This window comes from Mytilus californianus, unplaced genomic scaffold (genome assembly GCF_021869535.1).
Source record: "Mytilus californianus isolate M0D057914Y unplaced genomic scaffold, xbMytCali1.0.p SCAF_9, whole genome shotgun sequence".
Classification (NCBI taxonomy): domain Eukaryota; kingdom Metazoa; phylum Mollusca; class Bivalvia; order Mytilida; family Mytilidae; genus Mytilus; species Mytilus californianus.
In genome coordinates, this window is record NW_026262745.1 from 90,656,803 (window position 1) to 90,800,981 (window position 144,179).

The following is a 144,179-nucleotide window of genomic DNA, read 5'->3' on the forward strand; positions in this document are numbered from 1 at the left end:
AACAGCAAACCAGAAATCCACCCATTCGATTGATTGATTGTTGTTTGATAAACGTCCAGTGACAAATATTTGATGCGTGTTCAGGATGATAACAACTTTCTAATAAATACAATATGCAGGTTCTGCAATGGAGGCTGTCCAAAACGAAGGTCGGCCTCGGGGAAATTTTGATTGCCACTGGAAAATGAGGGTATATTGGATAGGGTCAGAAATGTTGGCTTGCAACAAGGACACCTCTTGTAACCCTAAAAAGTTGTTACAAGGGTTCTTACGTGCAAAGAGCGTGGCAGTCTCTTTACACGAGGCATTGGATATATACATGTATCGTCCCCATTCTGAGGGGTGGACAGAGGTACATTTAAGGAAACATCTGAATGAGGGGGTAGGGAAGTGAGAGTGAAGGGGGAGCGGGAGTATTTTGGAATTCTTTTACCGATTTTCGTCTTTGAGTAAGGGGATGCAAGTGGCAGTAGATGGGGAGTTGAATTTGGGTGATAGGGTAGTGGGAATTAGGGACACCCCTATCCAACCCCTTCATCTAGACCGGACGAAGCTGTGTATTTGTACATCCTGCACAGCCAAACGAAAGCTACACTTTGGCAAGGGGTTTACTTCGGTCAGAAGAAGATCGAGAATGACTCCATATTTCTATCCACCAGTCACCCTTTCATCATTGCTAATGTCAGTTCCATTGTTAAATTCTCCGGTGTAAGTACGCAATGTCTTACTGAAATATGGCTTCTTATTCAAATTTATTGTTATAAAAGTGTACATATATGCTCTAAATTCGAATTATTTACTTTATTTACTAGCACATTTCTTTTAACAGTCTTATCCATTTGCACGAGTTATTAGGAAAAACCTATTAAATAAAAATCCTAAGAATGACTACACAGACAAAAAAAAAAAGAAATCCCAATGGTTACCAGATTGATGGACAAACACTCATTACTTATAAAATTGTGAATTGAACATTTTCCTATCTCCGCAAAAACAACACTTCTTTTCATATCTTGTTAACTATTTTAACAAATATGGCTGTGGTTACTCTGAGTACAGACAAAACGAAGCAGCTAGGAAAGTAATCAGGCATGGCTGGACCTATACAAATAAAAGTTATATGCATTTTACAATGTTTTTTCCGTCAGAAAAAAAAAAAAAAAAAGAAGATAGCAAAATAAACATACAACTGAGTTTCATTGGATACGGTCCATGCACTCGTTTACAGTTTAAATCAAATGTTGTTGTCCAGATAAAATAGTGTCCCTCTATTGCCGGTAGAAACTAAACCAGTTCACATCAACAAGAACATGTATATGAAGGAGGCTTCTCAAACCGCTTTCCTAGAGGCGGATTATGGTGTAAAAAGAGGGCTCCTCATGGGGCTACATTATAAGATAATAAAATTATGGTTAATGCATATACTTTTTACATGTCACACTAGCTCCAAACGTTGTCTAGTTTTGCCTCCCCTTTCAAAATCCTGGATCCGCATCATTTAAATTCTCAACATAGTTTATTTTGGCTATTCTACAGGCAGGAATAAAAAAATAAATAAATAGCAAAATCCAGTTGAATTTTTTCAAGGACGTATAACGGAGCTACCATTTGATTTTTATGGGGCGGGAGGGAGGGGGGAGGCTAGGATGAAATTTGAAAAAAACGTAGGACACGCGAGTTTTGAGTAAAAATGAAATTTTATATACGTTCTCCGTGATAGAGGTGTTTTAAAATCGTCGTTTTTCGTGAATAAATTTGTGATCATCCTAATCTATATTAAAAGTTGTCGTATCTAAACTCTATTTACAAAGGACTGGTACTATTTGAAGAAATGAACAGAAGCCAGTTGCTAAAACTAAGTAGCGTGGAGCTGGTTCCTGGCAGTTTGATCAGGTTTCACAGTATGATTCTAACTCCTATGTTGCAAAAAATGAACATGGATTTATGGGACCTTTTTTGACTCCCAGCTTGTTTCTATTTAATTAATGAAAGAAGTGAGACTAAGTATTGGCGTAGAAAAGGGGCGAAAGATATCAGAGAGACATTCAAACTCGTAGATCGAAAATAAACTGACAACGCAATGGCTAAAAATGAAAAAAGACAAACAGTCAAATAATAGTACACAAGACACAACATAGAAAACTAAAGACAAATTAAGCAACACGAACCCCACCAAAAACTGGGTGCTCCGGATGGATCTTGTTCCACGTGTGGCTACCGTCGTGTTGCTCATGTTATTCCAAACCCGCTAAATATTCTTATTCTGTAGGTCTCATTCGTGGAAAGGTAATGGGATTGTAGTTACGACATTAGGAACATATTCGATATCATCTGTGAAACAGATATTCCGTAACGGTCAACCAACTTGTGATGGCGTCCGCGAAATTTACGAAGGGGTGATTTCAACTTCACCATTTGGAATTATTGGTGTAATAGCTTCCTTGTGAGCAGCAATATCTCTATGATCAAGAAATCATGATAAGAAATACAAGCTCTGGAATATCGTATATACTCCGTTTGCAGGCGCTGCTGGAATGTTGTTACATAGAAATGGAAAGCTCACAATTTGGAAGCTGAAATCATCTCTTTTGTACTAAAGTTTTGTTTTCAACCGACCCTCATTGTCAATTTCTAGATGTAAGTCTAGACGTATCTGACGTATCTTACGTTGCGGCAACAAAGACAGAAGCCTCGTTAAACTGAATAATAATAAATAGAATAAAAACATTTTTTCTTTATATCCTTTTAAACAATTTTCAAAAAATGCAATAGACAAACTACTGTTGTTGGGATGTACAAGTACCCGGCCACGTCTACTTGTATTTTTGTCCATCTGATGAGTTAAGCCTTTTTCAACTGATTTTTATAGTTCTTTCTTATGTTGTACTGTTATACCACTGTCCTAGGTTAGGGGGAGTGTTGGGATCCCGCTAACATGTTTAACCCCGCCACATTATGTATGTATGTGCCTGTCCCAAGTCAGGAGCTTGTAATTCAGTGGTTGTCGTTTGTTTAAATGTGTTACCTTTTTGTTTTTCGTTCTTTTTTTGTACATAAATGAGACCGTTAGTTTTCTCGTTTGAATTGTTTTACATTGTCTTTTTGGGGCCTTTTATAGCTGACTATGCGGTATGGGCTTTGCTCATTGTTGAAGGTCGTACGGTGACCTATAGTTGTTAATTTGTGTGTCATTTTGGTCTCTTGTGGAGAGTTGTCTCATTTGCAATCATACCACGTCTTCTTTTTTTTATACTTAATACCTTTCGCGAGTTCACGACTATGGAAACATATATACATCCTCTAATTGGAAATCACTATTCTTTTGCGGTAGTTTTTAGTAATATGAATATGTCGGAGGTCAAATAAATCAACACAATAAAAGCTGACAAAATTTTATCTGTCTATATCCTCCCCATAGCAAAATTATTTATTTTGTGTGTGAAAAATTTCTAGTAGCCTATATATATGAGGGACTTATTGATTTTACAAAACACACAAACATTATCAGAAATTCATTTAAACTTTAAAGAATAGAGGTTTAAGACCAAGAATATTTTTCGATTCTATAAGTCAGCTGATATGGTCTTTTTAGTGGATCCACAGCTGTATTATTGACTTGCGGTGTAATCAAAGTTTACCAGCTATCCATCTCCTTTAATTCATAAATATTTAAAACCTAGGAAATTTCCTGCCATTATTCAACTTGAAAAGTGGTTAATATTTTGAGAACATTTATGTATTCATTTGAACATATATACGTAGATATGATAAAAATAGTTCTAGTTCGATACGTACGCTACTTATGCCTTGAAATGACGAATAAACTGTACTAACCAGTTGATCTATATGAATTTATAAAAGGAAAGCAGTTGATAATAAAATGCTGATGATTTTGCACCTAATTGAAACGAAATTTATCGGTAGCAACTGTGTTAGTCAATTTCTAGTTATATTTATTATGTATTTGTTTTCTTTTGTCTACACATACTTTTAAACATTGCGAATAAAATGCAAAGTATTGTCTTTCTATCAGTTTTTGGTAAGTCTGCTTGCACCTTGAAGCTTTTGTTATAATAACTATGAAATGCAAGTTATTACTGTGTATTAGCTTGGTCTCCGGGAGTTGTGTTGGTGTCAATTGCTTTATCGGGAAACGCATCAAAGATTTGTTATTAAGGTATATGGATGTGGATAGGATATCACACTTCGATAGTAAATAATAAAATAAAGTAATAAACTGAAATAATGAGACTTGAGCATAGTCAAATTGAAATGATTTGTTGTAAGATAAAAAAAATATCTCCAATTCGCGAGTCTTGTTTTGGTACACAAGTTCAAATATGCCAAATGTACTCGGAGTACACTCCACTTTATCAGATTAAAAGACTGACCACAAAATTACCGAATGTCATTTTCACCAAATATTTTAACACTTCCATAGGAATGTTCTTTCCCAACTGGCTGCTACTCTGGCTTTCCATCATAGACTCGTATTATATATAGTTATAGTTAACTATAGTATGGTGATATCCACACTTATTTGAAATATAGTAAATGCACTAAAACTTCCAGAAAATGAGTGAACAACGTGCTTAATGATTATCGAATTTGTTGTGAACTGTGATCACGAAAATTTATTTCCCGTGAACTGTGATCAGTAAATTTAAAATCTTGTGAGCCATGATGAGAACCCCAGGCCCCATTAGCCCCTCTTTAAAAAGTTGAATAATATAGATCAAGGCGAGGCCATGCTTGAAAACGTATCAGGTTCAAAAGTTTGTCTGTATTCAAAGTGAAACGTTGGTGTAAATACGGCAATAATTAAGTTTATTTCAGTTTTCTTTTTATTAAAGAGACTCACTGTCAATAGGGTACTTCTCACGCTGAAAAAACAAAACAGTTTTGTGGTTCATATTCACACCCTATCTCGGTTATCTCCCATGTATGATCATGTAGACAGAAGTTACAAATGTAAACAACTTGTTTATAAGATTTTGTATTTAGTGTTTGATTTACTGATCAAACGGATATAAAGCTGCATTTATTTCAATTGATAAGTGTTTATCTTATGACATAGGTGCCATCACTAACACCCAAACTGTCAAGAGTTACTGGGGTATACATGGTATAGAAGTTTAGTCACTTTGGTCTTAGTTCGGACTCCTTGATAACTCGGCCCATACCAAAGTCGGCCTGTAACAAAATATGCCTTTAACAAACTCAAGAAATGATCAATAAAATCTTTGAAAGTACTGAAAGGTTCATCTTGCAGTTAACATTTTTATGTCAATAATTTTGTGCAACAGCTTGTGTGTTGATCAAATTCTAAATATACATTGACTGTCAATAAGGTCACCAACTATTCAATACGCCCTTTACAATGAAAAAGATTATTGATAAACAATCTAATTGTCAAATCTTTATTATATAATAACACAAGTATAGCTTTTAAATCAGTAATTTTTTTTTATTTCATACATGTACATGACATGCATGACATATATATATATAGCTACAGATTTATATGATTCATTCAATCATTGTAATTATTAACATGATTAATACATGTAATATATCTGAACTAACACAAAATTAAATCTGCCCTCAATTGTATTGATTATTGATTATAGATAAAATTGTCATCTTTTTATTATTTCGTGAACACAAATCAAGGTTATAAGTCTACAAAACTTTTATTTTATTACTGTTAGGGGTCAGTTAAGGATTTTTGCAGCTTACATGTTGGTTAGTAATAGAAAATATTTTATGTACAGATAAATGTTTTTTATAAGTTATTTATTAGATTTGAATTACTTTTTAATTTCTGAAATATTCTATTGTGTAAATGTGTCAGTTTAACAATAAATCATTACTAAGATAGAAATTTATAACATAGGTAAAAAAAAAGTAGGAGACTTTTTGGTGACCTTTTAACAAGGCAGAATCGTGAACTGTGACATGGTTTTCTTTTTTTGGTGTATAAATGGGAGGTGCAAATCAATAGGGATTGCATGGAAAACTTCTGCACTATATTTACATTGATGAAATTCACTTGTATGGTTCTGATATTTTTTTTTCTTATAATGATTAATGTTCCAATGTACACATTTGTTCATACATCTGAGTCACAGGAACACAACAAACAGCAAAATTATGATGACCATATTTTGACCTCTAGATATCTCTTGTGAACTTTTGGTTATTTGTGTCCTTGGGTTGCTGACTATCTAACACAAAAATGGACAAACAGGGACAGATCCTTACAGACATTTCAGTTTTCTAGATGTATTTATTTACACTCTTTGTGATTTTTTAAAACCTACTGGATTAAACCTTATTATAATTCCAAAAACTTGTATGTTTTTTTTTCTTTCTTTTAGGCATATATGTTGGTGGGAATTATAAGAATTAAAAGGTGTTTTTGTTGTTTATCAATATGTAGAATAGTTACTGTGAATTTATTTATTATCATGGGTACCAATTTTCACAGATTGAAGAAAAGTTGTATTTTTGTAGCAAGGTATCTGATTTGTGGTATTGCCAAAGTTACCATGGTTACCATACTAATCTATGTATACGATAGAAAATTCTTAAATCGATAAACACTTAAATTGGTACAAATGTAGTTAAGGTAGCTGGCCATAGGGGTCTGAATGTTTGACTATAGATTTTTCTAAAACTTCTTTAGAAGACTATTGGGTCATTGTACTCTCAAATTTCAATAAAATTTGGGGGTCACAGACCTTGTTTTTTGGTTGAAATGCATTGAAATCAACAAAATCACAGTTATTTTATATGGGTTATTAATTATATAGGGGAAACTTGATTTTTCCATATTGAGGAAACATTACACAATAGAATTGGTTAAATCTCAATGAGGGAATTGCTTTTCATAAATACTTCCAAAATTCCAAATAGAAATAGAGGGTCACCTGGTCACCGACCTTATTTTCTGGAAAAATTTTAAAAAAAACGCAAATTGTCTGATCAAATTCTCCCATTGCTTTTTCTGAAAATTTTTTCATACACTTAACGAAATTAATTTTTTTGATAGATTAATTCCTAAATTTCAAGTAAAACATGTTGTTGTTGTCTATTGAATGATACTTAGTAAAATATTTTAAAAACAGAAAAATAATTTTGCAACACAAGGGTTGAAGGGTTGCTCAGAAAAAAGATACCCGATCTACCTAAATTTGCCTTTACAGGCAAAATCCATGAATAAATGGATGAATGATACAATGGCAACACAAAATGATGAATCCATAACTTATCTTAGTCATGTTAGTCATGTAGTTGTTATTACAAACTTACTATATGTATTATGGAAATCATTCTGACTATTATCGTGATTATTTTGCATTTCAGTGCTTCATTTCATTCTATACAGGAAGGTTTGGATGAGGGGTCCTTCATTTTCTTTATTCTTTAATTTGTTAAGCCATTTTTCTCTATTCTTTTTTTATTTTGCATATTTTCCTCTTTTCTTTATACATTGTGCCAATGTTTCTCTATTCTTTATATTTAAGCATCCCATTATTCTTTACTTTTAATATTTTCGGCCCATTTTACTCTAATATTCTTTATTTTTGGTACCCATTTCTTTTGCAATTTTTTTCTGTATACCCAATCCTCATACACTGATAATATCCTTAAAAATGATAATTGTCCAATGACATGTATAATTTGAAAAAAAGAAAACTTTTGAAAAGTGACATGTCTTGCACATTTGAAAAACATCTTTCCAGAAGATGCTGGGTATACTTTATTTCGTATACTCAGAAAAAAAATTAGTTACATTGTATTGTATGTTGTATATACTTCTTATAAAATCAGAAGTATTAATCTTATCAGTGTTTGTCTGGATTATTTGATAATGACATCCTGTTAATAATTCCATCATCTGTCTTATAAGTACATATATTCAGGGCAGGGGATTAGTAAAAATGTTTCAACATTTTTGTACATATTAGCCAATTTTTTTTACAAATCAGTGAGTCCCACTTGAATATTAGCAGCAGTTGTAGACAGATAGAGGGCAAATTTATTGTAAGTTTCAATTCCAATTTTGAAAAATTGTAAAAGTTTACGAGGTTTTTTTACCTAGCATGCTTAGAAGTCATTCTGTTACAAGTGAAAAGTTTTACAAAGGGATTGTAAATACCATTGCAAGTTTGAGCTCTATGGAACATCATAAGCATTTAACCTATTTATCATGGATAAAAAAGTCATTCAGTCATAACATTAGAATGCCAAGTACAATGAAGTAAGTTGATAGAATTTTCAACGATGATTTTAAACTCAGTATAATCATTGTTAAAAAGATGAACACAATTAATTCTGAATATTAAAATATATATCTAATTCATAACTTCAAAAAATATTGTTTGTTCTTTTCAGGTAATGTCTAAAAAAGTTTTAATCACTGGAGCATCAGGATTATTAGGCCGAGCTGTATACAAGGAATTTGTGAATGAAGGATCATGGGACGTTTTGGGCCTGGCGTTCAGTAGATGTACAGGAAAATTAAGGAAATGTGACATAACTAAAGATGATGAAGTGAAAACTGTGATGAAAGAGTTTAATGTAAGTGTTGATGACCTGCAATTTTTGGAATGATTGCTTTAAAAGTTCTAATCATAAGAATAAGAAGATGTGGTATGATTGCCAATGAGACAACTCTCCCAAAGAGACCAAATGACACAGAAATTAACAACTATAGGTCACTGTACGGCCTTCAACAATGAGCAAATCCCATACCGTTTAGTCAGCTATAAAAGGCCCTAAAATGACAAAATTAATGTAAAATAATTCAAACGAGAAAACTTACGGCCTAATTAAGGTACAAAATAATAATCATCATATACTTAATAAACTTTTTGAAAATTTGTATCGAATATTAAGGGTCTGCATAGTACATGTGGTAGGGAAATTTGAAATTATTGTATTAGATATGATCATGATTCTGGTATTTTGGAGTAAGCAAAAAAATATAATATATATTTGTCAGAATAGAGAATGGAAACGGGGAATGTGTCAAAGAGATAACAACCCAACTAATGAGTAGAAAACATATGTAAATATATACAGGATATACTGAATATATTGTAATATCTGCGAGTGTTTTAAGATGGGTAGCCATTGTGTTTTCATACGAATGCAAAACTTTGCAGCCATATAAATGGTATGATGTTGTTTTGTCTTGTTGTTGAATCGTTTTGTGTGCTTAGTGCAGAACTGATGTCTTTTGTCTTGATGCAAGTTGTTTATTTTTGTTTGTACCAATCTGACAAATCAAGCCAATCACATCTGATTTTATTTAGAGAGTTATAGACTTATAAACATGTTTAACCCCTTCTTTCTGTGCCTGTCCCAAGCTAGGAGCATGTTTGTCAGTATTTGGGGTTGGTTGCTCACAGTCTGCTATTTTTTTTTATTGTTCTTAGCATATATATCAGGCTGTTTTTTTTTTCTCTTTTGAATTGTTCCACATGTTGTAGTACCAGAGCCCTTATAGTGTACTATATATTCACATTATTTGGTCTCTGGTGGATAGTTGTCTCATTGGCAACCATGTCACATCTCCTTATTTTTGTACTAATGCTGTAATGTACATGTAAATTCATATATTATTACAGCCATCAGTAGTTATACATTCTGCTGCTGAGAGGAAGCCAGATGCTGTTGAACAGAAACCAGAAGCAACACAAGAGCTGAATGTATCAGCAACCAAAGTAGTCTGTCAGAATGCAGGTATTTTTCATGTTCACATAAAACTTACTATTCCTACTGAGTCTGAAAGTAAATTGTGCATGATGCATGGATCTATTATCTTGTCTAAATATATCAAGCATGTCGTTGTTAAAGTTATATTTAAAATTTGAGTTATCTTCCTTTGTCCAATTCATATTATTGCATTCCAATGCTTAGTACAATGTAATGCTTAATTTTTAGTTCCCACTGCAAAATAAATGCTATCTTTACACTTCAGTGCTCATAGGCTTTTTGATATTAAAAAGTCAATAGGATATATATGGAACATAATTAACATTTGTAAAAGAGACATGTATCTTGACAGCATGAGACAACTAAAACATGTGTCATCAGCAATTGCAAATGCATTATAAGAATGTTTGATAAATCCAATGCTTATGTTCTATATAAATTTTGTTGCTACTCTTGACACCTATTAAGTTTGGCAGTTATTTTCATGGGCTATGTTCCTTTAATATAAGAAATTCCCTGACCAGCATTATAAAGCCTCTGTTTCATTATCCATGAATAGGTAATCTCTATCCCTTAGATACTTAGCCATAGTTTTTTAGGGTAAAAATTGCACAAATTACAATGGATAGAATCCATAAAGTTACTAGCTGGTTAGCTATATTTAAGTAATCTTTTGAGTTTGTTTCTATTTATGTCTATATAAATTAAGGAAATGTGGTATGATTGCCAATGAAACAACTATCCACCCAAACCAAATGACGTAGATGTTAGCAACTATGGGTCACGGTATGGCCTTCAGCAATGAGCAAAATTCATGCTACATAGCAACCTATAAAAGGTCCCAACACAACAAAACGTGCGACAATTCTAATAAGAAAACAAACGACCTGATTGATATACACAAAAAAATAAATACATATGTGATATACACTTACAAATGAATACCAGTGTATTACAGGCTCTTGACTTGGGACAGATACATACAGGATGTAAGCAGTATATTTATAATATATACTCAAATATAAATATAAAAAATGATGTGTAAGTGTATTACCATGACTAACATGTATCATGCTTATTTAGAAAAATAAAATTTAAATTACGCAAGTAACAAAAAGTAGTGCATGGCTTATACAGCAATCTGTTATACCATCAAAGGGAAATAAATCATTCAATGCCTAAATTTCTTTCTTAGCAGATTGATTTGATATGTATCTTTACTAAGGATTTAAATATAGAATTATACAATTCATACATTGTCTCCAAATATAAATTTTATGTGTACAAGGCCTAGGCTTAGAAACAGGTAGAAAGGGAGACTTTGCTGAGCATTTCTATCCTGTTTTGAGCACAAATAAAATTTATATTTCAAGACAATTTATAGTTATTATGTTTTACCCTTGTCCGTCTGTACGTCCTTCCATCCGTCCGTCCGTCCGTCCGTCCGTCCGTACGTCCCAAAATTGGTTTCTGTTCTCTAACTTCAGTTTGCCTCAATTAAATGTTATGAAACTTATACACAGTGATCATTACTACAAAACACAGATCCTGTTTGAATTTTGATGGCATCACTTTTATCGTTCTAGAGTTATCCCCATTTACAAATGGAAAAATTGCTGAAATATTTGTTTCTGTTCTCTAACTTAAGAGTGCCTCAAACTGAATGTTATGAAACGTATACACAATGCTTATTACCACTAAACTCAGATAAAGTAACAAATTTTGGTAGCGTCACTTTAACACTTCAGTTGTGTCCCTTTATAATGTTATATGCAAACGGGGGCATCATCTGTGTCCCATGGACACATTCCCCATTTATTCTTTATATACTGCATTTCCTACAACTGTTCCAAATCAAATATTTAGGGTAAAAACCATCATTTTTTTAATTTGGAGCAAACGATGTAAAAATTCTGCAAACCTGTAGTTTTAATGACGTCTTAAATAAAACACAACAGAAAGGCATTGTCAATGTCATAAACAAGGGGATATATATCATTGACAGTATTTCACAAATGATTAAACGGTCCATGCAATTTGACTGCACAAATAGCACAGCTACAGTATTTACCATTTTATCAGGTTTTCAGTTGGTAATTATTAAAAATCATTAAGTTAAATTTCTAGCGCTAGCTGATTTGGTATGGTATTTATTGATAACACATTTATTTACTTTTTTTAGCTGCTGTTGGTGCTTGGGTATTATATATCAGTACAGATTACGTGTTTGAAGGATCATCACCTCCATATGCCGAGGATGCTACCCCAAATCCACTTAACAAATATGGACAAAGTAAATTTGAAGGTGAAAAGGTCACAATGGAGGTTAGTCAAGGTAGACATCTAATTTTTCAATATTAATGTTAATATCTTATTTGAAGCTTTCATAAAATTGTGAAAGATAGCTGTTTCTTACATGGAATTGGGTTCCATCTTAATTTAAGTAGATATGAATATGATTTAAAAAAAAAAAGAAGATAGTATCAACAAAAATTGGTATAGATTGATAATTGCAAAAATAGCTTAGAAATGTAGTTTAAAAAGACTGTCAATTCATTTGTTTAAATTTGATTAGACTGAAGTAAAGAACCACATGTTGAAAATTGGTTTAATATTCATAAAAGAAAATCAACCAGTTGACCCTCAAAGATGGCATCCAACATGTCCAAGGAAAATAAGTCCAACCACTATTTCATCATTGAAAACTATCTATAGGATTATTGCAGTAACAAATGTAAAATATTATTCTACCATACATATGTTAGTGCAATGATCCCTTTGAAAGTTTTTCATTGATGTAATAGAAGTTGGAGTTATTTCCCTTGGATCAATCTTGGAAGGCCAACTGGTTGATTTTCTTAATCACTTACCAATCATAGGATTTCGCTCCTCTGTTTCAAAATAACAAGGTGTTTAAAAGACTGTTAAAGATTGATAGAATATGAATAAGGGAACTTAAAAATTAGAAAAAAATAATAGGTCTGTGTTCTAGTTTTTGAGATATAATCAATAGAAAATTTGGCGGAAAATAGTTCTCTCTAGATTTTTCATACATTTAACATTGACACCTTTTTCCTTTCAAAAACTATGAAAAAATAACAAGGATTTTATAAGATTTTCAAAAATGACTTAAAACTATATACAATAAAATTCTGAAAAGAAAAGTATGGGTCAGTGGGCAAAATTTTTATTGGCACTACATGGATAAAACTAGAGGATTCAGAATATCTGACAAAAAGTCAAAAACAAGAGTAGCAAACATCTTTAAACATGTGGTACAGCCAAGTTGGACCAATAGAAGATCCTTAATAGATAGTAGTATTGAATAAGATGAGGCTTAAACAAATAAAAATCATTCAGGAAAAAACTTTTTTTCTGAAATCTAGTAGTCAGTATATATTTGAAGTTGATTTTGATTTTATAGAAGATTGGGCAAAGGGAAGTAACTCTGACTTGTGTATCGATGGGAAAGAATCAACTGTAAATTTAAAAATTATTGTGAGGTTTTTGTTAATGCGAATAATGTGACTTACAAATGTATCGCAATAATAAAAAGTCGCATTCTGATATCTGATACATATATTTGTATGCAGATTTTTTAACATTGCAATAATTAATCTCGCATTTTTGTCCATTTTTAATAAATCGTAGTAATAAATGCATGCAATAATTTCAGAATTTACAGTATATCATTGTGTTTTGTTTGTAGATAATTCAATATTAAGAGTGCCAATTCTGTATGGAGACATTGAGTACTTGGATGAGAGTGCTGTATCTACACTATTTCAGAAGGTCACAGACTCATCTAAACCGTGTCCTATGTCAGATTATGAACGACGTTTTCCAACTCATTGTGATGACATAGCATATGTGATAAGACAGTTAGCAGAGAGAAGGATCACAGTAAGTTCTTGAAATCTTACATTGCGTTTAAAAATACCATTAAATGTTTCTTATGTAATAATACATCTGCAGCTTTTTTACCAAAAAATATTTAAATTAAATTGACCAAGTTGTCCGGAAATCATGGAAGTGTTCAGTATTTTCTTGTAAAAAAGAGGCTAAAGATACCAAAGGGACATTCATAAGTCGAAAACTAACTAACAATGCCATGGCTAAAAAAGAAAAAAAGACCACCAAAAAAACAAACACAAAACACAACATAGAAAACTAAAGACTGAGCAACACGAACCCCACCAAAAGCTAGGGGTGTTCTCAGGTACTCCAGAACAGATCCAGCTCCACATTTGGCACCTGTTATGTTACTCGTGTAAATACAAACCAGCTGTTGATTGTAAGATTCTTCATGAAAACAGTTCCTGCAATAGTTAATCAATTATATACAAAAGCAACTCTGTCCATCTTACTTTCAAATTAAATTTGCAATGTAAATTTTAAATACAGTGTACCTGGCTGCAAATTTCACAGGACTTTAAATTATGGTTTGAGTATATCTTTTGATGAAGTCAAGCATATTCACTTTATTGTCGCCTCTGATGTTTTATAAATTCTAAGTAATTTATTAAATAAAGGTATAAGATTAATTAGGGCATCAAAACAAGTATTTTTGTGTTTGTTTAATCATTTGATTTGTATACCGACTAATACTTGAATGTGATTTGTCGGTTAGAATGAGTTCCTTGGTTTAGACTTTGATAGAGCATGTTGCTGGATCTACTACTGTAACCAATGTAGAAGCTATGATGATGTCACTCTGTTATATACAGTATATGTATGATAATAAATTTGAAATTGGCAGAAAATATAAAAAAAATGTTTAGTTGAGAATTTTAAAGATAAAACACACTTTTTGTAGAGGTTTATTCAGTTTGCAAAATGGTTTGTGAGTTAATGGGCCAAGGTAACACATCAACAACCTCTAGAAAAAATGTGTTTAATCCTACAGAAGTTTTTGATTGCGAAGTGATGGTTTTAATGCAGTACAGACTGCTTTTATTGAAGAATTATAGTGCTTTTATGCTCTGGAAAAGATAGATAGTTTATCACAGTCGCTTTAGGATTTTATTGTATTCTTGCAATAATCTTAAGGATTTAAAAAAAAAGTTTTTATTACAATGTAATAAAAGAAAGGGCCATTCATATATATTTTTTTAATCGTGAAGATATTTGCTAGAATAAGTGAAAGAGGGAAAATAAGTTGAAATACTCAAGAATTTGAGAAATTTTACTTTAAATGAATTTAAAAAAGGGGAGGAGAGGGGTTCATTCCCCAAACACCTGTGAACAAAATCATGGTTGTTTCAGTTGCAATGGTATAGTTTTATTAGTTTCCTAACAAAATGTTTTACAAATATTTGATATCCTCCAAATAGTTTTTTTTTACTGAATTCAGTGGTTTTACTGAGATTTTTACTTGAAATTGAAGTGAGATATAAAAGTTTGATCAGTTAATCATGTTAATAGTCATATTCCATAGCTAAATGAGTTGGACATTTTTTATCTGTGTCATTGCAGTGTTCTTTCCAGGGGTTATAGTGCCATGGTTCCATATTGGTGTTATAGTGCCATGGTTCCATATTGGTGTTATATCTTTAACCATAGTGATATCTCAATGTTGCCATTCTGTAAATATAGACAATGCATTTCCCATAGGAACTCCTTTTGCAGCTAAAACTGCGCCACTTTTACGGTGAAGTTTCATGAAAAATTATATCCCAGAACAGAAAGTTGATATGCTCTACTTTTTTATTCAAAGGTCAAAATATAGGGCTGTGCGGCATATTTTCAACATTTATATGCCCAGAACTTCTAAGAGTTTAATTTTGGACCTTCTAAGAATTAAATTTTAGGCGTTACCATGTTTTTCTATACTGGTAACATTCCCAAGTTATGTCTCTATGAGATGAAACACAGAGATCATATCTGGGAACCAGTACGTTAACAAATTAACATATCTATGAATAGTATATATCTCCCCGAAAGAGGCGTGGCTTGTGAAACAGCTGTATTTACAAAGTGCAACCTAAAGAGATTTGATAGTAGAATGTAGTATGCATGTGATGCTATAAATTAAGGGAGCCATCATTATGTTATTTGAAAATACTTGTGAAAAAAGTGAAAGTTTTTGTTTGAAAACAATATCTAATATCATTACACATTGAATTATAAGTGACACTATCAGAGTTTAGGGGGAAAATATGAAGATAGCAAAGGGGAAGTCAAAATTATAAGTGGTTATGGATGATTGGAACCTATCAAGCTATTACAGTTAGCGGTGCCAAGCTGCCGCTTTTAAAATTGTCAGCTGGGGGTGGTAAACTGCTGCCTTTTTATGTGGCAGTGTCACTATCACAGCTGTAGGTGCCAAGCTGCAGCTTTTCAAAGAGTCTGTGTCGCTTTCATAACCTGAGATGGAAAGCTGCATCTTTTCAAAGTGTCAGTATCACTATCAAAGCTGGAGCTGGCAAGCTGCAGCTTTTCAAAGTGTCAGTGTCACTATCACAGTTGGATCATCTAAGGTGGTAAGCTGCAGCTTTTCAAAATATCAAAGTCACTATCACAGCTGGAGGGGGCAAGCTGGAACTTTTCAAAGTGTCAGCGTCACTATAATAGTTGGAGCTTATTAGGTGGCAAGCTGCAGCTTTTAAAAGTATCAATTCCACTAGCACAGCTGGAGGTGACAAGCTGCAGCTTTTTAAAGTATCAATGTAACTATCCCAGTTGAAGGTGGGAAGCTGTAGCTTTTTAAAGTGTCAGTGTCAATTTCACAGCTGGAGGTGACAGGCTGCAGCTTTTCAAAGTATCAGTGTCACTTTCACAGTTAGAGGTGGGAAGCTATAGCTTTTCAAAGTGTCAGTGTCACTTTCACAGTTAGAGGTGGGAAGCTATAGCTTTTCAAAGTGTCAGTGTCACTTTCAAAGCTGGAGGTTGGAAGCTGTAGCTTTTCAAAGTATCATTGCCGCTATCACATTTGGAGGTGAGACGCTGTAGCTTTTCAAAGTATCAGTACCACTATCACAGTTAGAGGTGGTAAGCTGCAGCTTTTTGAGGTGTCAGTATCACGATCACAGATTGAGGTGGAAGGATGTACACCATCAAAATTTTAATGCAACAATCATGATTGGAGGGGGTTACCTTATCAAACTGTTACTCCAGATTCACGGCTGGAGGTGGAGGGCTTTTCTCTAAGTTTTGAGGACTGCTGAAATCTATTAAACTATTAGTACCAGCATCACAAATTTAGTAAGATGACTATTTCATGTCACAATATTAATTTCACATAAAAAGATGGAGATTAAGGACTGTATACTATCAAACTGTTTGTATCACTATGCCTGTTGGAGACAAAGAGCCGTACTCCCTCAGTGCCACAATCAAAGACGGATACTGAGGACTGCACTATATATAAGTATCATAGTTGGAGGTAGAGGGCTGTACTTTAAAAGCCGCAAATATTCATTCTAATTGAGGGCCGTATCTACCATATCAAACTATTAGTACCAGTATCATATTGAAGGTTGAGGGCTGTATTATTTTAATTTGTTAGTACACCAATCACAATTGGAGGTTGAGGGCTGTACATCTTATCAAAATATAAGTACCTCTACGACAATTGAGCCTCCTCGTGGGGTTTTTGATTATGTGATTACTTGGCCGTTTTTATAGTGATTATTTGATTACCAGACCAAATATTTCATGGATATTTGATTATTTGATAATCCAGGACTGTATTTTTGATTATTTGATTATCTTAAAAAAGTAATTAATGATTATGTGATTACATTGGCAAATAATTTGTGATTATGTGATTACTTGGACACCCCAATGAGGGGCCTAACAAATGGAGATTGAACACTGTATTCTGTCACACTACTATAGTGCACACATCACAGTTGGTATCAAACTATCAGTGCCAAAATCAAAGTTTGAAATGAGGATTGTACTTTATTCGAGCCTCTTTGAATCTGTCAAAATACAGTCATGGTTTTGGAAACATCAACGGACTGAATAGCACACTGGTAAAGGGTGCACTTTCTCAGGAGCAGGAATTCATAGGACTTATGAAGCAAAAAACGTTTATTTTAGAATCAGAAGCGTGAACTCAAAATACAAGATGTAGATTTTGAAAACTGTATGAAGTTGGTAGATGACTTGTTGAGTGAAAAACATCAGGTAATATTTGAATTTAAAGTTAATTTAAATACATTGTACTTGTAAAGAATGTATTAATTTTGCATAATGAATGAATTACTGTAAAAAAGAGCTAATATTTTATTGTTAAATGTTAAATATAAATATGAAATATATCAACAATAATGTATATTATGGGGTGCATTGCATTTGCACCAATTTTTACAAAATTCAATCATACATTTGCGCTGCAAGGTTACATTTCATTTGCGCCAAAAAAATTAGAACGACATTTGTGCCATTTTACAAGTTACATATAACGGAAAAGTTAAAATATGCATTGCTATATCGTGAATAAGATTTTTTTCAGAGTATTCCCCATGGGTAACAAAGTGAGTTCATACTCATTTCTAATATAAAACAGAGAGTCACTTAGGTTTAAATTTATATAGTGTTCATATGTTTGAGGTGTCAAGATGGACATTGTTAATTCTGAGACAAACAGACAGTTTTCTCAATTGAATTGTTCCATATTTTTAATTTTGCTTACAAGTTTTGGTTTTACTCCAGTGTTCCTGTACATAGTGCTTTCTTTTAGGATTTACGATCACGTTTATTTATTACAGAACTGTGTTTTAGCGTTATTAATATGAAAAATCTCTTTTCAATAATGTATCAGTGTATAGAGCTTTCATTATGGTTATGATGACTGGTTTCAGATTAATAGTTTTATTGTGCTATCAAAAACTGTGTTTTAAAGTTATTATTAAAAGTCTCTTTTGAATAAAACATTTTTTTATACTATTTACCTGTATCATTGGTGCTAATGAATTTTTTTCTGTTTAGCGCAAATGAAATATGGTTTGTGGCGCAAATGAGAGAATTTTTTGGCGCAAATGAAATGCCAATCGGAGCAAAAAAAAAGCACCAATATAATGCATCATATGAATTTTTTTGTATTTGATAAAAAAAAGACTGTAAACTAAAGCAATTCAACACACAGTTATTTTTTTACAATGTTTACACTGAACAATGTTTTAGCAGAAAAAAGTGATCAGATTTTAACTTTTTCAATTTTGTTTTGTTTAATCTGTATATTATTTTGTTAGCATCAAGCACATGGTAAATTACACATTTTATTGTATATTTTAGAGTTATATGTGGCCATTCTACCAACCAATAGACCCTATAGCCTTAGGCCTCTATGATTACTTTGAGATAGTCAAGAAACCAATGGATCTCAGTACAATAAAGGAGAGAGTAATAAACAAAGGGAAGTGCTTTAATATGAACAGAGGGGAAATAAAAAGTTATGAGGCTTTGTAAAACATATTTCATTTTAACTTAGAAAAATTACTTGACATGTTTGATTATGGTATGTGTACTAAAAATTCATAAAAAGATATTGTAAAAACAGAAACAAATTGGCCATATTAGATGTAAATAAGTCATAATTGTGTTACCATGGTTACCTACACCCTGATTAGCTTATGGTAATACATATTACTTTTTCAATATATATATATATATATATATATATATATATATAATTAATAAACAAGGATATTAAATGCATGGTCAAGCTGACAAACTCAGTTTTGATAGTTGTATATACTTTATGATACTCTGGATTTCAGAATACACATCTCTTTTTAATTTAATTATTTATAATTTCTCATATTTTTGAAATTTGAGACCCAATATTGATATTAAGGCAAATTGAGAGTGTCTTGTGGTGTTTTTTGTTTTTTAATCATTTGACTGCCTCAGTGGTCTCTTGGTAGTGTGTCTTGAGTGTAGGAGGATGTAGGTCAATCCTCTGCTGGGTCAAACCAAATACTTGAAAAAAGTGTAATTGCCGGTTCTCTGCCAAACACTCAGCATAAGCCGTTAAAAGCAGAGACAGGCTAGCTTCGTGTCAGAATAATGTGTCCGAATAAGATGACATGTCTTCCTGTGGACTGTAACCTTGTGAAATTACCTCGTTAAAAATTCTGCTCCTCTTGTAAAACAAGTACAAATCAGGGTTGATATTCATTTCACATTATCATGTTCTGGTTCTGAATATATATATATGCATTTAATTTTCCGCTGCATGTTATATAGCTTTTTATCATCATCATCATTTGATCATTAATTCTTTGACTATGTTTTTTTTTCTAGAATAATTTGGAATGTGGTCTATACAAGTCAGTAGATGAATTTAGTGGTGACATGCAACTTCTCTACCAGAACTGCTATCTGTACAGTGAACCAGATACTGAGATTTATAAAAGGGCGAAACAGTTAGAAGAATACCTTGAAAAGACAATGAAAACAACCAAAGTGATAAACCAGTGGGAATGGATTCACATACTGAAAATTCTTCTCCAGGAAGGGAAATGGCTTCAACAATGGGAAATTTACAACTGGAGGTGGATTACAATTCACAGTGGCGTTGTTTCTTGCACAGTTTTTATAAAATGTTATATTTTTCAATAAATCATTGCACTGATGTTATTCTTGGTGTTTTGACTGGTTCACAAATAATATACACTACAGATGAGAAGGATTTTGCTTTTTATTCCAGTACACAGGGGAACTGGTGGCAAAACATGGTTGCCAGAAGTTCCAACTTCTGCACTCTTTTTGGACAATTTTAATAGAAAAACTTGTTTTTATTGTAGTAATAAACCATTATTTAAGACGTTTCTGCCACTGGCCTCCTTCAGTTTCTTTATTTTCCTTCTTAACTACATGGTAGACATTTTACTTTCACAATCATTAAGATGTTATAGATTTAGTTCCTTGGTAATGTGATGACGTCCCAATAATTTGACGTCACAATAACATGAGTTAATCAAAGTATATGAAGTTAGATGAATTGAAGTCATACTTTTTTAATGTTGATCCCAAATGGCCTAATTGTATTTTGTTTTTGCATCCACTGTGTTTCAATATATATTCTATAATTGACTGATTTTTTTTAAATTTGTTGAAGTACTTGAACTGTCATGTCCTCTTTACAATAGGCCTTCTGATTATAGTGTTCAGCTACTGCTTTTTCTCTGTTATGTCTAATATCTGCTATGTGTTCTTTTATTCTGTCGTTGAGTGATCTTTCTGTTTCTCCTACATAGACATAGTGGTTACATTTTCCACAGTGTAGTCCATAAACAAGGTTTGCAAGTTTTATACGTCCATGAATATTGTTTTTAAAGTTGAATGTCTTAATTCCCAGTACAATTTGTATTTACATTTCTATAAATTTAGATAAAAGGTATACATTTGAGAAGACATTGATTGTCTATCCACTATAGACAGGTGAAATAGGGAAAAATTTTGTGTATTGGGCAACATTGTTTAGCAAGACATAACATTGCATCAATTATGGGAATTTTTCTAAATGTTAGATATTACAAATTATGGTACTTTCATTGTACGAGTATTTTCTTTAATTAAAGTAATGATAATTATGTAATTGAGGGACAAACGTGTTATGTTATTGTCTTCCAATTAAAAATTTGCAATTTTTGAAGCATTTCTATTCAGGTTATTTGTGGGTTCTATACTCTTAAATGTTTTTTTTTTGGTAGACATTCTAAACATTTGTCAGGAGCATATCACCAATAAAGGTCATACCAGACACATATGTCATGTAAGATGAACTCATGTTGTCATTTGATATGAACACATGTTTTCATGCCAGTGCCTCTTAAATATAGCTGATTATATTGTATGGGTTTAAACATTGCTGAGGGCAATACAATAACTTTTAGTTATGCTACATAAGTTCATTTGATTTGGATAGATGGCTCATAGGCAATGAAACCATACCTCCTTATATTCATATCAGAAATAAAATTTACCATGTTTTCACTTGCAACATTGTTTTTACTTCAAAACATAGTTATAAAGAACATTTATAACCCAATTGAAAATGGTATTGTAATTAATTTAATATTTACTTTTTTAGATTAATTTGAATATTTGTTTTTCCTTCAGGATAAAAGTATAAAAGGGACATATCATTGGAGTGGTGATGAAAATATGACTAAATATGACATGGCTTTAGTAATGGCGGAAGTTTTCAGTCTTCCTTCAGATCATATTCAACCAGACAAAAAGCCTTCACCTGGAGCCTCTAGACCATTTAATTCTCAGCTTAGTTGTCAGAGACTGAAAGACCTAGGAATAGCAAAAAATAACCAGTTTAAAAGCAAGATTCATGATGTATTGAAGCCATATTACAAGACATGATTTACTTTTATTTTGATACTATAAGTTCAGAAATTATTGAGAGGTTTTTATGTATGCGAATAATGCGACTGGGTGAGTATCTCAACAATATATATATAAGAAATGGCATTATGATATCTGATGCCGATTTTTCTGAAATCGCAATAATTAATCTTGCATTTTTTGTCAAAATTGCAATAATAAATGCACGCAATAATTTCTGAATTTACTGGAAGTTAAATCTAATCTGCATCACTATTACCTTAATTTTTAAGGCAAAGTTTACATATATTAGGTTAAAATTTCAGACATTACAACTGGTGAAGTATAAGTAGACTGTCCACTGTAGATTGGTCATTGATACAAAATTCATATCAGTCTTAAACTAAGATATTGAATTATATTTAAACCAACTTAATTTTGCTGTTTTTTGGCCCTTTTCAGTTGACTTCACAACAATTTATGTTCAGAAAATGTTTACTTTGATACATGTAAAAGAGAAAATCCTTGTTTAAAATTTTTTTCACAATATTTATAAACATTATTTTTATCGAGCCTGCGACTTGTTGCAGAAAGCTCAACATAGGAATAGTGATCTGGCGGCGGTGGCGTTAGCTAACTTCTTAAAAGCTTTATATTTTAGAAGCTAGAAGACCTGGATGCTTCATACTTTGTATATAGATGCCTTATGTTATAAAGTTTCCGTCTGTCATATGTCCATTGTCCGTGACCTCATTTTCATGGTTCAGTAACTACTTGAAAAAAAAGTCAACTTTTTTTGTAATGTTAATTTCTTTCTTATTATGAGTCATAGGATAACTATATTTAGTATGTGCGTACCTTGCAAGGTCCTCATGCCCGTCAGACAATTTTCATTTGACCTCGACCTCATTTCATGGATCGGTGAACAAGGTTAAGTTTTCGTGGTCAAGTCCATATATCAGATACTATAAGCAGTAGGTCTACTATATTTGGTATATGGAATGATTGTCAGGTGTACATGTCCAACTGGTAGGTGTCATCTGACCTTGACCTTATTTTCATGGTTCAGTGGTCAAAGTTAAGTTTTTGAGTTTTGGTCTTTTTTTCTAATACTATATGCATTAGGTCAACTATATTTGGTGTATGGAAATATTTTATGATGTACATGTCAGTCTTGTAGGTTTTATTTGACCTTGATCTCATTTTCATGATTCATTTCTCAGTGTTCAGTTTTTGTCGAGCCTGCGACTTTTGTCGCAGAAAGCTCGACATAGGGATAGCGATCCGGCGGCGGCGGCGGCGGCGTTAGCTAACTTCTTAAAAGCTTTATATTTTAGAAGATGGAAGACCTGGATGCTTCATACTTTGTATATGGATGCCTCATATTACGAAGTTTCCGTCAGTCACATGTCCAATGTCCTTGACCTCATTTTCATGGTTCAGTGACTACTTGAAAAAAAAGTTCAGATTTTTTGTAATGTTAAATTCTCTCTTATTATAAGTAATAGGATAACTATATTTGGTATGTGCGTACCTTGCAAGGTCCTCATGCCCGTCAGACAGTTTTCACTTGACCTCGACCTCATTTCATGGATCAGTGAACAAGGTTAAGTTTTCGTGGTCAAGTCCATATCTCAGATACTATAAGCAATAGGTCTAGTATATTCGGTGTATGGAAGGACTGTAAGGTGTACATGTCCAACTGGCAGGTGTCATCTGACCTTGACCTCATTTTCATGGTTCAGTGGTTATAGTTAAGTTTTTGTGTTTTGGTCTGTTTTTCTTATACTGTATGCAATAGGTCTACTATATTTGGTGTATGGAATGATTGTAAGATGTACATGTCTAGCTGGCAGGTGTCATCTAACCTTGACCTCATTTTCATGGTTCAGTGGTCAAAGTTAAGTTTTTGAGTTTTGGTCTTTCTTTCTAATACTGCATGCAATAGGTCAGCTATATTTGGTGTATGGAATGATTGTAAGGTGTACATGTCTAGCTGGCAGGTGTCATCTTACCTTGACCTCATTTTCATGGTTCAGTGGTCAAAGTTAAGTTTTTGAGTTTTGGTCTTTTTTTCTAATACTATATGCAATAGTTCAACTATATTTGGTGTATGGAAATATTTTATGATCTATATGTCAGTCACGCAGGTTTTATTTGACCATGACCTCATTTTCAAGGTTCATTGCTCAGTGTTAAGTTTTTGTGTTTTCGTCTGTTTTTCTTAAACTATAAGCAATAGGTCAACTATATTTGTTGTATGGAAGAATTGTTAGCTGTACATGCCTGCCTAGCATGGTTCATCTGACCTTGACCTCATTTTCATGGTTCATTGGTCAATGTTTAGTTTACTTGGTTAATGTTAAGTTTATGTGACAGTTGTAATAAAGCTTTATATTTAGGACTATCAACATAATATCAATGATTAGTAAAGAAGGCGAGACATTTCAGCGTGTGCACTCTTGTTGTGTTTTGGTCTTTTTTTTCTTCAACTAGAAGCAATAGACCAACTATATTTGTTGTATGGAAGGATTGTAAGGTGTATATGTCTGTCTGGCAAGTATCATCTGACCTTGACCTCATTTTCATGGTTCATTGGTTAATGTTTAGTTTTCATGGTTAAGTTTGTTTCTTAGATACTATAAGCAATAGGTCAACTATATTTAAGGCATACATTGATTGTAAAGTGTACATGTCTGTCTGGCAAGGTTCATCTGACCTTGACCTCATTTTCATGGTTCATTGGTCAATGTTAAGTTTTCTTGGTTAAGACTGTTTCTTAGAAACTATAAGCAATAGGTCAACTATGTTTGGTTTATAGAATGATTGTAAGGTGTACTTGTATTTCTCGTTTGGTTTATCTGACCTTGACCTCATTTTCTTGGATCATGTTAAGTTTATGTGTTACTTGTAGTAAAGCTTTATATTTAGGACTATCAACATAAAATCAATGTTTAGTAAAGAAGGCGAGACATTTCAGCATGTGCACTCTTGTTATATTTAGGGAAGTTTGAAAAACAAATTCATCAATTAATTTATAGTTGTTCACAGTAACCTACTTGTTGAAAGAAGAGTAATGGAAATGCTAGAAGAAATGATGAAGCATTTAAAGATCAATCAATGTGAATGTCAAAAGGAATGGTTTTTTTTTTAATTGTATAATATGATTTTAATTCTACTTTTTAATTTGACTTGTTTCAAGAATATTTGTTTTTATATTATCTGGTTTTTTTTGCCCTTTTTGCCACTGATTATTACAAAATTAAGATATTGGTAATTTGGGATTCAGTATGTTTGTTGCTTTATTGTTTGTTAATAGCATTTTTCTTTAATCTTAAGTAGAAATAAAAATGGTCATGATGGTATCGACCAGTTGTTTTTTAATGGGGGTAAAATTCTGTAATATATATTACTTTTAGTATCTAGTTTATAAATTGTATCCGAAGTTTTGATCCATCGACAAACATGGCCGCCATGGCTAAAAATAGAACATAGGTGTCAAATGCAGTTTTTGGCTTATATCTCAAAAACTAAAGCTTTTAGAGCAAATGTGACAGTGGTAAAATTGTTTAATTTGTCAAAATCTATCGGCCCTGAAATTTTCAGACGAATCGAACAACCCATTGTTGGGTTGCTGCCACCGAATTGGTAGTTTTAACAAAATTTTGCAGTTTTTTGTTATTATTTTGAATATTATTATAGATATATATAAACTGTAAGCAGCAATAATGTTCAGCAAAGTAAGATCTACAAAAAAGATAATATGACCAAAATTGTCAATTGACCCCTTAAGGAGTTTTGCCCTTTAAAGACAATTTTACACAATTTGCTCATCAAGTTTGCTAACATTTAAAAATCTTCTCCTCTGAAATACAGGTGAGCGATTCAGGCTCTTGAGGGCCTCTTGTTTTAGCTCCTTGTCATGGTAAAATTATCAATTTGGTGCATCCTTTATTATGTATGAGCCTCCTCATGGGGTTTTAAATTATGTGATTACTTGGCCGTTTTTATAGTGATTATTTGATTACCAGACCAACTATTTCATGATTATTTGATTATTTGATAACCTAGGACTGTATTTTTGATTATTTGATTATCTTATTTAAAAAAATTATTAATGATTCTGTGATTATATTGGCAAAAAATTTGTGATAATGTGATTACTTGGACACCCCCATGAGGAGCCTCATGTATTAAGGAAGGTTTGTATCACAACTAATTTGTAATTTTTTGTTTTATTAGTTTGTCAGATTATAAACGTATAATAGGGTATGCTTTTACGATTATGTCTATGTAAACTGTCAATTTAAAGATTGTAAAGAAAAAGATTTTCAAAATTGTGTAAGTAAAGTCAAATTATTATAATATCTGATCACATCAATTTGATCTAAAGGATGATTAGAGTCATATACAAAACAAATACAAAAATGTAATCATTGAAATGGATTGGCCCTTCAAGACAGAAATAAATCTCCACTTTTTTTATTTTTTTCAATTTGAATATGGCTTAAATAAACTCATCATAGATACCAGGATAGAAATGTTGTATTTGCGCCAGACGTGCATTTCGTCTACAAAGATGCTTATGTCATTTTAAGTCATTTTGCATGATAACTGAACAGATATTTGCAATGAGCATGCAGGCACAAAGACTACATTAGATGAAACTTGTTGTTTTTATAATTAATAATTTATTTTATGATTTGTTTGTAAAGTGCGTTTGTATGACTTTAAAAAATTATATACAAGTACAGAGAAATATGAGTTCACACTGTAAAGCAAAATGATTGAAATGATGTGGATATTTATAGATTAGTAGATAAATACATTGTTATATGGAAGATTACTAAATGAAATAATAAAAAAATTATAAATTATCTTTGTCTTCAAAATTATAAATGCCTTTTTCGATCACCTTGCACAAAGGAATTTTCTGGTCATCTGCAGTCGTAGTAATCCTTTCGTCGTCAGTCATCCGTTAGCTTTCACAAAAATCTTCTCCTGTGAAAGAACTTGGCCAATTGAAACCAAACTTCACCATATCATCATCCTTATTGTGCCTTATTAAACAAATGTGTTGAATAATTCTGTCTGCCAATCAACATGGCTGCCAAGGCTAAGCATAGACTATATCGGTAAAATTCAAGGTGTGTTTTATATTTTGAAAGATGTTTTAAATAAAAAAAACCTGAAAGGCAAAACTTGCAGAATAAAAATATCTACCAACCGTTCATTAGGACAGGTATGTTCAAACGTCTTTTTATAGTTTTTGCCTTTTAGTTACCAACTTTTCCTAGTTTTGTCATTTTGCTTATTTTCGAAACTTAAATAGACATTGGTGGGTTTAGTTTTAAGTTTTTTTTTCTTCTTTAGAGAAACATTTTAATTAAGTAGATATATTCTACTTTAAAATCTGTTTCATGCTAGTATGAATACTAACATTAGCAATGCTTTTCGTTATCAGAAACCTGACATTGTTTTTCAAGTCTTTCTTCTCTCAGAATGATAAAGTATTTTCCTTTTTTAGAAACTGTTCTCTTATTCAATTCAGCCATGTGTCTGTAAGATTTTAAATCAGAGATAGAAAGGTATGAATTTATGGATGATCCTTAGGTCTATGTTTAAAATGAAGTTGAAATTTCTGAATGCAAGTCATATAGATGCTTATCAGGAGACGGTGGAGACGATGGCTTAAACCATTTGTAAAAAGCTTTAGATTGCATACGCTAGAAGATAAAGATGTGTCATATCTAATATGCCAATAACTTATGTTACGAAGTGTCAGTCTCTCATATGTCTATTGTCCTTATCTTCATGGTTCAGCAATTGTTTAAAAAGAATTACATATTGTTGTCTCTTGAATATCTCACTTATTATGTGTTTGTGGTAACTATATTTGGTATATAAACTCTTTGCACTATGCATATGCTGTCAGATAAGGCAAATTTGTTTTCTAGTTTCTATCACAAATACTTTAAGGAAAAGGTCAATTATATCTAATGTATGAAATTATTGTAAGACGTTGATAACTCACCATCAGGATCCATCTTACCAGAGGTAATCTTGATGTTTTATTCATCAGCCATGAAATTTGCAGAATGAGAGTGATGATAATCCAGCAGTGGCGACAGTGTAAACTATTGGTATGAAGCTTCATTTCAGAAGGTAGAATACCTGGATGTTTCATACCTTTTATTCAGATACCTTATGTTACAAAGTTTCCGTCTGTACTATGTTCATTTTCGTTAACCTAATTATCAAGGTTCATTGACTGTTTGATGAAAAACTTATAGTGTTTTGTAATAAGGGCCACGCCTAGTGTCGGGTAGCCCTTTAGTTATCTGTCTGTTTGTCTGTAACAAATTGTGTCCGCTGTTTATCTCGAAAACACCGTTAAAATTTCATACTTTATACTTGACATGTATATAAACCAACACCAGAGGTTGTGTCGTAATGTTTGTACAACTTCTTAGGTCAAAGCTCAAGGTCAAAAACTGGAGTCAGTTGTCAACACCATGTCCTATGGTAAATATCGTGTCCGTTCTATATCTTGAGAACCGTTGTGATTTCAAAGTTTATACTTGACATATATATTAACCAACACCAGAGGGTTTGTTATAATGTATGTACAACTTCCTTGGTCATACATGTAGGTCAAGGTTAAAAACTGATTTCAATTGACAACCCTATGTCCTATGGTAAAGATCGTGTCTGCTCTATATCTTGAGAACCGTTATGATTTTAAAGTTTATGCTTGACATGTATATTAACGAACGTCATGGAGTGTGTCATAATGCATGTAATGTATGTCCAAATTTCTGGTCAAAGGTCAATGTTAAAAACTTTTATTTCAGTTGACAACCCCATGCATGTCCTATGGTAAAGATACAATTTGTTTACCACACGTTATTTACAGCGGGGCCCACAGAGATGGCTCCCATCTCAATGTTGTCTTGTTAAGAATACTCACATTATGATTGTATGGATCAATGAATCAAGGTAAAGTTTACGTGATTAAACGTTTCTGAGGTACTATAAACAATGGGTCTACTAAATTTGGTGTATGGACTACTTGTTAGGTTATTTTCATCGTTCAGTAGCCAATCTTATGTTTTTCAGTTTTGTCATTTTCTCAGATTCTATACTTTATAGGTCTACTATATTTGGTTATTGGAATGCTTATAAGATATGAATGTCTGTCTGTCAGAATTCATATGTTTGTGTTCTCATGCTCTTGGTTCTTTGTTCGAAGTTTAGTTTTTGTAGTTTTGCCTATATCTCTGATACTATCAGTAATGCGGTCACTATATTTCATTGTTCATTGTTCAATGATTAGTTTTGATTTGTGGTATAGTGTGTTTTTCAGGTACTATAAGCAATATTCTAACAATGTTTTGTTTGTGAATTTGTCTCTGGTTGATATGTTCATGGTTCATCACCCAATGTTAAGTTTTTATGAGTATGTCATTTTCTTAAATAATACTATAATCAATAGGCAAACTATATTTTGAATATGATATTATTGTTAAGGATCCATTTCTGTCTGACAGGTTTCTTCATATCATTACATGGTTTATTGGTCAATATTAAGTTTTTGTTGTTTGGTTTGCTTTTCAGATACCAGTACTATATTCAGACACTATTTGGTGTGTAAAGAAATTTTTTTTTCGTGTATTGATAGTTGATGGTATGCATGTAAGTCTAGGAGGTGACATTTTTCCTTGACCTCGCTTTCAGTCTTTTTCTCGGATTTTGCGAATGAGAGTAAGGTGTGTATATCTGCTAATACGTTTCATTTGACATTGACCTGATTTCATTGTTCAATGATTAGTTTTGATGGTATTGTGTGTTTCTCAGATACTATACGCAATATTCTACCAATGTTTTTTAGTCGGATTTCCAAAAGAAAAATCGGTTATTGATTTAGTGACGTACTGCGGGCGGGCAATCAGGATGGCCGTTGTCAAACAGTTTTCTTGTATTTACTCATGAACTGTTCAACCGAAGCTTTACAAATTTTAATATGTTTTTACTGGTGACAATGGAGGTCAAGTTCAATATTGATGATTGTCAATTGTACCATCCGGGAGTTAATATCCTTGTGATATTGAAAAATGCTAGGACACAAACGAATGTAAAAAAAAACTGGTTTGCTGTTACTCTGAAAGCCTCTTGTTCGTTTTCTAAGCTCCCATGTTCATCAGCAGTCTTTGCTGCCTCCATGGCATAACGATAATTTATTATTGAAATTTACTTGACTACTTTTTCTGTTAAACTCTTGTATTGTATGTCATTGCTTAAAATTCCGAGCCAGATGAACCGGAACTGGACACTTAATCTGAATGGATCAAAGCTATTTGATCATGCATTTAGAAACGAATGAGCACTAGGGTGTCTAACCAATTTAAGAAGGTTGTGGATGCTTTATTCTCTTTGCATGACAAAATGAAAACAAAACGATATAAATTTCATGCGTCCAAAGCGGGTTTGTTGATTTACCTTCGTCAAGAACGCTCAAAGCCGAATGTTTAAAAGCCAACAATGTATAAGGACCCAAAACGTTTAAAAGCTGTAAACAAAAAAGGGCATACAAATAGCCAAATTCATATTTCTAATTAATTTCAAAATTCATAAAAGGTCAATCTTAAATAATTTCTAATAAATCATGTCGTTGTTTCAGCAGATAAAGCCTTCAAAAATATTGGGCTAATATGTCAAAACCAATACTTGGAATGTCGCACAAAAGAGTTTGGAATAAACAGCAAAACTGGTTTTCCTACATATTCTTTAACATCATTAACAAAGGATGAAATTTTACAAAATCACAAATCTGTACTTTTTGAGTATCAACATCAAAGAAAACGAAATAATTCTACTGTCATTATACTGGATACCAAAACTTCACACTATACAGAACGACATATCATCTTATCTTGCTGGTCGACTAAACATCGTTCTAAAGTGCTGACTTCTATTTTTTCTACAATAAAAGATGGCCTTCAAAAATATTGTGATGAGTTACATTTAACTAGTGGTGTCAATCAGATGTGGATTCTTAAATATTCTATAGATCTACTGAATAATCTTAGATCACAAACTCTGGAATTTTGCAGCAACATTAAGACTTTTTATTTATTTTTCTACGCATTACACTTCTATTCCCCATGCTCAATTCAATTTGAAAGATCGATTTTACCATCTCATTAAACAGAGCGTTTTCTAATAAAATGGGAATCGTAGATATAAATTTCTTGTTTTGGGTAATAATAATTCTTATTTTGTGAAAAACCACACTGATTCTATCGGAAAATACACAGAAGATGATATTATCAAAATGCTGGACCTTTTGATCGACAATACATTTGTTGAGTTATAAGGATTGATATTTCGACAGACAGTCGGTATTCCAATGGGTACTAATTTTGCATCCATACTAGCCGATTTGCTTTTGAACTAGTATGAAGCAGCATTCATTAGGAACCTTCTAATAGACAGAAAGAAAGAAAAAACACCTTGCGAAATTCCTTACTTTTACTTTAAGGTATATTCATGATGTTCTATCACTTAATTACCCATATGTCAGTCAGTACTTTTTATATACCCCAGTGAACTTGAAATTAAGGACACTACTGATACTATGAGAATACTTCATATCTTTTCCTCAAAAGTGACACAGATGGACGACTTTATAATAAAATCTATGACAAACAGGATGATTTTTAACTTCCAAATTATCAATTTCCCATTTCTTAACAGTAACGTACACTTTGCCCCATCGTATGGTGTTTACATTTCTCAGTTGATACGTTATGCCCTTGCATATTCACACTATACGGAATTCATATACACGAGTGTGCAATTACTTGGACGATAGAACATTTGAATTTAGATTTATTTGTTAACCTGGAGATAATCCAATATGAGTCGTCTACATTCGGCCTAACATATGCATAAGAACAGTATGACAAACGCAAAAGGTCCGATCGTTTCCAAAAGCGATTTTCAATAAACCGATACTATTCGACATATTTAGCCTAAATTTGTATCTCTGCCACTTGCATGGAAGCATGACAGTGAGAAACGTAGACTGCATAGATAAGATATAAGGTTTTACCAAGGTTGTTTTATGTAAAATGGTATCACAACTAAATCTTTGGTAGCATACCTAAAATAATAATATAAATTTTACTGCTTGTCTTTAAAACTCTAGTTCAATATAAACGTCAAAGAAAACACATTGTTTTATGAAATAGTTTGATTTTTAAATTAGACAAATTTATCAAAAAGAAAAAAAAACAACTATAAAGAATTGAAAACAACACGTGTAATAATTTCATAAATTATTCAATTGCAGTTTTGTTTAGCAGGATCCTTTTAGTTTTATGCCAAACTTATCATGCTTATCGTAGAAAACAATGTTATACATCATCTCTCTTTTTTACTATCCCGTACCAAACTTACGAAATTTGACGAGTGGACTCTTGAATATAAAAATGTGATGGTATCAGGAGACACGTTGTCTTATGAACACTTACTCGTGTTTCATATTGTTCGAAAACTAGTATTTATAGTATGTGTATCATAGCTATGACAGCCTTTATGGATGAGTGGTCTGAATAATCAAACTACTGTATCACTAGCCTGTCAACGCTTAGATTATGAGTTCGAACCCCGCTCGTAACACATGTGATCAGTTCAAATTGTTATTGACAAGGATTGTCAGTTTTCCAGCCGAAGGTTGATTGTTCCCCCAGGGCACTCTGTCGTCCTCCCTACATAAAAAAGTACCATCACGAAATAACAAATCAATCAATCAATCTGAAATATTTAACGTCGCGTCGGTGGTCTTGTAGAAGCGTGATCATTGTAAAATCGAGAGGTCGATTGATTGATTGCTGAATGTTAAAGTCCAGTGGCAAATATTTAATCCATGTTCTGAACGATAGTGGCCAAAAATTTGCAGCTTTTCTCTTTGACCATTTATTAGATTATGAGTAAAAGTAAAGACAATCGTCGACCCGAAATCAAAATATTGTGTCGTAGACTGGCATGCCTTCCATATGTCTCTTACCTCATCAACTAGCACGACAAAAAACGACTCACTTGTCTACAAAACCCGGTTCATATTTATAATGTAGTTATATATTCTCGTCCTGAATATGCATTGATCCATGAAATGCACATATGGATCAATAATTCTGTCAATACACATGTTTAGGCGCTGCACACGGTCTTCCGCTATTGCACGTATTGCTATTATACTCTCATTTTGTTTAAACAAAGAGACGCGGTTCAAAAACTAATCGTGCACACCTTCTTTAATACATATATACAAGGATGTTGTCTTTTTCATTATGAGAAAATAGTCAATAGGTTCACTTCATTTTGTATATGATATTTATGTAAAGTGTACATGTCTGCCTGACAGGTTCCATTTGATCTTGACCTTGTTTATCGGTCAATGTACAGTGTTTGTTGTCTAGTATGCTTTTCTGATACTGTGGAAATATTTTCTTCATGGATACCAATTTTCTTTGTTTGAGGAAAACTTATATTTTCTCAAATATTTGACTTTGTGGAACTGACAAAGTCTGTTTACAAGCCTATTGAAAGTATGTTCTTCGGTGGACATTTAAATTGGAAGTTTTACTATGTCAACGAAATCCACGAAAATTGGTATACTACTGTACTGTATTCTGATAATATACATGATAAATGCAGTATTGAAAAAACTTTATTTGGTGTATGGATAGTTGCAAGATGCACATGTCTGTCTTGTTGGCTTTTTCTTACCTTGACCCCATTTTTACTGTTCTTTGATCAAAGCAAGGTTTTTCGAGTTTATGTCTGTTACTCCTATACCTTATGCAATATGTCAACAATATTAAGTATATGAAAGGATGGTCTCATTAATGTGTAATTGAATGAATTGAATGTTTGTTGATAATTAAAACTATATGTTTTAGTGAAAAAATGGACAACTATGTGGTATACATGTTATACATGTTATATATAAAACCTACAGTATGGAAGTAGTTCAGTTCAACGTAGATTTTTCGTGTCCCCTTTTTTGTTATATTCGTAAATATATGGTACATGTGCAGTTATATTTTTTTTTAATTTATGCCTAGGGTTGGTTTCAATCATTAATTTGAGTGATAAACCATTTCTACAAAGAATTAACCATCAATATAAGAAAAAAAAACAATTTATTGACGTGGAACCTTAATATTGCTGGGTGTTTTATTTGAGAATCTATAAAATATATCCACCACATAAATTGTTTCTGTTTTAGAACTGTAAATGGTTTTTATGATACCTTTCTGAAACAGTTCTAGAAAGGAGTCAATAGAGAAACAGCGAAATCGGTCTCAATCGAAACTCTTAGGGACTTTAGATTGTGCTTTGTTATGGCAAATATTCGGTTAGACCAGGTTCACAACAATTTGATATGCCTGGGCTTAAGATCATGAATGGTTTAGACAGGGTTCCGGTTTATGCAAGATTTGGTTTACACAGGTTACACTTTATACATTTTGTTTTCGTATAAAGTAAAAAGTGTGCATTTAAATTTGCAAAGAGAAGAGAAATTAAATGAATGTTTTGTGTGTGACAATTGCCGAAATATTGTAATTATATTCTTTTTTTTAAGAACCTTAGTTATACATGTTATATGCAAGAGATTGGTCTGATAACGAAAAAAGAAAACATAAGCGCCCAATTACTACAAAAATCCCTTAACGGCATGTGTAGCCAAACAGGAAGTGATTGCAGATCGAAAAATATGTAATACATTACAACTTATCATAAACAATTTTCAGATCAATTATCACATCATTCTGTAACACAAAAGTAAAATGGAACGAATAACGTTCATGCTCAGTCTATAAAATAAACATTTGTCGTCAAGCAGAAAGAGGATTGGAAAAAATATCATCCTGTACCACTACGGCGTATCAGACCAAGTATTAACTCTTTTCTACATACAAAAGCAAAATCATGAGCGGGCAAGGAGATAGCAGTATACCACTCGCTCAGTGAATAGGATCGGGGTTAGTTTTTCAGACTAACAACAACCGCGAAGGACATTTCTGAAAAGTAGCACGTTCACTGCAACTGAAATCTGTAAATCAAAAATGTTTATATTGAACTTAAATTGACAAAGAAAACACGTGTACTTTAATCTATCAAGTAACGTTTTATTTATGTTCTACGTATCATTAACGTTGTTGATTTTAACGAATAGCTGTATCCTCTCCAACAAGGCCATACCATTCCTTTAGATTTGATTGATAACACTTGTTATACCAGTATCCTCCATTGAAAGAAATTGCACAGTTGATATCGTGGTTATCATTGTCCTGGTCGGTAGTCGAGAAAAGCATGCCATTATGACTAGATAAGCAATCTCCTGTAACAGACGAACTTTAAACTTTAAGATCGTCTTCACATCATATTGTATGTTCATTTTACGTTTGCTTTATGTATGTTTGATTTGAATAAGATGTCATAGTTTCAACTGCAAAAGTTGATTTACAATTTTATGGATAATGGCAAACGAATTAATTACTGTGTAGGATTAACTCAAGTAAATAGAACGATCATTGTTTATTGTTCTGGATCTGACAAATATTTCTTTAATAATTATAGTTTGTGCAGAAAAAGCAACGATGTTTCTTTAAAATACACAACCACGATATAAATTGCTGTTTCATTTCTATTTCTACGACATGGTCTAAAGACCAAAAGATAAAATATAAGATACTAACGGTCCAAGCTATGGCAAATAAAGTGTACTATAAAACTGAATGTTAATAAGAGAAGAAATTTACATATAAAAATCAGTAAGTTGTGAGAACTGTGTGGTTTTTAAGGAAAATAGAAAGTGGTCACCGGTGAGCAAAATATGTATACTTTGGAATAGAACTATTTGTTAAAAAATTGTTTAAGATCACGCAGCAATCTTTAAAATGATATATTTTATATTAAATTCGGTAGAAAAAATAAATAGTGTAAGGAAGTCACTCGTTTTGATAATATTCGTCCCAGATAATATTATCCTTGAAATTTTATTTTTTTTCAGACTAGTCACCCAATTGTATCAAAGTTTGGAATTGGAAAGGACATGTGTTACTGATTGAACTTAGACAGAAATTTTATCAACTTTGGGATTTTAAAGGACAACATGTGACTGATTGAACTATGACTGAAATTTTATCTGGTTTTTTTTTTGTTTGGTATATTCCTTACAACAGCAGGTTAAATATTGTTAATTTAGGGTCTTGCATGTCTATTTTATTGAAATATATTGAAAATATGAACAATATTTCTGATTATCCATTCATATAATATGCGTTCGGGGTTGGGAACTTTCAGTGGGTGGTAACTTTTTCACGCTTTCTGATGAAAAAAAATTGATACTACAATAAAAAAAAAAAAAAAAGACAACACCCAAAGTTCTACACATGCGTAAAACGTGTAAATATCTGAAGCTATACACTAAAAAAAAAAGGGGGGGTTGGGAACTTTTAGTGGGTGGTAACTTTTTCACGCTTTATGATGAAAAAAATTAATACTACAATAAAAAAAAAGACAACACCCAAAGTTCTACACATGAGTAAAACGTGTGAATATCTGAAGCTATACACTAAACAAAAAAAAAATGAAAATAGGTGGGTAAAATCACTCCCTTCAGAATTTACACATGCGTAAAACGTGTAAATGTTGTATACCTATGCGCAAAATGAGTTGTGAATTAAAACTAGGTGGAAACAACTTTCTGGTAGATTAAATATCTTTCTATTACAATAAATTAACTGAAAGTATTTCACATTTCCGTTCAAAATGGCACAAGCACAGTTAGGTACCGATAATGTTGTCTTCCAACAATATACAAACAAACAGGGAGAAACGGAATTTAGAACGCGTTTTGGGCGAAAAAAAAGCTATGGTTTGTAGGAAACATTCAGAAACTGGATATTTCTATGTGGACCTTTATGACAACAAGCCGGGAAAAATGAAGTACAATGGGATGACGTTTGGAATGGATGAGTTAGATTGGATCATTGCACTGAGAGGAAATTTAGATTCCTTGATGTCTTGTTTTCCTCAAGTAAGTTGATTTAAGTTTTAAAATTTCATTTTTTTTTTCGTATTTGTTATAGATAATCAAATGCAGCTTGAACTACCACTCTACATTTTAAACTTTGTAAGCTAAATATGTTTTACTTTTCAACCTAAATTATTTCAATATTGACATATATTTCATTTCATTTTCAATTTAAGAATCTAACTGTTTTTTTTCCATTAATGTTAAATAAAGATCTGTCAACATTTCAAAAATATTAACCCGGATTTTGAAGTTCAGATATTTCTTACTTTTTTTTTTTTTCTTTTTTTTTTTGTTAGCAACCTTCTAACACACCACAATTTATGGGGGCTCAGATGAACCAACAACTACCAATAACCCCACCAGCTGGGTCAAAATCTAACTACATGGAGTTCAAAACAAGGTATCAACAACCAACTCAATCATCAACGTACCCACCGTATATTCCCCAGCCAATGTCACAACCTTCCACTCCATATTCAATTGCAGAGAGGGATCAATCTATGGGTATGAAGAGACCTCCAAGCAGGGACATTTACCCCGACGCACCCAAAAAGTCTAAAGTTTTAACATATCCCCGTGAGAATACCGATGAACAGTGTGAGAATATTCCACCAGAAGTAATGGATGAGTTTTTCTATAACCCTCTTAATTAAATTAGAGGAATAAAGTAACATTTTTCATTTGAAAAAAATTACCATACTGTAATTGAAATAGCAATTACTTTTTTGCTAAAATAAAAAAAATCATTTTCTACAATCTTTATTTACATTAATTTTACAAACATATATATATATATTGACGAATATTTATTATTCCAGTTTTGAAAAGTTTGGTATTTTACAATGTCCATAGGCATAACTGTTTATTTTATTTATCCAAAAGCGCTTATCATCTAAACTGCAAAGTCCCTTTTTTACAACCGTATCCATATAAAGTTCGTGGTTTTTACTGCGAATCAAATTCATTGAGTTCATTGTCACTGATTCACCGAACAGACGTTGTTTATACATCTCATGTTTAAGAGTTTTTTTAATTTCACATCTCACAATCCCTTTAGCCACCTTTTTCTCATTCTCAAACGTTATATTTTCACCATTTTCGTCTTCTTCTGCTATATCATATGTTAAACTGTACATTTTTGGACGAAGGCCAATGAATTCTTTTATGGGAGTACCTGAAAAAAAAAGAATCATGTACAATAAAGTGTAAATGGTCATTTTGAGGATAAAAAGAGTCTTATTAATTTGTATAAACAAGGTAAATATTTACTCATACTTCATATTTAAAAACATAAATTTTGAATGTCTATTTTAATTTTGCACTGTATTGAAACTTACCAGACATTTCATCCTTCATTCTACCCGGGACTTTTTTGTAAGCACTACAAAATAAGGGATGATCTTTGGGGTAATTCGAGGTATCCAAGTGCTCTGAAATGGTTTGCATATCCTGGTATACATCTTTGGTTTGGATTTCATAACACAAGGAATCTGTTAGAAATAAATCGTAATAAAGTGTTAAAAATGTGTTTTTACAAGAGAAATAAAACTTCACTTTTTCTTTTTTTTTCTTTTTTTTTTTTAATGGATTGTAGATATTACCTGTCTATCTTTCCATAACATAGTTCTGATTGCATTTAATGACCATAAATAGATAAATTATTACCTGTGTCAGTAAAGAGTAAGTTGATTTTATCTCCATACATGGGTTTCATCACATCATAGTGGAATGTATACATCAGCCTTTTGGAAAGATCTAAAATGGCTTGCCCAACATAGATGGGTTTGTTTAAGACGAGATTCACTTTTTTGTTTAACACTCCAACTAGGTCTTCGTTGAAAATCTGAAATCTCTCAAAGGATGGCTTTGATGCATATTTTTTGAGAGACTCTGGTGAAGATATCAGTTTGAAATTTATACGATCCCGAATATTTTCCAGACATTTTCCGAAAACGCTGCAAAATAAAAACAAAACAAAATAATTTCACTAATTAACAAATTCATCAATCACATATATTGCATTTGTTTGGTTGTTCATTTATTTTGGTTCGAGCGTCACTGATGACTCTTAAATAGACAAAACGTTCGTCTGGCGTATAAAATTATTTTCCTGGCATCTTTAATGACATTTGAATGTATAATATTAATATTCGTGTACTTTTTCTTTTGAAAACATATAAGGAAGATATAAGGAAATATTGTCCATATATATATATGCATAAACCTATATAAAATCGCTTGATATAAGAAATAGTGCTTACCTGTTACACATTAATTTGAAAAAATCCCTTTCAAAATCGTTCCTTGAGAGCTTTCGTCTATCCGAGTTAAAGGAGATGTAAGTCTTTAACCATGGGGTTTGGTGGAATGATAGTATTCTGTGTATCTTGGTAATTTTTAACCCCAATTTTTCATACAACTGCAAGTTCTGATAATGAACGATATAATGTGATTTATCCTCTAATGTCGGAATGAGCTTTGTAGTTTTCACTCTAGATTTGCTTTCTCCATTTAGTTTTCTCCATAGACTCTGACTGTAGGTGAAAGCTTTTCATCACTGATCAATTTGTGAGATGGTGCAAGTGGATAACAGTTCTGTATGTCATGGAGATGAGGGGGATATTCCAAGTCCACTTCTAAAATGTAGCCTTCTTCGGAATCTTGAGCAATTTTTTGAAGGTCTCAATTTCGTCTTCAGATAGAAAACGCACAAGACCAGTAGGTAAAGGTTGAGACATTGCCCATCCGTAAAGATTGTTTGCATCCAAATACATGATGTGTTTCGATTCCTTAGAATCGTCGAAGTCGTCTAGGTGTTAATGATTTGCTTTGCAATACTTTTTGCAAACCATACTAACCCCTCCGCGGGTTCCAATTTCAAACATTTGGTACATGAATGGGTCTGTTAGTAATTCAAGAGATATTCCACTCATTTTTAATGCAGCCTGCCACGCGAGGCCTGGAGAAGTGTAAAACCAAGCCGCGTCTAGTTTATAGTATTCTAAAGTCATGTCTCTGAATCGTTCGAAAACATCACATAGAAGAAGTGTATCCGTAAGCACATAGGTATTATGGAAGTCACCTAGATTTTTCATGTTCAAAGTGTTCCATACAGTTTGCGCATGCTCGTATTTGCTATCGGAAATAGGCTCTTTCGTCAGTGAATTGTAGAAAGCCTCTTTTGGGGGTAATGTTGTGTCATTGAATTTTTCAGCACAGTCAACATAGTCATAGCAGTATTCGTTTTTCTGTAACAAGAGTTTTGCTATATCATCATTTGGAAAAGCCTTTCTAACCTGTTTAAAATGTGTTAAATCATCTGCAGCTAAATTGTCAACCAAAGTCTCTAATGAACTGCCCATAAATTGATATGTATCTAAAAATCTTAATTTCCCCAGTGAAAAGCTGATGTATCGTTCAGTGTTCTGAGCAATGACGTTTAGTTTTTTATCTTTTTACTTCCCTGCTTCACTCATTAGTAAATGCATGTCAAAGCCACGTAAGTTGTGGAAGAAAATCGGTATGAAAGATGGATGTTGGAGATTCAGATTACAGTTTACATGGGCCGCTCCACGGAAATTTGTGTACGATTTCTGATTTACCGGTACATCTCCACAGCCTAAATGATCATGGTCCCTAACTTTAATCATTTTGTCAGTAAACGGGTGTTCACAAACATAACAGTGAGTTGCATCCTGAAACTCTCTTTCAGCTGCTTCATTCATAATAAGGGGTTCAATTTGACTCAACTTTTCACTAATGTATTCCTCTTCTTTCAACATATCATCCAAAAAATGTTTAACAGCGTCTGGTCCTCTATAGACAACTGGAGGTTTGGAATACTTATCATTGGAGCTAACAACTACGTAGGAATAACCGCAAGCTTAAATTTCGTTTTATGTGTCGTTGATGGCTTATTTTGATCTGGTTCACAATTCAACAGTTTCCGTGCATAACATTCGAAATCTGCATACACGACAAAGGGTACTCGAATCTGTTTTTCATAGTCTTTAAAGGATAAAACATCTTTACCTCTTTGGGGGAATTCAACTTTCTGATAACTAAACTGGTCACAGTACACTCTATGATCGTCTAACAAATCCTTCCTTGTAAACCCATGTAAAAATCTACGACAGTAAAAACGTTTGTTACAGAACCTAGTCATAGACCCGAGAAATCGATCTAAATTTTTTATCCAACAATAATGAGATTTTTCCTCATTGGCTAGATAAAGTAAATCCACTTCTTTATATCCATTCTCTAATTTTGTTAAGTACAGTGGAAAAACTTCACCCTCTTCAAATCCAAATACGTTTACAGATATTTTGTTTTGCTTTTCAAATTTCTCAATTTTGGCTAGAGAGACTGGATACTCAATATCAGTCATGTTGAGTTGGCTTTCAAAAGGTTTATAATGATATAATTCTTGCTGATTATTTGGAGCTGGATGTAATGCTGCCAATACAGACCATAGAAAGCATTTCTGATCATCGTTTTTGATGTTGATGACACCACGACTAAATCTAATTTTTCGAGGTAATTCAATGTAGCCGGAGCCTGCAATGGGTGAGTATTTTACTGTATTTACTTCAAGACTCATTACTTTGTTTACAGTCCAATTGCTTCCTTTATTCACAAACTCTTCAAGTGCTTTGTTGACTGATTGAAATGCTTCATTTATATTATGATCATTGTTTCCATTTGGTAAAGAAATGTAGTATTTACTTCTGAAATGAGGGACAGTTTTGTCTTGTTCACCATTATCAACGTCCCTCATCATTTCTACTCTTCCAATGACACTCCATTTAATACTATGGTGTTTTTCACGTTGAAATATTAATTCCTTTTCTACATCATCTTTTACATTTGCTAAAAATTGTAGAAGATCATATTTTTCGTTGGCTGTTGGAATAATGTCAACCTGTTTTACTAAATCTTTGAGTGCGCTTTTCTTAAATTTAAATCTTTTCTGCTCTTTTTTCTTCTGATTCATTTCAGGTTCTTGAACGCTGTTTCCTGAGAGCTGAGGATTGCGACCTCCAGTTTGATTTAAGGGATGGTTAGCAGTAACATGTTGGAAAAGACTATCATAGTCATGAAAAGGTATTCCACAATGCTTACAGGTATGTCCTAATTCTTTTATATGTACAGTTGAAGCTACTTTACTTCTACTAGCAGACACAGGTTTAGTTTTTTCCAGTTTTTCACACTTTTCTTTATGCCTATTCAAAGTAGTTTTTCTAGTGTACGTTTTATTACATTTTTCTCACCTAAAAGTTGAAAAGTGACTATGTAAGTGACGATGTAGTGTTCTCTTATGTTTGTACACTTTATCACAGACATCACATATGAATGAGTTTTTTTCGGGTTTTTGTCTTTTCCTTTCAATGTCTTCATAGCGTTTTCGTTTACGTTTTCTTGATTTAGAATTATAATCTTGTTCGATTTCATCAGCAGCTTGCACTAACAAATTCTCATCACAGTCCCTGAACTCGGTACAAGTATCAGCAATTTGATTTCTTAATGTGTGAAGTTGGTTTTCTAATCGTTTATTTCCATGCTGATTACTTTTCATAACATAGTCTATGAATGCTTGAGCCATGTTTTATAGATAATTATTCCACAACATATCAATGTAAACTGATTGAATTTTATGATAAAGATGTTCTTTATATAGCTGGATTAACATTATAATCTGATGACATCATTATTCGTTTTTCACATGCTGGTGTATAAAGTATGGTGGCATCTACCACACTATACATGGTTGATGCAATACGGATCACTATATTGGAAAGGATAACCACTTATTCTTTAAGGTCAGTTTTTTATTTTTATGATTTAAAACTTGATTAGGTGACATTTTAACATAGGCTTTTCCTCCACCATTTTGCCAATTTACATCACATTTTCTTTTTTCTGTTTTTTTTTTTACCAATAACGGTGGATTTATTTTAGCTTGTAAAGTTGTTTTCTCATTGTTTCCATTTATCTTTCCAAAATCATTATTATTAAGCTTTTCATTTTCAACTGCGTTTTCACTTTGTGTTAGTAAATCATTATAAATTGAATTACCATTGTTGATCAAGTTATTTTCCGTTGATTTTGATTCTTTATTTTTCATAGAGTGATCATTTTGATTTTGCATATTTTTATCCTCCATTAATTCTTCTTGGTTTATTAGTCTTTCATATCTTGCTTTAGGAATTAGTATTAATTCACGTGACATAATGCAAATAGTCTTTGAAGAAAATGGGTAATAGTTTCCTAATTTTAACCAATAACAGCTTTCTCTGTCCACGTGTTGTACTTCTGGAGACAATTTTACGTATGCGGGTTTTGTGTTTCACTAGTACCTTTTTATCCATCTCTGAGATTGAACAAACCTCCTGCACCACATTATAAATTATTTCAATAATAGTTTGCAGCTGTTCCTTTGTCATAATCTTTAAAAATGATTTCAGTTGTTGGTGGGACACATCCAATAAAAATAGAACAAAATGCGTTTTTTCTTCTTGTCTCATTTTATGGGTTGATACACAATGGTGGACTGTCCTGGTAGAATGTCTGTTCGCAACTGATAGGAAGTATCAGTGTGGGGGTTCAAAGAGATATCCATATGGTTTTGAGCAGGTTTTTTGAAAAGCATCCATGAAAAATTTAGATTTACCAGGAAGAATTTGTCGCCCAAGGCAAGCTAGCTGTGATTGGTCTCTCTTATTTTTGAATATACATAGATAATGGGCTTGAAGAGATGCTGTTCTCATACATTTGCCCTTTTGAAATAAGTTTTGTAAGATGTGTACGACAGTGATTTGATTGTGATGAGATACCACGCACATTAAATGTGCAAGCTCAGAACTGTCTGCAGCATCCATCATTAAATCATCAAATACTACAATTTTGAGACCGTGTACTGCACCCCATTCGGATAATATGTCCATGGAGGGTAGTCCTTGATGCTTGAAATCTCATTTTTCATCTCGTCATACAAAGATTGATATATGGTATAGCAGAAAAATATTTTTGATGGCGGTATTTTAAACATATCATCAGCATGTTTAAGAATTTTTTTCGTTAAAACTGATTTACCACTGTTGTTTGGCCCAACAACAAATAAAGATGTAGGGGATTCAAATTTGATTAAACTTTCGTGTTCCCACCAGTCAACCATTCTGTTTGATGTCTTTTCATGAAATGAGAATACAGTTATAATATGACGTATTTTATATTTTTTAGGTTTTGAAAGACAGACAACTAGTAAGTTTGATATATTTATTCATGACATTATATTTAATGTTCACATGTACATTTTTGGAAACCATTATTAATAGAAGATATACAACAATAAAAACGATCATCGATAAAATTATACACAAATTGATCATTCAAAAGAAGGTTTTGGTTAAACATGTCTATGATATGCTCCATAGACCAACCTCTAGTTCGACACATTAAGTAATACAAACAATATTGTCCACACACGCTAGTGGCATTACTTTGAAGTCGTTTGGAATTCACTTTAAGTCTCGAATATTTTAACATGAAAAGTTTAAAATTAATATAATACTGATCTGGTGACTTTCCATAGGAATCAAAACATTCTAAAACTCCATTGTCATTAAAAAATGCTATCCAGTGTGTACCAGGTCGGTGTTTAGGATCCGTATTCGCTATAAATCCAGTTGAAGGTTGTAAAAGTGTAGGTATTTCATCCGCTGCATAAACACCACAAATTACCTTTTTCATTCTAAAGTCACAGTCAATAGCACACTGTATTTGACGAGTATTCATTCTAAAATGACACCTCTTTCAAGGTTGATTTCAAAATAACTGGGATATTCTGCATACACCACACAAGCTGTTGCTTTTTTGAGAGGTTTTTGAAAGACTGTTTCCAAAGAACATGTCCCTTGTTTTAAAAGATTTAAGTATGAACCTTCATCGATTGATTGATTGATTGTTGTTTGCTTTACGCCGCATTAGCACAGAAAGGCTATATCGCGGCGAGTGCTAATTCGAATATTATAACAATTTAAGGTATATTTTTAAAATCAGACAAAAGGTCTTTCAATAAACTAAAATTCTAGACTAAAGCAAATTGGTTATTTACAAATAAAAATCAACACTAAGATAACGTGATAAAAATTAAAATCGTTTTAAATATAACAATATTTTTATATTTTATGATATATTCCAATTTCTTTTAAGAATGAAACAATATTTGTAAATGGAACATTATTAAATAAATCATACATATTATTGACATTGAAATGCTTCTTCCGAATATCAGCAAAGTCAATACAATGAATTAAAACATGTTTAATAGTATACTTGCAGTTGCAAGGTACACATTGTGGTTCATCTTCATTTTTTAAAAGATACTCGTGTGTCACTCTAGTATGACCAATTCGGCATCTAGAAATAACACACTGATCTTTTCTGCACATTAAATTATTAAAAGTTTTACCTAAATTAGGTTTAATTTCATGTAATTTGTTACCATCTCTCTTACTCCATTCATTTTTCAAAATATTAAAAACATATTCTCTAATATTAGATTTAAAATCGGTATATGGTATATCACAGTTAGATAAAGTGTCACCCAGGGCATTCTTTGCCTCAAGGTCTACAGCTGTGTGTCCATGGATTCCAACATGACTCGGCACCCATAGAAATATTATTTCTTTAAGAAGAATTTTTAAACTCCTCATTACATATAAAATTTTGAGAATTGTTGGGTTTTTAATTTTAGTATTTTGTATAGCTTGTAAGCATGAAAGTGAATCAGAACATATAATAAATTTGGATTTATCTGAAGAAGCAATAAATTTCAAAGCCAAAATTATTGCTTCTGCTTCAGCAGTAAAGATGGATGCAGCAGATGGCAAACGGAGAGTTGCAGCTCTGTCCCCGAAGACAGCAGCAGATGCAACTCTGTCACCATCTTTTGATCCATCAGTATAGACAGTTGAAAAATCTGAATAATTGGCTTTAATTTCAGCATAGTGTTGCTGAATTAAAAGAGGATTTGTTTCATTTTTATTGTGTTTACGGAGATCAAATATCATTTTTGGTTTGGGAAGTTCCCATGGAGGACATTTGCAAGTTTCAACTTGAGCAACAGATTTTAAATCAAAAGTAGCTAAATGTGGTTTTAAACGTATACCTAACGGAGGAATTTTGTTTTCATGTTTTGCAAAAATATCTTCATAAATTGGATTTAAAACACAGCTGTAGGCAGGATTATCTGAATAGGCTTTTAGTTTGACAGCATATTGAAGTCCAAGCTTCAAACGTCTGTCAAAAAGTGAATGCTCATCAGCCTCTACATACAGACTCTCAACTGGTGAGGTTTTAAAGGCGCCAAGACAGAGACGCAAACCCTGGTGGTGCACAGCATCGAGAATCTGTATGTAGGACTTCCGTGCAGAGCCATACACTATAGAACCATAATCTAGTTTGGATCTAACTAGAGATCTATATAAATTAAGTAAAATGTTGCGATCAGCACCCCAGTCGGTGCTGCCGACAACTTTTAAAATATCTAATGCTTTTAAACATCTTGATTTTAACATTTTGATATGGGGGAGAAAGGTTAATTTTTTATCAAAAACTAACCCTAGAAATTTATTTTCATCAACCATTTTAATTGGGTTTCCATATAAAGTGAGTTCTGGATCAAGATGCAATTTCCTTTTGTTACAAAAATGCATCCCGACCGTTTTTGAAGTAGAAAATTTAAAACCATTTTCCGAGGCCCATTTTTCAATTCTTCCAAGACATAATTGTAATTGTCTTTCTATGTTATTCATATTTTTGCCTCTGTAACATATTAGAAAATCATCAACGTACAATGAACCTTCAATATTACTTTTTAAAACTTCAACAAGGCTGTTGATTTTAAGACTAAATAATGTAACTGATAAAATAATCCCCTGAGGGACACCCATCTCTTGATCGTACAGATCAGACATGGTTGAATTTACTCTAACATTAAATTGTCTGTTAGACAGAAAATTCGAAATAAAATTTGGCATATTGCCTTTCAACCCCATATCAAACAGATCTTTTAAAATACCATACTTCCATGCAGTATCATAGGCCTTTTCAAGATCGAAAAAGACCGACACCACATGTTCATTTTTCGCAAAACCATTACGGACAAATGATTCGAATCGAACAAGATGATCAAGAGTACTGCGACCTTGTCGGAATCCACACTGGATATGGGCTAAAAGCCCATTTGATTCCAGGAACCAAACAAGGCGATCGTTGACCATCCGTTCTAGTGTTTTACAGACACAACTGGTAAGAGCAATTGACCGATAATTAATAGGATCCGTGTGATCTTTACTTGGTTTTGGCATAGGCACGACGGTTGCAAGCTTCCAGATTGATGGTAAATCACCAGATTCCCAGATCTTATTCATGAGCTGCAAAAGAGCTTCCAGCGAGGAATCTGGCAAGTGTTTTAAGAGTTGGTAGTGAATATTATCAGGTCCACAAGCTGTATCATGGGCTTTTGACAGAGAAAAGAGTTTATTATAAGTTTCACCATTTTTTGATTTAAAGTTCAACTTTATTTTTTCTTTTTGTTTTTTAACTTTTTTAAAATCTTCCCTGTAGTTGTTAGAAGAAGAAGATTTCGCAAAAGTTTCACCAAGCTTGTTGGCAATATCCTTTTCAGATGTTAATAAATCATTGCCATTTTTTAAATGTTTTACTGTGGCTTTAGAATTTTTACCTTTGATCTTTTGTATCATGTTCCATACTTTTGTCATCGGAGTGCGAGATGTTATCCCCGAGACAAATTTCTTCCAAGACGTTCGTCGTGCTTGCCTACAAGTCCGACGTGCCTTAGCGCGAAAAATACGGAAATTACTCAAGTTTTCCGTCGTTGGTTGTTGATTAAACCGTCTTTCAGATTTTTTACGGTCATCTATTGCTTGATCACAAGCGTCATCAAACCATGGTTTGCTGGGATGTTTTTGATTTGCCGAGGTCTTAGGAATAGTTCTGTCAGCAATTGACGTCAAAACTGTGTTAAAAGTTAAAATTGGATCTTGTACAGTCTCAAACATCTTTGAATGAAGTTCCGCTTTACAGAGATTCTCAAACAAGGGCCAATCCGCCTTGTCAAGTTTCCAACGTGGTACTCTCTGTTGAGCAGAAGTAAAAAGATGTCCAAGTACTATTGGAAAGTGATCACTTCCACATAGATCATCATGAACACGCCATGAATAATCCAGAAGAAGAGAGGGATCGCAAATAGTGATATCAATAGCAGAATAAGACCCGTTTCCAGGATGAAGATAAGTATTAGATCCATCATTAAAAATGCATAATCCTTCTTGAGAGACAAAGTCCTCAATGATCTTACCTTTGGCATTATGAGACTTGCTTCCCCACAAGGGATTGTGGGCATTGAAGTCGCCCATAAGTATAAATGGTGAGGGTAATTGATCAGTGAGGTTTTTGAGTTTTGTTTGATCTATAATTGAATTGGGTGGAATATATATAGAACATAATGTAATTGTTTTATCTAATGATAAACGAATTGCAACTGCTTGCAGATCCGTGGTGAGTTGGACTGTGCTATGAATGACGTTGTCCTTCACAAAAATGGATGATCCGCCTGCAGCACGTTCATCTACCTTAGAAAATGTGCTATACATGTTGTATCCTTTTACAGATATATTGTCACTTTCATTTAGATGAGTTTCTTGAAGACAAAATGCAATAGGTAAAAAAGACTCAACTAGAAGCGTTAACTCGAGAAGATTTATTTTAAGACCTCGGCAATTCCATTGGATGATATTAGTCATGTTTTGTTAATAGACGGGCGAATGCTATCGAGTTTGCCAGCATTCTTATTTCGCTCACCCTGAGATTGTAATCTTTCGGGTGGCGGAACACTTTCGATTTCCATTTCTGATTCGTCGTTAAGTGTTGAAAATCTGTTGTGTGAGGAGAGTCGTCGATCTCCAGGACCATGCGCAGCTGGTTTTACTCCGCCTCGACCCCTACCCCGCGACCTCGAATCAGAAGACTTCTGAGAGGATGTATTTGCTGGCTTCTTTGGGACATCCTTCTGTTCTGGAGAACGAAGAGGAGACGGTGCTTTAGAAGACTTTGTACTGGATGCAGAAGATAAACTAGTTTTATTAGATGCAGATGAAGGAGGACTACTGGAGATGGAAGAATCATCTATGTCACTGGGAAGATCCCAGACAGATTCACCGCTCCAACTGTCTGATTTAACTGTATCTTTTTTATTTGATTTCTTTTTTTCATTTATTTTAGATGATGACATTGAGCTCTGTAAGGAAGATTGAGTTGACTGAGTACTGGTTTTAGAAGGTGTTGGTTTTCTTGGAATTAATATTTTATCGTTAGGTTCTGTTTCAACAGGCAGCATTGTAAATGTCTCAGCATCAATTGGCCAGGTCATGCGAGTTTGTGTATGCTCGTGACTGAATGAGCGGACAACTGGCGTACGATGGTCTGTTCGAAACAAGGAGATCATTCGAAACAGAAGCTATCTGTTTAGCTTCTGGGTAACTGATGTTTCTTTCTGTTTTAATTTTGATAATATTTTTTTCTTTAAGGTAAACAGGGCAGTCCCTAGATGATGAAAAATGGGATTCACTACAGTTTACGCATTTAGAAGATTCAGAGCTACAGGTTGTTCCCTCGTGTCCTTCGTCAGAACACTTGAAGCATCTCTGCGTACCACGACATTGTTTGGTTCCATGACCAAACTTTTGACAAGTGAAGCATCGAATTGGGTTAGGGATAAACCTGTCAACTCTGATTCCGAAGCAACCAAAAGTAATAGATGGAGGAGGAGTTGGAGTTCTAAATGTCAAAAGATATGTATTTAATTTGATTATATTTCCATTCTTTTTTATTTGAAATCTAACAACATCAGTTACACCTTGGCTTGAAAGTTCCTCACAGATTTCTTCCACGGTAAGGTCACCAAGGTATTGACTTCTGTCTCAAATGATCCCCTTACAGCTGTTCAAACTGTTGTGAGGAGAGGCAGAAACAGGAAAGTTTGTAATTGTTGTCAGTGTAAGCAAATTTGTTGATTGACTTTTGTTGGAACATTCAACCAACAAATTGCCTGATCTCATTTTTGAAACTTTTTTTACAGTACCAGCAACGCTTTGAATTTGTTTGTGAATCACAAAGGGAGATATTTTGGAAATTGGTTTTTCATCTGTTCCTTTTATTACAATAAATCTGGGCCAACTGTCATCTTCCTGACAGGGCACTGAATCATCACATTTTCTTTTTTTATGTATTAAAGCTGATTTAGAGGGTTGGTTTTGTTGTGCCATAGGAAATGAGAAAGATTCACCATTCTTGTCATCCACCCACCTCGGAGTGCCTACAAGGGCAATGCTGTGTTTCCGTGGTGAGCCGGGGTCAAGTGCTAATGCTGAAAACGAGCTCCAAGTATAACATGTATAACGTAGCTGGTCCCCAAAATTAGCACCCAAGATCCACTGCGGAAAGCACCAGATGTTCCAAGAATAGTATACTCAAGCAGAGCGTATCCATTAAGCGAAATAGAAAGCGTACCACTTGATTGACCCATGAGCCATCGCCTTCTTCAGTTATCCGAAATATAAATAGCTTAATTTAAAACACGTGTATATAACGAAAATTGTTACAAGAAAGCTTATTGTTGAGGATTAACTGAAGGGCTCGACATGACCAGCCGATTGATCGAACCGGGTCCATCCGACCTCCCGTTTAGATGATATTTGAGCCAAAGCAGCTTATTGAACTAAAGTCTCGTCCGTCCGGGTATTTTCTGACCGTAAGGAGTCTGGCTACAGCCCTCATCCGCAAGGATCTCGTCAACCACCGACACGGGTAGCAACCCACGGCCAACGGGTTGGAGAGCCTATTTTATTCAAAACATCGGGCAACTCGTACGATGTTCGGATCACTTTAGTCTGGTCTCTACCCTTCGACCTGTCCAGCATGGGTAACCCTACCAGGAGACGGAGCTCCAACTGGCATAGCTCTAGGGGTCACTGAGACACGCATGCCCCCCGACCACGGCACGGATAGCGATCCACCGGGGGGAACCTTCATCGATAAAGTTCGGTTCCACATCAAAACAGTACAGTGCATTTCCTCCAGCTATGTCATTTCTGCTTAGCTGATTTCCAGTGTATTTCATCCATTTATTAGTTACTTCAAACATACTTATAAATGCCGGTAATATTGTTCGTCCTGGAGTATTGTAATTGAGTTGCATTATATTTCCAGACACTGGTACTTGATTTAGTTTAAGAGCTATTTGACTGAGATTGAAATGTTGAAAGTTAAATGGATTGAGCTCATAACTTCCAGCTGCAGCTTCAGCATCAACAAATCCGATGACGACACGGGTAGGTCTTAATCCATTGAATAAATTATTATAATTAAAACTAAGGCTTCCTGCTGGTATATATATAAGACGCACTTCTGTCCTGGTGAAAGGGTATTTCGCATTAGTCGTCTTCAGCTTTTCCGCATGTGCAGTTATGATTGAGGGTAAAACTTGCAACTTACAAATTTTTAAAACAACTTCTTCCAAATACACCTCGAAAAGTGGTGACCCTTCACTTCTCATGAGACAAAACTCAGGTCTAGATTTATACAGCTTAACATTAATGGCTACAGAATTTAACATGAATCTATCTAAATCAAACAGATGATGTAAGAGTGGTCCCTCCATGTCACATGTTTGCGATTCGGTAAAATATAGGGAACGATTATAAAGTGAAGTGTTGGATCCATTTTTAACATCATTATCATCGTAATGCCCTGATAGGTCTCTCAGATATAGCTGACTGGTTAGCTGTGATTTCTTGGCATCAGTACCATAGGACAATAAGTTCTGAATCATAGCTATGTATGGATAGTGTGTGGTCGTAGACGTGATGAGTTTGTTCTGGACTGTTACATTTACTTGTGAAAACATGGAATGGAGAAAATTGTTCACTGGCCCAACATATTCAGTTGCTTTTAAATTAACTCCACTAGCATGTTTAATCCTGGCTTTCACATAAAGTCGACTTCTTTTTAAGTCAATATATTCCAAAGAATTTTGAGCAGCTATGATAAATTCTATGGGTGAAGAACCACTAAGTTGAGAGGTTGATCTAACTTCATCATAATGTATTCTCTCCACTGATGTCATGGTTGGAGGGAGTGAAAATAAGACGAGTCCGCTAGGCTGTGCTTCTTGAAATTCTTCAGTAGTTAAAGCAGCCATTATTTGCTAAAGATATCTTTTACGGAAGATTTCAACAGTTTTTTTCTTTTTTAAACTGATCTTTTTACTTTTGCTTTTAACAATTTTTTTCACCACCTTCTTGTTTAATTTTTTCGATCTTTTTATAGTAGATTTTTTCACTTTTGGCGTCTGCTTTCGTGAACGTTTCCTAGTAGAACTGACACTTTTATTTGATCTTTTTCTTTTTATACCCTGCTGTAACTGATTTCTCTCCACTTCATCTTTAGCCTGATCAATGGTTTGCTGCACTGGGGATACTAATTTTACTGTAACTTATTGTGTTCACCTTTATGTAGAGGTCCTATTGGTGTTATAAATTGGGGGGAAGTTCCCGAGAGTGATCCCCCGCCTATCTGCTTCCCACCTCGATGTGCATAATCTATATATGGATTTCGTCCATTTTTACCGAGGTTTTCATAATAATGAATCCATTTTTCTGTATTTGGTATGTACATTTTGTTGATATTCATTGTTTAGAAAAATGGGAACGATTTAAAATGAAGTGTAACGGTTGAAGGATGATCCAAAAATGAAGCCAAAATGTCTTTACTCGTTGTTATATTGATATCTATATCATAAATGTTTGTGTTTTTTACAGGAACGTAATGTGCTGCTTCTACAATGGTCAACCAATTTCCAACACTGTCTGCAGGCAATCTCCGTAAAAGAGGTTTCTTTTCACCCTCAACTATGGATTCTCCACATATATTTGAATACAGGTAAATTGCATCCATCCCTGAGCTAGTGCATGAAATATCTGCCTCTACTAAAGCAACCCTCCATACCCCTTCAAGAAGAAGTGGTGCACTTAAATGAGTTTTGAATTTGTATGGTTTATTATGTGGGTAATAGTCTAATGATTTATCACTACTCATAGCTCATCTTTACTGGGTGGTGTTCTGTGGGTCAGTGATGTCTTTTTCATTAATCCATTGATTATATTTATCGGGCCATCCTTCAAATTTCACCAACCATTGAATTTTCCCGTTCTGTTTACGTTTTCTAATTTTCTTTTCTATATACCATAAAGTATTTTCATCCTTATCAACCTTTTGAAGTTCGGATTCTTGAAAATTTCCACTCACCAAAGTATTATCAAAGCTAGAAATTCTGTATACTGGTAGACCTTGCATTCGAAATCTTGTTCTAATTTTGAATATTTCTCTGGTGAAATGTTCATCAAATGACCGATCAAATACAGAGTGAATTCTAGCAAGTCTAACAAGATCTTTGACTTTATAACGAAATTTTCGAGGTTTCCTAGGCTTTTTAGGTTTTAAATACATGAAAGCCCACAAGTCTGCTTCATTTGTTTTATTGACGTCTTTAGGCGCGACATTGTTTAAACTTCTGTGAGGTGTTGCATTGTAGGTGGTAACCAAATCTTGCAGTACATCGACATATCGATGCGTTCTTTGCTTGGAGAAATAACGATACATCATATTTTTTATTGTGTTAATCACTCGTTCAGCATAATTAGCTTTAGTTTCAGAGTTTTCGGTGGTAAAATAATAAATTGTTTTTTTCTTTTTAAAAACTTTTTCATAATGTTATTATCAAACTCTTTGCCTTTGTCAGAACGAATTTTGTTTGGCATGTGTTCTTCATTCAGTATTGTTTGTAAAACATTTACAACTTCTGTTGCTGTTTTATTTTTCAGAGGTTCAACCCACAGATATCGGGAAAAGATGTCAATGACAAACAGAAGATAGTGCACACCTGTATTTTCACTGGATATGTTAGAGACATCAGCCAAATCCACATCAAATTGATCATACATTCCAGAAACAACGACCCGGGGTCTTTTGAAGTGCCGTCTAAGCTCTTTTCTCAAACTATAACTATCTTGATTGTGAAGCCATTTTCGAATTTTGTGTTTTCCAATATTGGATATTCCTTTAGATTTCAGAACTCTGTGAAGTTTATCTGGACCTAAATATGAACCTGCTTTGGACAAGTGATAATATGTTTTCTCAAGCAGTTTTTCTGTGCTCATCTTGAAAGAAAATCATAGAATAAAAGTCGAAAGGAGATGATGTGCTTATATATTGTAAACAAATATATTTGTAGTAATTGTGTATAAATAAATCATATCTTGGTAATAATGGCTGATGTTTCAAAACAAAGTATTGAGTAAAATTATTTAATTTATAGAATAGCACACAAATAAATATACATATAGCATTCATATAACAAAACAAACACTACAAAAATGTACATTGACCAACACTATTGTTCATCCAACAAATGAATGGCTGGTTTGATAAGCAAAGGTAAAAGTTTATGAAATGCTAGCATAGTCCGTTTTTTCCTGATTACACCAATTCGTGGGTTTGCTAAACATCGCATTGTCTGTTTGTACTGCTTGAGTTTTTGTTTGTGTAAATTGTTGACAACAAGTCTTCTTTGAAGAATTAGTGAGGTGATGTCGGAGATTGCATAACACTGGTCCCCAGACATAGATTCAATAATAAGTTTTCTTTCTCGTGGTTCAGCATAATACAAATCTTTGAGAAAAGCAGCGTTACGAAATATACGTCTGTTCATGTTGAATGTTCACAATTGACTAATATTTATTCCTTTTCTAGTCTACACTCAAGTAATAAAAGTCTTTCAGTCGTCTCTCGTAAAGTATTCGACTTTGGTTTATGAATGCTACACCAATCATCAAATTGTTCAAACACTTTACTTCTGTAGTGCTCTGGTATATCCATAAGACTAATTTGATTCTGAAGTTGTATTTTTATGTCCTTCTCATCTATTTTGTTGAAAGTAGTATCAAAATAAGTGTCTAAATGTTCAAGTTTTGTCCACATTATACAGGTGTGCTGAATCTGACTTGGATGATCCACTTCACATCCATAACAGTTTTCTTTCGCTACATAATTAAGTTGTTCTAATATAACTCTAGCATACAAAAACTGGAGAGTGTGCTTAAAATATCTTTCAACTTTATCAAAATCCATAGCGACTGTTTCAGATGAGTGCATATCAAAATCCATAGCGACTGTTTCAGATGAGTGTATACATTAAAATGACTACAAATTACATTCTTCAATTTATATAAGTCTGCTAGTGACGTCATCTAAAATGGATAAGCTGGCGCAATTATTGAACCAAGTTGCTTGTTTGATACCATTTTAGCGAATAAACAGTTTGGTTCCCATTTTGAATGTTCATTTTCAATGATATCCGATTCGTCCCATTGTTTTATAGTAACACCACAACAGAAACAGGTTACCCAATCTCCAACATTGGTGTAATAAAATCCATTTTTGATCAGATTTGAAGGTTTCTGAATGAGTTGCTTAGGCCAATTTTCAAACGTTTGTTCTCTGCTAATGTAATATGCCATGTGTGGGTGTACAGGGTTGAAACGAAACATTGAAGATATACATGAATCCGTCTCCACATCCATTTCAAATGGTAAATCAAAAGTAAAATTCAACCTTTTATACTCTTTTTAAGTTCAACGGATGACATTTTCTTGAACTATAATTTCACTGTTTATTGAAGAAATTCAACTTATAGGTCATATTTCCAAACTTCAATACTGAAAAGGTGGTGATCGTAAGATTGCCGCAGCATAAATAAATTCTGTTTCTGTGTTTTTAGGAAGAAAATATATATCTCGGTAGTTTTTACTGCAAAGGCAAATACATTATGAATCTGTTGTACAAAACAAAACCCACATATCTCTAGAAACAAAACTGGAACACATACAGAATTTACAACATATACATATTTTCACTTAACATGCTTCATCATGATTGTGTTGCACCCCCCCCCCCCAAAAAAAAAAAAAAAAAAAAAAAATGTTGCGCCACCCTAGAAAAAAAAATGTTGCGCCACCTTCAAAAGTGCTGTGCCAACCTAGCACCACCCTTGCGCCAGGGCGCCACCTGCCAATATCATGGTTCTTATACTACTTATAATGCATGTCAATTATCATTATTATTATCATTAATCATGCATGATCAAATTTTGATTTGGATCCGATTTTCTGACATCTTATTACAGCACAGAAAACCAATGATTTTTAAAAGCTAATACCGAAAATTAGGTACATGAAGAAGTAAATTTCCTAACTGAACAATTTTTTCAAATTTATTAATGTTAAATCAATAATGGTATGCCGCTAATGGTAACAATGATACAACTTTAATTTAAGAACAAAGTTCCAATTTCCTCCGCGTTGCACGTAATTTATCCAACAAAAGGCAATAACCAACAATTTTTTGTTTGTTCTTTAAACCTTTTTACAAATGGCAGTGGCTATTTTACCGGTCTTAACCAAGATTAAAATAGAAGTATAGAAATTAAGAATAGAAAAAATATAGAAACATACACTTCAATAAGAAATCTCTATACAACTGAACTATGTCTTCTTTAAACATTTATACAAAGCGTGCATATTAAAATTGATATTCTTTACTTTTAATAAGTGATACTAGTACTTTTGTACTTTTTTTCTTTAATAGGAAGTCTAAAAAATATTTCTTTTAAAAAAAATATATAATACACATAAGCAAAGCATACGAACCCATATAAAAAAATCGACATTCTGATTAAAACTTTTAATAAAAATATCCTGTTAGTTTTGAAACAAAAAGTAACACCCAACAACCTCAAACTGCTTTACGAGAGTTACAAAACCAGTGCCTTGCTTTATGGTGAATTTCTTTTTAAGTCTGGCACCAGAAAGGTGCTGCCACTGCAGACATGAACTGAACATAACGCTTGTTTCTTTTGCGTCTGCATCATTTTGCAAAATTTGCAGATATATGCATTTCAGTATTCAACGTTCATAGAATAAATGTTGTCAATAGCTAGATTTCTATGCATCGTGTGTACAATATTTTTTTTATTAATCTTATAATATTTTATTGCACCATAGATTATTATTAAAGTTTTGTCCGGTTTTCATGAAATTTATAGTCCTCGTTTCACGTTTTAAAGTAATCCAAAACCGGCTACTGCTCTTCATATCAGTCGAAAATCAAGTTTGTTTGATAACAAATTTGTTATTTTCCATTTTCGAACGTTCAATGTTCAACAGAAATTAACGTAATATGTACATGTAATTAAAGTTCACCAAAATTGAATGACTAGGAAGGCAAGGCGAACAAAAAGGTTGTCGACATCTAGCCACATATATCATTTGTGCATTAATAGTTTCCTTAAAAAATATATTTCAAATAGATTTGATTAAAAATCTGAAATAAGACCGGCAAAATAGCAAAACTCTATACAAATCACTGTTTTGCCGGAGCCGGCAAAATAGCGCCAAGTAGGCTATTTTGGCCGAAGCCAGTAAAATATCACCCAAGAGGATATTTTGCCGGAGCCGGCAAAATAGCCACTGAATTTACAAATATGTTAGAAAAATGACGGATTGACAGCAAATACAATGCAATTTCCAATATAATTAATATTTCCAAATGGCATAGCTCTTTTAAAAAAAAAATTAATAGGCAATGATTTTCGAACGTGTCCATACGATATAAAATTTATGAAAAATTATTAAAAATTTATGGTATAGTTTCTCTGTCTGGTAAAACCCTCCTTTAGCAAATTGATTGATTGATGATTGATTGTTGATTGCTTAACGTCCAGTGGCAAATATTTCATGCATATTCAGGACGAGAACAAGTTAACAATAAATACAATAGGTAGGTTCTGTAAAAGGGGCTTCCGGGATTAAGGTCGGAGAAATTTAGACTGCCACGGGAAAAGAGGGTATATTGGATAGGGACAGAAATTTAGCCTTGCAACAGGTCACCTACGGACCCCTCAAAGAGTTGTTGCAAGGGTTCTTAACGTGCAAAGAGCGTGGCACTCGCTTTACACGAGACATCGGATTTAACGTCCCCATTCTGACCGGACGTGGCTGCAAATTTGTACATCCCGCACAGCCACACGGACGCCCCACTTTAGCAAGGGTTTTACTGCCGGTCGGAGGAAGACCTATGGTGACCATACTTCTATTCCCCAGTCACCCTTCGGGGGTTTAGCAAATTGAAGATTCTGCTTTATAAGATTTTTTTTTGTTTCCTGACAAGTTCCGTTTGCAGGAAAAGACCTCATGTAAGTAACCTTTGTGTTGTGATCCAGTCGAAATAAGTATATACAAGTGAACTTTAAAACTGGTTAGGAGCCTCCAAATTTTATTCAACTGTACTCATTGACCCGAATATTACCAATTTATAGGTAGCTCTTTATAAGCAATATTTATACATCTGAAAAATATCGCCGATAACTTGCAGAGACGATTGGCGTGAGAAGTCGATATTGTCTGCCAGCGACGTCGTGCATTTTAGCGCTAACGTTGAGGTTACCAAGTGGGGACGCAATTTTTAAGATAAATCGCGTTTATCTTCGAATCAAGCACGGTGACATATATTTTTTTATTTGAGATTTGGAAAAAGCATAACAAAATGCAGTCAATGTAGAAAAATGATAAAAATGACATTTTCAGAACCACTCTATTTCCATATTTTTATGTTTAAAAAAATCCACTTTAGGCATCTGGTCCGCAATGTCAAGCAAGGCTTGAATAACTGTATCGTCATTCTTGTAGGGATTTATTTTTTTCCTTATTGTCACTTATCACAGCTTCGGATTGAACCCGATCTTATTAATTTACGACGAAGAATATCTACTCCAAAAATTGTATAACATTGCCTAACTTTTTTACAAAATTGCACAAATACCCAATTTTCTGCCTCAATTTTCTCGAAAACAAGCACGGTGACCTATGTTTTATTTTGTGTTTTATTTTATAACTCGCCAAGGCCTACAACATATTTCAAATTTATAAAAACGACATTATATCGAGAAACTGTATTGGATGCCCTTAAGCTCTGTATACCAAATATATAAAGTGAAAATAATTTTGTTAAGTAACTTCATTAGGGCTTTTTTTATTGTCGTTTTATTTCCATTTCTTACATGAGCATCATAAAAATTAAGTATGACTAATTTCTTTTAATTTTAGTTCGATATGAAAATACCAATCGAGGTTTTCTGGGGAGAACGCTTTGAAAGATATTTGACGAATCTGAGATCTTTGTTAAAGAACGAAAAATCAGAAGGTAATTTGTATGGATGTATAAGAACCTCGGTGGCCAATTGGTCTTAGTCCAACTACTGTGTCACTAGTTTTTCCAACACTGAGGTTATGATTTCGAATCCCGCACGTGAAAGGAACGTTCAGCTTGAATCCTTTTTTCTCGGAAAAAGGCTTTGACAGTAATTTGAGTAATCTGAGCTCTATGTTAAAGGACGAACAATAAGAAGGTAGCATGTCGGGATATATAGAGGAATTTTGTTAAGTAATTCCATTCGTGCTTTTTTTTAAATTTTCGAGTATGTCCATTTCTTAGATAGGCATCATATAAATTAGGTAATATCTCTTTATTTTACATTTCGATTTGAAAAAAGATCAATCAATGTTTCTAGGGAGAAAGCTTTGATAAATATTTGAGGAATCTGAGATCTTTGTTCAAGGACGAAAAATCAGAAGGTTATATGTCTGGATGTATAGGGGCCTCGGTGGCCAAGTACTATATCTAGAGATAAAAGAAGATGCGATACGAGTGCCAATGAGACAACTCTCCATCCCATGCACAATGATTACCTTAGCTGTATTTGGTAAAACTTTCAGGAATTGTTGTTCCTATGCTCTTCGGCTTCGTACTTTATTTGGCCTTTTTAACTTTTCTGATTCGAGCGTCACGGATGAGTCTTTTTGTAGACGAAAAGCGCGTCTGGCGCAAACACAAAATTTTAATCCTGATATCTATTAGTTTATTTGTAAAAGTAAACCATTAAAGGTCATAGTACGGCTTTCGACATGGATCCTTGGTTCACACCGAACAGAACAGCAAGCTATAAAGGGCCCCAAAATGATTAGTGTAAAACAATTTAAACAGGAAAACCAACGGTCTAATCAGTATAAAAAACGAGAAACACTAATGAACCACATCAACCACTGAACACCAGGTTAATAGTAAAATTATATATCTCCCCAAAAGAGGCGTGTTTTGTTAAACAGCTGTATTCACAAAGTGCAACCTATACTAACATTTATCTAAAAAAGAAAACACTTTTTCTCACAACAATAGTTATATATCAGAATCATATCCTATAAGAAATCACTGCATATGCTCTAACTTTCCTTTTACAGTACATTTTATACCCCCCCCCCCCACCCCTGTTTCAATTTTTAAAGAATTTGAAAACAAGACTTAAATTAATGTTAGCTTATCCTATGTGCATTTTTTTTCTGACATGAAGTGCCTAGAACCTGTATGAAACTATTGTGACAACAAATTGAAAGCATTTAAGAATACTATAAATGTAAAGTTTAGTAGTTAATCATTACAACATTCAATATTATATAAAGTACCCAATCATGTCTCTGTCTCCAATTTACGTCTTACTCTACGCATATCTATCCGTTTTTGCATAAATTCAAAATTCAAAGCACAGTTATTTTTTTTCCTATACAGAAGACCTTTATAATAATTAAATCACAGCCTTAACAGGTTAAATTATCTATTTTATGACCCAGGGTCAGGGATTTATCTGTTGCTTTTTGTCCCCAATGGTGATTGGGGAATAGAAGTATGGTCATTGCTGATCCTCCGACCGGCAGGTAATCCCTCGCCAAATTGGGGCATCCGTTTGGCGTCCAACGCTCTTTGCACTTTAAGAACCCTTGCAACAACTCTTTGAGGGTTCCTAAAGTGACCAGTTGCAACGCTAAATTCATATCCCTATCCAATATACCCTCATTTCCAGTGGAAGTCGTAAGTTTCTCCGACCTTTAGCCCGGACGCCTCTTTACAGAACCTATCTATTGAATTTTAAATGTTAATTTGTTCTCGTCCTGAATATGTATGAAATATTATCCACTGGACGATAAGCAACCAAAAATCAATTCTCTTTTCTTTTCACCCTGGGACCTCAAATTTACAAATTAATCCTGCTGTTTCTGAGAATATGGAATATTTAGTAAATTTTTAAGATAGAACACATGATTGTTAACTTTAATGAGGTGTTTTGTATCTCTAACTTGTATTTTTTTATGCCGCGGTCGCAAGAAACCACATTCAGTTGTTACAGCTTATTTTCAGGTTTTTCGACAGGACTACAACACCCCATCAACAATATTCTTCAATAATCTTCGAGTTTTAATGACTGCAAAGTGTAAAATTAACCACTGCTTAACAATTTAAATTACAAAGGAACATATACCGGTATTATAAATGTAAAGGTCCGGGATTTCTCAATCTTCATGAAATATTTAAAAAACTTTTATTTGAGTTAATTTCAGTTAGACTATGAAGATGAACCAGATTTGACTCGGACAAATAACCATATCCCCTTCTTTTGAAGCTAATTGGTTATTCCCTTGTTACACGTCCAGTGTCAAATATTTCATGCATGTTCAGGACATATTAACAATGAATACAAAAGTTGTAATGTAATAGAGGACTTCCGGGATGAAGGTCGGGGTAATATAGACTGCCACTGGAAAATGCAGGTATATTGGATGGGGACAGAAATTTAGACTTGTAACAGGTCACCAACGGACTCCTTTATGAGGTGTTCCAATGGTTTTAAACGAGCAAAGAGCGTGGCATTCTCTTTACACAAAGCATAGGATTGACCGGCTTCATTCCCGAACGCCACACTTTGACGAGGGTTGTACTTCCGGTCGAGGAAGGCCAATGTTGACCATACTTCTATACCCTTGAGAGATTCTTTATTATGCCAATAACTGCTGCATTTAGAGAGTAATCATTATTTCTAAACATTATACAATATTTTGAACTAAATAAAGTAACAAAATAATTGCTTAGGTATGATAGCATGAAAGTTATAAAAAATATGGTTTTAATACTAATTGAATGTAGAAGAAATACAATCATAAAATAAGGAAGTGACAAAAGAGGGACGAAAGATACCAGAGGGACAGTCAAATTCATAGATCGAAAACAAACTGACAACGCCATGGCCAAAAATAAAAAGACAAACAGACAAATAATAGTACAGATGACACAACATAGAAAACTAAAGACTAAGCAACACGAACCCCACCAAAAACTGGGGGTGATCTCAGGTGCTCCGGAAGGGTAAGCAGATCCTGCTCCACATGTGGCACCCGTCGTGTTGCTTATGTTATTACAAATCAGGCAAATGGTCTAATTCGGTAAGTCACATTCGTGAAAAGGGAAGGGTATTGTAGTTACGACATAAGGAACATATCCGATATCATCTGTGAAACGGTTATTCCATAACGATCAACCAACTCGTGATGGCGTCCGTAAAATTTCCGAAGTGTTTAATAGCTTCCTTGTGAGCAGCAAACCTCTATCAAGGAAATCATGATAGGAAACACAAGCCCGGGAATATCGTATCAATTGGGAGATATATACTCCGTATGCAGGCGCTGCTGGAATGTTGCTACATAGAAATGGAAAGTTCACAATTGGGAAGCTGAAATCATCTCTTTTGTCGTAAAGTTTTGTTTTCAACCGACCCTCATTGTCAATTTCTAGATGTAAGTCAAGATATGAGGCAGACTTACAAAATATTGAATAACACACTTAAGCTTAAGACCAATACAGTAATGATTCCATGTGTTAACATAGTAATGATCACTATTTATTTTTAAATAGTATTTATTGGTTTCTGTTTAAAGTTTGATAGTTCTGTAATAAGATGTAGGAGGATCTCGTTGCCACTGCAATTTTCGTTCACACTGTATGTTCAACTCTTGACACTAGCAACGACAAAATTATTTACCTGTATGACCTATCCAGTGTCCGATAATCAGTTGTGCAAGATATAATTTCATGGAAATTAACGACGCTATTTTGTTATTTTTAAAACTATTTAATTTGATGTCTTAAATGATACAATTTAAAGCATTTACTTTTAAGGGGTCCTTGTCTTAAAAGATTGACCAAAATGGAGTGGTGAGGTATGTAAACTAGCAACTACAAAATTATTTTTCCTGTATGGTAAATATTTTTTTCGTTGCTAGTATGAAGAGTCAAATAGATTACCTTAGCTGTATTTGGCAAAACTTTTAGGAATTTTTGGTCCACGATGCTCTTCAACTTCATACTTATTTGGCCTTTTAAACTTTTTTTGACCACAGGCGCTTGGGTATATGATACAGATATTTTTTTTTTTTTTTTTTTAATAAAATATTCAATTTTCTATATTTATACTACATATCTATCACTACTGCGCATGTCTCACCTTGTTTCGAGTGATTTTACCAACTCTGAGACAAACCCCCATTTTACTATCCACACTAAGAAACAAAACGGCTACTAACTTGACGCCATCTTTTGGCTATAAATAAATAATAAAATTGACCTACCTGGATTCCCCATCGATTTTTCTGGTAAACGTGCCTTCCTCGCAGTTAAATCGCAGACGTCGTTTCTATTTATCAATATATATACTTATATTTTCTTGCCACCAAAATGTTATAGACTTTTTTAATATTACTCCAACACACACAGAATATTTGTTGTTCTTTAGAGATCTACACAGACCATTTTTCAATATTTAATTTTTTAACTACCAAAACTTTTTTTTTCACTTTCCAGTTTCCTTTTAAAACTTTTTTATCAATAAATTTATAAGAAACTTATAGTTTATTAAAATAAATGGGTAATGTTCACTGAAGAGAAAGTAAATGAGGACAACATTTCCAAATTTTGCAATTCCCCTTTCTAAAATTAAAATCAAATGGTCTATGACTATGTGCTTGTTTAAAAATTGAAAGAAAACGATTCATTATTTAAAACTTCAAAAAAAACATAGCCTATATCATAAACAAGAATAAAAACAATTGACAATAAAAAATTTCTGCACATTTATAAAAATTGTCTTTCATGTTAGTTCTCCTCCTCCTTCCCCCCCCCCCCCCCCCCCAAAGGGTGACTGGGGAATAGAAGTATGGTCACCATTGGTCTTCCTCCGACCGGCAGTAAAACCCGTGCTAAAGTGGGGCGTCCGTTTGGCTGTGCGGGATGTACAAATTTGCAGCCACGTCCGGTCAGAATGGGGACGTTAAATCCGATGCCTCGTGTAAAGAGAGTGCCACGCTCTTTGCACGTTAAGAACCCTTGCAACAACTCTTTGAGGGGTCCGTAGGTGACCTGTTGCAAGGCTAAATTTCTGTCCCTATCCAATATACCCTCATTTCCCGTGGCAGTCTAAATTTCTCCGACCTTAATCCCTTAATCTATTACAGAACCTACCTATTGTATTTATTGTGAACTTGTTCTCGTCCTGAATATGCATGAAATATTTGCCACTGGACGTTAAGCAACCAACAATCAATCAATCCTTTTTTCCCAAATCCTACATACATACGGTTACCATGTACAAGAAAAAATTGACACACAAATTATGATTTCCATCACCCACTCTTGACGAAGAACAGCAATTAAAGCTTAAGGCTCTGTCTTTTTCCCTTCATGTACTAAAGTGGTTTTGTGTTGTAAATTGGTACACTATGTACATGTATCATCTTTTCTATTTATATATTCAATAAATATGCATGGCACCTATTTTTAACATTCATTATGAGTTATAGGCTTGGAGGTGTGGGAAGTTTTAGTAATACGGATGCCTTATGTAATGAAGTTTATAATTGATTGATTGATTGATTGTTGGTTGCTTAACGTCCAGTGGCAAATATTTCATGCATATTCAGGACGAGAACAAGTTAACAATAAATACAATAGGTAGGTTCTGTAATAGGGGCGTCCGGGATTAAGGTCGGAGAAATTTAGATTGCCACAGGAAATGAGGGTATATTGGATAGGGACAGAAATTTAGCCTTGCAACAGGTCACCTACGGACCCCTCAAAGAGTTGTTGCAAGGGTTCTTAACGTGCAAAGAGCGTGGCACTCTCTTTACACGAGCCATCGGATTTAACGTCCCCATTCTGACCGGACGTGGCTGCAAATTTGTACATCCCGCACAGCCAAACGGACGCCCCACTTTAGCAAGGGTTTTACTGCCGGTCGGAGGAAGACCAATGGTGACCATACTTCTATTCCCCAGTCACCCTTGGGGGGATGAAGTTTATGTGACTGTTAAATGCCCATTGTCCTGAACCTCATTTTCATGGTTCAGTAACTGCTTCATAAAAGCTCCAGTTTTTTTGTCATGTGAATTTCTCATTAAATATGAGTTAAAAGTAAAATCACAAAAATACTGAACTCCGAGGAAAATTCAATCGGAAAGTCCCTAATCACATGGCAAAATCAAATGACAAAACACATCAAACGAATGGACAACAACTGTCATATTCCTGACTTGGTACAGGCATTTTCAAATGTAGAAAATGGTGGATTGAACCTGGTTTTATAGCGCTAAACCTCTCACTTGTACGACAGTCTTATCAAATTCCGTTATATTTACAACGCTGCGTGAACAAAACAGACATTATAAATAAAATAGTCAAAAGATTAATTACTATATTTGGCACATGGAAAGATTTGTGTGCAAAGTTTGGGTCCCCCTTTATGGAGACAAACTTCCCAACAAAACAAGCTACAGCTTCTGAATTAAATTTATTATTCTGGAAAATAGTGAATCTTCTTCTGACATTTGGGTTCAATGTCAGATACATCAGCATGGATGGTGCTCAAACTAATAGAGATTTTGTCAAAATTTTAATTGGAGATTTTTATTCTGCTTCAATAGCCACTATGAAAGTGCGGAATATATTTTCCTTGTCACCCAATTTTGTGTATGTTATTATGGATTATTCACATATTATGAAAAAAAATCAGAAATAATCTTGTGAAAAGTGGTAAACAGAGCACATATCAGAGGCATCTGTTGCACAATGAACATTATATTTACTGGGAACATTTTAAAAGTGCATATATGTGGGATATTGCAAACAATCCATTTCCAATACATCAAAAACTTAAGCCATGGACATTTTTATTTAACAAGTGAATCTAAAATGAGAAACAAGTTGGCTGAGGATGTTTTAAATAGGGAAATGCTACACCTAGTAAAGACATATGCCAGCAGTTTAGGAGAAAATGGTAGTTACCTTAAAAGGGACAATAGAGTTACTAGAAAATACAAGTATTTTAGTGGATAATTTTAGGGATCATCGTCCAATTAGAGAAATTGGGGATGAAAGACTTCGCCAAAACAGAAATGTTTTAGTATGGTTTCAGGCCTGGGAAAGCTTTGTGCAATCCAAAACAGATATAAAAGATAAGGAAAAACACATGATATCTCACCAGACACGTGCTGACATATGTTCCTTACTCATAGGATTTGATGAAATGTGCAAGGAAAAATTAAAAAGTGGATCTTCTTCAATTGTGCCAAATAGAATAAATTCTGATGTTATTGAAAATGTGTTCTGTCAGCAAAGAGGACTATATAATGGGAACAATACTAATCCAACATACCTGAACTACTGTCGAACAATGAATGCTGTCATCCTTGGCCAAACAACCATATCCAAAAAGTCAAATGTTGGTGGGAGTACCCCTGGAGCAGCAGAGCCATTTAGCAAATATAAGTTCTCTTCATCAACACAGAAGTAAGCACTATGAACACCAGGTACATGTTCATTAACTGACATTTTCTTCATCAATAGACATTGTTCTTCATTAACTTAGAGGTCCACAGTATGAAAATCATGTAAATGTTAGAATAAAAATTTAAAGTCAGATATATATTCCTCCAGTTTTCCAAAAATACCAAATATAAATGTATTTACTGGCACATAGGACAAAGATACACATCATTAGCAACAGTAAATGTTTCCCACATAATAGTGTTTTCCAATCCTACACAGTTTCTATGGTACCAAGTTGCACAGTTATCACATAATATCCAATCCTCTCCCTCCTTTTCCTTTTTATTACATATTCCACAATTTTCACTATCAGTTTGTTCTCCCTTTTCCTTTCCCTTTTCTCTTCCCTTTAGATGAGTTCTTACCCTTGCCTTTCCTTATTGGACCACATTTTTTCCCCCTTTGGAGGTTTCTTTGTTACAGAAATTATCTCACTATCACTTTCACTTAACGGTCCTTGATTTGCAATATCAGTTTCAGGTTGTAATGTAGATGAACATGTGGCAGTTGATGGTCCTGGTAGCTGTTCTATGATGCATAATGATACAGGCAATTCTGTTGCTGGCAATTCAGTATTTTGAGTGTCAATAGTTGGCACAATTTCTGATGTTGCAGATTTACTTTTAAGAACTTGCGGGCATGGAATCACATCACAAATTAAAGCTTTCTTAGAAAGTTCATCTATGAAGTCGCATTTTTTTCTTGATTTTACCAATTTAATATCATATGCTGCACATAATGTTATAAGTTCAGATTTCTGAAATTTGTCCAAAACAGTTTTGCCTTGAAAAAGATCACTTTTTAATCTCAGGTGGAAGGCTTGTTTATTTTCAGAATCATCTGCTTGCAAGAAATTTGAGTCTAATTGTTTAGTTTTTGCTTAATTTTTCTCCATTACTTTCTTTCCTAATGCTTTACCCTTATCTACTTTTAAAGCTGACAAATAATCTCAGTCCAGTTCAGTCTCCTTTATTCCATGCTCTTCACAGAAAATTTCTCTTAGTAGGTTCAAAAAAGGCTTCTTGTGTTCAGTCCATTCAAGTAGTGGCTTTTCAATAGCAATATACATCTCACTTCTATTTTCTAACAAACTTTCATATGTCAATAACTGCCTACACTGTTCTTCTAACTTTAGAAAGAAATTAAAACAGCAATCAGTAATATTGTATAGTCCTTCAGATTTATTTTGGTTTCTTTGTGTCTCAAATAGGCTATCAGGGTCTGCTGTAGTCACTGTCTTCTTTTCCTAGAGCAAATAGTGCATTTCTTAACAACTTTGAATTTTATACTTTAGTTTTGCTACTACATATCCACTCACATATCTAATTTTGCCCCTTGCTGATGCATTTAATTCCTGTTCTGTTGAAATTTTATTTAGAATATTTGGTGTACCTTTTTCACTTCTTTCATTGACCTCCTTTAGTTTGTCACTCTGTAGATTAAAAATTGAATTTGTCAAAATTTGAAAAACTGATACTTTGTCAACAGACTTGTATTTTTCAGCAAGTTTTGAAGTAGCACTTCTAAATTCGATGGACTGTAGATACTGATTAATGTCAGTGTAAAATTTATTAAAGTCTTTGGCAGAAAATTGAAATTCCCCCCCTTTGAAAAGCTCCTAAAGTGATGTCATCAATTTTATCAAGTTGCACATCATACCATGTTGAAAATGCCAATAACAGTTGTAATGTCTCTGTTTTAACATTGGTTGCTGCATCATGCAGTGGTGTGTCATTTAAGTCAGAAATTACAACATTGAAAGCAGTTAAAAAAATATCTGGCATTTCCATTTCATCAATGATATTTAAAATATCTGGCTCCATGTCAGAAAATTCTGAGGCACTTTTTTTCTCCTCAAAATAATTATATGTATCGTCACCAGTATCATTGCTGCTGTTTTCTTTTGTTAACTGACTACTATCAGAATTATTGTTTTCATCTGTATTATGTTTGCGGGACTTACAACATGAGAAATCATTATAAATTACATTGACAGAACTGTTTTCATATAGCCTGTATACAACATCAGGATGGGGCTTTACCAATGAAGGCTTAAAGTTTTTCAACATGAGTCCATCTGTTGATTTGGCTCTACCAACTGCAACCCCAATCTGGCCTGGGAAACAGGCAATACTACAGTCAATTGAAAGATATTGTAAACTCATTCCCTGAGATTTATGAATTGTAATAGCATATGCAACTTTGATTGGAAACTGGAGTCTCTTGGCTAAAATTATTTTGTCGACTGGATCATACTTTGTGAAGAGATATTTTGTAAGCTTCACTGTCTTTTTTGTCGAGCCTGCGACTTTTGTCGCAGAAAGCTCGACATAGGGATAGTGATCCGGCGGCGGCGGCTACGGCGGCGGCGGCGGCGTTAGCTAACTTCTTAAAAGCTTTATATTTTAGAAGATGGAAGACCTGGATGCTTCATACTTTGTATATGGATGCCTCATGTTACGAAGTTTCCGTCAGTCACATGTCCAATGTCCTTGACCTCATTTTCATGGTTCAGTGACTACTTGAAAAAAAAGTTCAGATTTTTTGTAATGTTAAATTCTCTCTTATTATAAGTAATAGGATAACTATATTTAGTATGTGCGTACCTTGCAAGGTCCTCATGCCCGTCAGACAGTTTTCACTTTACCTCGACCTAATTTCATGGATCAGTGAACAAGGTTAAGTTTTCGTGGTCAAGTCCATATCTCAGATACTATAAGCAATAGGTCTAGTATATTCGGTAGGACTGTAAGGTGTACATGTCCAACTGGCAGGTGTCATCTGACCTTGACCTCATTTTCATGGTTCAGTGGTTATAGTCAAGTTTTTGTGTTTTGGTCTGTTTTTATTATTCTGTATGCAATAGGTCTACTATATTTGGTGTATGGAATGATTGTAAGGTGTACATGTCTAGCTGGCAGGTGTCATCTGACCTTGACCTCATTTTCATGGTTCAGTGGTTATAGTTAAGTTTTTGTGTTTTGGTCTGTTTTTCTCATTCTGTATGCAATAGGTCTACTATATTTGGTGTATGGAATGATTGTAAGGTGTACATGTCTAGCTGGCAGGTGTCATCTGACCTTGACCTCATTTTCATGGTTCAGTGGTCAAAGTTAAGTTTTTGAGTTTTGGTCTTTTTTTCTAATACTGCATGCAATAGGTCAGCTATATTTGGTGTATGGAATGATTGTAAGGTGTACATGTCTAGCTGGCAGGTGTCATCTTACCTTGACCTCATTTTCATGGTTCAGTGGTCAAAGTTAAGTTTTTGAGTTTTGGTCTTTTTTTCTAATACTATATGCAATAGTTCAACTATATTTGGTGTATGGAAATATTTTATGATCTATATGTCAGTCACGCAGGTTTTATTTGACCTTGACCTCATTTTCAAGGTTCATTGCTCAGTGTTAAGTTTTTGTGTTTTCGTCTGTTTTTCTTAAACTATAAGCAATAGGTCAACTATATTTGTTGTATGGAAGAATTGTTAGCTGTACATGCCTGCCTAGCATGGTTCATCTGACCTTGACCTCATTTTCATGGTTCATTGGTCAATGTTTAGTTTACTTGGTTAATGTTAAGTTTATGTGACAGTTGTAATAAAGCTTTATATTTAGGACTATCAACATGATATCAATGATTAGTAAAGAAGGCGAGACATTTCAGCGTGTGCACTCTTGTTACACTTTTATACAGAATTGAACGCTTAGAGTGCATGAGTCATTGTCAATGTATGTAACAGTTCCCACTTTACCATTAACCAGTTCATCACTTAAGTTTACTAGTAGCATGACTGGAATTCCAACTTTTATCCCTAAAAATTTTGGGGCTAGTATTTTTTGTAAAAAATCACTACTGCCTTCATCATCTGCCTGATACACATATAATTGAGATGGAATTTTCTGAATTCTTTCATAATTAAACAGGTCGACATCCACATTTCTGGCAAATAAGTGTACTGCCTTTTCTAAATTTTCATCATTTAATGGTCTAGGAAGGGAATTAAAAAAAGCTATTGTGTTTTCGGAAATAGTTCCCCGTTCCAATTCATTCACAGCTGTAACAAGTAGAGTTTCAGATTGACGGTGGATAATTTCTAAATTTATGTGATGTGAAAAAGCTTCTTTAAAACTAGGATGTAGAAAACAATGGTGCCCAAAATCCCCATACAACTCATTTTTGATTGGCGGTAGCTGGAAAAAGTCACCACTTAAAATAACTGTTATGCCCGCAAAGTGCAACTTATCATCATTCAATGATCTGCATATAAATTCTACTTGACCTAATGTCTTAGAGCTTATCATTGAAATTTCATCAATTATTAAAAAATCGGTTTTTCTGATGTTGTCCTTCACTTTAACAAATCTTTCATCAGTGAGAATCAAATGCAACAGCTCATCACTCGGGTGCCTGCCGTCTTCTAATCCTGCCCATTTATGTAATGTCATGCATGTTCATCCTCGAAAACCGACGTTGCTATACCTGTTGAACATGTCAATGCAACCATTTTACCTATGCTTCTCAGGTGTTTGACTGCCGTCTTTATAACATAAGTCTTTCCTGTCCCTGCTTGACCCGTCAAAAGTAGATTATGACCACTTACAATCAAATTAAAGGCTTGATCTTGTTCTTCGTCCATCATATGTTAACTTTGTTTACATTTGATTATAGTTCGGAAGACCTCGTATCATTTTATTAGTTTCATGTGTACTAGCAGAGATGTTCCGAAAAAGTCCGGGAAAAAATTACTTCCCTTTAACAATAGTTCGGGAAAAAGTAACTTCCCCTGAATTGTAACTATAAGTTTCCCGGCACGTAAATTTGAAATCAGTGAAAATAGTCAAAATCTTTTTATTATAAGCTTGAGATGAGCTAAAAATGTTACGAACAATACCAATTTGATAAATAGAAACGACGTCTGCGATTTAACTGCGAGGAAGGCACGTTTACCAGAAAAATCGATGGGGAATCCAGGTAGGTCAATTTTATTATTTATTTATAGCCAAAAGATGGCGTCAAGTTAGTAGCCGTTTTGTTTCTTAGTGTGGATAGTAAAATGGGGGTTTGTCTCAGAGTTGGTAAAATCACTCGAAACAAGGTGAGACATGCGCAGTAGTGATAGATATGTAGTATTAATATAGAAAATTGAATATTTTATTCCAAAAAAAAAAAATATCTGTATCATATACCCAAGCGCCTGTGATTTTGATTCGAGTGTCACTGATGAGTCTTTTGTAGACGAAACGCGCGTCTGGCGTAAATTATAAATTTTAATCCTGGTATCTGTGATATTTTATCTGAATTGTACCAATCCATATTGAATTTTTGTGTTTTGTATAATTTGTGCTTGTATTGGAATTTATATTTCTGCTCCTTTGGGGGCGCTCATTGCAAAATAAAATTATTTTTATTTTTTTGTATTTGTATTTATTTTTGTGATGAGCTTATTTATATACAGGTGTTATATTCGATAACAGTCGCCCATGACCGACAGAGGAAAGCATTGAAATATGGTACAAAGGATTTCAATCAATCAAATGAATTAAATCCAATATCTACACTTCCACAACTATAGAATCTGCTTTACCAATGTAGCTTGAGGATTAGGCGTCGATTCGTCGCCGGTCCCTTAGCGTAAACTTAGATACCATGAATTTTGCCCGACAAAGTCAAACATCTACAGACTATGACCTGAACCTATGATTGCGTTGGATAAAAACCGCAATTTTTATACGTGTGCAAGCAAAATAAATTTCTTGGTAGAGGGGTTTAAATACAGCACAAACAACATTTTCCAAAAGACCAAATGAGTGAAAAAGTATATTTTAACAAAACTCACGTGACTAGCAGATCGAACAACTGATGTTCTTAAACCCTGCTTACTGTCATTGGCGATTGCCAAATAAACAGATCACAAGATGTAACAAAATAGATCTTATTATTAATTTATTACCAAACAGAAAACAATAAACTTGCGGAAAAGATGGTATACCGCAAACATGAGGTGCAAAAATTTGTACACCATATCCGGATTTTGACAATTAATGTGTCTTCAGTGATGTTAGGAATCGAAACGGTATTTGGAAGGCCATATAATTTACCTCAATTTAGGATAGACTCTTGAATTTTGAAAGAGTCAAAATAGAATGAACGGATCATATAAACACGAAGGCAAATATATATATATATATATTTATAAAGGCATGCTGTTTTGGCAGCATCATAAATGTATTAGTTTGTGATTTTGTGATAAGGTCTAGTTTATGGTAGGTCAATGATATTTGGTAAGCAGTTGTGTTAGTATAGGCACATCTCATTACAGTACCATGGAGAATATTTGGCCCCACTCCCTTAGTCATGGTCTATTGACTTTGAAACTTTGCATAGTTTTACTTACCTGTATAAGTTTGTGATTAGGTAAGTTTAGGGGGAACCACTAGTGGTAGGTCAATGATATTTGGTGTGCAGTTGTATAAACTTTGTCATTTCTAATTTCCATTGAGATTATGTGGCCCCGCCCCCTCAATCATGCTCTTTTTACTTGGAAACATACGTTATTTTGAAATTTCATTTATTAGCGTTTGATTAGGTTAGTATTAGGGAAACCAATAGTGGAAGGTTAATGATAATTGGCCTGCATATGTAGAAGCATTAGTACGTCTCATTTCCATAGAGGATATTTGGTCCTTATCCCTCAGTCATATGCATGATCTATTGACTTTGAAACTTTTACTTAGTTTACATGAATTAGTTTGTGATTATTATGATTATGCCAGTTTAAGATTACCAGTAATCTTAAGTCAAAGCTATTTGGTATGAGAATGTATTGGTATTTAAAAGTTTCATTGCCATGGATATTATATAACCCCAACCCCTCATTATGGTTCATTGACTTAGAAATTGAATTTGTGTTAAGGTTTGTTTAAAGTGAACGACTTATGAAAAGTCAATGGTATTTGATAAGCAGTTGTATAAGCATTGGCACATCTCATTTCCATGGAGATTGATAAACACTACCATCAGTCATTGTTCATTGTCTTTGAATATTGCTTACATGTTAATGTATTTCTATTATAATTGTAACATTTGCATTATCAAAATAACAAATAGGCAAAACATGTCTCTGTGTTAACAGCTTATTATAGATTAGACAAGTACAAATATTATAAAAATAAGAAGATGTGGTATGATTGCCAATGAGACAATTATCCACCAAAATTCAAATGACTTGGATGTAAGCAATTATAGGCAACCGTACAGCCTTCAAAAATATATGTTGCATCATTGCTAGGCCATTATAACAACATCAGCATTTATTGTAAATTACACCAATTCAGATAGTTTCAGGTATGATTAGATAATTGTGCATAGTGGCACCAGCTGATCCAACTAAAACCACTAATATGGCATATTCAAACATGTACATAGTGGAATTAAACCATACACCACTGTTGGACACCATTATTGAAATTATTATTCTGATAAGAATATTCCTCCATGCAGACCGCAACAATTAGCAAAACCTACATGTATACTGCATAGTAAGCTATAAACGACCTCGAAATGACAAATGTAAAACAATAAAACTAAAGCAGCCTGATTAATGTACAAAGCAATTTTGAAAATTAAATATGATATACATGTATATACAGCAACAATCAACAATCACCAAACTCCTGGGTCCTCACTATGGACAGGTGCATACAGAATGTGGCGGGTTAAACATGTTAGCTGGCACAAAAATCTCCCCTAATATGGGACAATGTATATGCATAATCACGGATATTGAATCTTTAAAAAATAAATTGGAAATAACTTTTGAAATGGTAGGATTGGATAGCAGAAACATTACAATACAAACATTATTTGATACTTGAAAAATAGCTGAGATAAAGATTTTCACCAATTCTTCCACAATATTCATCTTAACATCTGCCAAGTTTGCCTTTGGTTTTATAATTAACTGCCTATAGCGCCCTTGGTGCTTTGATTTTATATAGCTGCCGTTCTTATGGATTTATCAAAAGCTTTTGACTGCTTACCTCATGATGTTTTACTAGATAAATTATTAGCATATGGTGTTTCTCCCCATTCTGTATCTTTATTAAAATCATATCTTTCTGACAGAAAACAGTTAATTAACACTTTATTATGCAAGTGAATTGGATAAGTTAAAAGACCGATATAATTTTATTCTGAAACATACAGAAAAGACAGGATTTAAGGCAAAAGTATGGGATGCTTTTTCTGAGTACTTACGTGGTGTAAGTACTCAAAAAAGCCTCCCATACTTTTGCCTTACATCCTGTCTTAAACTGATCAACCACTGAAGTTATCAAGACCCCAAAAGAAAAGACAAGCACAGCCTAAAAGCAGATATTGAGTTTAAAAGATATAATTTAGATGAACAACGGGTCATCTTGGATTTCACAAGTGAAACTATAAAATAAGTGTGTCATGTTTGTCGTGAACACTTCCAAAGCAAGTTCTGGAAAGAAACTTTGCAAGGTATTTTGTTTCTAATTTAGATAATTTTTCACTATGCCTACACCAGTTTCCAGTTGTTGATCAGCTTGTGAATATTAAGAAGTGTAACATAGAGTTTAATTTGTTTCATTGTAACAAAATTATTTCATTACTTACATATGACATACATGTAAAAATATGTACAAATAAGACAATACAGTTTTATTGCAAAATTATGCAAAACTGTGATTAAAAGATTGGTACCTTACTTAAAATGTAGCATCAATATCAAATTACTAATACTATTTTACTGGAAAATTGGAATATATTTAATACTGAAAAAATATAGAATGTTGTTATTCTATCATCATTGACCATACATGTACATTTGAAGTTCAGAACGAGTGATTTTTTCATGTGCCAGATTTTTTGGACTTTTTCTAAATGTTTCTGAAAAGTTACTAAAATTTTGGATTCCTGATCATGATGTGCAAGATTTTTGTTTTTACAAACATTTGCTAACACTTTGGTGTGCTAGAACTGTTGGTGTTTTCAAGTTTGATTGATTGCTTAACGTCCAGTGGCAAATATTTCATGCATATTCAGGACGAGAACAAGTTCACAATAAATACAATAGGTAGGTTCTGTAATAGATTAAGGGATTATGGTCGGAGAAATTTAGACTGCCACGGGAAATGAGGGTATATTGGATAGGGACAGAAATTTAGCCTTGCAACAGGTCACCTACGGACCCCTCAAAGAGTTGTTGCAAGGGTTCTTAACGTGCAAAGAGCGTGGCACTCTCTTTACAAGAGGTATCGGATTTAACGTCCCCATTCTTTTTGATTGTATTAAATGTTTCTATCATAAAATAAAAGATAGATGTATTTTCTATCTTGACCAGTATTTATAAAGTTGTTTCAGAGATATGTGACCCAGACTTTATTAATTCTTAAAAATACTGGATGCCATAAATAAAGCACCACTATTTCAAATTTTTTTTTAATTAGATAACCATTTGGATTTATGAAAAAATAAATATCGCTTGACACTATTAAACATGTTAAAGTCTAACTGTCAAGAAGCAATGATCAGTTTAAAGGTTTTGTAGCATTTTTTAAAAAGAAAAATGCAGAAAAATGGAAAAAAAAACAAGTCTTAGGTAAGCACTTTTCAAAATGAGTACACACAAAAACAAACTTGTCATCAAATCTGAGCAGGCGATGTTCAAAATTAATTACATCACTTAAAAAGATTTATGTAATGCATAGTTATATGTTGGCAGATGAACTCATTCATACTATAAAGAAAACACAAAATGTTTGCAACAACATTAGCCTAAAGTTGTAACAAGCAGTTTTGCTGATCTGATGAAATTGAACTGATGGTATTGATATATAAGTTGTTTTTTTTAGGTTGATGTATGGCCCTATGTTTATTTCTACACTAATAAGAAGGAGGACTTGTGGATAAATGCCTCGATACGCCATTCCATAATTTCATTAGAGGTGGTCAAACCAATAGACCCTCCAGATGTCTGTTTGATCGGAACTAGACAATTTATGTACAAATTCAAAGGTAGATAGGAGATTATTTATTTAACATAGGTTACATTATCTTTCTAAATAATAAAATATAGTGTTTAAACTCATATCACCTAAAGTAAATAAAGTCATATGTTTGTGAGTGATAGGCCAAGTCCACACATAAAAAAGTCATAAATTATAATTCCAAAAAATCTTCAGTGATGCTTCTGAATTATACCTTAAATTAAATTGAAGATGATCTATAACACATACATTGACACAATTTTGAATGTGATTGAATATTAAATGGTTTTGTCAGACCGGATTTATTGATTTGTAAATTTGTGTCTTAGCTGATACCAATTATAAATATGAATAATTGAATGTACATGTTTCATGCAATTTTTTTCACCAAGTATGTGGAAATTTATGTAAATGATACATGTACCTGTAGATAAAGTTATAAATCTTTGAGAACAACCAAAATATATACATCGTTTGTACTTTACAATGAAGGAATACATGTACCTTAACAGTTCAGATGTTCACACATTCAGAATAATGTTATTTTATTCATATAAATTTATTTATTAGGTTTAAATAAATATTTTGCTACACTTGTATCATACCAAAATGTAATATATATATTATTCATAACCAAGATTTTATTGTTTTTTTTTCAGATGGATTGAAATGCATCACTTAGATTAAAGGGAGAAAACACAGAAACAAGACCAGAATAATTTCAAAGACTAAAGTCAGATCAGTTATTATTTTCATCAGTCCATGAATTGAAGTTCTATTAAATACCTATAGATATTGAAACCATAATCATGACAATGTTCTGTTCCATATACAGTATGATCACACAATGCTGGATGATAAGAAATAATTATTTTTTTTGGGTGGAGGGATATCCTTGAAAAAAAATTATTTGTGTAAATAACTGTCAAGCCTTAACATAGAGTTTAAATGTTTTCATTGATTTCAAATGTGAAATAATTGAGTTTCAAAAAAGTATTCTATAACTCACAAATAAACATATTGATAATAAGATAATTTGTTTTGTTTTTAGATGTTTAATTTTGAACAGTTATAGAATAATATATTGCATTAACATATCCAAGGATGAAAAGATATTCACCGAAAAAATTCATCAACCATAGAAACAATACTAGGAAATTGATAACTAAAACACACAAAAAAAACACTGTTCTTAATGTCATTGATGTTAAAAGGAAATCAATCATCCCATGGGATTTTTCAAAATGTGTCCGATGACCCTGCATACCAACCAACATGGCTAAAAATAGATCATAGGGGAAAATAAAGTTTTTTACTTGTATCTCTGAAACTAGAGCAATAGATTAACGGTTGCATTATTTCATGCATCTATTGTAAATGAAAATATCATGTGAGCGACACAGGCTCTTTGGAGCCTCTAGTTTATAGTTTAAACTAATTGTTGTTACTGTTATATATACTGAAAAGGGGACTTATTTAAGAGTATATCAAAAATTTTGTTTTACATATATATACAGAAATATGAAAAAATAACAAAGTATTCGGTACTATTCAAGTATAAATAAAATATTACAATTTTGATGCTTCATCCACATATGAAGCCTTTGTCTTTTATCTTTTGATCCTAGGCCCTGACAATTCAATGGACATATATGTACAGTTTCACTCATTAATTGTCATAAGTGTCATAATGAAATTGCAATGTTTACTCAAATCTGATGTTAACAACACAATATTAATAAATGCATAGTCAATATGTATTTTTGTAAATCTATACATTATACTCCTTCTACATTAACTTGTTAATCTGATAAACAAAATATGCCAGTATGTGAGTAATATATATGTATACAATCAGTAAATTATCATTTTAATGTGTATGTCACAATATTGTGACTGTAATAATTGTTGTTTTATTGTTTATTTTCAGTCAATGTTCGGCCTTGACTTAAATAATAGTTTGGCCCAGTTTCATCTCATCGAACTGACGTGATAAATTTAAATACCACATGACGTTTACAATAAGTTTTGAAAGAAACGTTATGTGATACTAGTAGTGGATTTGTAAAAATTCGTAATCCATGTGTTATAGGAACTTGAAACCTGCACGTATTATTCATGGATTTACATAGGAATACTAGTACTGTGTAAACTCGTGTTACTAAATATTGCGAGTCATTGATTAAAATAAGAATTGAACTTTCCCTTGCTATACATCTTTTACATAGCGAAGACTTATGAGACATACTATCACGTTTGATAATAAATGTGTTTTCAGTGGATATTAGAATTCGTTTCACAAGGAAAAATAGAACAAGATGAAGTGTTGCACATTGACAGTTGTACTGTTGATCAGTCAGATAATAATACTTGGTTTAAATTGAGGAAAGGTGGAATAACTGCTTTAAATTTCTTTAAAGTCTGCTGAGCTGTTGACAAATTAAAATATTCTCCTTTATTATTGAAAAGTCGTCTTGGGGAATATGATTTATCCCATTCTGAAGTACCATCTCTTGAATGGGGGGGGGGGGGGGGGGGGGGGGGAAGAGAAAGCTGCATTGGACTTTTACATACGTGTTAATAGACATAATCATAAAGACTGTAATTTAGAGAAAAAGGGACTTCGTATTTAAACAAGATTGCCTTATGTGGGATGTTCTGTTGATGACCTGTTTTCAGAATCCTTAAATTCTTAATTACTGAAACAATTATCTCTACTTTTATCAAATTATTATGGAATAAATCAATAAAATCAACTATGAAATCAGCAGAATGATCAGCATAAAATTGACTGATCCAAGGCAAATGCCCTGTAAATACTGCGTTGAAGATAGGTTTGCACTGGTGGAAATTGCACAAGTAAACAAGGTTTTAAAGGACAAAAGCAATTTTTTCGAAAGAATTAGTTGCGACGTATCATACGCTGTTACACACAGACATTAGTAATGGATTACATTTACTTTATTTTAAAGACATTAAATATATTATTGGTATACAAATAATGGCCAAAAATGTGCATGGAAGGGATTGAGACCAGGAGGATAACCTAATTCATTTAATGGTGACAATGCGGGAAGGATCTTTCTGGGAAAATTTAGGAAAGATCTCAACATGAAGTATTTTAATTTCCAAAGATTAGAAACCTACCGACCTCCGTTTCAGACATTTTCACTTTGCTTTATTTTTGCGAATTTCATCGCATTCAGGTAAGAGACAGATGGTGTACGACCTCTTGTCACAAAGTCCCGCAGGCTCAGAAGGACACATGGTTTAACTGATGAAAAATATAGCAGATATTGAAAGCAAAGATGGGCTGGTTGTTAATGTTAATAAACTGAAGAATAGTAAAGTAAAGGAGATAAATGGTAACTTGTTGCCGCCTCAATACTGGTTGGAGAAAGTAATCTTATAAATCAAGCAAGTAATGCGGTTGGGGAAGAACATTGTGAGATGATGGGTGCACGACCCATCATCTCACAAAGGAATATTTTTTATAATTCTATTATGAATATTTTCTAGATTGTTTATTATACTTCCAGACAGTTTATAAACTTTAAAAAAAAAAAGAAATATAATCTACCACACTTGTTATTTTTGAAATTCTTGTCGAAGGATATACAATTTTCTTGGAATACATTGAATGTAGTAGTTTGTCATATGGGCTTCTTGTTTAAAATACTTGTTAATTATATGAACTTAATGGTATATATACTCATTTCTATCAAACTTGTATTGATATTGGTAAACTTGTCTCGATACTAAACATTTTACAACCACTCCGACATGTAATGTTCATGTATTCATCTATGATTGATTGATTGTTGGTTGCTTAACATCCAGTGGCAAATATTTCATTCATATTCAGGACGAGAACAAATTAACAATTAATACAATAGGTAGGTTCTGTAATAGGGGCGTCCGGGATTAAGGTCGGAAAAATTTAGACTGCCACGGGAAATGAGGGTATATTGGATAGGGACAGAAATTTAGCCTTGCAACAGGTCACCTACGGACCCCTCAAAGAGTTGTTGCAAGGGTTCTTAACGTGCAAAGAGCGTGGCACTCTCTTTACACGAGGCATCGGATTTAACGTCCCCATTCTGACCGGACGTGGCTGAAAATTTGTACATCCCGCACAGCCAATGTTGACCATACTTCTATTCCCCAGTTACCCTTGGGGGGGTATTCATCTATGAACTGGAATGAATTGCATCAATATTATTTTTGTAGCTATATAATCCCATATCACACAGTTATCAGCAAAGAGTGCAAGAGTATCCTTTTCCAGATTGGTTCTTCCCAAGTACCGACTAACACCAAGGGCGGCAAACATTACACGCTCACTTTATTTCTTTTTCATAAAAAAATCTAAGAAAATGATTTGAATGACCAAAATGTTCAAACCTATGACTTTATACTATTGTACACTTCACTACAGAAATGGTATTAGCTAAACAAATTCCAGACTACTATGATTGGTTTAGTTGACACATTACTTTTATTTAAACTTTCCCATCCAGGTCTGAATTCATATTCAAATTTGCTTGAGGCATTTATGAGCAAGACATATGATGCCCACAGGGCTGATCAAGATGTTGAGCCACTCTGCACACTTGTGGATACAAAATGTCAAACATCCCATATTCGTTTCGCAATGTTGTCAGTATTTTTTACTTAAATGTATTTTGTCTATTTATGTAGTAACCGATGTCTAGTTCGATCGTTCGTTATATATCTTAATCCAAAGTGTGGTACACTTTTTCAACAGCCAAAAAACCGGAGATAAAGATAGGATATATTATGTCAACATTCCGCTTAGACATAACAAGCTGGGAAACTACATGAATGATATAAGTAAATCAGGCAATCTAGTATACAAACCATTCTTGTAAGGCCACAACCGTCCATATTTTGGAAGACAAAAATTCCCAGTCGACACATTAAGAATGTCACTGTGCATAAATCTGTGGCTTCCATAAAGACATACAATGATAAAACCGGTAAAACTAATAAAAATAACCTTCTACCAAATCAACCTACGGAAACAATCAACCTTATTGGAATTTGAAGTCAACCCTCCGCACCTATAAATTGTAGATGATTACGGCATATTGTATATAAATATAAATGTATGTTTTCATGATTGATTGATTGATTGTTGGTTGCTTAACGTCCAGTGGCAAATATTTCATGCATATTTAGGACGAGAACAAATTAACAATAAATACAATAGGTAGGTTCTGTAAAAGGGGCGTCCGGGATTAAGGTCGGAGAAATTTAGACTACCACGAGAAATGAGGGTATATTGGATAGGGACAGAAATTTAGCCTTGCAACAGGTCACCTACGGACCCCTCAAAGAGTTGTTGCAAGGGTTCTTAACGTGCAAAGAGCGTGGCACTCTCTTTACACGAGGCATCGGATTTAACGTCCCCATTCTGACCGGACGTGGCTGCAAATTTGTACATCCCGCACAGCCAAACGGCCGCCCCACTTTAGCAAGGGTTTTACTGCCGGTCGGAGGAAGACCAATGGATACCATACTTCTATTCCCCAGTCACCCTTGGGGGGATGTTTTTATGATGAATTGTAAATATTTGATTATACAGATGCTACATAAAGAACATCTGAAATTTACACCTGACTTAGTTATCATTTCAACCTTATACCAACGCAAAGGATCCATGCAAATTATGTTCGATCAAGCCTCTTTTTCAATATAATCTACCAGTCGGTTTAAGGGGCGAAATCGTTCAATTTATGTAACGATTTCGCCCCTTAAACCGAGTGGTAGTTTAAATAGGTTCAATAAATTATTAAACAGCAAGGGTTCTCTAAAGCAAATAACAAAGTCACTTATTATATTGTGGTTAACATTTATCAACCCTTGCTTTTTAATAATTTATTACCTTGAATTTGGCTGTCTGATTGCGTTCCCATTAAATGATGACACTCTCCTTGAGTTAAATGGCAGCATATACTTCCACAATGAAGCTGGAGAGCCAGATTTAGACATATACACAAACCATGTGTACATATCAAACGCCTTTCCGGGTGCCAATGACGGACATCTTTTCTGCACGGAACCTCAAACTGGAAGAGGCAATGAAAACCAAGCCATAGACCTTACTGCAGCTGCGACACGCACGTTTCTAGCAGATCAGTTTGTTTACTTAAGAAGGGTATGTGATATACAGGTTGCAGCCATAGCAGATGCTGCCCTATATAAGATATGTCTATTGAGATTGCTCTGTTATAGGCATCGTCTGATATCTCCAACCGTCAATCCTAATACATACCATGTCATGTACAATGACTGTAAACTATCTGATCCAACAAATCCTGGCACTATGCTACATACAGTTAGAAATCATGCATCATATGATGGTGGTACAGATGCCTTCGCTACATTAATGACAAACAGTGCGTAAAGTAATAAACTCCTCCAGCAATATCGTGTGCACATTAGCATATGTTTTCCGTCAAAGGGACATCACGTTATTACGATGCGACCTATACTCGTGTGTGGGCGAAATCGTTACAGTATTTTAATTTCATTGATTAGAAACCTACCGACCTTCGTTTCATATATTATCACTTAGCTTTACTTTTACGATTTTCATCCGATGGTTTACGACCTTCCACAGGCTCAGAAGGACACAAGGTTTAACTGATGAAAACAAAAGCAGATTCTGAAAGCAAGGATGCGCTTACAATAAATCAGCTCACCATGCAGAACTTATCCAATGACTTACAGGATGAACACTTTTTACAGCTACGAGATCCATGTCCATTGTCAGATGCAGGATTTGAAAATCTTCAGCAAAATATCTATCTCAAACGCCATTTAACATCACATGGTAAGGACATACATGGGGACGTCTTGCAACTTGTTGAGAATCAACCCACTTCAAAGATCATCTAATGTAATATTATGAAATATGCTGCAATAATGCAAGTCAATGTTTTTCTCTTCTTTAAATAATAGAAATTGTATGAAAATTTCTTAAACAATGTCATTCATTACATGGAACATTCACATAAGGTTATATTCAACATTCTGTTTGAGGCAGCACAGATATGAAGTCGGGCTTTTCATCATTTATGTTTTTTAACTGAACTTTAATTAAAAAAAATCATGAATGGACATTTATTTATCATGTAATATCTCATCTCGTCAAAATAACACGCAAATGTTTCTGTAATTCGTGTTCCCATAAAAATACCCGTAAAGGTGAAATGACGATAAAGACATCTCTTGGATTCATGTACTCAATTCATTTAAGCAGAATTGTGAATTGTTATACAGCCAGTGTTCCAAATTAACATGAAAGCATATTGATATTCGTCTACATTCGGGTGCATAAAGGTAAATTTTGCAGCACAGATCTTTAGGTCATCTGTAGTTAGTGAATTCGACATGCTATATGGAAACAATGTTACCGAGACGGTCAACTTTATCAGGGTCATATATAATGAAATATATTTGAACATGTTTTGTCTTTACATGATCTGTAGTTGAAGTTTTTCATGAAATGTTTGATTATGTTTGATCTTTGTTGATGCAACATATAAACTAAATGACCTCATGATGCCACTGTATGTCATTACGACAGAAGACAGCTTATGACATAGTGAAATTGCAGCAAATCGCTAAATTAACTCTGAAGAATAGCCAGTTTTGCAGCACCTAATAAGATTCTTCCAAAAGCATAAGGATTTTAGTGAATGAAGATGTTCTCCCTCAAATGGTGAACATTATTTATATGTGTAGACATTTTCTAACCCAACATGTGTATCCTCGCCATCAGCAATAAAAAGAGCTGACAACTGAAGCAGATACACTCTCCCGCTCTAGACGGATTGAAAAAAAATACTGTTATAAATGTATAATTCATCGAATTGGACTATTGATCAATGTTTTAGATGAATTCCAACTGACCTGGAAAATAGTCTTGCAGAGAGTTGTGTGTAGAAAGTGCAATCTTGAAGATTTAAGTGAGGAGTAACTATTCTTAAAAACAAATCATACTATTAGTACACTGACAATCTGTATTCTTATTTGCATTACAAGCAAGTTTTAATAAAATAATTTCGATTTTTTTTTAAGGATTAATTATTGCTAGAAACCATCAATAGGTGGTAGGTTACTGTATTTTAGAGACTTCCAATGAAAAGCTCTATTTTTTAATCCCTTGTTTCATTCATGTGAGTAATATATCTGTTTTGTTTGAAGGTGGGTTTTGACTCCCCTCCCCGTCCTAAATGAATGAATCATGAGCAGGTATAAACTTAGGGGTAAAAAAAGGAGGTAGCAGTCTATATTCAGTAAGTTATACTACAATAGTCGAAAACTTAATAATTTCCTTCATTATTTTTTATCAAAATGGCAATCAAAATCGTATTACAACAAACACTGAACAAGAGTAGGGAAACAGAATTCCGAGTCAAATTCGGGCGGATTAAATTCTTGGGTCTACAGGAAGCAGGAGCAGTTCTTTTACTAAGATCTTTACGCTAATGAATTCGGGATGACCCGATTTAATGGCACTTGTTTACATTATCAAAGGGTAGAAAGGTTAGGAGGGATATATTTAAGGAGGTAATACAGAAATTATATGACCTGTTTTATCTGATGGGAGATACAAGTACTGTTGTAAGAGTGCTCCTGGTACGTTTGTCGAACTTTTTAAATTTGGAAAAAGCTACCCAAATCTCATGAAAAGTTAAATTCTAAGGACAACCCAGCAGAAAGACCACATGCATCTAGAATCTTGCACTAAGTAAACATGGTTAATTCAAGAAATCTTTCCACATAAAAATGCTAAACTGGGTACACCAAAACACCTTGAAAATAATAAAGTAATGGCTGAACAAGTAATATCGTGTCTAAGATTAGGCAAATTTGGCCAAAATCAGATTTAGAGGAGTGAAAAAAATAACTTTAAGATGATCTGCGAAATTTTATAAAGCTATCAGAGCATTAGTGTGGTAAAGAGTTTAAAGTTGTTGAATGTACTATCCTTGCAGATATAAGTTTGGCGAGTGATTTAAGATGTCAGTGGTTCATATCTAGAAGACAATAACCACTTAAGCAATTTACTGGTTGAAAATGTTTGGAACGCATGGCTAACAGAATATTGCGCCACAGTCTACACAAAAAATCCTGAAATGACTATCCGATATGTGGAGGAACCACTACCAGACTGTGTGGTGGATCGAAAGCAATGGTCAACTCCAAAAGTAAAAGTATGAGATGTGGTATGATTGCCGATGAGACAACTATACACCAAAGTAAAAATAGGGAATGTTTGTATATAATATATGTATTTAATATAATAGTGTCACATTGACACACTCTTGGTCTTCAGCCCTTTTACAGCTAACCGGATTAACTGTTTGTAATTGGTTTAAGATATTTGTATATATGTTACTACTTTTAATTGTCCACACATTTGCTCATGGCGAACAAACCAAGATCATTTGGGTTTTTCCTCTAGAAAACGGCGAGGAGTGTGGTGCCGTTGAATGATTGTACACCGCTTTAGCGGTACTCCAATATAGGAGTATTATCTGAAACCGGGAACTAGACAAGCCTGGTCTCGCTTTCTACATGATGGGAAAACGGATGGAAGGAACTGTGGTATTTCACGTTGGTATTAAGCCAGACCCTACCGGATATGGGCAGCGATCCCATGATGATCTCTCTATCCGGTTTGATGTATACGACGACAACAGTCTAATATACAAAACCAGACAGAATCAACAATAAACCAGACCTTAGAAGCGATCAGCGTCCTTTGGTTACTTGATCATATATGTCGGTAATCACATCAGAGCATACCAAATAAAAAGGAACCAGACAGGAACCAAACAGAGCCTCACTTCTATTCCAAGTTTCAAGCAAGACACTTCGATGATTCAGAACCATGGGCAACGCAATTTGTAGCAAATGTATCATCTGGTACAATTATTAGTACAACACGAGCAAAAGATGTTGCCATCATCATATGGCGTCAGCACTACCACACCAACGACAGTAAGAGAGCCATCTGAGGAAGCTGGTCATGTTGTAAAGCGTAAGAGAAAGTCTACAGAGACAGAATATCAATATAGAAAGATGAGGGTTGTTTAAATGCCATCTGTAGAAGAAATAGACACTACCAATGCTGATGATACAGCAGGTATAACAGCAATGTCTATAAAAAAAATTCTCTTAAATATAGCATGCGTCTAGGAAAGAAAGGGCTTAAAGAAAAGATAGAAGAAAATATAGAGTTTGTAGAAATGCTTGGACAGTATGGTTCCATTAAGACAAAAACAACAGAAGATTTAAAGCTTTCTTGATGACAATTGCAGTCTACCACCATTTAAACATGCGAATTTATCATTTGTTATACATCCTGCTTTCATTGCTAAAAAGTACATTATCATATATAATATATATTAAATATATATATATCAGTATTTATTATCCTTATGTTTATTCTAAGTATTTAGTGCTTAACCACTTATATGTCTTACCATTCATGTCATATGTTAATTTCATTATGTGACACATTCAATAAAAGATGAATTACCTATACGTATTATTTATTTAAAAAAAAAAAAATGCTGGACAAAAATTCACAATTCATTTTTTCGGATTATCTACTTTGAATAAGAAAACGCTTATTTTTACAAAAACAGTTTTGTATTTTTCTTGAACTATTTTATGTAAACCAATTTTGTAAACAAAATTTATCAAAAAAATATTTATGATGATCAAATAGTTGTTAAAAACAAAATGTCAAAGTGGCTTGGCACTTAAATGGCTTCATGGTGTTAAGAAATATATCCTTTGCACGATTTAAATTAAATAAATCTTTATTTTTCAAGTATAATGACACATTTCCTAAACTTTATTATGAATATATGTATTCAAATGTAAATATTACAAGATATTTCTCTTATATATTCAAACAATAGACAACAAATTATTTGTGACTTTTTGTCCTATCAAATATTTGACTGTATGTCCTATGACTATTTGTCCTGTGACTTTCTGTCCGTTTACCCAAAATTTGTATACCAGTATTGCGATCACCAACTACAGAAGAACCGAACTATAGCAATTCAGGTAATAATTGCATTACACGCGCAACCACAATCGCTACACTAGCAACGACAAAATTATTTACCTGTGAGATCTAACGAGTTGACCGATGATCAATTGTGCAATGACATAAACTCGTGTAAATTTACGACGCTATGTTTATAATATTAAAACTATTTCACTTGATATCGTTTTTGTTAATTTAGGGCAGGAAGACTTTGAAGGGCTACTTGTCTTAATATTTACCTTATCGAGTGGTGTGTATTTTAGCAACGACATTTTTTTTACCTGTATCACTTTGTGTAAATAGTTTTGTCGTTGCAAGTAAGTAAGGAATGTTATTGAATTACACAATTGTTAGGAACAATTAAATATACAGATGTTACAGTCGATTCAAGTCGCTCATGACGGGCAGAGTAATTGAAACTTGGTTGAAAGGATTAATGAATAAAATCCATTGTCTACACGTACACAACAATAATATATGCTTTACTAATGTAGCTGAGGATTAGGTGACGAATCGTCACCGGTCCTAGTCTTAAAACACATGACTCCGCATTCTTATTCAATTTTTAACGTTTTATACTGATATTTTCATTTTTATTTTTTTTTAATGCGAATAGTGGCACATTAAATCATTTATAGAAAAAAAAAATCCGAAATGTAAAATAGAAATAGCAAATAACTCCCCCGATGTCATATGTTATAGGACTACATTAAACTAGACTAAATGCAGACTTTCGTACGATATCACATTTGTGGATAAGAATAAAAATAGTTTTATTTGTCAATCAAGACGCCCAAGAAGAGCAGAATAATTAATACAAATTGTGATATATACATATGATTAACATTGATTTTGTTGATTACAGTGATGAAAAAATAAAACAAAACAAACAAAAAACATTTGTTATGGTCTATAAAGGACTTAAAATTATATATAATGACTAATTTTAGATTATTTTTTTCAAAATATAACACAATAAGGTATGGGGGAATTTGCATTTAGAATGATATTGTCATCTGCTTGACCAGAATATTTTTTCCTATCAATTTAGGTATCATATTATATTTTTAGAGAAATAAAAACATAACCCCCCCCCCCCTTCTGGAAGTTAAATGGTCGTTCCCTTATGATGGACCATTTTATTCAGTAATAAGTTAAAATCGTCTCTAAGTACTAAGTCATTTGTCTATCACGGTTTAAGCAAATCTTCCCTCTAAGGAAGCGTCCCTACATGCAGCGAAAGACTGGTTCAATTGTATGGTTTTGTCTAACCATATTCAAAGAACAGGTAATGAAGTCTCTCTCCTTTTGTTTATCAGCATAAAACCGTTGCTGTAAGATTGGTAAACTGTCCCCATCAACAAAACCTTGAATAGTATTTTATTGATGCCATCCGGGTCATGGTGCAGAGCGTCTCCTCTTCCTATAATTAGTTGTCTTGCTTTTCCTGCTTAGTTGTCGAACAGGAAAATTGAAAATTCAGACGGATCAGACGACGACGTTGATCGACCCCAAAACCTATTCAATCTCCTTCCGCTCATCATGACAGGCCTTTGTTCCGCTTTCCTCCAAGCCAAAAAACAAATAACGCATAAACCAAGTCAAAGCTATGGTCAACTTTGCCTTAGGGAGTTGATTCGTCATAATTTTGGAATATAAAAACAGACATTGTAAGAGGTTTCAGTGGCGTTTTTATTCTTCTCTTTGAAGACTTAACTATTTTTTTTCTCTAAGTAATTTAAAGGCATGCTTTAAATTGTAAAAATATTCGAATTAGCTCTCGCCGCGATATAGCCTTTTTGTGCTAATGCCGCGTGAAACAAACAACAATCAATCAATCTAATCACATCCAGAAAACCAAAATTACAACAAAATGAAAACGTTTTATTTAACTTGTATTTTAATTACTATTATAGCATCCACTTTAAATTATCTCCAACATCTGGGGTCTCTTTGTTGTTCATGTCCCCTATAACTTTCGTTTGTAAGAGTCTTCTGCTTTTGGTGGAGCATATTTCTAAATATGATCCATCCAGCTTTGCTTTGTTGTCTTTAAACTTGGGCGATTGCCAAGAGGGTTGATGGGTTATAAAACCCTCTTGGCCTTCTTCGTCCGATCAAAGTGTGACTATATGTTATATAATAAAAATCCATGATATGTAAATATATATATATATATATATGAATTCTTTATAGCAATTAATACTTTCAATAAAAACCTAGGGATCAAACTTGGGTCTAGAAACTATAGATTGTCAAATCTTTCTTAAATAGTGGGTGCATTTTGTGGAGGTGTTCTAACAATCAATGCGAAATGAGAATACATATTTCCTAACAGTTTGATCAAAATCAAAGTGCCTTGGGGACATATCAGAAAACGGGAGCGCTGAGAGGTTTGATTTTAATCAGACTGGTTTCCGAAGTAACTGTATGCATTTATTTTATTATTATTAAAGGAATTATTATCTTCAAATCATACATCAATTGTAGATTTTATATTATTGATTATAATAATTTATTTGTATCTAAAGAGAGACAACTCTTCTCTTTAGCAGAATGATCAGATTGTAAATTATATTTCTTCATTTTACAATTTAATGAAATACAGGGAAAAAATAAAGACTACTGTAAGCTTTTGAAATTCATAGTTACTTACAATTCAATACTGTGATGTCATTGTATGCTGGATTCCAGCCTTTAACAAATGTCACAATATGTGATGTCATGTTTTTGTTTACTGCATCACTAACTTTGAAATGAAAAACTGAAGTATACATACTTGTTAAATGTAGATACTGAGTATATAGCATATGCATACCTATCATATAAATGCACATATCAAGACTTTTAATAACTATATTGTAATCCAATTTTCGTCTTTTAAGTGTATTTAGCTAAGTTGCACATACAGGTTGAGACCACTAATTACATTTGAATAGTAATTTTCAAAATACTAATATATAAAACACAGCCAATCGACACTATGAACTACAATGCATTGTGGGTTACTACAAGTTAACTAGCTATAACATAACACATATAGAATTATATGTTAAAAACTAAGAACTCATACAGTGTATTGGACTCAAATTCAACATTGTTTTTTATAAGCCAACATATAAATTGTAAAATCTATAACAATACATTGTCTTCAATTTGCATGCACAGGTTAATATGCATGCACAGGTTAATAAACAGCTGCGCCATGAGCGCTTGATACGCCCGTCGTCTTGTGTGTGAATTTTTATGCAATAAGCATAAATAGTTTCTGACATACGGCGTGACATGCGAAAACCCCCTTTTTTTTTAACAAAAAACTCAATATCTCTAAAACAAAATTTTGAATCAAAACCAAAAAGTATACAGATCTTTAGATTAATATAACTAAGAAGTGTGTAAAATTTTAAGCAATAATCATAAATCGTTTTTGAGATACGGCGCGACATGTGAAAACCCCCCCTTTTAAAAAAAAAAAATCAATTTCTCGAAAATAAAATTTTGAATCAAAACAAAAAAGTATACAGATCTTTAGATTAATATAACTTAGAAGTGTGTAAAATTTAAAGCAATAATCATAAATCATTTTAGAGATACGGCGCGACATGTGAAAAACCCCTCCCCCTTTTTTTACAAAATACTCAATAACTCAAAAATAAAATTTTGAATGATCACCAAAAAGTATACAGATCTTAAGGTTAATATAACTAAGAAGTGTGTAAAGTTTTAAGCAATAATCATAAACTGTTTTTGAGATACGGCGCGACATGTGAAAAACCCCTCCCCCTTTTTTAACAAAATACTCAATATCTCTAATATAAAATTTTGAATCATCACCAAAAAGTATACAGATCTTGAGATTAATATAACTAAGAAGTGTGTAAAGTTTTAAGCAATAATCATAAATTGTTTTTGAGATACAGCGCGACATTTGAAAAAAAACCACACACCTGTTTTAGTTACTAAGTCCCGTAACTCAAAAAGTTTTAATCTTATTTTCACCAAAAAGTATACAGATCGTTTGACCATCATAAGAAACAACTATGTTAAGTTTCATGAAATTTGGATAAGTCGTTCTCAAGTTACGGTGCGACATGATTACGCCGGACAGACAGACGGACAGACAGACGGACGGACGCCGGACATTTGTATACCATAATACGTCCCGTCAAAGATTTGACGGGCGTATAAAAAAATTTCTCTGTTGGCTGAAACAACCAACATCAACTTTTTGTCCTTGTCAATACAGTTGAACAGGTTTAGTCCATTAGATTTACTTAAGCTTTGTACACAAGCATTCATTACGTGAAAACAAAATTTTAATTATGTACATGTAGGTGCTGATCAAATATAATTTTGTAATAATACCTTTTTCCTTCAAAGCTCCAACACAGACCTTTTTCTTCTCCATCTTTGTACCCTTGTTTCACAGCATTCTACAACATCAAGGTATGGTTTTTAAACATTAAAAATGTTCTTTACAATTTATTTTATTAAAATAATTAAGGAATAACTGTACTGAAGTTAAATATTTGCCACCGTCAATTGTCGATTTGACGGTCGTAAATGCAGTTTTACTGTCGACGCGAAGTAATACCAAAAAAAATTCCACATTTCATGAATAATTTTGGCGCAAAGACGTCATGGCTAAACGTGACGTCATACAGATGAAAACTTACAAACTAGAGGTTTTAACGTTACCTCTAAAATTCAAATTCGGATAAGTCACATTAAAACGGTGAATTCTTTGCTGTTAAGTTGTATTTCAAGTTTACAAAACTCAGAATATCCAAGTTAACATGTAATTTCTGAGTAAAAAATGTAAGCTTTCCTTTGTTCTTTGCCACACAAAGTCATCCAGTCTAAAATATAGATATACAGACAAAAAAATAGCTGAAAGCTGTGCATGTGAAAATAGATTGACATGGGGTAAAAAAAAGCCATTAAGTTATCCCCACTGATAAAAAATTACCTAAACTCCTATTGGAACCACCAGATTTTCTTTGGATTTTGCAGAGCTGTTGTCATGTCCTGCCTCTCATATATTCTTATTAATAAATCTCTTTGACCTGTGCAGATGAGGAAAAAAGATTAATGGACAATTGGACAAATTCAATTTATATTCAGAAATAAGATACACAATTGTGTATACCTTGTTTCACGAAAAAAATCTTGTCTTACACCTTAGGTACTTACCCTATATTTTGACACACTCATATCTAATTATATTTAATCTATTTGTTTTTTAAACGGATCACATTATGATTTGCCAGGATATCATGTCCATGCTTAACTAGTGGTTAAAACTGGTCTTTGAGTGTGAATAATTTGTATGCACCTGTCCTAAGACAAGGAAGGACCTGTTGTTCAGGGGTTGTCGTTTGTCGGTGTGATTCATATTCGTTAAGAACCCTTGCAACAACTCTTTGAGGGGTCAGTAGGTGGCCTGTTGCAAGGCAAAATTTCGGTCCCTATCCAATATACCCTCATTTTCCAGTGGCAGTCCAAATTTCTCCGACCATCATCCAGGATGGCCTCTATTATTACAGGACCTACCTATTGTATTTTTTTGTTAACTTATTCTCGTCCTGAACATGCACGAAATATTTGCCACTGGACGTTTAGCAACAAACAATCAATCAATCAATCACATGTGTTTATCCTTTAGTGTTTTTATATAGATTAGACCAATGGTTTTCCCGTTTGAATTGTTAAAACCAGTCAGTTTGGGGCTCTTAATATATTGCTGTTTTGTTTGTTGTGAACCAAGGCTCTGTTTTGAAGGCCATACTTTAACCTGTTATTGTTAACTTTTTATACATTCTGACTAGGATGTGGAGAGTTGTCTCATTGGCACTCCTACCACATCTTCTTATTTATATGATATTATACACACATGACCTTCATTATATGTGTGAACAGCAAGCAAAAAACCTATTTCTAATGAAAAATTAGTAGATTGTATCCCCAAGAAAAAAACTTTTGTTGCATATAAATTATAAGACCAAATTTGATAAAAAAAATCACAATTTCATACACTTTTGTTATTCTTTAAAGGAAGAAGAAATCTTTTGAAAAAGGATGTGTTTTAGTAGTACATTTTTGGTCTAGTGAGAATTAGTCTGCAGCAGCTTCTATAATTGATTGACTGTTGGTTGCTTAACGTCCAGTGGCAAATATTTCATGCATATTCAGGACGAGAACAAATTAACAATAAATGCAATAGGTAGGGGCTTCCGGGATTAAGGTCGGAGAAATTTAGACTGCCACGGGAAATGAGGGTATATTGAATAGGGACAGAAATTTAGCCTTGCAACAGGTCACCTACGAACCCCTCAAAGAGTTGTTGCAAGGGTTCTTAACGTGCAAAGAGCGTGGCACTTTCTTTACACGAGGCATCGGATTTAACGTCAGCTTCTATAACAATACTACAACTAATCAATATTTTGCAAATTTCTGAAAACTTAAGGGCAGCATTTACTGGATCTCTTGTGGATATACAAATGCCGTAATATCAAAAGGTCAGTATGTGTCAGTTATAACATTGTTATTGCGAACCCAATGAAAGTTTTCCACAGTGCCATCTCTATCTTGACCAGCACTAGTAGCCAGATTTAAGTCTGAAACGGTCATTTTGGTCTGATCAAGTCTTAATCGCCTTAATTTACTGCTAGGGAAAAACGTTAAGACCTGTTTAGACTTTCAGTGTCTCTTCCGATTTTTCGTGTTCAGTCAGATCAGTCGTGTCAAGATAAACAAGACAGATTCTTCTAGCATTCAAATAAGACTTTGAATTAGAAAATAGTGATTTACAAAAACATATTTTGTATTTATCTTGAACCATTATATACATAAACTAACTCTGTAAACAAATGTATTAAATGAACAAATAATTGTGTAGATAACAAATTTTCAAATTGGCTTGGTACCTAGACAGCTTCATGGTGCCAAGAATTATTTTATCATTTGCATGATTAAAATTTAACACATCTTCATTTTACAAGTGTTAAAAAGTGTTTTTTTTTCAAGATATTTCTGCTACATACTTAAACAATTTCTTTCCATTGAAATCATCCTGATTATCAAGTAATATTGTTCGCTGAAAACTTAAAGGTCATAGCCAAGCATATGTTCTGCGGAATGCAAACCGTAGAAGAAAAAACGGTTTTAAATCATGTACAATGAAAATCACGAATCGTGTGTCGTGTTCGACCTCTAATCCTTCACAAGAGAGTCGAAATTAACTATCAATGTATATTGTTTTTTTTTTATTTTGCTGATGATACATGTATAGGTATCTTTGCAACAGTTGCAGTTGGATACTAAAAAACAATCAAATTTAAAATAATGCACAATATAAATATACTCAATATGCATATGGTTAACCATAACTATATGCTTTAGCCTCATAAAACATTTTCCTGAACTGGATCGTCCTGAATATGCATGAAATATTTGCCACTGGACGTTAAGCAACCAACAATCAATCAATCCTGAACTGGAGTGTATTTTGCGACATGTATTTTGAATGACATTTAGAGCTTGTCTTATTGTATGGACACCTGCTCCTTGTTGAAGACTGTACAGCAACCTTTAAATGTTATTTGTTTTCAAGAGTATTGTTGTTTAGGGGTTGCTGTCTCATTGACGTTTACCTCATATCTCTTATATTCACATTATTGTCATTTCAATTATTTTAATTGTATGGGGTATGTGATTTGGAACTTACATTGCTTGACTTTTCAGGAACTGTAGTTGTTATAGTTTCATATGTTGTGCTTTCTGGCCCATAAAAATTAATCTAAAAAAGAAGAGGATTCAGTATTAATTAATGTCAGTTCTTGCCTCATCATACATGAAGTGCTTGGTGAAAATCATGTGTAAATTAATAGGACTACCAGTAGGGTATGAAATATGTTTTTTCATACCTGATAAATATCAAACAGGGTGTCAATTTTGATGCACTTTGTATGCTTCAACAGTGTTTTAAACATTTGTTGTTTGATCCGCTAATGAAACGTAGAGTTGTACTTAACACCCCTTCTTCGTATGACTTGAAAAAATCTGGACATGTACGTTCATAGAACTCTTTCCTTTTAGTTTTTATGAATGATATTGTGTTGGTGAAAAAAAATTTAGGACATACAAGCAAGCAACTTACATCACATGCTTTGTTTCCATTTTCCTCAATTTCTCCCTTTCTCCCCTGAAAATTGGGACAAAATCCAATCCTGACAATGATCTGTTTCAGTTCTTGCATGTACTGCAGGTCTAAGTGAACACTGCTATCAACTCGGTTGAAGGTCAAGTGTTTGACATTATTTCCATACATCACATACATTCCACTTTTTAAACGATCGCATTTGACAACATCTGACATTCCCCACGAATTACTCATGTTTCAGATTAAAAATTTGTTGGCAAGATGTAAGACTTGAGAAAACTACAATAACAAGAGAAAGGCACTTCATTCTGTTCATTCTTTTTTCGCCAACTACACATGAAATGCATAAAAAACGATAACACTTATCGGTGGTTATTATCGTTATTCTACACTTTTTTTATAAGATTTTTACGACAGAATCGAATACAAAATATAAAATATTCAATAATTTTAAGCTCTAAAGAAAATTAAATGATTATCTTAAAGAAAACTGCGACAATTATCATTTACTTTTACATTTTGTATAATAAAGGGGCTCTAGAAACGATACATTATTGTATAATCAAGGTGTTGGGGGAAATTGAACACTTTGCAATTAGACCGGGCATAAAAAATAATTAAGTTTAATGACATGTATTTTTTGGTGTATAAAATAATTTGTTAAAAAATCTCTCATTTTTACTTAGTAGTAGTCCAAATTTTAACCTTGTTTACCAACGCATTCTAGTGCTATGGATACTCGTTGGTTTTTTTTTTTTTTTACTAAATTATAAACTGGTTAGAAATTGATTATAGATTAAATAATGTGTTATTAAATAAAAGTCATAATTCAAAAATAAGATCTCTGGTGTAACGATGGATACCTGCTGATTTTCAGATTTTTGAAATAATTATGTTTTCAACATTCATGCATAAATTACTCCCTTGTTTATCATTCGAAATTTGTGACATAGGGTTTCTTATTCATTTTCTGTATTAATTTCGTCCTTGTTTATATAAGTATCAGGAGATATATCTTATCCAAACTTAGATGTACATGTGTAACTATTTTTTGGGGTGAAATTAAGTTCATTTAAAAAAAAAACAAACACAAAATTCAAACAAAAAAATGGACATCTTGCTTACGCTGCAAATCTAACAATCTGAGTTACCTCTCTTTATACAGTTTATCGTCATTTCTTGCTTACGTTGCAAATCTGTGCGGATCACATACCACACATATTTTGTACATAATGGGTAGATAATAGAAAATCAGCGGGGGTATGTTGTTAAACCACACATTTTACACTACTAAGGTCTACTTCTCTCTCCTCTCTCTATATATAGCCGAGATTTTGTCAGTGATTAAAAGTTTGATTAAATATTGTCCCCCATCTAAGTAGACTGGTTAAGATTAAAATAAAAATGTAGAATTTTATTTGGTAGAACTTTTCAATCGTTCACCGAAGTGTGTTCTTCTGATTCTAGATTTATTTAGTAACTTTGCGATGTTAATTTATAAATAGATTAGCCATATTCGTCCACGTGTCGCGGTGCACTTGACTTTCCGTAGAGGGTGTTCCGATATTTCAACACTAATATTTAGAAAGCTACACTTCTTATTATATAAATTCAATTTAAAGAAAGAAATAAGTTTATTTTGCATATTTTGTTGTTTGGTGCTCTATTTTTTTGTAAACCAAGTATCGATTTGTTGAAGTTAAATTGAAGAAAACTTTTTATAGTTTTCTTTTGCCTTTTTGATATAATTATATTGATTTTGGATCTCGTTTACACTTGTTAATTGTTACATGTTGATTTATGTTATTTCTATATAAAGTATCTGAACTTAATAAATCTTGAGTCTTCTCTACCATAACACAATCTCCCAGAGAAACGAACGAGAAACCTGAATTGCTAACACAGAAGTTTGTGGCATATATTTGCCATTGAGACCAATATTGAAGGCATCCGTCGTTTACCGCATTTTGGGTTAGAGCATTGAATAAAAGTACATTTATACTGGTTAAGGTCAAAGTTTGTTGGTGTTGGATTTTGTTGGCGATTCTAGGTTTAAATAAATACTCACGACACATTGACACCAGACCCTCCTGTTACATTTTTGGTGGCCAATGTGGGGAGATATGTGAATCAAATTAGTAGAGAGGACTAAGATTATATTTTTTTTTTGAAAATTAAAAAATCAAAAGAATAAATTAAATAGGGAGCAATTTATACTTATAATTTTTGTGAATTTGAATAAAATAAAATAGGACAATGGCTGACAGAGATTATGCAGGTTATCTATCTGAAGAAAACATAGATGCACATAGTTTTGAGAGCCCCGAATTACGTAGATTACGAACCGATGATAGGAGACACGTTAGCTTTGGTCCACCTCGTGATTATCGTTTGTCAGAATTTGATTTTGTATGATTGCGAGCGGAAAATATGGATCCTAAAAGTCCAATTAATTCATTAAGCCCGCTTACGATAGAGATACCTTCTGCAAGTCCGCAAAGGTTAGCAAATAGCCTCCCTCATTTTGATGGTCGTTCTCATACAAAACGCGGATCCGAAAATGAGATATCTGTCGACGAGCCACGGTATGAATATCATAATATAGATAGGTCTCCAAAGTTAAATTTTAGAAAAACACATGATGATGAGACTAGCCGGAAAGCCGAAAACATGTCTCCTATTGCGGTTAATCGTTAAAGAGCTGATTTATATCCGCCAAGGGAACCGTATAGACCCCCTCAGTATTTTGAAAGTACAGGTTTGCATGAACCCTTATTAAGGACATCTAGTCCTAGACCGAGAGCCGAAAATGAAAATTATTTTCGATTTAGTAGAGAGAATGAAGCTCCGAGTACACAAATACATACAAGTTCTGTTGCTAGACAACCGCGTAGACAAGTCGATACGGACATGTATGATATAGGTCAAGCTTACAGTAATTAACAGTCGCAAGTATATGAACCAACTGGTTGTTATCGAGATCGACAATCTCCACTACCGCGATTTGATCCGCTGTTTAATTACAATCGTTATGCACCACCACAGTATGCATATTCACGGGACCCATGTCAACGTGATTTACATCAGCATATGCCTATTTATGGTCCACCTAGACCCGCTACATATGTACCACAGGGATACACTAGTGGTTTACGTACTACTTTTATTACGCGACGTGAGAAAGAGCCTGAAAAATTTGATGGCCGTTCGGTAGACTGGAAAGATTTCATTGTACACTTTGAACAATGTGCTTCTTGGAACCGTTGGACAGAGCACGAAAAGGCTCAATAACTTTCAATGAGTCTTCGCGGAACTGCACAGAAGTTATTAGGGGATTTGAAACCCGAGTTGGTTAAAAGTCATGATAGCTTAAAATCTGTTTTAGCTCAGAGATTTAATCCAAAAGAAAGGGTTACCGCATATCGATGTGAGTTTAGATCGCGAATACGCAAGCGAGGAGAATCATTAGCCGATTTTGGTTATGCGTTACGACGTTTAGTTCGTTTGGCTTATCCCGAAGGAATAAATTAATTTCTTCTCCAATTTTAGCTTATCCAAGTATGGAGGGTAATTTTGTTCTTGACACAAATGCTTGTGACAACGGAATAGGGGCTGTTTTATCCCAAATTCAAAATGGCGAAGAAAAAGTCATTGCCTATGCCAGTAAAACTTTAAATAATGCACAGAGAAAATACTGTACAACTTACAAAGAGCTTTTGGCAATTGTTTCTTTTGTTTAACATTTCCGCCATTATTTGTGGGGAAGACCTTTTAAAGTTCGAACTGACCATGCCTCTTTGATATGGCTTAAAAATTTCAAAGATCCAGATTATGCCTTAGAGCACAGAAAAGGAAGCCTTCATAGTAATGCTGATGGGTTGTCCCGGCGCCCTCACAGAAAATGTGTCAGGACCGATTATCCTGATTGTACTAATGAAAGCTTATTGGTGTCAAATATATTAAGAGAAGATGCAAAATCTTCATTCTTTGTGACCCCACTAATGGCCACACAAGAAAATATGGAAGACCCACATGCTTCAGTACAGGATTTAGGTATTTCAAAGGAATCCGAAAATAGTCAAAATGAAAATTTGTTTTGTAACTGGTTGGCTTTTTGGACACATGAACAAATTGCTGAAATGCAAAATAGTGACCCAAATATTAAGAAAATTCTAGATTTGAAATCTTTGTTCGATAATAAGCCCCCAAAACATTATATTGAAGATGCATCATATGAATGTAGGGTTCATTGGAGTCATTGGGAGTCTATAGAAATAAGAAATGGTCTCTTATTCTACCAGTTTCATTCAGAAATAGGGGGAAAAAAGTTAGTTTTAGTTGCCCCCAAAGAAATGAGGGATAAGATTTTCAGTGAATTACGTGAAAAACGAACCGCAGGACATATGGGTCGAGATAAAACTTTAGACTCTTTAAGACGCCGTTTTTATTGGTCTGGAATGTCTTCTGACATATCTTGTTGGGTTAAACAGTGCAATTTATGTGCAAGATGTAAACGGGGACCCGGTGTAGGCAAGGTCCCTCTTCAACAGTCTTCCGTAGGTTCCCCTTTTGATAGAATTGGAATTGATATTGTTGGTCCTTGTCCTATTACTCAAAATGGCAACGAGTATATGGTAGTAGTTCAGGATTATTTCACAAAATGGACATCTTGTTGTCAGGCATAATGCTTTAACCGTAGCAGATAAGTTAGCTACACAATTTTTCTGTCGTTTTGGTTTACCAAGTTAAATACATTCTGACCAAGGTCGTGAATTTGAATCTGAATTATTTGCAAATTGGTGTTCTCTTTTTGGAATAGAAAAGACCCGTACTTGTCCATATAGGCCTCAGTCTGATGGTAAACGCGTAGTTTTTCTGAAGGTGATTTTGCTTGGCGATGGTACCCACTTCGTGCTAATATAAAATTTGGGTTAGGCTGGATAGGACCATATCTAATTAAAAGAAAAATAACTTCAGTGACTTATCAAATTCAAAGGGATCCTAAAAGTGGAGATATTGTTGTCCATGTAGATCATCTTTGAAACCCTATAATGGGAGGGAAATACCTGAAATCTGGCAAGTTCAAGATCAACAACTTGTAAACGAGCGAGCCTGTTTATGATGATACGCAGACGTTAGATTTCTTACCCGACGATTTTGAAGTCGAAGAAATGAATGAAATTGGTACTCCCAATCTTGATAATTCTTTTAATGAAAGAGAGTTCACGGTCGAACCTGTCACGCCGTCTAGAAGAACACGCTGCGGTCGTACAGTACATAAGCCACTTAAGTATTCTCCGTCATTATAGAGAGCAGGATTGATTGATTGTTGGTTGCTTAACGTCCAGTGGCAAATATTTCATGCATATTCAGGACGATAGAGAGCAGGAGAGATTGATTATATGTTTAAATGATAAGTTCAGATATATGGCTTGAGTATAGTTAATATGTTTAATGTTATTACAGAAATGTGTCAACAAAGCAATTCACAAATAACAACAAAAAAAAAATATAGTTAGGTAGGGGTGACATTGAGTAAAGTAAATAATGCGTGATTTAAAAGAAAAAAAAATATATATATAATAACTCGAGTGAATTAAATGAAGGCAGGAATAAATTTTAGTACTAGCATTCATCATGACTGATATATTTTTATCTGTTTATGTAGTATATGCGATACAATAGATTAAACTAAGATAGGAGATAGATTTTTAAATATATTTTTCTGTGTGAAACAATTAGGTATACAGTTTTCAAGTAGAGGTGATAACTTCCGAAATGGGGACTCATCAGTGATAGGCTTATTTCCAAAAAAAAAAAAAAAAAAAAAGGAAAGTGTATAATTTTCATAGGTTAGATGTCATATTAAGACTTAAATGACACTTCCAAAAAATAAGGTAGGGGTTTTCAGTCTAGTTTTTGAAATTTCCACAAAAGAATATTAGTTCATTTATACATGTATAATTATGAACAGTTATATGGATAGGAATAGATGTCAATGGAAGACTTAAATAGCACTTCTGAAAAAAGAGTAAGGGTGTCTAGTCTATTTTTGTTATATAAACAGATAATGAAGACGAAACAATGCGATTTTAAGCTTTTATTTTGCTGTTAACAAACCTGAAATACACTACACACATTGAGAAATAAATATTTAAATAAATTTTTGTTGATATTAAAATGGACGAATTAGAAGTTCAGGATTATGAAATGATGATACTAGATGATGATCTCCGACAACCATGGACTGTTGAAGGAATGGCTTGCAATGTGCCATCATGTAACACGCATATATATACCTCATATCGTGCATAGATTAAGCATTGGAAAAAGATTGATTGATTGTTGGTTGCTTAACGTCCAGTGGCATATATTTCATGCATATTCAGGACGAGAACAAATTAACAGTAAATACAATAGGTAGATTCTGTAATAGGGGCGTCCGGGATTTAGGTCGGAGAAATTTAGACTGCCACGGGGAATGAGGGTATATTGGATAGGGACAGAAATTTGGCACTCTCTTTACACGAGGCATCGGATTTAACGTCCCCATTCTGACCGGACGTGGCTGCAAATTTGTACATCCCGCACAGCCAAACGGACGCCTCACTTTAGCAAGGGTTTTACTGCCGGTCGGAGGAAGACCAATGGTGACCATACTTCTATACCCCAGTCACCCTTGGGGTGCATTGGAAAAAGATACACACACAGTACATTTCAATTAGTGAATGTGAAATTTGTAATATGACATTCAATAGAAAGTGCCTTCTTAATAGACATTTTCGATTTGTTCATAAACTAACATTTACCAATGGCCTAACCGAAGCAGTGCTGTATTGTAACTTTTACAGGTAACCATTTTTCTTGATGTGTCAATAGTTACTATTGTACGACCAGCACTAGACCAATAACGTTGTACACCAGTGTAAATTGATAAGTAGAGATACTTCTGTGATGAACCTAGTTTCTGAGGTATTGTATCCGCTAATGGCACTCTGGTACAATTAAGCGAGACTGCTTTTCCATGCAAGTAATTGTCTTTCAATTCTTGCAATGATTTTGATTTTAAACTTATTACTTTTCGAGCATATGGTGTGGACATTCAAAGATGATGTTATTTCCTCTTACTGCACTCCTTTGTTTCGATACCTGACATATGTTCACAGAAACGTTCTGTACTATCTCCTGCTGTTTTCTTAATCAGGTGTACTGGATATCCTAGTCCTCTGATATTAATAGTGGACCACAATATGCCTTCACTTGTACTAACGATGACAGTATGATGTTGGTGGAATTTCTGCCCGACCCTCAGAAACATTAGCAATTTTCCTCTTTCTCCTTACACTTAACATTGATACTGACTGTGTCAGAAGATATGGTGTCAAAGTTATTGTTGCTGTATGAATGTTCAAAATGACTGCTACCTAAATGAAGATGTTGACAGCTCTTTAACCATACAAGACTGAGCATGATGAACCGTACATAGTGTGCTTCTTTTTGACAATTTTTCAGCAAGTTTAGTGATAGTGTCTTCCAGTGAGCTCACCATGCTGCAAATGGCAAATATCTGAGGTCATCCCTGAAATAAGTCAAAATTTAACGGAATATTTAATCTCAAACATGATTTAAAAATACTACCGGTAGATACAATTAATGTTATGACTGTAAACTGCAGGTGCTAAACAGTTTACTTTATACTGGGAACTGGAACATTTTAAGAATGTTAGTTATATACAATATGATAATGACCCCCAAGGGTGACTGGGGAATAGAAGTATGGTCACCATTGGTCTTCCTCCGACCGGCAGTAAAACCCGTGCTAAAGTGGGGCGTCCGTTTGGCTGTGCGGGATGTACAAATTTGCAGCCACGTCCGGTCAGAATGGGGACGTTAAATCCGATGCCTCGTGTAAAGAGAGTGCCACGCTCTTTGCACGTTAAGAACCCTTGCAACAACTCTTTGAGGGGTCCGTAGGTGACCTGTTGCAAGGCTAAATTTCTGTCCCTATCCAATATACCCTCATTTCCCGTGGCAGTCTAAATTTCTCCGACCTTAACCCCTTAATCTATTACAGAACCTAACTATTGTATTTATTGTGAACTTGTTCTCGTCCTGAATATGCATGAAATATTTGCCACTGGACGTTAAGCAACCAACAATCAATCAATCATAAAGTGGGGCGTCCGTTTGGCTGTGCGGGATGTACAAATTTGCAGCCACGTCCGTTCAGAATGGGGACGTTAAATCCGATGCCTCGTGTAAAGAGAGTGCCACGCTCTTTGCACGTTAAGAACCCTTGCAACAACTCTTTGAGGGGTCCGTAGGTGACCTGTTGCAAGGCACAGTATTGCACAATAGCAAGAAATCTTCAATTGCACAGTATTGCGCAATAGCAAGAAATCTTCAATTGCACAGTATTGCGCAATAGCAAGAAATATCCAATAGCACAATATTGCGCAATAGCAAGAAATTGTCAATTGTACAGTATTGCGCAATAGCAAGAAATATTTAATTGCACAGTATTGTGCAAAAGAAGATACTTCGTATAAATTGCTTATTTCTTGACCAATTTCAATGGGGTTTTATTCTTGAATTCTTGGGGTTCTTTAATATGCTGAATCTAACCGTGTATTTAGTTTTTGGATTTTGGGCCCCGTTTTTAAATTGGTCCACATTGAGGTCCAAAGGGTCCAAAATTTAACTTTGTTTGATTTCATCAAAAATTGAATTATTTTGGGTTCTTTGATATGCCGAATCTAACCGTGTATTTAGATTCTTAATTTTTGGTTCCGTTTTCAAATTGGTCTACATTAAGGTCCAAAGGGTCCAAAGTAAAACTTAGTTTGATTTTAACAAAAATTGAATTCTTAGGGTTCTTTGATATGCTGAATCTAAACATGTATTTAGATTTTTAATTATGGGCCCAGTTTTCAAGTTGGTCCAAATCGGGGTCCAAAATTAAACTTTGTTTGATTTCAACAAAAATTGAATATATGGGGTTCTTTGATATGCTGAATCTAACCATGTATTTAGATTTTTGATTTTTGGGCCCCGTTATCAACTTTGTCCACATTGAGGTCAAAAGGGTCCAAAATTAAACTTTGTTTGATTTCATCAAAAATTGAATTCTTGGGGTTCTTTGATATGCTGAATCTAACCATGTATTTAGATTTTGGATATTAGACCATAATAGGTGAATGTCCAATTTAAAATTTTTAAGTTCTTAGACCACATTCATTCTGTGTCAGAAACCTATGCTGTGTCAAATATTTAATCACAATCCAAATGCAAAGCTGTATCAAGCTTGAATGTTGTGTCCATACTTGCCCCAACTGTTCAGGGTTCGACCTCTGCGGTCGTATCAAGCTGCGCCCTGCGGAGCATTTTATTCAAATATAAAAGGGGGAGATTTTTATTGGTACTTTTGAAGATATTTCACCTGTTCGATTAATTGATTGGTTGTTGGTAATGCTAATGTCCAAGAACAAATTAAAATAAATACATTATTTGGGTTCTTAATATGCTAAATCTAACTATGTATTTAAATAATTTAAGATGTTGCAATTGGGCCTCATTTTGAATTGGTTCACACTGATTTCAAAATGGTCCAAAAAAATTTTTCTTATTTCTACACAACTTGAATTCTTGAGGTTCTTTTGATATACAAAATGCAAATGTTTTATATTTAGATTTTTAATTTTGGTCCGGTTTTCAAATTTGTCCACATTTTAAAGTCCAAAGGGTCCAAATTTTAACTTAGTTTAATTTTAACAAAACTTGAACTCTAATTACAATGAATTAGGGTTCTTTGAATGATAAATAGAAATAATCAAATATCCTGAATATAAATATGTACTTAGATTTATGATTTTGGTCCCAGTTTTCAAGTTGGTTCAAATGGGGTCCATAATTTAACTGTGTTTGATTTCAACAATAATTTTAAAGATGCTGATTCAGCCTGAATCTAACCTGTATTTAGTTTTTGGGCCCTATTATGAAATTGGTTTACATTGAGGTCCAAAGGGTCCAAAATTAAACTAAATTTTAAATCTTAATTTGATCTTGGGGTTCTCTGATATGCTGAATCTATTAAACTTTATTTTTATACCATATTTATTCTGTGTTAGAAACCTATTCTTTGTCAAATATTTAATCCCATTACAAATTTAGAGCTGTTATAGCTTGAATGTTCTGTCCAAACTTGCATTTTTTCTTCATCTTCCACAAGATTTGTCCTTTTCTGAGATAACTGGTGTTATCTTTTTAAATGAAACTTTAGTGAAAAGAAAAGCACAATATGTGGATGATTATCTGATGTCAAACATTTTCAAGATGGCCACCAAGGATGGCACAAATTTCAACACAGGTTAATTTAATGAAAATTGTTAATTAGGGATAGTCGTGGTAGTTTGACTTGCTAAACAAAGTAAGGTTGTTTTTTCTTCCAAAATGGTAAATATTTTCAAGATGGCCTTATATGAAAATTGACATTAAGGAATTATAGCACTTTTGACATGCCAACAAAACAATGACATTTTTTTTTAAAGATGGACACAGCAAATAAAGGGTAAAATTTTCAATTTTGTTGAGTTTGATTTTAAAGAATATTGATATTTAGCTGTACTTTGACACAGAGAACAGATATAAAGATGGCCACCATTTCAAAGATTGTCACTAAAAGCGGTCAAATTATCACCATTGTCTGTTTTCAATGTAAAATTATATTGAGAGGTAATTTGACATGCCAAACCAAATGGAGGAAATTTTTATTGTTGTAAAGATGTTAAGGGCTATTTGGATATGCTTAAAAGGAGTGGATAATAACTATTCTGCAAAAATGATTTGGCTTTAGTTGGGAGAATTTTGTAACTGCATCCACTTACAGTAAAAGTTGTCAATTTTATTTCCTGTCAGTGGTATATATGAAATTAAAAAAAAATGTGGTATGATTGCCAATGAGAACAAATGACATAGAAGTAAAGCTATAGGTCTTCATACGCCATATGGCCTTCAACAATGAGCAAGACCTATACTGCATATATATTCAGCCATAAAAGGCCCCAAAATAAGAAAATGAAAAAATATGAAAACTAACAGCCTGATTTATGTATGTATGTTTTGTGGTTTTCAGATCTAGACTCACAGCTAACCTTTCTGTCAGTGTCAACAACAACTGAACTTTTACAGCAGTCAACATCAGATTGGGAGACTGATAATGCTTCTAACAGAAACAATTTCAACCAACCAAACAAGCAACAGAAACTTTCCAACTTTAAAACATCAGTTAAATCTTCCATGGGATGATGTCTCAAAAAATAACAGTTCATCATTTATTCGAGATTTTAATGTTATGATTTTTCTTTTACAAGAAAGTTAATGTACGCTTGTTTTATAGTAAAACCTATAGCCGTTCAAGTATAAAAAAACACATTCAACTTTATTGAAATTTGAAGATTCATATGACTTATTTTAATTCTGTTATCTCCGAGGATGTGATGTAGAGCATTATAGGTACAGTAATCTTAACAGCTATCCAATTTCATTCAAAATTCTTAATAAATTTTGCACTGGTATATATAGACTAAGTAATTTGTTTTTCGTCTAGTTATCAGATTTTTTTTTAGAAGCATTTATGATTTTCATGTTTGTATTGACCACATTGCAGCAACATAGATATAGGTACCTGGCAAATCTTGCCTTGTTAGCATACTAGGTTCAAAGGGTCATAAAAAAATTTCCATCACTAAGTGTCTGTTAAAATCATCTGTTTACAGTTTTCACTTTTAACCATCATCTTAATAACTTTAGAAGAAGTGTCATACATATATATATGTATACAAAATTTAAAAACTTTTCAATATATATATTGATAAAAACTATAAACATGACAAGATCTAAATACCCAAAATTTTTCTGAAAAATTGGACATAACATCTATGAGCTATTGTCCCTGAAATGTGTAAATTTACAAATTTTCACAGTTTTCTGCTACTATCCGACAACTATATCAATATATTATAAGAATAAATTGCAAAAGTGGTCAGAAGAAACTTTTTTTTTACAGTCTGAACTTATTCTGAATTGTTTAACTTCCAATTTAAATTGATTGCGTTTGAAATATGTGTTTTTTATCGTTTTAGGTGCACAATTTGTCAATACGATCTATTTCGGCTCCTGTGAGCCTCTAGATTTATAATGAATAATTTGTATTTATGTATGATTATTTTCTTAATGTATTAAATGAAACATTAATTATTCATTTCCATTTGTTGTTATACTTATTTATAAGTCCAGACCCTATCATATGTCAGTAGTTACAAATTAGACGACAAAATTGAGAATATTTGAATATGCAGGTTACCCCATTTTGTTGTGGCATATACCAGACACCAACATTATTTGCCGAGCTTGATATTTTTTTTGATTGGGAATATATAGTTATACTTTGCAAGTAGATATGTTGTTTTACAATAATAAACGGGTCTTGGAGTATTTTGGCTCTGAAAGATGACCAAAATCAGCCATTTTGGACATGTAGCTAAATTAGACATATTGAAACAGTTAGATTATACATACAATTAATAGACAGCATTGTTAATTCTATGCATTCTTACACTTAAAGTGATGTATTACTAGGAACAACTATCAAAAAATTATAAATGTTACCATATTTTTTTATTTAAACCAGCGAAATATGCCAAAAAAGGCTTATTTTTGCTGTTTTCGAGCCATTTCATCTGTTAAAACCTGGCGCTCAAAAAATATCCAGATCGGTTTAATATTTTCCCAAAATAATTTGTGTGGTTTTTTACATTACTAAGGTGCACCAATATGCCAAATATGAACTCATTTGGAAAAAGTGACATTCGGACGGTTTTGCATGGTTTTCTGGCAGATTGGCTCTTAAAAGTTTATATATAAATATGTACATTCAAATTTAATGTAGTACACTTCCTTGGTTAATGGAGTATCTTGTTGACTAATGTTTAGTAAAGATGATGACTTTGTTGTTTTTCGAGACTTGTTCTGGATTGGACCCATAACAGTTAATAATGGCATGTTTTCGATTTATTGACGGCTATCTTTCCCTTTTTCCGCTGTAATTTCTCCCATTTAATTAGTCTACTGTGTACAGCTTCTTGGCTAGTCTACGAGCGAAATTACCTTCACTGCAACTGTCTGCTTGCACTTTCCACATGGTAGTCAGAACTACTAGTACTCTTAATTCTGTATATTGATTGCTGGACATTGTTAACAAATCAGAAGCACATGTTAGCTCCAAAATTCAAAAAGACATGTTGATCAGATTCGGGAATTTGTACCGCAGGAAAATAAAGACATACCAAACATACTTGAAAATACCAAATCTGATATTGACACTGAATTAATTCTAGTGCCAACATGCAATTCAAACTGCGATACCGAAAACTCTGAAAATAACAATGAATCCGAACCAACTAAAATAACCGAAAATAAAACAGTTGAAAATGCTATTGACACTATCATTACGCGCCTATCAGAAAGAGTAAGAAAAGCACGAAAGAGACTTATTGAAAACATATGACTGTAAATATTTGTGGTTAAATTAGTGAAGTGATATAACTGTAGGTTTAGGATATCATAATTGAACATTTAATACATAGACAGTAAAGCTTGTAGCTGTTTAGTTTAATTGAGAGCAGATTGAGTTTATTACTTTCATTCACTAGAGATTAATCTTGCTTATTTTGATCTTCTAAATTAAAAGGGGAAAGATTGTTATGTTTACATGATACATTACCACTTTTATAGTTTAATTGGCTTATAATTAATACTGACAGTTAGGAATTAATAATCATCAGATTAGCGGATGTTTCTGTCAATAGATTATTATCTGATCTCACCTCTTCTCTTGGTTCATAGCTGCAGTATTCTGTTAGGTTTTATGGGCGTAACTTTCCCATGTCATTACACTACTCTTTGTTTTATATAAACTAATGTATTGCAAATGTAATCGTCTGCCGTATTAAATTATAGCCCCAGTTACCTTTGATAACTATTCTGCCACTTCAATAAAATTACTTACTACTAGCAACGACAAAACTTATTACACACAAAGGTAAATAAAATAGGGTCTCTAAAAACACCGCAAAGGACCTCCTTTGTGCACAAAGGAGCACAAAGGACCACAAAGGAGTTTCATAAGAGCACAAAGGACCTGAAATTCATTTCAAAACATAAAAATATTATAATTCATGAAGAAAAATGTAAAAAAAACCAAACAATTTCAATAAAAATTGCGATTTTAATAATGTACGATTTGTAGTTTTCACCGGTATCGGTTTGGAACCGACTTTATATCCGGGTTAAGTGATAGTTCATGTATTTGAATTTTTAAATAGTTAAAATGTAACATAACTGATAAAAACGTCAATTATTATTCTTGGTATCTTATTGTTGTAACTTTCAAGGGTAAAGCATTACCAAAACTTCGAAAATTATATAGGATAGCAATGTGTTGTTGTTTTTTTTTTGTCTCATATATCATCACTTTGTTTTCTTTATACGTATGATAATATTTTTAAGTGAAGTAAGAATACTTGCATTATAACAAAAAAGTCAAAACTTTATATTTCCAATTATGATTTAATAAGATTAAATAAACATGATAAATAAATACATATGATTTAACAATAACATTTAAAATTTCGGTTTTGTCCTCACTGCAGCTGTCCTTGGCCGGTGACGTTGACCAGGCTTCTTGGCGAGACGTTTAACTTTTGGTATTGCAAAACCATTTGCTGCTCTTAACATATTGTCACTAAACTTTTTGTCACTGGCAAGCTTTCGGTAAAGCACTTCTTTTTCAATTTGGGTAAGACTGTGCCATTTGGAATGTTGTATTCTGTGTTTTTTGAAATTTCCGAAAAGTTCATAATTGCCGTTTCCAACTATACTGCGTCTTAAATCTGTGTGATGAAGTTGTATCACATTGTATATTTTGTCTAAAAGTTCTGGTAATTGATGTGGTTTCCAGTTCAGTGCTACCTTAAACCGGTGGTTCATGGACTCACAGTTATTGTTTGTCCAGAGTCTGTTAGAGTCATATTTGCGATAGGGTTGATTAACATAATTGAACAAGCGGTTTTTAAGTCTTATCTCATAATAATTGGCAAAACACGGAAAGCTGTTACAAAGTTCATTGGACTTGGTGTCGAAATCTATGGTGTCATCAGCTGTTGCTATGCCATTGTCGTTAAAAATGTCGGACATAATCTGCGATCTTTGATTAGATGTTAGAGGCAGCTTGTTTTTTATGTAATCTGTCACATTGTCTTTTATGTGCTTTGTGCAGAGTAATCTGTCCGGCTTTGAAAAAACGCTGTCTAATGCAACTGTCAAACCACCTTCATCGTCGCTACCAAGTTTGACGTCGAAACATTGCACCTCCGTTAATATCCGAGCTTTGAAGTGTGAAAAGAAAGTGTGGTAAGTCTCCATGGAACCGTCCCAATGGAAAAACACTGGCCCAATGAATATTGGATGGTCACGGGTTGACTTCGAAATAACCTTTTTGTTTTTATAAACAAAGTTTGTCACAAAAACTGAACCTAAATTGAAAGTTCTGTCAACACCAAGGACTGTACTAGGATCAGCTTGCAAGTGTGTTTTTATGTCAGCTATCTGCTCAGACGTGTAGCATATGATGGATGGTGGCTTACTGTTATCCTGTGTATATACAACCTCTTTCACAAAGTCATGATCATTTACCATTGACAAAATTTGTAGCACTTCATCGGCTATGTTGGCTTTGGCAGCATGAGAAACCTGTTTTTTGTTGTAATGTTTTTTTGTATGGACTTGTTGAAGATCTTTCGGTGCGTTATCAGGGTCTTTAAGAACCATGTCCTGATATATTTCGATGCAGGATTTCTTATTATTGAGTCCCTCGGTTATACGATTCATTACTGAAGGGTCTGTACGTATAAACTCATGTGAGACGTGTTTGGCATTACCATGTGTTGTGTTGGTAGTTGGACATGAACCTGTATACTCGACAACGGCTATATGTTGGCGATTCTGAAATGTTGATGGTAGTTTGTTAAATGCACTGACTCGTTTCTTGAAAGTTTTGTCCCTTTTAAGAGGGATGTAGTAACGATTCAGTGTTAAAACAGAGTCTGGATCTGGTTGAGGATTGTAAGGCACGTATGTTTTTTTGCCTTTCACTTGTTTCTCGAAGCAGTATAGTCCCTCTTTAATAAAAGCAATGCGAAGAGTGTTATTAGATTGCACAACAAAAGTAGTGTTCACTGTATGACCACCATGACTGTCCCAGGCACCACAGTCGTCAGAGTACTGAGAAGACTGACCATTTAATTTGCGTTTTACATTGTCTGAATTGTCTATAAGAAAATATGCATTGTCTTTCTGGCCTTTTGGGATACTTGCCAATGGAGTTGTGTTAACATCGATAATTGCATGATACAAGTCATTTACTGTTAGATTTTTGCCATTTGTAAGACTGTTAGATGACTGTTGCACAGATGAGTTTGCAGTTTGAGTCAATAATGTAGAAGCAGAATGGGTTGGTGTTGATGTTTGCATGGTATTTGCTTTTGTTGTAGAACCTGGTATAGGTGATAAGTTTGGCAAAGGTGGTAATAATAACTTTGAAGGTGTGCTTTTGACTGCACTTGGAGGAGATGACGCCTGAACAGGTATTGGCGAAGTTGGTATTGGTGATGACAATGGGTCACGTTGGATTCGTCGTCTTTTCGGAGCAGATGAACCGAGTGGTGGAAAATCTGTAGTGCTATTAAGAGAAGGAGGCGACGGTGAATCAACCCGATAGTTTCTACTTGTCGTTGTTATAGTTTTGAGGAGCGGAACAAAGTGGTCAGCATACCAGTAGTGTTTAGTTTGATAGCCTTGAAGACGTGTCCACATAACTGTCAAAGTATCAGTATCTATTGATGGCTTTTGTGGCATGACAGTCAAGTTTAAAATTTTAAAAGGACGATCGTTAATGCCGTTCATAGGTGGATACACTGATTTTATGGGCACACCAATAACATTTGCCAAAGCAAATATTGTCCATATTGATGAGTAACCCCCTGGAGATGCACAAGAAAACACAGAGGCAACATAATTGGGTGATACTGTCATCAAACTTGGAGTTACGGGTAAAGACATGATACGGCTTTTTAGTCTTATCATTTCTATGGCTGTACGAACACGCAACTCTGTTGAAAATTCTTGAGTTCCGCACAATGACACAGACACTGAATCGAACAAGCAACCGCCATTCGAGAAAACCTCATACGGAGTTCCAACGTCGTGAAGACGGCACTTTGTCAGAATATTCTGGGCTGTCTGGTCAACTATGAGTGATCCTTGATTGCATTCCGACGGACGCACAAATATGGGCATATATCTGTACTCTGTCTTTGCAGCTGTAACTAAATGAGCATAGCCATTAGCTGCTTCCTGAAGAAGAAGAAAATGAAAGTTATATTATGTATTTAGAAAAGGTTCTTATATTTCGTATACGTCAATTGGTCTGAAAATGTCTGAAATATCTGTCACTGGTCTTGAACATGACGCATAAAAAATGGTATAGGAGAAAATCTTTAATTGCTATAACGAAAACGTGTTTCTTACTTGACGAACAATAGATTTCTTTGACGAAAGGGAACGGTATGGCAGTAATTCTAAAGATAGGATGGGGTTGAATTTTTTCAATTCGTTTTTCAGAAATTTCAATATACACTTTGTTTTATCAAATTTTATTCTGCACAAAAACAAAGTATTTACCGAAATTTTCTTACTTGACGAACAATAGATTTCTTTGACGAAAGGGAACGGTATGGCAGTAATTCTAAAGATAGGATGGGGTTGAATTTTTTCAATTCGTTTTTCAGAAATTTCAATATACACTTTGTTTTATCAAATTTTATTCTGCACAAAAACAAAGTATTTACCGAAATTTTCTTACTTGACGAACAATAGATTTCTTTGACGAAAGGGAACGGTATGGCAGTAATTCTAAAGATAGGATGGGGTTTAATTTTTTCAATTCGTTTTTCAGAAATTTCAATATACACTTTGTTTTATCAAATTTTATTCTGCACAAAAACAAAGTATTTACCGAAATTTTCTTACTTGACGAACAATAGATTTCTTTGACGAAAGGGAACGGTATGGCAGTAATTCTAAAGATAGGATGGGGTTTAATTTTTTCAATTCGTTTTTCAGAAATTTCAATATATACTTTGTTTTATCAAATTTTATTCTGCACAAAAACAAAGTATTTACCGAAATTTTCTTACTTGACGAATCTTGAGTTGCTATGACGGAAAGAATCTAAAGGCACCAAGGGGAACGGTATGGCAGTAATTCTAAAAGTAGCAAATGGAGTTGAATTTTGCTATCCGTTTTTCAGAAATTTCAATATATACTTTGTTTTATCAAATTTTATTCTGCACAAAAACAAAGTATTTACCGAAATTTTCTTACTTGACGAATCTTAATCAGAACAAAAATGTATACTCAGCACAGTGAAAAAAAGTCTGTAGAGCTGTCATTTGGTTATTTGTGTCGTTAGGTTGCTTGTTACTGACATATAATACATCTTCTCAATTTATTTATTTGTATTTTATTAGCCTGATTAATGGATAATCAAAATTTGAAATAAAATATGGATATTGAAATGAAATTAATTATTTTAACAAATAGTTTCTGAAATTTACTTTCTGCTATGTATGTGTTAACTGAATTCACACATAAATGGTTAATATATATAATCGACAAAATCATATATCATTTCGAAAATTTTAACATTCGCAATATCAAAATTTAGACTTTTCAAATAATTGAAAAGAAACACTTGCAATAGCAAGTAGATATTTTGCATATTAACTATTCAAATAATTATACGAAAAGAAATAAATACCGTATAAAGAATCATCTACGCTAAGTAGCTTGTTAATTAGATTCATCATATATTGAGATGATTGATAAAAAAAAGAAGGAGTTCAGTTTCCTTAAAGCAATGCTGATGAAAATAAAATATTTAATTTAAAATTTATAAATTGCTTTCAAATTAAACATAATTTTAAACAAACTTGAAAAAAGTATACCTGTTGAAGTCTAGATAGACTTGACACGTAGTTGTATTGAGAGTGATTCATGTTGAATTTGTATAGCTTTGAATGTTTCAGTGAAGAACTCTCTTATTTATATTATTTTATTTCTGATAAGATTTTGAGTAAAATGGTTTATATTTCTCATTTTTTTAACTTCAATAGACGACGTCTTTGATCGCCGCTTGTAAGATCTATATTTAGAAAACTTGTATATTTTGCATATGTCTGAAGTCTTTTTTGTGTGTTTTTTTTAATAAATTAATACATATAATTGTTTTTTCAACAATGTTATTGGTTTTAAAGACGGTCTTTGAACACTGATAATTAACTGTAAGAATATATAACGCTTTGTTCATCCCAAGCGCAATCAAGTACTCGTTATACATAACTTATTAATTGTGTGAAATTGAAATCTTTACAAACAGTGTTAGCTTAATTTTTTCTCTCCGGTTTAATGTCCAGTCTTTTTTATATGTTCATGTTTTCTCAATACTTTTCAATATATAATTATAGGTGTACTAACATCTTATCGAAAATGGCCGTACTCTTATACATATCCGTACCGGTTACGGAACACGGTTTCGTAAATCTTCAACTTTATACCGATTTAACTCACGTATTTTAATAAAAAACAATATTTTTTTTCGTGAGAAATGCCTTTCCCCCCATTTAATAAACAATTTCAGGTCCTTTGTGCACTTATCATACTCCTTTGTGGTCCTTTGTGCTCCTTTGTGCTCCTTTGTGCACAAAGGAGGTCCTTTGCGGTGTTTTTAGAGACCGAATAAAATAGTCGTTGCTAGTACATACGCACCTATCCAAAAGGTCTATCGAACGACCGCGCTTATAACGAAAACGATATCAAGTGAAATAGTTTTTATATTATCAACATAGGGTCGTAAATGTACATGAATTTATGTCGTTGCACATATGTCAATCCAACTCGTTAGGTCTCACATGTAAATAATTTTGTCATTGCTAGTATTGTAACCGGAGCTAAATATCCTGTCTAGTTTTCATGTAAATTTCATAAGTGTTTCTGAGAAATGTTGATGTCTCTTTTACTACGGTTTTGATAAGATTGTTCACTGAGATCAACCTAAATATTATTCTAAAGATTTAAAGCACCCACACCATAAACCAAACAACAGCCAAAAGAATCCATGACAAATCGCCACACATCTAATCGCCCCACTTTCTAAAAAATCAACCCACTCTTGATTACCAACTTGCCCGACTTATGAAAAGGGTTAAAATCCCGCTGAAGTAAGGTCTGCCAACTCGCCCCACTCATGACAAATAGATTAACAACGATGAATTTAGTCATTCCAACCCGCCCCACTTATGGAAAAAGATCCTATCCCGTTGTATATGTTCCTGCCACTTATAAATAAAATCAATACCTATGAAAACCTTAGATTAACATCTTTTGTAATTCTTTTTGGTTTTTTTTTTTGTTTTCTTTTTGTTTAAATAAAGAAGTGAGTATCATTTTTCGGAGACTTTAACGTCAACTCGCCCCACATGTGAAAAATAGAAAATTCCTGAGTCATGCCATCTATCTACACTTATGAAAAAGGAAGTAATACCGTTGGATTTATGTCTGCCAACATACCCCACTGATAAATAAAAGTATGAATAGAATTAATGGCTACCAACTAGCCCCACTTATGAATAAAATAATTAAACTATAACGAGTGTAGGCGTTCCAATTCGCCCCACTTATGATAACGTTAGATGCATCCTTTTTTTTGTTATTGTCTTTTGGTTGAAATGAAACAGAAAGAAGGTAGCATCAGCATTTAAGTGACGTTTTTTCCTGGTAAATATATTCAATGTTTTTATTTTTAGATGATAGGTTTGCTCATCTACATAAGTATGCATAACAAGAACATTTAAAACAAACATACATTAAATCCATTATGTTATCTGGTAGAAGGCGCTAGTGGTCCATGTTTTGTTGGCAGGAGTTATATTAACAGGATTAATCATTTAACCCTTTTCACAAGTGGGGCGAGTTGGTAAAACTGTTTGGCGCGATTTTTTTAAAAGTGGGGCGATTTTCCAGTTGAGTGATTTGTCCTGCTTCCACCTAAATCAACCACAATAATCTGAACAGTGTTATATTTAACACTAAACCTTCAAAACAGTGTATATTTAAGCAACAGTGTATATTTAAGCTCGTGGTTCTGTTGTAGTTCGATCCCGAGTCTGTGACCCCTTTTTGGTAGCTTATTTAAACAAAGTCGATCAAGTTCACATACTTTAATGTTTGGCTTTGAGCGTTCCTGATGAAGGTAACTCCAGAAAAGCGCTTCGGACGCATGAAATTATTAAACGTGTTGATTTCAATTTTTTAATCATATTAATAAAGACAAATCTACAGGAAAAGCAATGATTTAAAGAATGAGAGGGCCTTAAAAAGTAATTTCACTCTAATTACAGAAACTATTTCTAAATTTATATATCCAATAAGAAATATAAACACAAGTTAAACTAATAAAAATTCCTATTAAAAACTTGTAATGCCTTGATTTAGAAAAATGCACCGCGAAAGATCTTCGAATGCACCCAATCGAAAAATCTAGAGAAGTAATTTCGGAACTACTCTAAATGAAAAGCATGGCTATTTTCAAGGAAAAATAACAGTTTGAGATATAAAAGTTAATTAATGACAAATTTGTAAGGTAAATTTAATGTTTAAAGTTGTAAGAACATTTCCCAAGCGTAAATACTATTATTTAGAATTAACCAGGTTGAAAGATTCATGGCATTGCAGAATTACGTTCAAAATCATAGCCCAACGGTCGCACTCCCCCGATCTAGACCATTGAAAATTCCAATAAATGGTCTATATTAGGCAATTCAACTTCAAACATGAAATACACAATAAATATAAATATAAAATACACAATATAAATGTTCAAAATGAAACGTCTTTCTTAGACAACAATTTTATAGTATTATCCCCATTTTCTTCTACTAACTCGTATTCAATGTCCCGAGGAACACCCTCACCGTGTTGGACGTATTCCATGGCATCTTCGTAAACTTCTTCCTCCTCCTGAACCATAGCAACTTCCAGGTTTTTGCTGTCCTCATATAGTGGTGGTAAGCATTTCCCAGGATTGATGTCCTTAAGGTTGACCATTATTTTTAATTGTAAGGATAACATGACGATAACAGCATGATGAGATGTGAAGTAATGAAAATTCATGAGATGCTCATTCACTAGGTGCTTTCCAGAAAACATATCGTTACATCCTATACATCTAAATTACCTGATGCTTCTCGTGTGTTTGTGTGCCAGTGTCTCTGGTACTGACGGAGTCCACATGATAGTACAGGGCAAATATAACCCATAGCGTTAACAAACATACATTATGTAAATAGTAAATGAAGAAAACAAATGCGCGACAGCCTTTTTCATAGTTATAATGTGTGAAACTTTAAAAATTCAAACGCACAATTTCTTATCAATGTTTGATAAACTCTTTTTATGAGTTACTGGGAAAATATAACACTTATGTGCTAAAAACCCAGGTGAGCTTTTCTGTTATTTGATAAATAAATAAAGCCTTTTTATTAGGTCTTCGAAGCGAACATATGTAAATATATTGTATATATAGTTTATGTTTATATCTTGTCTCAACATATGTCAATGCATTGCTCTATCCTTCACTAATGTGTGTATATCAACATAATTAATTAAATTCCGCTGTGCAGAAAATATACATAAAAACAAACGTCAAATATTCTTGTTGCTATTTCTGATTTCCAACATAAATCCAGACATGAGAAGTTCATACCTTATTAAATCCGCTGACCATTCTTAGTATTATCACTACCGCACCGATACAATTTAAAAGATTTGCAAATTTGGATTTTTTGTTTATATAAAAAAGTACTGATTTCAGTACAAACATTATTAACAAAATATTTGAAACTATATACAAGGTGAATACTTTGTAGGCCTTTTAACTGTTCTTCCACATCTGGTTCTTTGTGGGTTAGAGTTACAGTGAGTTACATCTGTAATAATGGAAATATCATTTTCATTATATGACATATTCAAATCAAACGATGGGGGTTTTGTGTCAGATTCATCCGACTGAATTATATTTCAGGAAGTAACCGTGTGACACGGACATTCCAAAGATGGGGTTTTGAATGATCTACATGAACCACTATATCGTTTGCAGTAGGGGTTAATGGAATTCTGTAAGTCACATCAGAAAGTTGGGCTTTTATTTTTATATGGACTTCTCCAAGCTGCAGTACAAAATTTATACAGGACATATAGGGAAATTTTCATTTTGTACTTGTAGCTAGAAAACAAGTTCGGTTTTTCTTAAAATAAATAATAAAACCTATCTTCTCATATTTTATTTCAAACTTCGGTCTCGGATATCTTTTTATGCACAAACATGTGTTTTTTCTTGAACAATCTCAGCAAATTTTGGCAATTTGGAACGACTCGTATCTTGAAAAATAGCGCGGTGACCCATACTTTTTATCATTTATTTTTTAAATTCAATTCTTTTCGTTTTTAATTCAATTATTTATTGTCATATAAACTCTGAACAATAAGTTTGTGACAAATAATATAAACATACACAACATACATTTAACAAACAAAACCAGAAGAAAACTTAAAAAGTAAAAAAAGCAAAACAATCTTTAAAGCATTCTTTAATGCATTGCAAAATCTTCATTTAAGCAAAATATTAAAAAAAAAATCTCAATTTTTTTCTATACCCCTGAACTACCTAAATACTCGGTTTCGTATATTTGGAGATGTATGGCAGTCAGGTGGTATAAGTGGAGTGTCAAAACATTTAATGTAATTGCCATTTATGTTTTGTTTATGACAAAAACTAATGAAAGTTCCAAATAGTAGGGTCAATTGTTTTGGCAATATCAACGAAATCCAAATTACATAAATTAACACTTTTGAAGACGTACTTAAAAAGTTTAATCTCAAATCTCGGAATTTTGTGGACAAGTCTTGCAAGACGGTTGAATATTTACTATATGGCCTAAACTTGCTAAAGTAGTTTAAATCCTGAGATCCTATATGTCCAATGGGCGAACCTGTCCGCTCTTTGTATCGTAAGTTGTCTAGAAAGATATCGGGTAGTATAGTGACTAGACTGGCGTCTTTTCTTAAGATGATAAGTTCCTTTTTTCTTGTTTACAACAAAGGACTTACTCTTGTACGAGTGAAACTCAAGCAAGTTGTCAAAGACGTCTCCAAGAACAATTTTAAGCCAAGCCGCTGTTCTTTTCAGCAACGTGTTAGTGACGGCATCGTTGGTTGTGCTGTTTTCGGTGTAAAGACTTTGTCTTTAAAATAATCAAAAGCCTGGGACTGAAACATTGGTTTATTAAGATACCAAATGATCCAGTACAAAGAGGTAAGTATGTGTAAGTGCAACGTTTTCTAAATTGGTTTGAACATTGCGAAGGTCGTTTTGGAATGTAGAAAAAGAGAATGAATGTCAATATGATGGTTATTTACAGAATTGAGGGTACAATCTTTCCTGTTCACACGTGAACTTTCCCTTAGTCTTGTATGCTGACAGGTTGTTGATACCTACGCTGTACTTTACATCATCGAATTTCATTATAAAATTCTTAATTTTCCCCCTTGGCGTTGGATGGAAATTCTCATAACAGCTGAAAATAAGGAGATATGTAAGGACATGTATTTTAGTCCCACAGAATCTCTCATTAATAATACAGATTTCGATCTTTAGTAGTAGGTAATACCTGGGAGTGTGTTAACTAGCCAGTTCATCACACACAACAGTTTGGCTTACATTTTCAAGGTCAACATTACACCTAGGTGTGAAACAATTGTTGCAGTTGCACTGCTCTGAACAGACAGAGCAGCAACAACACAAATCTTTTTCAAAGTTTGACGACTCTCTTAATGTACCCAAACTGAAACAAATCTTTTACAAAGAGTGACGACTCTCTTAATGTACCCAAACTGAAATGGGCATTTAGAACATTACGAAGAAACCCTGAGGCACAACAGAACACTCTCAAAGCGTCAGCTGATTTGTCCTTAGCAATGTCTATACCGGAAAAGTTCAACACACATACACACTGTCTACCATCTCTTCTTCCACCACGACCGCTTTCCTTAGAATATTGCTGTAAACTACGAGGGGCACACCTATGTACAAATTGTTGAATATCAGGTATATCGACGCTAACCATAAGCCACAATTGCAAATACCAGATGTAATTTACTGTCCTGTTCTGTAAACTCGGATAGCACTTGCTCTTTATTTTCTTCTGCTGTGGAGTGATGCAACGTGGCAATCGGTCTGCTATCAACTCGGATTATCATCAATGTTGATATAAAAAAGTAAACATTAGAACACGCAGCTATATGTATACAATAAATTATTATTTCATAGATAAAAAAAATGATTTGTAAATTTGACTGTGCTTAAAGCAAAAACGGTATTTCAAAAAATGTTGTCAAAACGACTACATCTTTAAGGGCAAAGCAAGAGACGAGATTAATAGATGTCTTTTCTGTGAAGAAAACAGGGCTGCTAAAGTACTATGTCACAATTTTAAAGGATATGTTAGCAACCCTATTTAATCAGTATTAATACCAGAACGGAGTTTACGAGTGTATCAAAGTTCATGACTAAAGATGTACCAAAATACAACATCGGATTCATAGATTCAATCATTTTTTTGTTTAATCATGGCAGTTGACAAGTTCCTGAAGCATTTCGGTTTGACGGAATCATGTAAAGGGTGCCCCCGCATCTCCTGAACACTGAAGATAATCAGACTGCAATACTCTAGGGACTGTCTGATATGAAATATTACATTCCTGAAGGAATGCAACCAGACAAAAGAAGGGAATCTGTGACATGGTACAAGGAACATAAGTATGACTCAGTACCATAATGGTTTGCATTAACCACTTACCGTAAAAATGGCTGACCGCATTGTCGATAAAGTATCACAAAATGTTGTTATACTGCTCCCTTAGGGCGTCCTTGATTGACAATAAAAATATTGTATTGTATTGTACAATATTTATTTTCCAAAGTGTCCGAGGATCGAACTTGAAACCTGAACTGCTAGTATAATACACTGACTGAACATGAATGTAGGACAGAAAGTCACAATTCAGTTTTGAGATTATTTTTCTTTGAACAAGAAAAAACTAATTTAAAAAGAAAATTTTGGTTTTTTCTTAAACTATTATTTATAAAGCAACTTTGTAATTAAAATTGATGCAAGAAATATTAATAATGATCAAATAATTGCTATGAAAACAAAATGTCAAAGAGGCTTGATCTTTAAATGGCTTCATGGTGCCAAGAAATATATCCTTTGCACGATTAAAATTTAATAAATTTTCATTTATCAAGGCTGATGAACAATTTCCCAAACTTAAAAATGAATATATGTAATAAAAAAAATATTTCAAGATCATTCTCTTATATATTCAAACAATTGTCAACAAACTATATGTGACTTTTAGTCGTATCAAATTTGTGACTTTATGTCCTGTGACTTTCTGTCCGTTTACCACTGAACATATCTGTCGTTAATAGACAGTAAGGCCATCTATCGTATTTCAATTTGGGTTTAAAATATAAACCCTTCCGCTGGTTCAGGCCAAAGTCTGTAGATGTGTGCTTTTGTCGGGCAAACTTCACGGTAACTTAAGTAGTAAGTATACGTGAATCGGCACCTAGACATCAAGCTGCATTGTTGCAGCAGATACTTAAGTTGTGGAAGTGTAAACAACAAATGGAAGTTTTTAACGACCTTGACTGGCTACACAGCCCTTGCACGGTCGGCCCTGGCTTGCGCCTTTTTGGGCATTAAATAATTTAATTTTTACCATATGGTAATTGATATAATTTAGAATGACAAAAAAAAAAATTATTAAAAAATAATATAGAGTAAAAATTTGAATAACTAAATGAATAAATAAATTGATGATTAGTTAATAAATAAAGAAAAGAAAAGAACATAAAAATAAATAAAATAAAATAATATGAAAATGAAATTTTTATATAAAACATAAAATAAAAAAAAAAAAATAAATAAATAAAAAATATATGCGTAAAAATAAATAATTAATGAACACGGAGCCACCAAAAGTAGGAACAAGAGGAAAGCTAGGCCAAGCAAACAGCAGTGTACGGCAGCAACGTTGTCCTGGTACACCAGCCGCCAAGTAAAGAGCAGAAAATTTTGATATGCCAAATTGTGTATGTGAATTTATTTGCCAAATATTTTGTATAAACCGAAAGATGCCTAAATTTGTGTATGCGAGTTTTGCAAAAATAATTAGTAAGATGTTTTGTATGTACTATAAGAAAAAAAGAGAGAATTAAGTACAATAAAAATAAAATAAAATTAATAAAAAACCAAAGGGTGTATGTATAATTTTGACTGCCTTGTGCTAGTGCTACTTATATTGAGACTTTATAGTGCTAGTACACTGGAACGCTGCCCGCAGGAAGACAGCGCCCCACGCTAATTAAAACTGGGTTAGCGCAAACCAGATCTTGCGAAGTACCATTTTTAAGTCTTAGATTTGATTTGCGGCTTAATGATATGGTAAATTTATATAAGGACCAAAAGTAGACACAAAAATAATAAGGATGCCGCGAATTTGGAAAAAAAAAAGCCAAAGGTTATCGTGAGTTACTGTTTAGTTAGCATAATTTCAATAGTTTAATTTACTTAGCACTACATATATTTTGACTAATTTTAAATATGTTTAATTATTTCAAACATTTTTTTAGATTATAAATTTATTTCGATTTTAATTCGTCTTGAAGAGCTTGCTGTACTGCCGGTTACGGCCCGACTCCATTTCTGAGTCACTGACCCGGATAACTCTTGCAGTGTAGTTCATCTTCTTAACGATGTTTTGCTGAGAAGTGTAAACGTAATACTTTGCGTCATATATCAATAACTGCGTACTAGCAACGACAAAGTTATTTATCATACAGGTAAAATAATTTTGTCGTTGCTTGTATACATTTCTCATCACACCATTAAGTTCAATCTTTAAAGACAATTAGTCCTTTAAAGACAATTAGTCCTTTAAAGTAAAAACATAAATATAGCGACGTAAACATCATGAAATAATGTCGTTGCATAATTGTTCATCAATGACGCGTAAGTCACACAGGTAGATAAATTTGTCGATGCTAGTGTCAAGAGTTGTACATACAGTATGAACAAAATTAGTTGTTGCAGCGAGATCCTTCGGCAACTGATTTCAAACTGTCAATCTTTAAATGAAAACAGTACTTTAATATGAACAGTTATCTTGACTGAGTTGGTCTAAAGTTGCAAAGTCTAATTCTATATTTTGTCACTTCCCCATTTAATGATTGTATTTCTCCTTTATTCAATTAATATTTTAATTTTATTTTATAACTTTCATACTGTCATGCGTAGGCAATTATAATGTTTCTTTACTAAGTTCAAAATATTATTGTATAATGTTTTGAAATAATGACAACTCTGCTCTTTAAATGCAGTAGGGATTGGCGTAATAAAGTATTTCACAAGGGTATAGAAATATGGTCAACATTAGTCTTCCTCGACCGGAAGTATAGCCCTCGCTCGTTACGAACCATTGAAATTTCCACCCCATCCAATATACCCGCATGTTCACCGACCTTCAGTCTGAATGGCCTCTATTACAGTATCCACCTATTGTATTTATATATAACATGCCCTGAACATGCATGAAATATTTGCCACAGGACGTGTAACAAGGACTCAGAAAAAAAGGGCACCACCATTTAACTTGAAGTAGAAGTTATTTAAATATTACATGAAGATTGAGATATCCCGGGCCTTAACATTTATAAAACTGGTATAAGCAGTGGTTAATTTTACTCTGAAGTCATTTGAAACTCAAAGATCATTGATGAATATTGTTGATGGGGTGTTCTGGTCCTGCCGGAAAAACATAAAAAAAGCTGTAACAACTGAATGAATAAATTTTAGGTCCAAGTGTCATACTTAGCTTCTGGGTGTTGGTTTGTTTTGTGTGGTAGAGCAATGAGCAAGCGTGACAGACAAATGCAAGGGTTGGTTTTGACTTTGTGATTTCCAGCTGTGTCAAGATATAAGTATCTTGATGACGCGAGTCTTTTGACAGGCCTGAAAATAGTCAAATCTGTTTTCTGAGAATAGTCTTTATTCACTGCGTTCAATTTGAAAAGTGATAATAACAATATTACATAATAAAATATAAAGTATAACAATGCAGCCAATAAAACAGATACAATAACAAATCATGGATTATTAAAACTATAGATATGAACTTTGAAGTTTCTGGCTATTTCACCTTGAACGGTGTGAACTCTTGGGCGTTTGTATGGTTTCTGAATTGTGCAGCCAGATATGCATGGAATTTGCAGTGAACAATTAAACAACTTATAAACTTTTCATTTGTACTTTTTTAACAACCAAATATCTCTCTAATAATAATTTCAACTTATTCTCAGTAACTTTAACCATTAAAAACATGTATTTACATTTTAACATAGCTGTAGGCTATTATTTACAGAGAAGCATACAGTTGTAAACAAATTTGCATATAAAGGGGGAGATAACTGTGTAAGTTAAATCTTGGGACAAGCTCACATACTAAAAATAAGAACAAGGGGTACTTTATACATCTAGCATATAACACAATAAACGAAGTTCAATAAACGCCTTTACTTTGAACGGGAAAACTATAAAAACAAACAGGGAATCTTACTAAATAAGAAAACAAGTGCAACACTGGGCTTGCAATGGGATAAATAGAGAACATCAGTTTACTAGCTTCCGAGAGCTTTTTGTTACCTAACAACCATGAGAACTAATACACGAAGCTTTGAATAATAATGTTCTTACACCTACCATTGTTCACAAATAATGGATAAACTGTAAATTGAGACATATTATTTGCTCATGAATTGTCGCGGTAAAAACCAGAGTTGTCTCCCATATAAAATACTTCTGACTAAGCGTGTTCATCTTAGTCTAGTTTTAGCAACTAGTGTTCATTTACAAAAATACCTAACATGCAAGAAATTTATAAATACTTACAAAATATTAACTTGAAAAAGATATATACATATTTTAAATTGACCAACTGGTTTGGCGTCTTTCTCTTACTATTTAAAATGATAATTTTTCTATAAATTGGCTTAACTCATTAACATGAGACTTTAAAACTTTTAAAGATACATTGTAAAAATGAAATAAACACCTTGAATCTATAAAGAAATAGATTTTTAAAATAAAAATCAAACTTAGTTTTTACTCAACTGAAAATAGTCAAATCTGTTTTCTGAGAATAGTCTTTATTCACTGCGTTCAATTTGAAAAGGCCCCCAAGGGTGACTGGGGAATAGAAATATGGTCACCATTGGTCTTCCTCCGACCGGCGGTAAAACCCTCGCTAAAGTGGGGCGTCCGTTTAGCTGTGCGGGATGTACAAGTTCGCAGTCACGTCCGGTCAGAATGGGGACGTTAAATCCGATGCCTCGTGTAAAGAGAGTGCCACGTTCTTTGCACGTTAAGAACCCTTGCAACAACTCTTTGAGGGGTCCGTAGGTGGCCTGTTGCAAGGCTAAATTTCTGTCATCCAATTTCCCTTCATTTTCCCGTGACAGTCCAAATCAATTTGAAAAGTGACGCTTTTTTTAGTGAATAAAGACAATTCACAGATTTTGACAATTTTGCAGGTTCAACCAATCAGAATTCGTTTCTACTTATTAATCCATGGTAACGCTAAAATTAAAGTTACCACGTGCTAGGATTATTCCCTATATCGCCCGGAGAAGTTTAATGTAAAATCTTAATTGAAACTAATGTAGACATTCTGATTAACAAAGAATTTACATATATTTTGACCAAAGAGTGTAAGAGGATCTTATGTAATAAAATCTGTCACTAAAGATATGACAAAGAGAAAAGTTAATTCTTAATTGAACACCTGTTTCTTATGTGTCTCTATAAGTACTGGTACTTAGCATATGAGGTCTTATCTAAGAAGTTTCTATTTATGACAGAAATATTTGCACCTGTAACTATCAAAGCTTTGGTTCGGGTTGTACCTATAATAACGTAAGTTGTGCATTTGTCTGAATCAAAAATTGTGCAAACTTCATTGTTTGTACCAATTTTGTCATTTTCATTACATTGATTTTTAACATCCTTGTGCCTACCCCTAGACTGCTGCCTAAAGGAAGGCTCGAATCCCTATGCCCTATTCCCTTGTGACACATTTTGGTTTCCCTTACTCCTACATATATAGCTGAAATGACCTGGTTTGCCACACTTATGACATGACTTTTTGTAAGCAGGGCAGATTAACCTTGATTTACATGACTTACCACAGCCAATACAGGATCCAAGTGGACCGTTATTCATTACTGGTCTTTGCTTTTGTACAGCTGGCATCATTGGCTGGCGGTCATTGTAAGTAGGCACCTGACAAGATTGTGAATATTCATAATTATTAGCATGATTATTTCTTGGATTATAAGGCACATAATCAGATTTTTGTTGGTTTGAATTTGAACTAATTGCTGCTATAGAGTCTAATCTCTGCGATATTTTGTCCATAATTTTGTCTTCAATTGAGGATATTGCTTTAAGAATTGACCTTTCGACGTTGGATTATTGCGGTTGTACCATGTTAACGGTCATCTCAGCTGTGATTGATTTGCTGAGTAAATCTGACATCGATACGGGATTTTGAGGTACAACAATTTGTTGTATTTTTGGTTGTAAACCTCTGTAAGCTAGTTTACCAAAAATTGTTCTGACACACTATTTGTCTTGTTGTAATTTAAAGCTCGATGCAAGTATTGACCAACCGGTTCATTTTCGTGTTGTCTAAGATATGTTAAACCAATATCTTCTTGTTTGTGCTGTTTGAACCGGTTTAACATGATATTTTAATGTTAGCCAAAGATGATTTTGTGGTGGTGTCTATCATTTCAAACCATTGTTCCGCTTTACTACACAAATAAAAGGGTAAGACAAGAATTGCCTCCCATTCTGCCATTCTTTAAAGGATTATGTAGGCAAGAAAACTTCGCCACCATTGAACAGCATCAGTGTCACCATTGTAATGTTTTAAGTTTACCATTATTTAACTATTAGTAAAACCTGGGGACGAGGGTCTATGAATACCCTGCCCTGTAGCTGCGGCCTGAACTGGTGGCTGCTGCACTGCAACTAGTGGTGGTTGGTTCTGCTGAACTGGTGGCTAATTCTGAACAGGCGGAGGTGGTGGTGGTGGTGGTAGATTCTGCTGAGGTGGTGGTGGAGGTGGTTGATTTTGTTGAGGTTGAGGTGCTGGATTCTGCAGAGGTAGTGGTGGAGGTGGTTGATTTTCCAGCTGCAGTTCTTCAACTATAGGTTGGTCCATGATAACGGCGTTCTGTGGCTGCATATGTGCTGACCTTAACCAGTATCTCATATATTACTCTTACTTGGTTCGAAGTTGCGATCTGCTGTCTTCTTGCTAGGATCCCCCCCAAGGGTGACTGGGGAATAGAAGTATGGTCACCATTGGTCTTCCTCCAACCGGCAGTAAAACCCTTGCTAAAGTGGGGCGTCCGTTTGGCTGTACGGGATGTACAAATTTGCAGCCACGTCCGGTCAGAATGGGGACGTTAAATCCGATGCCTCGTGTAAAGAGAGTGCCACGCTATTTTCACGTTAAGAACCCTTGCAACAACTCTTTGAGGGGTCCGTAGGTGACCAGTTGCAAGGCTAAATTTCTGTCCCTATCCAATATACCCTCATTTCTCGTGGCAGTCTAAATTTCTCCGACCTTAATCCCGGAAGCCCCTATTACAGAACCTACCTATTGTATTTATTGTTAACGTGTTCTCGTCCTGAATATGCATGAAATATTTGCCACTGGACGTTAAGCAACCAACAATCAATCAATCAAAGATCAAGCAAGTTACGGACAGTAGATTCCGTCTTATTCCAATTGCTTTGCCGTTGAGGCTGACGTCATAATGTTCCGTGCAGCACGGGCCGGGACATCGTCAGATCGAGGGTGTCCCGGCCGGTCCTGTCGGAAGTGGACCGACAAACCCAAATAGCAAAACGACCATTAAGCCGTGTAAAAGCTATTTCAATATAATAAACGCGACCTAAAAGCTAATATCATTACATTCCCCCTCCTTTAAGACATGATGTGGAAACCAAATTATTCTAAAGCGACAATTAAGGCTGAAACATATCATAATATTAGTATAACATATAAACACAACAATATTTAATATAAAATTCACCCCCCCCCCCCCAAAAAAAAATAACAACAAAAACGTACCTTCTTTCTTTTTTATTTTCTTTTAACAAAAAATAGTTGCCCCAAGGGTGACTGGGGAATAGAAGTATGGTCACCATTGGTCTTCCTCCGACCGAAGGTAAAACTCTCGCCAAAGTGGGGCGTCCGTTTGGCTGTGCGGGATGTACAAATTTGCAGCCACGTCCGGTCAGAATGGGGACGTTAAATCCGATGCCTCGTGTAAAGAGAGTGCCACGCTCTTTGCACGTTAAGAACCCTTGCAACAACTCTTTGAGGGGTCCGTAGGTGACCTGTTGCAAGGCTAAATTTCTGTCCCTATCCAATATACCCTCATTTCCTGTGGCAGTCTAAATTTCTCCAACCTTAATCCCGGACGCCCCCTTTACAGAACCCACCTATTGTATTTATTGTTAATTTGTTCTCGTCCTGAATATGCATGAAATATTTTCCACTGGACGTTAAGCAACCAACAATCAATCAATCAAAAAATAGTTTTGAGAAAAAAATTTTCCACTTAATTGACGAAAGAAAATTCTATAGAGCATAACTCTCCTTTCTTTAATAACCATGGTAATAACTTACCTTAATAATTATAATCTAAAATAACATTTGGACAATTCATTGTAATTCAAATTCAAATTTCTCAAAAATTCAGTTCCAAGTTACCCATTAATATCAATATTAATTCAAAACTCAAGTCAAGACAACATAAAAAAAACAACTCTAATACTAAGTATGGCACAAGAAATTTTCAAAGTCACTGTTCCATATCCTGGAAAAGATTATCTCTGTTCTTATTTCTGCTAACTGGGTCCTCAACCTTCTGTTTTCCGCTTCGACAGTTCTTCTTTCCTGGCGTTCTCGTTCGATGCGAGTCCCTTCCTTCCTAATACTTTTTAGTCTGTCCTTGGCAACCTTTCTCGTTCTACCAATGCAGTCAATCGTATTGCAAATGTAGGCTACATATTCCTCTAGCTCTTCTTCTCCCTTAGGAATGAGAGGTACAACAAATGGCGGTAAATCGCGGCAGGTGGTCTGAGTACTGGAAGATTGAAAAGCAACGGCAGAATACCCAAAAGAGGTATCTAAACTCCTCGATGACAATAAAGAAGTATCTGAAGATGTTGAAGGTGGTCTCTGGCGATATTCCTCCAAAGTTATGGTGGTAGCAGGTTTTCTTGCAGGTATAGATACTGTAAACTGAGGTCCGTCAGAATCATCTGCAGGGTTGGCCACAGAAGAGGCAACAAAAGAAGCAGAAGGTGTAGGAGCCGAAGCAGGACAAGAAGGTAAAGTTGAAACGGTTAAATTGGCAGACACGGTAGATAAGACAGGAGCTGAGGTTACAGGTGATAGTACACATACAGAAGTTCTCGAGACTGTTGTAGTGGAAGAGGTACAGATGATGGTACTAGCAGACGTTGAAGGTGTTGCCGGCTGATCCATTCTATTCTTGTATATCCAAAATCCAGGATTAATAAATCCTCTATTATCTTGTACTACTTTGTTTATTTTAGCTACTGATGCCTCTAAAGTAAGTTTATCATGGAACCCCGTGAATCCTGCTGAGGTGAGTTTTGATGTCATGCCTCCTCCTACATGTTGCCTGACAACCATTCATAGAACATGTATACGTTACATATATTTCCATGTGTTATTCTTCCCAATGTCTGAGGTATTTTGTACGGGAAGCAAATTTGTTTGCCCCACACTCCTCTACAGGACACTGCATCAAACCCGTAGGCTTGGAAAAGAACTCAACCTTGTCCGACTCACTCATATCCCCTCCCTGGTTTATTACACTAATTTCCGGGTCCATCTCTTCCTCATCGTAATCTAAAACGTTGGCGTCAGCCATAGTACCGAAAAGAAAATTTACAAAGATCTCCAAATCGAAGATTCAAGAATATAAATTGGTCACCTAGGACGAGTGGCAGTTCCTACTATTCAATGCCAAAAATTGCTTAAACAACCAGATCACATACTAGTAATCTATTAACCATGAGTCAAGTCGTGTAACCCTACCATATATAATGGTAATAAATTTATTCCGTATATATGTACACCACCGAAAGCTCTTGTTACGTAGCCCATGGTTACACCGAAAAATGAACAAATATACTCTATGGCATTCCTGAATATCATAGGTATTACAAAACGTTAAAGGGACAAATTTACACACCATAATAAAATTGTTTTAAAATGTGTTTTGTTTAGAAGGAAAAAATGTACTAGCGTCTTATTTAACCTAACCACCCGTTCATACATGTACATGAACTTTTAAGGTGAAAACGGAAGTCTGGGTCGAATAAGTCGACCACGAGAACTGTATTTAAGTGAGTCGTGATGGTAGTTAACGCCAATTGCGTCACTATCCCTTACAAAAAAATCCCCAAGGGTGACTGGGGAATAGAAGTATGGTCACCATTGGTCTTCCTCCGACCGGCAGTAAAACCCTTGCTAAAGTGGGGCGTCCGTTTGGCTGTGCGGGATGTACAAATTTGCAGCCACGTCCGGTCAGAATGGGGACGTTAAATCCGATGCCTCGTGTAAAGAGAGTGCCATGCTCTTTGCACGTTAAGAACCCTTGCAACAACTCTTTGAGGGGTCCGTAGGTGACCTGTTGCAAGGCTAAATTTCTGTCCCTATCCAATATACCCTCATTTCCCGTGGCAGTCTAAATTTCTCCGACCTTAATCCCGGAAGCCCCTACTACAGAACCTACCTATTGTATTTATTGTTAACTTGTTCTCGTCCTGAATATGCATGAAATATTTGCCACTGGACGTTAAGCAACCAACAATCAATCAATCAACCTTACAAAAAAAGTATCTATTGCTTCTATCTCTGTGTCGTTAGATTCCTGAGATTCAGACTCAAATAGTGTTTTGAGAGACGAATCAACATTTATGAACTGATTTTCAATTCCGTCCCCTTCCACCCTTTTTAAATGGTCAACGTGTACTTTTTTCATTTTTGAGTTATGACACGACTGAATTTGATATGTGACATCCGCAATTTTTCTCATTATTTTAAATGGCCCTGTCCAGCCAAGTCCTAATTTTTGTTAAGCATGCGGCTGATACCAATTCGAGACTTATTGGTCCTTTGCGAAATTCCGCGGCTTTAGTTTAACATTGTAATAATGTTTTTGCCTATGGAAGCTGGCTTCGAGTTTTTCATGCGCAAAATCGAAAGATCGTTGCATAGGTTCTTTTATCCACACCATGTACATGATATATTTAATCGGGCAATCAATTTTGCCTTTATTAGGTGGCGAACCAACAATCACGTCCAATGGAAGACGTATTTCCCGTTCTAACATGAGAAGGTTAGGAGTACATTTTGTGCTTTCATGAACAGCGGCACGGTAAGCCATCATTATAAACGGAAGATGGTCATCCTTTTTTGAAACTCCAATTGTAAGAAAATTCACAAATCTCCAAACTGTCCGTATTTAGAATTCATTTTAAATGAGGTAAAAGCTCTTTAAGATGGTAAACATCAACTTCAGTGATACATGATGATGAACAAGAAGCTAAATTGTCTAGTTAATTTTCCTCCGTCTCTCAGCATCAAAACACTAAATTCCAATTCATTTGGTCTTGAAACCGTCAATGCTTCTGCTTAGTACATATATGTACATTATATAGAATTGGTGTCTTTTTTCTACTTTTCATGGACATATTTGGTGGCTTTCTAAACAAATTTTAATCAGATCTTCCGTAATGGCCATGATGAGTTATAAGGAACTTTCTACTGCAGGTCATCATCCCTGAAATATGAAAATGCAAATATATTATATATTAAATGAAATTTTCAACATGTGAAAAGTAATCAAAAGTTAGTGCAAACATATTTCTTCAAGAAGTTACTGTTAAAATGCTAACAAAATAATTTCCCTGTCCTTATTTAAAAATGTCTTCATTCATCATTTGAACAAGGATTTAATTTTCCACACACATTTTAATAAGGTGCACTACATGTACTTTTATAAAACTTTAAAGTTAAATGAAAAATAAACTGTTATCACAGAGATATGTCTCGCCTTTTTGTAATTTTGAAAATGCAAATGTTGAAATTAAAATAGCAATACTTTAACATGTAAGTTATGCAAATATTCAAAGTCGATGAATCATGACTGAAGGTACATGGCTAAACAATCTCCATGGAATGAGATGTGCCAATGCTAATACAACTGCATACCAAATACCATTGACTTATTATAAGTCGTTCCCTTTAAACAAACCTAAACACAAACATTAACTTGTTAACTATGTAAAAGTTTCAAAGTCAATGAACCATGATCAGGAGTGGGGCTATATAATTTCCAAGGAAACGATACTTGCAAATGCCAATAAATTTGCATACCAAATATCATTGACTTAACATTAGCAGTTCATCTTAAACTGATCTAATCACAAACTAATATATGTAAACTAAGCAAAAGTTTCAAAGTAAATAGACCATGACTGAGGGGGCGGGGCCAAATATTCTCCATGGAAATGAGATGTGCTAATGCTTATACAACTGAACACCAATTAACATTGGCCTACCACTAATGGTTCCCCTTGAACTGACCTAATCACAAACTAATACATGTTAACTTAGCAAAATTTTCAAAGTCTAGACCATGACTAAGGGGGCGGAGCCAAATAATCTTCATGGAAATGAGATATGCCAATGCTTATACAACTGCATACCAAATAGTATTGACCTATCACTAGTGGTTCCCCATAAATTGACCTAATCACAAACTAATACATTGTTGACGTCGCCGGAAACAGCATACCTATGTCTCGCTTTTTGACTCCGTCAAGGCGAGACAAAAACCCAGATGTGCCTATAAGATGTATTATGTAATAAATATTTAGATTTATGTATTTATGTTAATTTAATTTGTTTTGTATCTCCTTTTCCGACAGTAATACTTCAATATCAATATCAGTAATCCACAGCTAAAAAAATTTGCTAGCAAGTTCAGTATATTATTGTATTAATATCTGCCATGTCTGTGTAAATAAATTTTATTGCTGGTACAGATACTTCATTAACATTGATTAAATTAAGAAATTATCATGATTATTGGGTTCATTTATTTTTGCAATTTTTTGAAGAATGGACAAAAATGTGAGATTTATAATTGCGATTTCAGAAAAATCTGCATATTTGTACAGTTATGTGTATAGATTTCAGAATGTGAGTTCCTTTTATTGCGATATTCAAAGTTGCCTCATAAAAACATTGCAATAATTTCTGAGTTTACATCATACAATATTCTTACAATGTACATGATGTAAGAACAGAAATTTATTTGGACAAATTATAAAACAGGAAGAAAAGCCAGGCTCGCTAACATGTTTAACCCATCCACAATCTGTATGTACAATGTATGTTCCTGGAATTCAGTGGTTGTCGTTTGTTGCTGTGTTACATATTTCTTTTTCATTCATTTTTGTTTACATAAATAAGACCATTAATTATCTCCTTTGAAATGTTTTACATTTGTGATTTTGGGGCCTTTCATAGCCAAATATGCAGAATGGGCTTTACTCATTGTAGAAGGCCATTCAAAGACCCATAGTTGTTAATGTCTGTGTCATGTGTCATTTGGACTCTTGGAGAGAGTTGTCTCATTGTACAATAGTTAGCTGATATCAGGATAAAACAATTTACCTGTCTATAATAATAAAGCTCTCCAAATCAAACCATTACTTTATTTCATCAAAGCTGGAATGGCATACTGTATCTTGTAATTTACAGGGTAGCTAAAAAAAATAAGAGAAAGTAATTATTTAATTACATATAGGTACTTTTTTTAAAATAAGGAGCATAATCATATGTATAATGATTCATATAATTTTTAAAATAAAGAAATTACGTCTGCCACACAACCCTAATTTGATATCAGGATTTCCTTTATAGACATATACATGCCTATTTTTTCTTGTATTTCTAGAATTGCTAAATAAAGAGCTGTGCTAAAAAAAGCCAGCCCCCCCCAAATAAAAATCTAAAACAAACAAGTGAATCTGTGAGCTACTAATATACCCCCATACCCTTAAAGTAAAAGGTAAACAAAGGTTGTTGAGTGATGAATCTGAAAAAGCATCACACGGTATAGCTGACACATATAAACCCTGAAACCAAATTTCAGAAATCCTTGTAATGTTCCTGAGAAAGATGCAAAGAAAAATATTCATGGGACGGACGGACTGACTGACTTGAGGATGTACAGACAGAAGTAAAACAGGATACCCACCCCCACTTTTTTAAAGACTAAAAGGGGGGTATAAAAATAAAAAAATAAAAAACGTGCGCACAGTGGCACAATTCATGAATAATTCTTATGAATAAAATCCCATAACTGGAAAAAGTAAAATATGTTCCTGAAAAAGATGCAACGAAAAATATTCATGGGACGGAAGGACTGACTGGCTTGAGGATGTACAGACAGAAGTAAAACAGTATATCCACCCCCATTTTTTTAAAGACTAAAAGTGGGGGTATAAAAATAAAAAAAAAATTCATGAATAATTCTTATGAATAAAATCCAATAACTGGAATAAGTAAAATTAAAAATATATTAAAAATCGTAAGGGAGCTTACGTTACATTTCAGCATGTTTCATGAAAATGTGTTTAAGCGTTTTTGAGACATTGTCCAAAAAACGCGATAATTTCAACCCGTTATTATGAATAAAGTCCCCATACTCCAAAACCAGGTATCAAAAATATCTAATAGAAATGGAAAGGAAACTTATGTCAATAAATTTAAACAATTCACAAAAGTTTCATGCAGATTGGTGAAAGCTGTTTTGAGTTATCATCTGAATGATTCATCAGCAAGGCATTGCTCCAAATAAAAATATATTTCTTTCAAATATGTGTGATAGCTGTTATTTAATTTATGATTATCAATATTTGTTTAATTTGTGTTTATAGTGTCTGGTTCATTTTAACCGTTGCGTTAGTTGGTTCATAACACTTGTACATGTCGTAATTTTTTTTTCTCTGCGGTTGGTGGTAGACTTACTTTCAGAGCAATAAGAATATGAGACCCCCCTTAATCTATGGGTTCCTACAGAGCTGTGGCTTTTTCCTTTTATAAATTGATTAAGTGATTTGCGTACTTTAGTGATTCCACAAACTGGTCTGTTGTCACAGAATAAACGACTTTATTACAAATTGGGCTTTTTTCTGCCTCTCTGACTAGTGGTCTCCCAAAGAAAATTTTATAAATGGCTCCCTTCTGTTTACCGGGGATATAAATTTATGGATTTAATTCCTGCCAACAGGGATACAGTTCAGATATTTTATGTAATACTCTATTTTTAGAACGATGATGTATGCAGTGTTCTATTCAATTTAAATACTGTTTTACTTATATATATATGATGGTCACGCTAAAGTGAGATGGTTTGATACGCTAAAAAGCGATAGTCTGTGCTATTTAATGGAATACGCTTAAGTCCGATGCCGCGATACGCTAAAGTGCGTTTGTTCGCGAAAGTATTGACGTTTGTAACGTTAAATCGCATTATGACGCTACAAGCCGTTTGTACAAACAAAAATGGACATGCCGGTAAACGAGATTGTTAGTGCAGATAAAGATTTTTTAATAGACAAGAAACAAATGATCCCAATCCGGAACATTTTTGGTCGGTGCTAGAAGAGTGTGTATGCGGAGTAGTTACTTCCCAAAAAATCATCCACAGTAACAGAATGCAAACCTTTGATCTCGCTGTGTCGGCGGGGACAAACATGATTCTGTCAGTATACTGGAAAAAAATACTTTTCATAAACATAGACTGAAACTGACGTCAGTAAGGGGAAGGTGTATACCATAAAAGAGAGCGAAAATGGCAAAATACACCAAGTGTAAATTAACGTATTTAATTCGTCCCATGTCATTTACTGGAAAAGCATATAGCTCTTCAACTGTTTCGGTACTTATACATCCTCGGATTTCAAATGTTTGGTTTTGAGCGTTCCTGATGAAGGTAAATCCAGGTATTGGTGTTTAAATTACAAAACTTTGATGTACATTCCCCTGATTTACAGAAGGCCCAGCTTCCCCAAGGGTAACTGGGAAATAGAAATATGGTCACCATTGGTCTTCCTCCGACCGGCAGTAAAACCCTTGCTAAAGTGGGGCGTCCGTTTGGCTGTGCGGGATGTACAAATTTGCAGCCACGTCCGGTCAGAATGGGGACGTTAAATCCGATGCCTCGTGTAAAGAAAGTGTCACGCTCTTCGCACGTTAGAACCCTTGCAACAACTCTTTGAGGGGTCCGTAGGTGACCTGTTGCAAGGCTAAATTTCTGTCCCTATCCAATAAACCCTCATTTCCCGTGGCAGTCTAAATTTCTCCGACCTTAATCTTGGACGCCCCTATTGCAGAACCTACCATTTGTATTTATTGTTAATTTGTTCTCGTCCTGAATATGCATGAAATATTTGCCACTGGACGTTAAGCAACCAACAATCAATCAATCAATCAGAAGGCCCAGCAATAGCAGTTTGGGACCTGATACTGATGCTGGGCCCTCCTTTGAAAAGAATTTGGGCCCGAGTTTAATGTTTTTGCAAATGACTTCTTATTTTGACCTGAAAATTCAGTTTGTCAAGTAAAGCTGCAGATCTCCAAAGTTCATCATTGATTTCATCCCATTTCAACCCTAAAATATTCCTTATCTTTCTAAATTTTTCGTCATATAATTTAGCGGCTAGGAAACCCAGGGACTTGCATAATGACTGTACATTAAAACCGAACTTGATCAATGCTTTAGCAGACCTTAAATTCTTTTCAAGATATATTGACATAAATATATCAAAAGCATTTGTCCATTGGTGAATGCCAGTATTTTGGAACTTCAAGAACAAAACATCAGCCATGTCATTTGCGGTTTGAACAGACGACTGTTGAGTATTCGTTTCACGATCTAACAGATTTCCAGGAGCTTCTTGTCTGGACTCGCGTCTCCGCACTGGTGGCCTGTACATTGGTGGTAACTCCTGACTTTGTTCCTCCACTAAATCTTGAACATCCTCTACCAGGTTTTGTGGAGCAGCCTTTCTTTTTGTTCTGCTTCTCTGCTGTGGCATTTTAGTATTGTTAAACTTATAAACTGTTGAACTTAATTTACCTTTTAGACAAGTTTACATTTGGTGGTGCTTTATATTGTTATTGTTACTTTGCACCATGTTTATTTAATACAAGTATAAACATCTTTATTAACTTTTAATCCTACTGCCATAGCCCAGTTCCCTGAGAAGAACTTCAAGAACTGAGATAGTCTCATTATCTCACTTGACATTCATCGTCAATACAAAATTTATATATTTGTTGAATAGAGGCACGTCTCAGTAATTTTCAGGACAGAATAAAACTAACAAGAGGGGACGGAAGAATCTAAGCCCAACCCTCCTGTTACACTAGCAACGACTAAATTAATTACCTGTGTGACCTAAAGAGTTAAGAGCATAGAATGTCCCCGATGAATAATTGTGCAGCGAAATTTATTCATGTAAGTTTACAACGCTATGTTTATAATATTAAAACTATTTCAGGGTAGGATTACTTTGTATGGCTACTCGTTTTAAAGATTGACTTTATGGGATGATGTGTATGAACTACGACAATTTGTTTTACCTGTACGTGTAATGCAAAATTCTATATAATCCGATGGAAAAAAATGTTACAGAAGTTGTTATTTTTTTTTTATCCGCCAGAAAATGTTTCACTGTGATATCTTATCCATTGCCGTGAACATTCTATCTGGGAAGTTGAAATATCGAATAGTTAATAAAAAAAACTTAATCTTTGCAAATATGATGGACTTATAATAGTGTATTTGAATATAAGCTAATTTGTAAATAAAAAACCAAATAAATGTATTATAATGGGAAATAATTTCACAGATTATAAATGGAAACAATATCCTGAAATATCAAAGAAAATATCATTCTTTTAAAAGACATTATGAATCAAAACCAGAAGTAGTTTCACAGATTTTAATTGTGAAATAATATCATGATCAATTTAATATATACAATAAGGTAACTTTTCAAGTGAAAAACAGGTAAAAGTGAGTTGTTTTCAAATTTCAGTACAAATAAAAAAGTAAAGATAGAAATATAGTTGCATTACTACAGTAAACAGTAATGGAGGAATCTGTGTATGATGATATTTTTAACTATCTATATACACAAGAATATTTCATTGGAGCAAGTGACATTTCAGAAAGTAAAATAAGAAACAAAGTGAAGGATTTTATGATAAAAATGGACAACTTTATCATAGTATTTACCTATGAAATATTTACTGTCTTATTAAATCATGTTTTAAGGATGTACACCTCTGAGGAGCCAAAAATTTCTAGAATTAAACATTTTTCTGAACCTGATTTTTGAGTTTATATGACTATAAACAAATAATTAGTGAAGAAGAAATCATATGGTGGTGCACTTCTTTTTTTTGCTACGGCCCTTTGAAAATACGCAATATTGATGATTTACCACTTTTTCATCAATTTTTACCTATTTTCGTGTAAAAAAAAAATCTCAGTTCCACTATTTAAACTTTTTTTTCATACTTTCAATAAAGATGAAGTGGACCAATCTGAATAAATTTAACTTACAAAAACTATAGGTAGGTGTTAATATAAGAAAGTTTCATCATGTTTTGATGCTTTTTTGTGTCAAATTTACCATGCTGTCAATTTCGTAAAGTTGTGATTGTTCGCTGTTTTTAAGAACAAAATGCATATTATTTCAACTTTTTTGTGATAAATGATTAAAAATTTCATATATAAGAAATTTTAAAAGAAAAAATGATACGGTATGTACATGTTTCTGGTAAAATCATGTTTTGTACCCCTAACCCATTTTCTCAAAATTTTGGATAAAAAGACTGACTTGATTGGTAATAAAATTTGAAAATTAAATTATTCAAAAATTACTCATTGTAAATACACAATTTTTTCACAAAGTTAAGTTTGATTATTACATTTTTAAAATTCTTTTATATTTTCCACTTGTATCACATGTTTTGGAAATAGTTCCAGAACGAGATTTCAACGAGACTGAAACGTCAGTAGAATACATCCTTAAGTCATCTTTTTATATAAATTAATATAAAAAAATAATAATAAAGGAACAATTTCACTATGAAATAGATTTTGGAATATAATATCTGTAAAATGTAAATGGCTCATAATTACCTACCTTTGATTGATAAATTATGCAAATATGTTCTACCTTGGTAAAACATTTATAATTATGGTCAGGTATATATCAATAGCGAGTACCATACATAGTAGACATTGGGACTCTATTTCACAAGGTTCTGTGAAATATGGAATGGAAAATATTTACTGATAAATACTATCCGCAATAAAACAGATAGAATTTCACTCTTCTGTATAAAATCTACCTGTGAAATACTATGTCTGGAAAACAATTAATGTGACAAATTATCCCCAGGAAAAAATATCACAGAGGAAGAAATAAACCGTTACATATGTGTAAAAAGGTTTGTTGTTGCTAGTAAGTAAGTAATTTTATGGAGATGGCGGAAACCAGTTATTTAACAATAAATCTAGATATTTATGGATTTATGATTACATTTTATGAAAAATCTTTCAAGTTATATACAAATAAAATGTATGGTTTTGAATAACTAAGACGTGTGCATGCTTATGTGAATATATATAAAATCCTTTATATTTGTGTGTCTGTCCAGCCTGGAGTTTTTAAAATTCATAAATGCATTGCAAACAAGGCAGAAAATATGATACTCGGTTACAAATCTAATCCTCATCTTCAGAATTCTGCTAAAAGCCGAGAAGAATTTTAGGCAAATCTTAAGAGATAAATGATATTCAATGAATTAGAGCCTTGTCCGTAGCTACCCTCACCATCAAAATCTCAAGATATGTTTGTTGACATAAAAACTGAATTTTCTCCCACCTTTGATTTGATGTTTGACATATTTAATCTTATAATAATTAAGAAAAAAACTCACATCTTCCATTGCAAGAAACTTGATTTGGGACTACTCTCAAAACATCTCCTTTTTTGTAGACCTAGACAACAGTCAACATTTCATGAACGAAGGTGCAATATGGTAAATCTTTAAAGAGGTTTCAAGTTCATCGTCTGCAAAGTCCCACTGAAGTTACATTTTCAAGGGTTTCTCTATGTCCCTTTTGTTTTGTACTGCCTGTTACATAAATTACAATCAGATTGTCAAACATTGATTCTATTTGTCTCATTTGTGTATTTAATGCAGAAAATTGTTAGGTGTAGGAAATTTTCGGGTTATCCACAAGAAAATGCCGCTACATTCCTTACTGAATTCGAATCTTACTCAACTCTGTATGATCTGCAAGATCCTAAACGAAAAATTGCAGCTTTTCGCCTGCATCTCAAAGCGCTGACATGGTTTAATGATGTAAAAAGGGCTTCCAATTCTGATTGGACAGTATTATTTAGGTGTAATACCACCAAATCATAGTACGTCACATCCGGTTGCATACGAAACATATATTCCTTGGAGTTTGACAGTTGTAGGAAATTAATCCTACATTTCATTGCAGTAAAAAAATTCTGAGTCATAAACATATACCTTGGGTGTTTCAAAGCACCATTATTTTTTTATTTGATGTTTCTATAGATTATATTTGAAACTTGAGGTTACATGGTTAATAAAGCTTGTACACAGGAAAATAAGGGGTGAAAATTTGATTGGTTAACTTCCAGTGATGATTACTTTCTTATATGCAATGAAATGTTATGTGAAATTTTGTCTATAGTATTGGACAGGATAAAACTTTACTCATGCCAAGTATTTCTTTATTTGAAACAAAGATAAATTCTGCACAATTTTTTGAAAAGTGCAAATTTAACAAAGACTAATAGGAGAAAAACAATGGTGGTATTACACCTTATCATCTTTGTTTAAAACACAATATATGGATTTTGCAGGTCAAAGTTCAACAATGCTGATGACAAATGAATTTTTTTTAAACATTAGTTCAGGTCTAGCTATTGAAGATTTTTACTATAATTTAGTCGAAAAACCAAATTCTATCAAAACCAGAACATGAGGTTTTATCGAAATTTATTAATGGTCTTCCGAACAAGATGACGTTTGTTCGTGCGTGCCGGAAATCCAACTACACTACAGGCAGCATTGACTTCATAAAAAATGGCAGAGGCGTGTGGGTATCGAAAAGAAGGGGTTGTCACACAAGCCATTAAGACCGAGGTTACGCCAAGACCTGATCCCACCACGAAAAATGAAATGGACGATATTAAAGAGCAAATAATTGATTGATTGATTGTTGTTTACTTTACGCCGCATTAGCACAGAAAGGCTATATCGCGGCGAGAGCTAATTCGAATATTATAACAATTTAAAGAGCAAATAAAGATCCTTACATCTATGATTGCTAATATCACCGTACAGAACAACAGTTCAAATCAAACACCAAATTACCGACGCCAAGACTACCCCCAGTCACTAACCCACCCACCTCGGCAACAAAATTTTCGTGAATGCTACGGTCGCCAAGGGCAAGGTCACATTCATCGCAGCTGTAATTGGACAGGACATGTCAACACATCAGCCACATGTCAGTTATGCTCCCAGGAAGGACATACTGCACAGTTTTGCAATACCCTTCAGCAATTTCAGTCGAGAAAAGGTTAAAACCCGAGGGACAGGTAAGGTCGTTCGGTCAAAATTTAGTTAGTGCCAGCATAAATAAAAACAATGGAACTTCTTTTATACATTTGCAAATTTCAGTTGAAGATATTCATGAATTAACAGTGCAGCATTGGTAGATACTAGTAGTTCAATTAATGTTATTTCACAAACTTTGCATAAAACTCTTCCCTACAAATCTGAATTGAGTTTTGAACAATTTCCGTCTGAATTGCGACTTGACGATAATACACAGGTTAAAGTTTTTGGTTACGTGTAACAATATTATTATTGATTTTAGCAATTTTCCGCTAACTTTAAGTCAGTCAAAGTGTAAACGCACAAGAAACTAACAATTCCTTTTTATTTCGAATGTATTGTATGGGAACATGTTCCTACTTATGTTCTGCTTGGATTAAATGGTATTTGTTCGAATCATCAGTTCATACTCGAAAACGGTGTAAAGGACACCGACCACTTCAACCAATCATTTGTAAAATGAATCGTAATGGAATGTTAACATCGTTAATTTCGTAGATTAGTGTGTAACGCATATCGTATGTCTATACAAACAGGTTGTATCATCTTGAAATAACCCTTTTTCGGACATTGCCGATAATTAATAAGCATCTTCCC

General features: G+C 33.7%; 2 protein-coding genes, 1 long non-coding RNA gene and 1 pseudogene across 5 annotated transcripts; 3 read left to right on the forward strand and 1 right to left on the reverse strand.

Moving 5' to 3' along the window:
- Positions 1 to 4,927: 4,927 nt before the first annotated feature.
- On the forward strand, positions 4,928 to 26,894 carry LOC127716010 (methionine adenosyltransferase 2 subunit beta-like). Of its 3 annotated transcripts, none has more exons than XM_052222123.1 (7): positions 4,928 to 4,971; positions 8,401 to 8,586; positions 9,639 to 9,753; positions 11,909 to 12,061; positions 13,436 to 13,629; positions 17,773 to 17,859; positions 18,970 to 19,357. In XM_052222123.1, the coding sequence occupies exons 2-7, from the start codon at positions 8,404 to 8,406 to the stop codon at positions 19,141 to 19,143; spliced, it is 906 nt and encodes a 301-aa protein (XP_052078083.1). In that variant the 5' UTR covers positions 4,928 to 4,971; positions 8,401 to 8,403; the 3' UTR covers positions 19,144 to 19,357. The 3 variants fall into 3 exon arrangements, with proteins under 3 accessions (XP_052078083.1, XP_052078081.1, XP_052078082.1); XM_052222121.1 differs by lacking the exon at positions 4,928 to 4,971 and adding an exon at positions 5,726 to 5,745 and having other exon boundaries at positions 18,970 to 19,360; XM_052222122.1 differs by lacking the exons at positions 4,928 to 4,971; positions 17,773 to 17,859; positions 18,970 to 19,357 and adding exons at positions 5,726 to 5,745; positions 21,802 to 26,894.
- A 14,838-nt stretch (positions 26,895 to 41,732) lies between these two features.
- Positions 41,733 to 54,505, forward strand: LOC127716045 (uncharacterized). Its single transcript, XR_007988726.1, has 5 exons — positions 41,733 to 42,948; positions 44,369 to 44,389; positions 51,422 to 51,543; positions 53,032 to 53,152; positions 54,094 to 54,505. It is a non-coding gene; the product is annotated as an uncharacterized LOC127716045 (long non-coding RNA).
- Positions 54,506 to 65,999: 11,494 nt separating this feature from the next.
- Positions 66,000 to 67,049, forward strand: LOC127714029 (uncharacterized; annotated as a pseudogene).
- Positions 67,050 to 110,811: 43,762 nt separating this feature from the next.
- Positions 110,812 to 116,266, reverse strand: LOC127715995 (uncharacterized). The gene has a single exon (XM_052222095.1). It carries the CDS (start codon positions 113,769 to 113,771, stop codon positions 111,039 to 111,041), a length of 2,733 nt encoding a protein of 910 aa, XP_052078055.1. The 5' UTR covers positions 113,772 to 116,266; the 3' UTR covers positions 110,812 to 111,038.
- Positions 116,267 to 144,179: the final 27,913 nt, after the last annotated feature.

Excerpts from the sequence above, each read along its gene's own strand:
- LOC127716010 (XM_052222121.1), top strand. Across the intron at positions 9,754-11,908 it reads AGTAGTCTGTCAGAATGCAG|CTGCTGTTGGTGCTTGGGTA; the intron begins GTATTTTTCATG and ends TACTTTTTTTAG. Across the intron at positions 13,630-17,772 it reads TAGCAGAGAGAAGGATCACA|AATCAGAAGCGTGAACTCAA; the intron begins GTAAGTTCTTGA and ends CGTTTATTTTAG.
- LOC127715995 (XM_052222095.1), bottom strand. The coding sequence starts at position 113,771 with ATGCCCATATTTGTGCGTCCGTCGGAATGCAATCAAGGATCACTCATA.